We start from the raw sequence: 132682 nt of genomic DNA, 5'->3' as shown, positions 1-132682 counted from the left end.
CGCCGGTTAAGTTGTTGAGGGCTGATTTCTTGTCCTGTGATAAAAAGCCTTCTGTTTCGACTGCCAAAGCCTTCAGGGGAGCATTTGCAACCGTTTGGCACCATTTTTGAGCGAATAGCCAAAAGTTAGATTTTTGCTGAAATTGTGACCCCGGGGCTTAGGGATTTTTTCAAAAAAATATTTTCCGCCGGTTAAGTTGTTGAGGGCTGATTTCTTGTCCTGTGATAAAAAGCCTTCTGTTTCGACCGTCAAACCTTTCAGGGGAGCATTTGCAAGCGTTTGGCACAATTTTGAGCGAATAGCCAAAAGTCAGATTTTTGCTGAAATTGTGACCCCGGGGCTTAGGGATTTTTTCAAAAAAATATTTTCCGCCGGTTAAGTTGTTGAGGGCTGATTTCTTGTCCTGTGATAAAAAGCCTTCTGTTTCGACTGACAAACCTTTCAGGGGAGCTTTTGCAAGCGTTTGGCACAATTTTGAGCGAATAGCCAAAAGTCAGATTTTTGCTGAAATTGTGACCCCGGGGCTTAGGGATTTTTTCAAAAAAATATTTTCCGCCGGTTAAGTTGTTGAGGGCTGATTTCTTGTCCTGTGATAAAAAGCCTTCTGTTTCGACCGTCAAACCGTTCAGGGGAGCATTTGCAAGCGTTTGGCACCATTTTTGAGCGAATAGCCAAAAGTCAGGATTTTGGCTGAAATTGTGACCCCGGGGCTTAGGGATTTTTTCAAAAAAAAATTTTCTGCCGCTTAAGTTGTTGAGGTCTGATTTCTTGTCCTGTGATAAAAAGCCTTCTGTTTCGACCGTCAAACCGTTCAGGGGAGCATTTGCAAGCGTTTGGCACCATTCTTGAGCGAATAGCCAAAAGTCAGATTTTGCTGAAATTGTGACCCCGGGGCTTAGGGATTTTTTCAAAAAAATATTTTCCGCCGGTTAAGTTGTTGAGGGCTGATTTCTTGTCCTGTGATAAAAAGCCTTCTGTTTCGACTGACAAACCTTTCAGGGGAGCTTTTGCAAGCGTTTGGCACAATTTTGAGCGAATAGCCAAAAGTCAGATTTTTGCTGAAATTGTGACCCCGGGGCTTAGGGATTTTTTCAAAAAAATATTTTCCGCCGGTTAAGTTGTTGAGGGCTGATTTCTTGTCCTGTGATAAAAAGCCTTCTGTTTCGACCGTCAAACCGTTCAGGGGAGCATTTGCAAGCGTTTGGCACCATTTTTGAGCGAATAGCCAAAAGTCAGGATTTTGGCTGAAATTGTGACCCCGGGGCTTAGGGATTTTTCAAAAAAAAAATTTCTGCCGCTTAAGTTGTTGAGGGCTGATTTCTTGTCCTGTGATAAAAAGTCTTCTGTTTCGACTGCCAAAGCCTTCAGGGGAGCATTTGCAACCGTTTGGCACCATTTTTGAGCGACTAGCCAAAAGTCAGATTTTTGCTGAAATTGTGACCCCGGGGAGTAGGGATTTTTTCAAAAAATATTTTCCGCTGGTTAAGTTGTTGAGGGCTGATTTCTTGTCCTGTGATAAAAAGCCTTCTGTTTCGACTGCCAAAGCCTTCAGGGGAGCATTTGCAACCGTTTGGCACCATTTTTGAGCGAATAGCCAAAAGTCAGATTTTTGCTGAAATTGTGACCCCGGGGGTTAGGGATTTGTTCAAAAAAATATTTTCCGCCGGTTAAGTTGTTGAGGGCTGATTTCTTGTCCTGTGATAAAAAGCCTTCTGTTTCGACTGCCAAAGCCTTCAGGGGAGCATTTGCAACCGTTTGGCACCATTTTTGAGCGAATAGCCAAAAGTTAGATTTTTGCTGAAATTGTGACCCCGGGGCTTAGGGATTTTTTCAAAAAAATATTTTCCGCCGGTTAAGTTGTTGAGGGCTGATTTCTTGTCCTGTGATAAAAAGCCTTCTGTTTCGACCGTCAAACCTTTCAGGGGAGCATTTGCAAGCGTTTGGCACAATTTTGAGCGAATAGCCAAAAGTCAGATTTTTGCTGAATTTGTGACCCAGGGGCTTAGGGATTTTTTCAAAAAATCTTTTTCTGCCGGTTAAGTTGTTGAGGGCTGATTTCTTGTCCTGTGATAAAAAGCCTTCTGTTTCGACTGCCAAAGCCTTCAGGGGAGAATTTGCAACCGTTTGGCACCATTTTTGAGCGAATAGCCAAAAGTCAGATTTTTGCGGAAATTGTGACCCCGGGGCTTAGGGATTTTTCCAAAAAAATATTTTCCAACCGGTAAGTTGTTGAGGGCTGATTTCTTGTCCTGTGATAAAAAGCCTTCTGTTTCGACGGCCAAAGCCTTCAGGGGAGCATTTGCATCCGTTTGGCACCATTTTTGAGCGAATAGCCAAAAGTCAGATTTTTGCTGAAATTGTGACCCCGGGGCTTAGGGATTTTTTCAAAAAAATATTTTCCGCCGGTTAAGTTGTTGAGGGCTGATTTCTTGTCCTGTGATAAAAAGCCTTCTGTTTTGACTGCCAAAGCCTTCAGGGGAGCATTTGCAACCGTTTGGCACCATTTTTGAGCGAATAGCCAAAAGTCAGATTTTTGCTGAAATTGTGACCCCGGGGGTTAGGGATTTTTTCAAAAAAATATTTTCCGCCGGTTAAGTTGTTGAGGGCTGATTTCTTGTCCTGTGATAAAAAGCCTTCTGTTTCGACTGACAAACCTTTCAGGGGAGCTTTTGCAAGCGTTTGGCACAATTTTGAGCGAATAGCCAAAAGTCAGATTTTTGCTGAAATTGTGACCCCGGGGCTTAGGGATTTTTTCAAAAAAATATTTTCCGCCGGTTAAGTTGTTGAGGGCTGATTTCTTGTCCTGTGATAAAAAGCCTTCTGTTTCGACCGTCAAACCGTTCAGGGGAGCATTTGCAAGCGTTTGGCACCATTTTTGAGCGAATAGCCAAAAGTCAGGATTTTGGCTGAAATTGTGACCCCGGGGCTTAGGGATTTTTTCAAAAAAAAATTTTCTGCCGCTTAAGTTGTTGAGGGCTGATTTCTTGTCCTGTGATAAAAAGCCTTCTGTTTCGACCGTCAAACCGTTCAGGGGAGCATTTGCAAGCGTTTGGCACCATTTTTGAGCGAATAGCCAAAAGTCAGATTTTTGCTGAAATTGTGACCCCGGGGAGTAGGGATTTTTTCAAAAAATATTTTCCGCTGGTTAAGTTGTTGAGGGCTGATTTCTTGTCCTGTGATAAAAAGCCTTCTGTTTCGACTGCCAAAGCCTTCAGGGGAGCATTTGCAACCGTTTGGCACCATTTTTGAGTGAATAGCCAAAAGTCAGATTTTTGCGGAAATTGTGACCCCGGGGCTTAGGGATTTTTCCAAAAAAATATTTTCCAACCGTTAAGTTGTTGAGGGCTGATTTCTTGTCCTGTGATAAAAAGCCTTCTGTTTCGACGGCCAAAGCCTTCAGGGGAGCATTTGCATCCGTTTGGCACCATTTTTGAGCGAATAGCCAAAAGTCAGATTTTTGCTGAAATTGTGACCCCGGGGGTTAGGGATTTTTTCAAAAAAAAATTTTCCGCCGGTTAAGTTGTTGAGGGCTGATTTCTTGTCCTGTGATAAAAAGCCTTCTGTTTCGACTGCCAAAGCCTTCAGGGGAGCATTTGCAACCGTTTGGCACCATTTTTGAGCGAATAGCCAAAAGTCAGATTTTTGCTGAAATTGTGACCCCGGGGCTTAGGGATTTTTTCAAAAAAATATTTTCCGCCGGTTAAGTTGTTGAGGGCTGATTTCTTGTCCTGTGATAAAAAGCCTTCTGTTTCGACTGCCAAAGCCTTCAGGGGAGCATTTGCAACCGTTTGGCCCCATTTTTGAGCGAATAGCCAAAAGTCAGATTTTTGCTGAAATTGTGACCCCGGGGCTTAGGGATTTTTTCAAAAAAATATTTTCCGCCGGTTAAGTTGTTGAGGGCTGATTTCTTGTCCTGTGATAAAAAGCCTTCTATTTGGACCGTCAAACCTTTCAGGGGAGCATTTGCAAGCGTTTGGCACCATTTTGAGCGAATAGACAAAAGTCAGATTTTTTCTGAAATTGTGACCCCGGAGCTTAGGGATTTTTTTCAAAAAAATATTTTCCGCCTGTTAAGTTGCTGGGGGCTGATTTCTTGTCCTGTGATAGAAAGCTTCTGTTTCGACCGTCATACCTTTCAGGGGAGCATTTGCAAGCGTTTGGCACCATTTTTGAGCGAATAGCCAAAAGTCAGATTTTTGCTGAAATTGTGACCCCGGGGCTTAGGGATTTATTCAAAAAAATATTTTCCGCCAGTTAAGTTGTTATGGGGTGATTTCTTGTCCTGTGATAAAAAGCCTTCTGTTTCGACTGTCAAACCTTTCAGGGGAGCATTTGCAAGCGTTTGGCACCATTTTTGAGTGAATTGCCAAAAGTCAGATTTTTGCTGAAATTGTGACCCCGGGGCTTAGGGATTTTTTTCAAAAAAATATTTTCCGCCGGTTAAGTTGTTGAGGGCTGATTTCTTGTCCTGTGATAAAAAGCCTTCTGTTTCGATTGTCAAACCTTTCAGGGGAGCATTTGCAAGCGTTTGGCACAATTTTGAGCGAATAGCCAAAAGTCAGATTTTTGCTGAATTTGTGACCCAGGGGCTTAGGGATTTTTTCAAAAAAACCTTTTCCGCCGGTTAAGTTGCTGGTGGCTGATTTCTTGTCCTGTGATAAAAAGCTTTTGTTTCGACTGCCAAACCTTTCAGGGGAGCATTTGCAAGCGTTTGGCACCATTTTTGAGCGAATAGCCAAAAGTCAGATTTTTGCTGAAATTGTGACCCCGGGGCTTAGGGATTTTTTTCAAAAAAATATTTTCCGCCGGTTAAGTTGTTGAGGGCTGATTTCTTGTCCTGTGATAAAAAGCCTTCTGTTTCGATTGTCAAACCTTTCAGGGGAGCATTTGCAAGCGTTTGGCACCATTTTTGAGTGAATAGCCAAAAGTCAGATTTTTGCTGAAATTGTGACCCCGGGGCTTAGGGATTTTTTCAAAAAACCTTTTCCATCGGTTAAGTTGCTGGGGGCTGATTTCTTGTCCTGTGATAAAAAGCCTTCTGTTTCGACTGTCAAACCTTTCAGGGGAGCATTTGCAAGCGTTTGGCACCATTTTTGAGCGAAAAGCCAAAAGTCAGATTTTCGCTGAAATTGTTACCCCGGGGCTTAGGGTTTTTTTCAAAAAAATATTTTCTGCCGGTTAAGTAGTTGAGGGCTGATTTCTTGTCCTGTGATAAAAAGCCTTCTGTTTCGACTGTCAAACCTTTCAGGGGAGCATTTGCAAGCGTTTGGCACCATTTTTGAGCGAATAGCCAAAAGTCAGATTTTCGCTGAAATTCTGACCCTGGGGCTTAGGGATTTTTTCAAAAAAATATTTTCTGCCTGTTAAGTTGTTGAGTACTGATTTCTTGGCCTGTGATAAAAAAGCCTTCTGTTTCGACTGACAAACCTTTCAGGGGAGCATTTGCAAGCGTTTGGCACCATTTTTGAGTGAATAGCAAAAAGTCAGATTTTCGCTGAGATTGTGACCCCGGGGCTTAGGGATTTTTTCAAAAAAATATTTTCCGCCGGTTAAGTTGTTGAGGGCTGATTTCTTGTCCTGTGATAAAAAGCCTTCTGTTTAGACCGTCATACCTTTCAGCGGAGCATTTGCAAGCGTTTGGCACCATTTTTGAGCGAATAGCCAAAAGTCAGATTTTTGCTGAAATTGTGACCCCGGAGCTTAGGGATTTTTTTCAAAAAAATATTTTCCGCCGGTTAAGTTGCTGGGGGCTGATTTCTTGTCCTGTGATAGAAAGCTTCTGTTTCGACCGTCATACCTTTCAGGGGAGCATTTGCAAGCGTTTGGCACCATTTTTGTGCGAATAGCCAAAAGTCAGATTTTTGCTGAAATTGTGACCCCGGGGCTTAGGGATTTTTTCAAAAAAATATTTTCCGCCGGTTAAGTTGTTGAGGGCTGATTTCTTGTCCTGTGATAAAATGCCTTCTGTTTCGACTGTCAAACCTTTCAGGGGAGCATTTGCAAGCGTTTTGCACCATTTTTGAGCGAATAGCCAAAAGTCAGATTTTCGCTGAAATTGTGACCCCGGGGCTTAGGGATTTTTTCAAAAAAATATTTTCCGCCGGTTAAGTTGTTGAGTACTGATTTCCTGGCCTGTGATAAAAAAGCCTTCTGTTTCGACTGACAAACCTTTCAGTGGAGCATTTGCAAGCGTTTGGCACCATTTTTGAGTGAATAGCCAAAAGTAAGATTTTCGCTGAGATTGTGACCCCGTGGCTTAGGGATTTTTTCAAAAAAATATTTTCCTCCCGTTAAGTTGTTGAGGGCTGATTTCTTGTCCTGTGATAAAAAGCTTCCTGTTTTGACTACCAAAGGTACCAAACCTTTCAGGGGGGTATGTGCAAATGGTTGGCACCATTTTTGAGCGAATAGCCAAAAGTCAGATTTTTGCTGAAATTGTGACCCCGGGGCTTAGGGATTTTTTCAAAAAAATATTTTCCGCCGGTTAGGTTGTTGAGGGCTGATTTCTTGTCCTGTGATAGAAAGCTTCTGTTTCGACCGTCATACCTTTCAGGGGATCATTTGCAGGCGTTTGGCACCATTTTTGAGCGAACAGCCAAATTCAGATTTTTGCTGAGATTGTGACCCCGGGGCTTAGGAATTTTTTCAAAAAAATATTTTCCGCCGGTTAAGTTGTTGAGGGCTGATTTCCTGTCCTGTGATAAAAAGCCTTCTGTTTAGACCGTCAAACCTTTCAGGGGATCATTTGCAGGCGTTTGGCACCATTTTTGAGCGAACAGCCAAATTCAGATTTTTGCTGAAATTGTGACCCCGGGGCTTAGGGATTTTTTTCAAAAAAATATTTTCCGCCGGTTAAGTTGCTGGGGGCTGATTTCTTGTCCTGTGATAGAAAGCTTCTGTTTCGACCGTCATACCTTTCAGGGGAGCATTTGCAAGCGTTTGGCACCATTTTTGTGCGAATAGCCAAAAGTCAGATTTTTGCTGAAATTGTGACCCCGGGGCTTAGGGATTTTTTCAAAAAAATATTTTCCGCCGGTTAAGTTGTTGAGGGCTGATTTCTTGTCCTGTGATAAAATGCCTTCTGTTTCGACTGTCAAACCTTTCAGGGGAGCATTTGCAACCGTTTGGCACCATTTTTGAGCGAATAGCCAAAAGTCAGATTTTCGCTGAAATTGTGACCCTGGGGCTTAGGGATTTTTTCAAAAAAATATTTTCCGCCGGTTAAGTTGTTGAGTACTGATTTCTTGGCCTGTGATAAAAAAGCCTTCTGTTTCGACTGACAAACCTTTCAGTGGAGCATTTGCAAGCGTTTGGCACCATTTTTGAGTGAATAGCCAAAAGTAAGATTTTCGCTGAGATTGTGACCCCGTGGCTTAGGGATTTTTTCAAAAAAATATTTTCCTCCCGTTAAGTTGTTGAGGGCTGATTTCTTGTCCTGTGATAAAAAGCTTCCTGTTTTGACTACCAAATGTACCAAACCTTTCAGGGGGGTATGTGCAAATGGTTGGCACCATTTTTGAGCGAATAGCCAAAAGTCAGATTTTTGCTGAAATTGTGACCCCGGGGCTTAGGGATTTTTTCAAAAAAATATTTTCCGCCGGTTAGGTTGTTGAGGGCTGATTTCCTGTCCTGTGATAAAAAGCCTTCTGTTTAGACCGTCAAACCTTTCAGGGGATCATTTGCAGGCGTTTGGCACCATTTTTGAGCGAACAGCCAAATTCAGATTTTTGCTGAAATTGTGACCCCGGGGCTTAGGGATTTTTTTCAAAAAAATATTTTCCGCCGGTTAAGTTGCTGGGGGCTGATTTCTTGTCCTGTGATAGAAAGCTTCTGTTTCGACCGTCATCTGTTTCGAAGCCTTCTGTTTCGACTGTCAAACCTTTCAGGGGAGCATTTGCAAGCGTTTGGCACCATTTTTGAGTGAATAGCCAAAAGTCAGATTTTTGCTGAAATTGTGACCTTAGGGATTGTGAAATTGTGGCTTAGGGATTTTTTCAAAAAAATATTTTCTGCCGGTTAAGTTGTTGAGGGCTGATTTCTTGTCCTGTGATAAAAAGCCTTCTGTTTCGACTGTCAAACCTTTCAGGGGAGCATTTGCAAGCGTTTGGCACCATTTTTGAGCGAATACCCAAAAGTCAGATTTTCGCTGAGATTGTGACCCCGGGGCTTAGGGATTTTTTCAAAAAAATATTTTCCGCCGGTTAAGTTGTTGAGGGCTGATTTCTTGTCCTGTGATAAAAAGCCTTCTGTTTCGACCGTCAAACCTTTCAGGGGAGCATTTGCAAGCGTTTGGCACCATTTTTGAGCGAATAGACAAAAGTCAGATTTTTGCTGAAATTGTGACCCCGGGCCTTGGGGATTTTTTCAAAAACTCTTTTTCTGCCGGTTAGGTTGTTGAGGGCTGATTTCTTGTCCTGTGATAAAAAGCCTTCTGTTTCGACTGCCAAACCCTTCAGGGGAGCATTTGCAAGCGTTTGGCACCATTTTTTAGTGAATAGCCAAAAGTCAGGTTTTTGCTGAAATTGTGACCCCGGGGCTTAGGGATTTATTCAAAAAAATATTTTCCGCCAGTTAAGTTGTTATGGGGTGATTTCTTGTCCTGTGATAAAAAGCCTTCTGTTTCGATTGTCAAACCTTTCAGGGGAGCATTTGCAAGCGTTTGGCACCATTTTTGAGTGAATAGCCAAAAGTCAGATTTTTGCTGAAATTGTGACCCCGGGGCTTAGGGATTTTTTCAAAAAACCTTTTCCATCGGTTAAGTTGCTGGGGGCTGATTTCTTGTCCTGTGATAAAAAGCCTTCTGTTTCGACTGTCAAACCTTTCAGGGGAGCATTTGCAAGCGTTTGGCACCATTTTTGAGCGAAAAGCCAAAAGTCAGATTTTCGCTGAAATTGTTACCCCGGGGCTTAGGGTTTTTTTCAAAAAAATATTTTCTGCCGGTTAAGTAGTTGAGGGCTGATTTCTTGTCCTGTGATAAAAAGCCTTCTGTTTCGACTGTCAAACCTTTCAGGGGAGCATTTGCAAGCGTTTGGCACCATTTTTGAGCGAATAGCCAAAAGTCAGATTTTCGCTGAAATTCTGACCCTGGGGCTTAGGGATTTTTTCAAAAAAATATTTTCTGCCTGTTAAGTTGTTGAGTACTGATTTCTTGGCCTGTGATAAAAAAGCCTTCTGTTTCGACTGACAAACCTTTCAGGGGAGCATTTGCAAGCGTTTGGCACCATTTTTGAGTGAATAGCCAAAAGTCAGATTTTCGCTGAGATTGTGACCCCGGGGCTTAGGGATTTTTTCAAAAAAATATTTTCCGCCGGTTAAGTTGTTGAGGGCTGATTTCTTGTCCTGTGATAAAAAGCCTTCTGTTTAGACCGTCATACCTTTCAGCGGAGCATTTGCAAGCGTTTGGCACCATTTTTGAGCGAATAGCCAAAAGTCAGATTTTTGCTGAAATTGTGACCCCGGAGCTTAGGGATTTTTTTCAAAAAAATATTTTCCGCCGGTTAAGTTGCTGGGGGCTGATTTCTTGTCCTGTGATAGAAAGCTTCTGTTTCGACCGTCATACCTTTCAGGGGAGCATTTGCAAGCGTTTGGCACCATTTTTGTGCGAATAGCCAAAAGTCAGATTTTTGCTGAAATTGTGACCCCGGGGCTTAGGGATTTTTTCAAAAAAATATTTTCCGCCGGTTAAGTTGTTGAGGGCTGATTTCTTGTCCTGTGATAAAATGCCTTCTGTTTCGACTGTCAAACCTTTCAGGGGAGCATTTGCAAGCGTTTTGCACCATTTTTGAGCGAATAGCCAAAAGTCAGATTTTCGCTGAAATTGTGACCCCGGGGCTTAGGGATTTTTTCAAAAAAATATTTTCCGCCGGTTAAGTTGTTGAGTACTGATTTCCTGGCCTGTGATAAAAAAGCCTTCTGTTTCGACTGACAAACCTTTCAGTGGAGCATTTGCAAGCGTTTGGCACCATTTTTGAGTGAATAGCCAAAAGTAAGATTTTCGCTGAGATTGTGACCCCGTGGCTTAGGGATTTTTTCAAAAAAATATTTTCCTCCCGTTAAGTTGTTGAGGGCTGATTTCTTGTCCTGTGATAAAAAGCTTCCTGTTTTGACTACCAAAGGTACCAAACCTTTCAGGGGGGTATGTGCAAATGGTTGGCACCATTTTTGAGCGAATAGCCAAAAGTCAGATTTTTGCTGAAATTGTGACCCCGGGGCTTAGGGATTTTTTCAAAAAAATATTTTCCGCCGGTTAGGTTGTTGAGGGCTGATTTCTTGTCCTGTGATAGAAAGCTTCTGTTTCGACCGTCATACCTTTCAGGGGATCATTTGCAGGCGTTTGGCACCATTTTTGAGCGAACAGCCAAATTCAGATTTTTGCTGAGATTGTGACCCCGGGGCTTAGGAATTTTTTCAAAAAAATATTTTCCGCCGGTTAAGTTGTTGAGGGCTGATTTCCTGTCCTGTGATAAAAAGCCTTCTGTTTAGACCGTCAAACCTTTCAGGGGATCATTTGCAGGCGTTTGGCACCATTTTTGAGCGAACAGCCAAATTCAGATTTTTGCTGAAATTGTGACCCCGGGGCTTAGGGATTTTTTTCAAAAAAATATTTTCCGCCGGTTAAGTTGCTGGGGGCTGATTTCTTGTCCTGTGATAGAAAGCTTCTGTTTCGACCGTCATACCTTTCAGGGGAGCATTTGCAAGCGTTTGGCACCATTTTTGTGCGAATAGCCAAAAGTCAGATTTTTGCTGAAATTGTGACCCCGGGGCTTAGGGATTTTTTCAAAAAAATATTTTCCGCCGGTCAAGTTGTTGAGGGCTGATTTCTTGTCCTGTGATAAAATGCCTTCTGTTTCGACTGTCAAACCTTTCAGGGGAGCATTTGCAACCGTTTGGCACCATTTTTGAGCGAATAGCCAAAAGTCAGATTTTCGCTGAAATTGTGACCCTGGGGCTTAGGGATTTTTTCAAAAAAATATTTTCCGCCGGTTAAGTTGTTGAGTACTGATTTCTTGGCCTGTGATAAAAAAGCCTTCTGTTTCGACTGACAAACCTTTCAGTGGAGCATTTGCAAGCGTTTGGCACCATTTTTGAGTGAATAGCCAAAAGTAAGATTTTCGCTGAGATTGTGACCCCGTGGCTTAGGGATTTTTTCAAAAAAATATTTTCCTCCCGTTAAGTTGTTGAGGGCTGATTTCTTGTCCTGTGATAAAAAGCTTCCTGTTTTGACTACCAAATGTACCAAACCTTTCAGGGGGGTATGTGCAAATGGTTGGCACCATTTTTGAGCGAATAGCCAAAAGTCAGATTTTTGCTGAAATTGTGACCCCGGGGCTTAGGGATTTTTTCAAAAAAATATTTTCCGCCGGTTAGGTTGTTGAGGGCTGATTTCCTGTCCTGTGATAAAAAGCCTTCTGTTTAGACCGTCAAACCTTTCAGGGGATCATTTGCAGGCGTTTGGCACCATTTTTGAGCGAACAGCCAAATTCAGATTTTTGCTGAAATTGTGACCCCGGGGCTTAGGGATTTTTTTCAAAAAAATATTTTCCGCCGGTTAAGTTGCTGGGGGCTGATTTCTTGTCCTGTGATAGAAAGCTTCTGTTTCGACCGTCATCTGTTTCGAAGCCTTCTGTTTCGACTGTCAAACCTTTCAGGGGAGCATTTGCAAGCGTTTGGCACCATTTTTGAGTGAATAGCCAAAAGTCAGATTTTTGCTGAAATTGTGACCTTAGGGATTGTGAAATTGTGGCTTAGGGATTTTTTCAAAAAAATATTTTCTGCCGGTTAAGTTGTTGAGGGCTGATTTCTTGTCCTGTGATAAAAAGCCTTCTGTTTCGACTGTCAAACCTTTCAGGGGAGCATTTGCAAGCGTTTGGCACCATTTTTGAGCGAATACCCAAAAGTCAGATTTTCGCTGAGATTGTGACCCCGGGGCTTAGGGATTTTTTCAAAAAAATATTTTCCGCCGGTTAAGTTGTTGAGGGCTGATTTCTTGTCCTGTGATAAAAAGCCTTCTGTTTCGACCGTCAAACCTTTCAGGGGAGCATTTGCAAGCGTTTGGCACCATTTTTGAGCGAATAGACAAAAGTCAGATTTTTGCTGAAATTGTGACCCCGGGCCTTGGGGATTTTTTCAAAAACTCTTTTTCTGCCGGTTAGGTTGTTGAGGGCTGATTTCTTGTCCTGTGATAAAAAGCCTTCTGTTTCGACTGCCAAACCCTTCAGGGGAGCATTTGCAAGCGTTTGGCACCATTTTTTAGTGAATAGCCAAAAGTCAGGTTTTTGCTGAAATTGTGACCCCGGGGCTTAGGGATTTATTCAAAAAAATATTTTCCGCCAGTTAAGTTGTTATGGGGTGATTTCTTGTCCTGTGATAAAAAGCCTTCTGTTTCGACTGTCAAACCTTTCAGGGGAGCATTTGCAAGCGTTTGGCACCATTTTTGAGTGAATTGCCAAAAGTCAGATTTTTGCTGAAATGGTGACCCCGGGGCTTAGGGATTTTTTCAAAAAAACCTTTTCCGCCGGTTAAGTTGCTGGGGGCTGATTTCTTGTCCTGTGATAAAAAGCTTTTGTTTCGACTGCCAAACCTTTCAGGGGAGCATTTGCAAGCGTTTGGCACCATTTTTGAGTGAATAGCCAAAAGTCAGATTTTTTGCTGAAATTGTGACCCCGGAGCTTAGGGATTTTTTCAAAAAAATATTTTCCGCCAGTTAAGTTGTTTAGGGCTTATTTCTTGTCCTGTTATAAAAAGCCTTCTGTTTCGACTGTCAAACCTTTCAGGGGAGCATTTGCAAGCGTTTGGCACCATTTTTGAGTGAATAGCCAAAAGTCAGATTTTTGCTGAAATTGTGACCCCGGGGCTTAGGGATTTTTTCAAAAAAATATTTTCCGCCGGTTAAGTTGTTGAGGGCTGATTTCTTGTCCTGTGATAAAAAGGCTTCTGTTTCAACTGCCAAACCTTTAATGGGAGCATTTGCAACTAAAAATTCCAAAAAGAATTGTCTAAATTTATGATATACTTAGAGAAAACTGTACATAAATAAAAACACTCACAGGACTGAAATAAAACTCATAACGTTTATTGTATAAATTTGGTTAGACCACAAGATGTAATGCTGTAATATAATAAGGAATGTATGTCTAAAGGATAATACAAAAAATTATTAAGAAATTATAGATATTTATAGAATGTATATATAGTAATCAAGCTTAAGTAAGAGCTAAGTAGAGAAGCCAGAAGAGGGGTGGAGGAAAGTTTATTTGGGTAAGATATAGGAGAATAATATTGTTAAGCTGTATTGTGTTTAACATATTTGGAAAAAATTAATAAAAATTATTGGGGAAAAGAAAAAAACGAAGCAGGGAAAGCAATGCTAAAAGGAACCATCATTGATACCTATAACTTTCTCTTAGCTGCTGAATGGAGCATGGCTATGGTTGGCTTTTCAATTCAGCTGAAAGTTATTGTAAACGATTAAAGCTTTTGGAAGAAGATTTCATGATGGGGCTTAAGTCTGAGTATACTGAAAAACGCAAGCCACAGAACGATGGCCGGGTCCCAGGAGAAGCTACTGTGTTTTGGTTTTACTGCCACATTTCTGAAAACAAAATAAACAGCATTTGACAGCAATGAATGTGAAGACTGCCATGCAACCGATCAAGAAGGCAATGACATCCAGGGAGTGATATTGGTACCAGGTCAAGTGATGGGCAGCTGCTCTCAAGTGCTTGGCATCTTTCTGGCGCATAAGAAACTCAATCCAAAAGACAGCCCGGTCCAGCGGCTTTATTGGTTGGTCATGGTGGATCTGTGACAGTCTCATTGCATTTTCCTTATATCTGGAGGAAGATAGAGAAACAAGAACAAATCAGTATAGAGCCAGAACTCAAAGTACGGCAGTCTTTAATTAATAATAATAATAATAATAATAATAATAATAATAATAATTTTATTATTGATACCCTGCCCATCTGGCTGGATTTCCCCAGCCACTCTGAGTGGCTCTCAACAAAACACTAAAAACAGAATAAAACTTCAAACATTTAAAATTTCCCTAAACAGGGCTGCCTTCAGATGTCTTCTTCAGAAGAGAGTTTGCGATTGACTCACGTGGCGTTGAGAATGACAGCCTTCACGGCATCCACTAAATCTTCTGCATCCATTGTCTGGAGGTCCAGACCCACAGCCATCCCCTTTGCCTTCATGTGCTCAATATTGTCAGGCTGGTCAGCAAACATGGGAATCCCCACTGTGGGAACGCCATGGTAAATAGCTTCATAAATCCCATTGATCCCACCATGTGTTATGAAGGCTTTGGTCTTGGGGTGTCCTGGAAGGAGAAGATGAGACTCTGTTGACTATGGGATGTGACAAGTAGGTTATTATCATTGATTCTTAGCAACAGTGCCCAGCATTGTCCAACTGTCAGGCAATCTCTGGAGATTGCAGTTCACTATACATAGTAATGTTTCTAGAACTCAACGCTGACTCTGGCCAAGCACACAACAACAGCTTTGTGAAACAGAGAGAATTTGCAGTCCTTGGTGTCCTGAATAGTTGAAAACACAAAGTACCAAAAATTTAGCACTGTCTGGGGCCTTGGCTTTCCTTGGGGTGTACCCCAGCTGTTTCCCCTGCCTCTTTGCCCTTCCCCCCAAGGAGTCCAAGAAATTGCACCCCATGAGAAGCTGGCCTACTCTAGCAGAAAATGGAGAGGGGGAAAGTATGGGAAACAGCTGCGGTATGAAGAATAATAGTTTGATCTAGAACTCTACAAATTGGTGATGGCAGGAGGCCTGGAGAAGGACTAGAAGCAAACAGCAGAGACAGTATATATCTTATATTGTGCGGTCGGGGGGAGGTCAACTAGCATCCATTCTGGATAATGATCTGCTTCTACTATTGGTCAGGAGAAGAACAACCAAAGAGCTTCTGACAACAGCTTGCACCAGACAAGGAGTCACGTCAAACCAGAAAGCCGTAGGTGAGAGAGGAATGTGCCTACAAGATGCATCCTTGACCATTTAGAAAGGAAACGTCGAGATTCTCCCCATCCAAACATTTCCCTGGATCTTTGGAGCTATGGTGTGTTGTCAATGCATAAGCAAACCACAGTTCTTTTCTGTGTTTTGTAAATGTCCTTTTTCAGGCTACAGCGGGGGTCAGCAAGGTTTACTTTACCTGGGCCAGTTCATTCTAGAGGAGATCCGTTCGTGGGCCGGATCGCCCACCCACCCACGATTTCTGGTGCCTGCGTCTGCACAGACACGATTTTCGGCATCTACGTCTACGCAGACGCAATTTCCGGCGCAGCGAAAGCGAGTCCCGGTGCCGCGCTGTGCCAGTTTAGCGCAGCACGCAGGGACTCACTGAGTGGGTTGCTTGGTTCAGGGGTGGCTTCTGGGCCATTTAAACTGTTAGGATATTTCCGTTCCACCTTAAAAGGGAGCAGGCTTTGAGTCACAGAGTCTGCGCATTTCCTGTTTTCACAGGATGTTTCTGTTGTGTCTTTGCTTTCGTTTCTCTCTCTCTGCCGGAGACACTGAAGCAGGCAGTCATGTTTTTCTTTGTTCTGATCAACGCAGAAATAAACTTGTAAATAATGCTCTCCTGAGTGCATCTTTCGCTGTGTGCATTATCTGCTGATAGAGCGTGCACGGCTCTGGAATGTGGCAAGCTATTTCTGGAGCTCGTGTCGCTAATTGCTGATACTGCGTGTCTATGGGAGATCGATGGACGTCCGGAGACGACGTGGGGGCATGATGGACTTTGTCTCCCTGGCAGTGTCCCAACATAAACGACCCCATGGGCCTTAGGTTGCCAACCCCTGGGCTACAGCATGTGTGCGCTCGCCATTTTCCTGTTTGCATCTTCCCCTCTTCCCTGCCCAACACACACATTGCCAGTTCTGAGATTGATTTTTAAAATGATCCAAGCTCAGCAATAAAACAGGCAGAACAGAATACAAGGGGCAGGGTGAAGCTACTGATTAGGAATGGAATAAAAGAAGGGGAAGATGCTCATTGCTACCACTATCCAGGGCTGTCAGTGAGTGAGGAAAGTGAGGATGGAGGAGATATTTCCTAGGGATTGGCAGAACACTGCAATGAAGCCAAAGGTGCAATGAATCATGAAGTCTCTCTTACCCAGAAGATCATTTTGTGGTATCCATTCATAAAGCCTGGTGTTAGCTCCTAAGGTTTCTGGCCTTTTCCCTTTGTGGCGCCAAAGAACCTGGATCGGGGGGAGGAAAAACTGTTATCTGTAGCTCAGATTGCAAAGAAAACTAAACTGGCTCACAGGCCGTCTACTCATTTTGCTTGGCTTTTAAACAGGACCATGTTGATTCTGAAAGCTTCTCCAATAACTGTTGGCCCATCTGTTTTCTAGTATGGCTCATCAACACTAGCTGCTTAAACACTTTCTTTAGTGACAGTAAAATGATCGTGCACCATATTTCTGGAGTACATCTAAGCCTATAACATATATTAATATGATGAGTTTGTGGGCGCTAGACATCTGTAAATCCCTGGATCTAGCGTTTGAATTTAATCAAGCCCATTTGTGTGATGTGACCAGGAAGGAAAGCAGCAAGCTGCAGAGAGAGATAGAGAGGGAGGGAGGGAGGGAGAGGGAGAGAGATGTTGGATGTCTGTTTGAATCCAAAGCTGCAGCTATGGGAGAAAGAAAACCCACTAGGGGTGTTCATGCTGTGAATCCCTCCATCGCAGGCTTTGGTTGTATATATGCATAAATAAACCATATATCCTGAAGACACCACAGTCTCCACTGTGCCTCATTTCCAAAAGGAAACACAGACCCTGGGTAAGCGCATGGAACCCCTAGAACCTCACACCCAGTGTTCGAAAATCCCATTGTTCGAGGCATATTTTGCAACAGGGAATTTCATTAGCATGAGCAGTTTCTGAACTCTGGGCGAGGTACTATGCCTGAGATTTCAGATGAAAACTGCAGAGTGGAAGGAAAGGAGGACCTTTTTTCTGCCTGCCCACTTCCAGTTACTCTCTGAAGACAGGAGAAGAGATGCTCTTAATAATATTAGGGGGGTGGGCAGCAGAAGGACTAGACCATGTGAAAAATGAATATAATATTTTAGCTGCAATTCATTCATTTTCAGCTTTGTATTCTTGAAATTAAAAAAAAACGCACCTAGACATTCCGTTGTTAAGCCCATAACTTAGGTTTAAGGTGCCATTTAGCTCCTAGCTTTCAAATCTCAGTTTCTAACACTGCTCACACCGCTCAGAGATTGGGGTGATGAGCAACATTAAGACAGTAGGCAACTAATAGGGCATTTATACTTACGAAGATATACAAGGTGCAAAATTAAATTCGAGCTGCACAGTTAAAGTGGATTTGGCACTCTTGAACAACAAACCTGCTTCCCCAAAATTGGACTTTTTTTGTGGGAAGGAAAGTGTCAGGAAATTGCCCTGGAAAGTGTGGGTTAACCATTTCTTGATGCAACACCCTATAACTTTCCTACAAACATACTGTAGTCGCCCTGCAAACCTTGTGCAAATAAAACAGGATGAACGCTCAGCAAATAAGTCATCTGAAAACAACCCAAAACACTGCTGTTCAGAATTCTCATAATCTACAAAAATAAAAAGTATAGTGAATACTTATCTACTTTTAAAACTCTCATTTTTTATCTTATTTCTTCCTTTTCTTTATCTTCTTCTTGTCCTTTTCTTTTATATTTTACCTTTCATTTCTTTATTGTGAATATTGTTTTGTAGAGGTGTAAATAATTGTAAATATGAGAAGAGGTAAAATCTTTTCTAGTTTTCTCTTGGTTACATGTATTTTCCTTTTTGGGGGGTATATTTGTATTTTTTCTAATTTGTACTCAATAAATAATTAAATATTTTTTTTAAAAAAAAAAGTGATGATGTTTAAGTACGGTTAGATTTTAAGGAAAACAAATGTGGAAAGTGTTCCCTTATCATGGCAGGGATAAGGAAATGAGGGCAGCATTTTCACAAATCCAGTACTGTATACAACTGCATTTTTAACCAAATGACATGAACACTGACCTTCTGTGGAAGTTGGCTGAGTGCTGATGCAAGCATGTTAGTCCTTTCATCTGTTAAGCTTGCAACAACAGAGCCCAGAGAAAACACCACAATGCCATGTTCCCCTGAACTCTGGACAAATTCTTCCATTTCCTGTTGAGAGATAAAAGCCATCTTTATAAACAAACAAACAAACAACATTTCTCCATGCTTTTAAACCTAATGCATGAGTAAAGGTAAAGGGACCCCTGACCATGAGGTCCAGTCGTGACCAACTCTGGGGTTGCGGCGCTCATCTTGAGCAGTGCAAACTAGAGCAGTGCACAGAAACACCATTTACTTTCCCACCAGGGTGGTACCTATTTATCTACTTGCACTTTGACATGTTTTCGAACTGCTAGGTTGGCAGGAACAGGGACGGAGCAACGGGAGCTCACCTCGTCGTGGGGATTTGAACCGCCGACCTTCCGACCGGCAAGTCCTAGGCTCTGTAGCAATGTTTAGAGGTGCAGGGCAGACAAGAAGCAGAACCACAGGTCACATCAGTTGGAGACACTGATTCCCCACTTTTTCTACTGTGCCTTTACCTTTAAGCTTGTAGCCCATCCAGAAAGCACTCCACACCCCTCTCTACATAAACACGGGACACAATCCATGTGTCTTCACAAGCTTCGTTGGAATGAACAGCTGCTACAATGAGTAGACTGTTTGTTCCACACGTCAGATGTTCTCTTCTCCCTTTCTGCCACTCTGAATGTTGCCCCAAACCGACATGATAGTAAGGTTGCTGCAGTGGTGACTCAACTGGGGCCTGAGCTCCAGAAGTAAGGCGGTGTGCAACCGCGATGGGTGGTGCGCTGTGTCAGTAGCTGCAGTACATGGTGGTGCATGGAGGCAGCCGCAGTCCTCAATGTCCGGTGGCCTCCGTAGCACATGCGCTGTGCCATGACAATGATGTGCCATGACGTGATGTCATTACCTCATTTCTGGGAATGTTTAGGGATGCGGGGGAGGATATATTGTCTAAGATATCCTATCCCAACTTGTCTTTACAAGTTCAACAAAATCAGCAGAGTTAACATTCCCCCTTTTTAAACACACGCACAGCAGAAAGCTTGTTCAGACTTGTTAGAGTCACTGTAAATATTTCCTGGTATTTTCCCCGTTTAATCCCTCCTAAAATAAGATGCTACACAGTCTTCGGTAAAGTATAAAATATTTACTCACAAGTAATCATCTGTTCACACAAAGATACCTAGAAGGCAGACTTAAAAGGTTAGAACATAGTTTAAATGTGGTGACTATCTCCTTATGGGCCTGGAGCCAAGGGTGCATCTTAGTAGTGCTCTTGTTAAGATGGCATCGATAGAGACAAGACAGACAAGATGGTCGCCAGCCTGTGGTTCTGGTTCTTTCTACTACAGGAGAGGCCACGGCCATCTCAAGTTACACATAGGAAGTTTCGTCTCAGTCCTGGAAAGCAGGAAGTTCCAGCTGGAGGACTGAGACAACCTTCATGTCTACTCTAGCCATGTTGTGTTTGACTGCACCTGATTCTTACATCCCACAACATTATGACGTCATTACGGCGTGGTGCCGTGCGCACCAATGTTGGGCACCCACAGTGTGGGGCCCAAGTGGGCACCTCTGTAAACTAAGTTGACCTTGCCACTTCTTTATCACGCCACCACACGCCCTCCCCTTCCCTGGAGGTGCTTTGAACAAGATCCAGGCATGGTTATCATGCACAGGTGAAGGTCAAGCGAGACAATTACCTCTGGCAAAGGCTTGGCTGGCTGACAGTGCAGACCGCCCACAAATTCAAAATTTGGTAGGAAAGGCAGCGGGAATTCAAAGTCCCAGTAGGTGCGGATCAACCAGATATCTGCTTTCCCTATCACTTCACAACGAGTTGTGGGTCTCCCTGATGAATGAGGAAGAGAAACGGAGTTATTTCACAAATGCAAAGGATTTGGCAAACTCGTTTCTAGAAATATTGAAAGCTAGTTTGCACATTACATTTCAAATGAACACCTAAAGATTTGAACAATAGTTGGGGACAAAGCTATACTTGAAAAAATACATGTACACTTATTCATTAGGAACCAAGATGGGCGGTGGCTCCTTGATGGATATTCTTTCAGAGGAAAATCCATGTCTGATATTTTTTGAAAGAACCCTTAGCTCTGAAGTCAGCATTGGTAGCTGAATGTGAATCAGAACTACAGTGGTGCCCCGCAAGACGAATGCCTCGCAAGACGGAAAACCCGCAAGACGAAAGGGTTTTCCGTTTGCAGAGGCGCTTCGCAAGACGAATTTCCCTATGGGCTTGCTTTGCAAGACGAAAATTGATGAAAAATTTTGAATTTTTTCCCCGCTCCAAAACCCCTTTTTCTGAAGCGCTAAGCTGCTAAAAGCATTTTAGCAGCAAAACCGCTAATCCCTTAAGCCTTAAAAAGCTGTTTTTAGCCCTTAAAATGTCAATAGCGCTAATCCGCTAATCCGCCAATGGGCTTGCTTCGCAAGATGAAAAAACCGCAAGACGAAAAGACTCGTGGAACGGATTCTTTTCGTCTTGCGAGGCACCACTGTAGTAAGACCAGCCTTCCCCAACCTGATGCTTCCAGTTGCTGGATGGAGCTAATGGAAGTTGTAGCCCAAAATATCTGGAGCACAAAAGTGGGCAGGGCAGCAACTGGGGGAGGAGACCAGGTATTCATGCTCCTTCCTCTCCACCTTCAGCACACACACATTCAGACAAATGTCTGAAACGGGCTATTAAGATCCCAGGGCTGGTGGAGTGAAAGCTTCTGACAGGATATATATATCTCAGGACCTTCTAGGTCCAAAGAGTTGTTGCTCAGGCACTGGAACCAAAGCAAAAGAAACACCTTCATTGTTCCGCCTCTTGTTACTGAGTTGTGTGTATACAACACGAGGGCAAACACCATTTGCAGAAGCTTTCGATTCCTCCATCTTCCTTGCGTCTCTTTCTCTTTCTACGTTACTGATCCGCAAGTGTGCGATGCACATGCACATATTTTGTACAAATTATTTGGTTGGTTGAACGGCATCGCAAAATTCAGGAAGCTGCAAGCTTGTGTCTCCGTGTATGTGTTATTTAAGGAAATAACTTAAGGAAATAATTATTTAAGGAAATAATAAGGGCTTTTTCAGTGATGGCTCCAACCTGCTGGAATGCTCCGTCCCATGAGACCAGGGCCCTGCAGGACTTGATCTCCTTCCGCAGGGCCTGTAAGACAGCGCTATTACGCCTGGCCTTCAATTTGAATTAGCCGGATCCTTTTTTCCCTTTTCCCTTTTCTCTTCTATGAAGAAACCCTTTCTGGGACCCCACATTTAAATTCTTCCCTGGTCACCTTGCTGGCCCTAGTAGGACCAGCTTGGCCAGTTAGCCCTGGTGATCATTTTGATGTCTACTGACTGGGTTCCTCCCCCAAAAAAATGACCCCTGAATTTTCAAATTTTATTGATACTGATGCTGCATTTTATGTTGTTTTAAAATCACATTTTAATCAATTTGCTGTTAGCCTCCAAACTGGGAAGGGCGGGGGTATAAATAAAAAAATTATTATATTTATTATTATTAAATGCAATTTAGGAAGGTTCACATAATATTGCAAACCAAACAAAGTTTCTTCCCAAACCCCAGAAGAACACATCAGTAAATAAAGCAGCACAAAAGAATGCTGGTGGAACAATAGCTACAATATCAAATTTGCTTTCTCCATGCTTGAACATTGGCGGGAAAGAGCAGAAAATTCCAAAAGAATGCCCATGCTTCAATTCCAAATTCATTTTAGAAATTATTCTACTTCAAGTTGAATACAGCAGGCAGAGCAACTGGGTGACGCGATAAAGGAGCAAAGCAGGTGAGATCTACACCTCCCTCCATTACAGGTAGGAGGCTCTCCAGCTTAGTAGAGTCTTTTCCCAGCTGACTGTGGCTCTACACAGGCCCAGGATGAGGCCTTTCCAATCTGGGCTGCATCAATAGGAGTATAGCATCTAGATCAAGGGAAGTAATAGTGCCACTGTATTCTGCTCTGGTCAGACCTCACCTGGAGTACTGTGTCCAGTTCTGGGCACCACAGTTCAAGAAGGACACTGACAAACTGGAACGTGTCCAGAGGAGGGCAACCAAAATGGTCAAAGGCCTGGAAACGATGCCTTATGAGGAACGGCTAAGGGAGCTGGGCATGTTTAGCCTGGAGAAGAGGAGGTTAAGGGGTGATATGATAGCCATGTTCAAATATATAAAAGGGTGTCACATAGAGGAGGGAGAAAGGTTGTTTTCTGCTGCTCCAGAGAAGCGGACACGGAGCAATGGATCCAAACTACAAGAAAGAAGATTCCACCTAAACATTAGGAAGAACTTCCTGATAGTAAGAGCTGTTTGACAGTGGAATTTGCTGCCAAGGAGTGTGGTGGAGTCTCCTTCTTTGGAGGTCTTTAAGCAGAGGCCTGGCAACCATATGTCAGGAGTGCTCTGATGGTGTTTCCTGCTTGGCAGGCGGTTGGACTCGATGGCCCTTGTGGTCTCTTCCAACTCTATGATTCTATGATTCAATCCTGCTACTTGGAGCCCCCTTCTAACTGGCCATGCCAAGGACTGAAGTTGGAATCCTTGCCATCTTTAGAGCATCTACTCTACCTTTGGGAAGAAGAAACAAAAACAGGCTTACCTAAAACCTGACTGTAGTAAGAGTCCCACTCTCCCCACCAGCTCTGGTAAATATAATCTTGCACAAGGTAAGATATTATATTCTTCACCCTTTCTCCAAAAGACATTCTGTCTGTGAGCCCAGACATGATAGCTGGAACATACGAAGGAGGAGCAGGCATTTTGCCACAGCGTCTCTCCAGCGTTGAGGCTGGCGTGACCCTTACGGTGAACAGAAATGGGATGTTCAACTTCAGAGCAATGAGGTCGCCACAGGGTGAGTTCAGGTCCGCAAACAGAACATCATAGTTGCTCTTTTTCAGGCGGGCCATGAGTTCCGGATTGCCCAGCACCGCTTCACACCTCTGCCTATGAATTTCATTTATGTTTCTTATGCATTTCCTTGCTGCTTGGTAGAAGGTGTGGAAAGTCAGGATGGTTGGTTTGTTGTTCAACCCCAGCATCATGAGCTCCTGCATAGAGGAGTCCATGGCACTCTTTCCATAGGGCACTTGGTACACCTCAAACCTGGCAGCCGCTATATCATCACTGGGTTTTATTAGAAAGGTTGTTGACGGAGTTAGGATGCTGACGTCGTGACCTCTATGCAGCAGTTCCTGAATAACGACCTTGATATATAGCCAGTGGCTGGCATCCTCTGGCCAGATAAGCACATTCCCACAGAAAATGTTTCCCACTAAGACAAGCTGAAGTGTTAACAAATGAATTAATGCCACTCCTGCTGATGTGGGGGTCATGATGTTCTTTTCTGGGACAACCGATTTCTTCTGTCACTCCTCAACAGAATTATTAATCAGTATTTCATTTTGTGCGGAAACCTCACAATATTAACTTTCCTTTCCCAGAAGACTTTTTAACCAAATCTGTTGAGTCAAGTCTGTTGTTGGAGATTTCTGGAATGAAAAAAACAAATGGCACAACATTTCTCCATCGCTATTTCAACTAAATGGTATTTTTACACAACCGGAATCAATGCAAATGTACCTCCCACCCCAAAACAACAACTTATTAGCATAATGTTTTATACAGCTATAAAAGGTAAAGGTACCCCTGCCCGTACGGGCCAGTCTTGCCAGACTCTAGGGTTGTGCGCTCATCTCACTCTAGAGGCCGGGAGCCAGCGCTGTCCGCAGACACTTCCGGGTCACGTGGCCAGCGTGACAAGCTGCATCTGGCGAGCCAGCACAGCACACGGAAATGCCATTTACCTTCCCGCTGGTAAGTGGTCCCTATTTATCTACTTGCACCCGGGGGTGCTTTTGAACTGCTAGGCTGGCAGGCGCTGCGACCAAACGACGGGAGCGCACCCCGCCGCGGAAATTCGAACCGCCGACCATGTGATCAGCAAGTCCTAGGTGCTGAGGTTTTACCCACAGCGCCACCTGCGTCCCTTTTATACAGCTATAGGATATAGGATATATACATCTTCTGGGTTACACCCTCCAGGCCAAGGGGGTATAGGATATTGCAGCTGTTCCAGTGGTGTAGCTGCCCTGGCATGGTTGGGAAATATTGGACTACTCCGTTACTTTCACAGGTACAATTTGACCGTATTCTTGCCCACCTTGGAGAATCCTGCCCCTAATTTCATTCATGCCATTCAAACATGCAGACATCACGTGAAGAAATCTTCCTGGGATTGTGTGACTGTAGGATGCAGGTGGGAGATTGAATGCCAATGCTCTGCTTGTGAACAAAATACTAGCATATCAGGGCAGAGGTCTAGGTGCAAGCACCTTCTCTAACAAGCTAGATTTCCATCTGCAGTGAGTACATGCACATGCTATCTTCCCTAAACAGCCTTGGCCCAGTATACCTGAAGGAGCGTCTCCACCCCCATCGTTCTGCCCAGATGCTGAGATCCAGCACCGAGGGCCTTCTGGGGGTTCCCTCATTGCGAGAAGCAAAGCTACAGGGAACCAGGCAGAGGGCCTTCTCGGTAGTGGCGCCCGCCCTGTGGAACGCCCTCCCATCAGATGTCAAAGAGATAAACAACTGCCTGACATTCAGAAGACATCTTAAGGTAGCCCTGTTCAGGGAAGTTTTTAATGTGTGACATCTTAGTGTATTTTTTGTCTTTGTGGAAGCCACCCAGAGTGGCTGGGGAAACCCAGCCAGATGGGCAAGGTACAAATAATAAATTATTATTATTATTATTATTCTGTTTTCAGTCTGAAATGGAACGGTCCCAGGGTTGTGGGTACGCAGTATACCGTGACCATTCAGGGAGGGAGGAAAAAATACAGGGAAGTTGGACGCAAAAGAAGGGCAAACTTAAAAGTTTTAGGCATGTTATGTAACATAACCCTTAACTTCACAGCACTCTGTGACAGCGGCTAACTCCAAAGTAAATATCCCAGGACTGCAGCCTTAGCTGCCTTAGGGGCCAGTTCCTTTGCAGGGCTGGGCAGTTGTAATTACTGGTTCTCTTTAGTTTATTTTGCGGTAAAATAGAGCATTAAAAGGAACAAGAATAAAGCAGAAAGAGGAAACCAGAAATGTAAAGCTTCAACATCCAGCCCTCAGCCCCTAAAAGTTCCCAAATTTTGGAATGATATTAGAAAGAATGATGTGAAATTCTTTAGGTATGCAATGACAGCAGCAAGAATTTTGATGGCCCAGAAATGGAAACAGGAAGAAATGCCGACTAGGAAAGAATGGAGAATGAAGCTGATGGAATATGCAGAGATGGACAAATTGACCGGAAAAATAAGGAACCAACGTGATCAGAGATTTTCCGAGGACTGGAATAAATTTACAGAATATATCAAAAATGTATGTGAGGAGCAACTAACGCTTGTTGGCTTTCAAGAAGCTTTGTGAAAAAGATCGATTGAAATGTTGCTTGAATGATATGATAAGATTAAGATTGGTAAAGTGCAATATAAATTTAAGAAATGTGAGTAGTAGTGATAATATGGAGAATTGTCAGATAGGCTGAGGGAAGTCCAAAAGATGTATATGTAAAAGGCGGATGTCAAATATGGATGGAATGTATATTGGAAACTGAATAAAAATTAATTATAAAAAAAAAAGTTCCCAAGTTTGGGCCCCATGGAAGGTGTTGTAATCACAAAGGAACTGGCCAGGCGCAGGCCAGCTTAGGCTTCTGTGAGGGACAGCAGAGTCAGACCAGAATCTGGTGATGCAGTCCCTCAGAATTCCACCAGAGGGCTGGAGCCTCTCTCTGATTGGCTACCACGGCAGCTAGTCAGAGGGGGGTGGAGCCAGCACTTTGGGCGGGAGAATAAAAGGAGCCGTTTCTGAGGGAGAAAGTTAGATAGGGCCAGTGAAGGGAAAGAGCTGGAGCGAGATAGTTTGAGAGACAGGGCTTGATTTGAGATGGCAGATAGGAATTAGGATAGGGTTCTGATTTGAGTTGAACATCTGCTCTGAGGAGAATATCTATAGCTGGAGGAAGGAGCCTCACAGCTTAGATAGGGAGACTGGGTTGAGGATCTGGGGAAGGTATACAGAGCTAACTGTGCAGGAATGTTCAGGGAGGCAGAGAGGATATATTGTTTAATTATATCCTTCCCAACTTGTGTTAAAAAGTTCTATAATTTAGCAGAGAAACATTCCCCTTTTAAAAACTTACACAGCGGATAACGTTTTGCCAGGCCTGCACAGGTGAGGTCATGCCCACCTCTGGTCACATGTAGAGGAAGTTTGTCCCAGCCCAGGAGGAAACAGGAAGTTTATCTACTGGCTGGACAAACATCCCTCTTCATGTCTAAACATGTCCACTCTAGGAATGTTGAATTTGACTGCTCTGTGTTTCACACCCCACAAACTGGAGGGCTGAGTCTGTGCCAGGAGAGGGAGAAGCTGTGAGGATACAGCTTACATGGAACTCATTCCAGTCAGGAGGGAGAGGTCTTCTAGATCAGGCATAGGCAAACTCTGGCCCTCCAGATGTTTGGGACTACAATTCCCATCATCCCTGACCACTGGCCCTGTTAGCTAGGGATGATGGGAATTGTAGTCCCAAACATCTGGAGGGCCTGAGTTTCCCTATGCCTGTTCTAGATAAAGAAGACTCCCACCAGTAACAAGGAGTGAGGCAACCCCTTGGGTCTGTTAACAACCCCATTCCAACAAACTAGTTGGAATACCTCAGGAGTGTGATTGTTAACTGACAAAAATGCCCCCCGCTCATTAACCAAAGTATTAACTGTGAAGGAAGCTGTGCTGTGTTAAAAGTATTTAGCTGTAACCCCTGTCCTAACTAAGTAAAGGAATGAGAGTGAAGTAGCAGAAATTGAATTATAGTCATTTTGCCGCCTATTCTAGAAACCTGAACATCTGCCTGAAGTGTAACAACAGATTTTTAGCAACTGAAAACCGTTCAGTCCTGCAACAGCTTTACATTGTATTTTTTATATTCTGTTGAGAGCTGCCCAGAGTGGCTGAGGAAACCCAGCCAGATGGGCGGGGGTATGAATAATACATCATCATCATCATCATTTAGTTTAAGTATTTAAGTTGACTTCTACCTCAAAGAACGCATTTCTTGACGCAACTTTGTTTCGCCAACCTCTTTTTGCAAATTAAACTTTCCTTGTTTGATTGACTCCTGCCAGAGACCCCCTGAATCGAAGTTTCTGTCACACAAGACCCCCCACGAAATAGCTTGTGGTAAATGGTAGAAATTCGCTTGATTGGCCTGCCGTGCGGTGGGTTTGCTATATTTAATTAGGAGCAATTAGCGCGGGTGGCGCTGTGGGTTAAACCACAGAGCCTAGGACTTGCCGATCAGAAGGTTGGCAGTTCGAATCCCAGCGACGGGGTGAGCTCCCGTTGCTCGGTCCCTGCTCCTGCCAACCTAGCAGTTCGAAAGCATACCAGTGCAAGTAGATAAATAGGTACCGCTCCGGTGGGAAGGTAAACGGCGTTTCCGTGCGCTGCTCTGGTTCCCCAGAAACGGCTTAGTCATGCTGGCCACATGACTCGGAAGCTGTACGCCGGCTCCCACGGCCAATAAAGTGAGATGAGCACCGCAACCCCAGAGTCGGCCACGACTGGACCTAATGGTCAGGGGTCCCTTTACCCTTTACCTAGCTGGGTGAATCTGCTGTGGCTTCAACACGGTGGCTGCTTCGTATACCTTGGGCCACATGATTCCCCTTATATTGGCCAACACTTCGCTTTGCCTTCCCAGACAACATCTATTCAGGGTCTCCTGACTTACCTGGTTATGCTGAGATGCTCACTCCCTGCTGCCGTAGGAAAAGGACAAAGGTGTCCCGAGGCTCAGACCCAGATAAGAGAGCTTGACTATCTTAGTACAAAATGCAGTGGGCTTGGACTGCAGTAGTTCTCTAAGTGCAGTTCTATAAGGGTGGGCACTGACCCCTCTTTCAATTATTAACTTTTCAGTTTCCCAGTACTGTAGCATGCATTTTGACGATATCCCTTCACTTCTCTGCTGAGGAAGCAGCAAGCACTTTGCCCTGCTATGGCCTGGTTTGGGGGCCAGAACCAGGCAGTGCACTTTAGTCAATGGCTTTGTTGTGCATGCCGAATCAATCAGATTTGCAACATGCAACTTAGCTCTCACCTTTGTATGGGGAAATGCAGGGGCACCAGGATAAACAACCAGAATCCACATTGATCGAGTCCAAAGATCCAGTTCGAGTTTAATTTACATTTAAAATTCGGCTTTGTAATTTGGAATTTATGTGATATGATGTGATTTGATTGGTCGGTTAATAAAAATTATTTTTTTTTAAAAAAAAGATCCAGTTCGAGTCCAAAGATCTCAGACCTCACCTAGCTCCTGTAAAGAAAATCACTCTCACACAAGCACACATGCACACAAAAATTTGCCGTATTTTTTGCTCTATAAGACTCACTTTTCCCCTTCTAAAAAGTAAGGGGAAATGTGTGTGCGTCTTATGGAGCGAATGCAGGCTGCGCAGCTATCCCAGAAGCCAGAACAGGAAGAGGGATCACTGTTTTCACTGCGCAGCAACCCCTCTTGCTGTTCTGGCTTCTGAGATTCAGAATTTTTTTCTTTCTTGTTTTCCTCCTCCAAAAACTAGGTGCGTCTTGTGGTCTGGTGCGTCTTATAGAGCGAAAAATATGGTAACTGTTCTGTTCTAGTTGCCAAGGAGTCACCAATGAGTTTTTGGCTTGGCATCAAGGTGACTGATACTGAATTTTCAAGGAAATTTAACTAAATAAATGGAAGGATAGAACAGTAGAGGTATGATACAAGTCTTTTAAAGGGTTACAGTCATACCTCATGTTACATTTGCTTCATGTTACGTTTTTTCAGATTGCGTCCCGTAGCCACCTGGAAGTACCAGAAAGGGTTCCTTCTGGGTTTCGCTGCTCGCGCATGCACAGTAGCGCTAAATTGCACTTTGCGCATGCGCACAAACACCAAAGCATGCTGTGCACCTGCGCAGATACGGCGTTTCAGGTTGCAGGCTTTTCATGTTGCAAACGGGCCTACAGAACGGATCCCGTTCACAACCAGAGGTACCGCTGTATATATAAAAAGATTGTAAGCATAAAATGTCTCTAATAAACATTAGGGCACCAAATACACAAGTTGTCATTAGGGCACCAAATACACAAGTTGTTTCTAGAGCTTCTGCCAACACACTAAAAACCATGTTTAAAGATACAAGATGCATTTTAGCAGTGACAGAGCCCCAGCCAAACTGCAAAAAAGGACAAAAGAATTTTTTGGAACGGAAAGAAAGAACATGAAAAAGGGAAGAGAAAATAATAATGAACAGAGAAAGAGATGGAAGGACGAACGGACAGAAGGAACGCATCCCTCCAAGTGTCTTGGTTTTACCATCTCATACAAGGCTACATTTTTTCTACTGTTCCAGATGTGGAAGATAATTTTGACTATCCTCTAGGTGGTGTTATGTGTTTGTGCTCCTCAGTAAAGTAAAAAATATACCCTTCCCCTTGCTTGGCAACCTACCAGCCAATAGAAAAGAGAAGAAATGGAAAGAAAAGAAAAACAATTTATTAGGTACAGTGGTGCCCCGCAAGACGAATGCCTCGCAAGATGGAAAACCCGCTAGAAGAAAGGGTTTTCCGTTTTGGAGGTGCTTCGCAGGACAAATTTGCTATGGGCTTGCTTCGCAAGACGAAAATGCCTTGCGATTTCTGGGGTTTTTTTCCCCTCCACCCCTTTTCCCCAAGCCCCTAAGCCGCTTAACAGCTGTTCGCTAAGCCGCTTAACAGCTGATCTAAGCCGCTTATCAGCTGATCTAAGCCGCTAATAGCCTTTTAGCAGCTAATCCGCTAATCCCTTAAGCCTTTAATAGCCGCTAATAGCCTTTTAGCAGCTAATCCGCTAATCCCTTAAACCTTTAATAGTCGCTAATAGCCGCTAAACCGCTAATAGCGCTAATAGCGCTAATCTGTTAATGGGCTTGCTTCGCAAGACAAAGAGACTCGTGGAACAGATTCTTTTCGTCTTGTGAGGCACCACTGTATTATGCTTTCTGTAGATATATGTGGACAAGTGCTGCCTTGTCTAATTCACTCAAGGGAAGGAAAATAGGTGAGCTACTATTCAAAGTGCCAGCTTCTACTCCTACTCCACTTAGGGGATCATATTCTTCCACTAACTGAAAACCTCAGGATTGTGCATTTGGACTCCACATCAACCAGTCAATTTAATTCAGTCTATAGCCCTAAATGGGATGCGGGTGGCGCTGTGGGTTAAACCACAGAGCCTAGGACTTGCCAATCAGAAGGTCGGCGGTTCGAATCCCTGCGACGGGATGAGCTCCCGTTGTTCAGTCCCTGCTCCTGCCCACCTAGCAGTCTGAAAGCACATCAAAGTGCAAGTAGATAAATAGGTACCACTCCAGCGGAAAGGTAAACGGCGTTTCCATGTGCTGCTCTGGTTCGCCAGAAGTGGCTTAGTCATGCTAGCCACATGACCCAGAAGCTGTACGCCGGCTCCCTTGGCCAGTAAAGCTAGATGAGCACCACAACCCGAGAGTCGGCCACGAGTGGACCTAATGGTCAGGGGTCCCTTTATCCTTTACTTTTAAAACCCTAAATTGCTGATGGTAGCGCAGCAAATTCTGCATGAGTTTAACCCTTTCTCCTCAAGTCTGCCAGGCAGCACATACGCCTTCATTCTCACCCACTACACAAAGACACTGCCACAATTGTTGCATCCTCCAACATAAGACTATTCTTTCTCTTTATCCAGTTTATTCCTTCTAGCAGTGACCTGCTTTCCCCCACCCTTTCCTCTTTGCTGTGCTCTTTTCTCAAGAAGCTCTCTCTGGTGTTAACGGAGAAATTCAAGGGCTCCCTTGGACAAAAAGCAAAGACACCAACCAGGACAATTGGAGCAAAACAGCATCCAGTAGGCTTGGTCTTTATTGAGACTGTCGCAACAGGACTCCAACTCACTACAGGATGAAGCAAGATGGAAGCCCTGAACAAAAGAAGACCCCAACTTTTATCAGCTACTAATCCCCTATGCTACACCCCTAAGACTACATCATGACTACATCATTGACACATCACAAAGAGGAGGGGTTCAGGGAGGAGTTGTGGTGGTAACCTGAGTGTCTTGTCACCTGTCCGGTTCCTCCTTTCCCCCTCCCCATGATTACATTCCTGAGGACAAAGAGGAGTTCACTGTTTCCTGCCCCCAGAGGGAAGGGCTGGTCACTGTCCTTTGTTTCAGTCCTTACTGAATCCACTTCCATATGCATGTCCTTTGTGAGTGTAATGATCTTCTGTCTAGGACCATCAAGGTTGGCATGCCAACTGGGTAGGGCTCGATGAGGACGTATTGGTACGCTTGGGGAATTATGGCTGTCTTGTGTCAAGTCTCCCTCCTTTGATAGTCCTTCCTTCATGGTGTAAAATAAAAGTGGAACGGTACAGATCTGATGTACGGCTGATTTTCTGTGAATTTATAACAGAAGCGTCACGTATGACGTGTGTGAGAGCGTGTGTCGTGTTTGTACAAACTGAATGACGGGTGTGTGCATCCTGCAACACTGGCATATCCAAAATCTCATGCTGCTAAAACACAGCGACTCAGTAAACTCTCCCCTCTCTACGTCCAGTCCATCCACCACGCTCCCCATTCAACCCACTAACTCTATTGAGGTGCCAGTACCCAAATGTGCTGAGGGGTCTCAGCATTAAAAGAGCCCTAACGCTGGTGCCAGGGTACATGTGAGAATTTAAGGCTGGGCACTTAGTAAATAGGGACCCGGGTGGCGCTGTGGGTAAAAGCCTCAGCGCCTAGGACATGCCGATCGAAAGGTCGGCGGTTCGAATCCCCGCAGCGGGGTGCGCTCCCGTCGCTTGGTCCCAGCGCCTGCCAACCTAGCAGTTCGAAAGCACCCCAGGGTGCAAGTAGATAAATAGGGACCGCTTACTGGCGGGAAGGTAAACAGCGTTTCCATGCGCTGCGCTGGCTCGCCAGATCCAGCTTGTCACGCTGGCCACGTGACCCGGAAGTGTCTGCGGACAGCGCTGGCTCCCGGCCTCTTGAGTGAGATGGGTGCACAACCCTAGAGTCTGTCAAGACTGGCCCGTACGGGCAGGGGTACCTTTACCTTTACTTAGTAAATCTGAGTTGGATTTTAACAGGCCAAGAGGAATAAAGTGGGACTTGGGGGTTTTCCAGTTTGAACTTGGGCAATTAAATCAGTAATTTCATCAGCAGTTACTGGTTACCACTCTGGGGCTTTAATAGATGAATTGAGTGTTAATAAGTGAAAAACATGGCTGGCACCACTCAGGTATTTACCCCTAAGATTCCTATTCATACCAAGGAGTGGTGATCTCAGTTCTGATGGGGTGAAAAGTAAAGAGGTAAGGCTCCCATTCCCAAGCACTGCTTTCACCGAAAAACAAATAAAAACAAACCAGCCAGTAATTTTTTAAAAGAAATTTCACTAATGGCTAGTTTTGCTCTCCTTAGATTGTAGATTTGTTTTTGAAACATGGTGCATCACATTGTCAAATCTCATGGGCTTTTTAGCAACTGCAGGCCGCTGGATCCATCCCCGAGAAAATCCTGTTGCAAGAAAGTTGGAACAGGTGTGTTATGTACTGAGTTGAATAGGATCCAAAAGGCTGCAGCCTGATTGGTCCTAGAACAATAGGGTCCAGAATGCAGCAGTCTGATTGGTGCACAGGAGCCACCCAATCCAGCTCCAGGTGGAAGTGAATCCGCATCCTGATTGGCCTAAAGGAGAATCCCGGAATTAGCCAATCATGTGGGGCCCATTGTGTAAATAATGTATATAAAGCAGACATTCTGGGGGAACTTCCATTCCTCCTCACCACTATGAGCTGAACAAAGAGCATGAAATCCACTCTCGACTCCAAGTATATTTCAAGGTGATATGGGAAGTTGTTCAGGTTTTTGTCATCGATGCACTTCAGATTGCCAAGATGCTTTCAGTCATTGCAGCTGCCACACCATTCCCAAAATAAACCCATACAAATGCTCTGCTCAAGAGCATCTCACACACTGTGTTGTGGTGAAGTTTGATTAGGACTTATTAACTGAGACAACTCCTGTCATAGAATCCTAGAATCATAGAGTTGGAAGAGACCACAAGGGCCATTGAGTCCAACCCCCTGCCAAGCAGGAAACACCATCAGAGCACTCCTGACATATGGTTGTCAAGCCTCTGCTTAAAGACCTCCAAAGAAGGAGACTCCACCACACTCCTTGGCAGCAAATCCCACTGCCGAACAGCTCTTACTGTCAGGAAGTTCTTCCTAATGTTTAGGTGGAATCTTCTTTCTTGTAGTTTGGATCCATTGCTCCGTGTCTGCTTCTCTGGAGCAGCAGAAAACAACCTTTCTCCCTCCTCTATGTGACATCCTTTTATATATTTGAACATGGCTATCACATGGCTATCTATTAAACCAGTTTGTATTCAGTGCAGATACGTCTTTTTATCATTCAGGTACTGCAGTAGTTAATTCTGGACCTTCCTATGTGAAAAGTTTTGACTGCCTGCTTTCAGTTCTGGGCATCAAAGACCTGTCAGATTAACCTTTGTTCATCTGGTAAGGCTTATGTGAAATCAAATAGCATTGCTGCCACCCTCTCCATCAGTTCCTACATTATTGCCCTGAACATGCCAGGGGAATGTCCTGTCCGATTCTCACATTTCTCTCTTTCCATTTAATACCTCTATTCAAAACAAATCTTATTTAAGCTTCTTTTCCTTTACTCCATGCAGAAGACTGCTGAATCTGGAAAGGAGAAGACCAGGTAGGTGTCAATGGGACAACATTGATCTGGTTTATCATTATTATCATCATGATGACAATTTATTACTTAGGCACTCAGAATATTTTTTTTTAAATAATAATAACTATGAAACACCAGACATTAAAAGCTCCCCATGAAGTCCTAACAGATGCTATAAGACATGATGGTTAATTTCCTGTTGTATTGATAATAACTCCTATTTAGCCAGTTCCCTAATCTTGCATGGGCACCATGAAAGATTGGGTTATCGTCTTCTTAGCAGAATAATGCCTGCAAATTCAACCCAGCACTTCTCATGCACATGATTGCGTTCACCTGGCAACATACATCGGTATCCTGGCTACATAAAAACAGCTCCTGAAACTGGAACGGTCGCAACAGCCCACACTCCTCTGCATCTGTGAGTTTGGGAGGGAAAGAGGTAACTATGGATGCTGATCGATGCAAACCGCTGAAGGTGGCCTGAGAGTTGCTACTAGCATAGAATGTTCTGGCTCACTTCTTGACGGGGGCACATTGTCAGAAGGATTTCCAGCTCAGCTCAGCTCAGTTTCTGATTAGCATCAGAGCCCATTTCAAAGTGCTGGGAATGAACCTCGAAACCATACATGAAAGGCTGAAGCCTTGGGGGGGGGGCTCTCTTCCCATCTGTGCTTCCCCCTTCGCTGAGATCCACAGGGAAAAGCTTTCTTGTATGTCCCATGATGCTGAAAATGTGAGGATGCAGTTACTGCGGTAACACCTGTGACTGCATTAGTTTGTTCATATTATAAAGCAAAATAGCCACTGCTCTTCATCTCCTTCCTTAGATTTTTATCTGGTTACATTTTTGTTTCAACTGCCAATTTGTGTTTGTTTTATGGGTTTTTGGTTCTTTAATGGTGGATTGAATAGCTGTTTGCTCGGGGCCTGAAATCACTCTCCCCCTTCACTAAAAATTGCCAAAATTTAAATGTTGGTGGTTTCTGGGCCACCCATATACAGCCATACCTCGGGTTGAATATGCTTCATGTTGAGTGCATTCAAGTTGCGCTCTGTGGCAACCTGGAAGTAATGTAGCGCGTTACTTCCGGGCTTCGCCGCTCGCGCATGTGCAGATGCTCATGACATCATGCGCATGCGTAGAAGTGGCGAAAAGCAACGCACGCGTGTGCAGACGTGTCATCGCTAGTTACGTTTGCTTCTAGATGCGGACGGGGCTCCGGAACGGATCCTGTTCGCATCCCGAGGTACCACTGTATATGTAAGATGGGTGAAATATGCATTGGTTTTAGTTGTGCAGAATAGGTGAAAAAATGACCCTTCTGCCTTTTTTCATTTTAGCGCCTTCTTCAACAACAGCAGCATTCCTGTTAGAGACTTTATAAACGTTAAACACCTTTGGTCAAAAGTGAAGGAGAGTATGAGACAGAAGGTTTCTCCAGAGAAGTGAAATAGTGAATAACGCTCCACTGTTGGGGAATTATTGAAGAATACAACGTGGCTATGCAAAAAAAGCACATCATGACCTCCATCTCAGCAAGAGCGGTTGTAATCCAGCTGGTAATACTTCAGGTCACCCTAGTAGGAAACGTCTTCTGTGGGAATGTGCTTATTTGGCCAACAGAAGCCAGCCATTGGCTCAACGTTAAGGTCATCATTCAAGAACTGCTGCACAGAGGTCACAATGTCAGCATCCTAGTTTCTACAGGTGCCATCTCCATCAAACCCAGCGATGATGTATCAGGTGCCACATTTGAGGTTTACCCTGTGCCCTTCGTAGCGAGCGACTTCGAAGCCTTTATCAGGGACATCATAATGTTGTGGTTCAACCATATGCCCACCACGCTGACCTTCCACAAGTTCTACCAAGAGCTGGGGAAACTGATGAAGAAAGCAGTTGTGCTCAACAGGCAAATGTGTGAAGGGGTGTTGGCCAACCAGGAACTGATGGCCCGGCTGACAAAGAGCCGATACGACGTACTCCTTGTGGACCCTGTGACCATCTGTGGTGACCTGATTGCTGTGAAATTGGACGTCCCATTTGTGTACACCCTACGCTTCACTCCGGCCTCAACGGTGGAGAGACACTGTGGGAAAATACCCTCCCCTCCATCGTACACTCCTGCTACTCTGTCTGAGCTCACCGACAGATTGTCGTTTGGGGAAAGGGTGAAAAATTTGATATCCTACCACCTGCAGGATTATGTTTTCCAGACCTACTGGGGAGAGTGGGACGCTTATTACAGTCAGGTTTTAGGTAAGCCTGTTTTTGTTTCTCCTACTCCTCCTCCTCAAAGCACTATTATTTCGTAGAGCAGCTGCTCCGAAAATGCAGAGGGTTTTTGGAGCAGTCCTTGGCATAGCCAATAAAAAGGGGGACCCAGGTTGCAGGACTGGAAAGGCCTCATCCTGAGGCTTCGTGGAGCCACTATCAGTTGGAGGTAGACACTACCAAGCCAGGTAGTCTGGCCAACTCTATTTTTTAAAAAAAATAATATTTATTAAATGTTTTATAATTATGAAAAGAAAGACAATAAAGAAAAACAATACATAGATTCAACATACAATACATCAACAATAAAAAATACAATACAACAATACAACACAAACAAAACAAAAACATTTAAACACACATCCAAATTTCATATCTGTATCTTTCATTTGCTTATTTCCTCAACTTCCTCACACCTCCCTTTTTTGTATTCTAGTTCAAATTTGCTAATTCAACAAATCCTTTCCCTCTTCTTCAATTTTTGTTCTATAGTTTATCCTAACACAATTTAACTTTAAATTTTCCACTTTAACACTTTAACGATTAATATTCATATAATTCTTAATAACACTTCTGCTAAAACCATATAACTTCATTCCAATATTCTTCTAACATTCATTAATTTTGCAAAATTTCTGTAAATATACTTTAAATTTTTTCCAATCTTCCTCCATCGACTCTTCTCCCTGGTCTCGGATTCTGCCAGTCATTTCCGCCATCTGGCCAACTCTAATGGAAGGAGTAGCAGATCTCACCTACTTTGCTCTTTTATTGCTTCACTGAGTTGCTCTGCCTTCTGTTCTACTTCTGTTCCTCCTTAATACCTTAGGAGGGATTCCAGATATTGCAACATCTCAAACGGGGCTTGTTCCCCACAGCAGTGCAGCATTGGAGTCAAAGGGATCTTTGACTCCAATGAACTTCCTGACAGTAAGAGCTGTTCGACAGTGGAATTTGCTGCCAAGGAGTGTGGTGGAGTCTCCTTCTTTGGAGGTCTTTAAGCAGAGGCTTGACAACCATATGTCAGGAGTGCTCTGACGGTGTTTCCTGCTTGGCAGGGGGTTGGACTCGATGGCCCTTGTGGTCTCTTCCAACTCTATGGTTCTATGATTCTATGGATCTCTCCCAGCCAGCCTTCAGACAGAGGCATAGGAAGGTCAGGTGGTACTCGGTGTGGATAATTTCTTGTCCCCCCCCCCCCATTGATTTATTATTATTAGCATTTGCCTGCAAAAATGGTTTTACGTTATTTCATATTTTCTTACAAAGGAATGTGGATTCTGAGCCTCTGATAACAAGCAGGCGACTGTGGACAGATACTTAAATCTACAGGATGGATTGTGTTTTAGCTTGTGTTATTTTATTTATTGTTTATTTCTTTAATAAAATTTATTTTAAAAAACCTGCAAAGTGGTTTACCAAAACAAAATAAACCTATCAGTTAATATCTTGATCCTGCTCCACTGAACTGAAATTTCAGCCTTCACGACATAGGAAAATGGCCAAGTAAACAGCTATTTTCGTGGAGGAGGGTCAAGATATTAACTGATATGCATGAAATTTCATATATAGCTATATAATCCCTATTGTAGTAAGATAAGACCTTTGGAGCAGGCATTTTCAAAAAAGTTTTTTTATGAACTGCCCTAGTAGGGCAGTAATTGTTCCTTGATAATTTGTCACCCCCCTCCATGATGGCGCTGGGGCGACCCACCCCCTGCCCACCTTCCTACGCCCCTGCCTTCATAGAGTCTGCCCAAGATGGAGCCCAGCCTTTGATCTTTGCCTTTCTTCTTCTTTTTCTCATCACACCTTGCTAAAGCCACTCTTTTCCTGTCACCCCACACCCTGACTACCTTCCAAATCCCTTGTCTCTATACAGTATATATCTTTTCAAATTCCGCAGCAACCCTCACTCCACCTAAGGTAAAGGTAAAGGGACCCCTGACCATTAGGTCCAGTTGTGACCGAATCTGGGGTTGCGGCGCTCATCTCGCTTTATTGGCCGAGGGAGCCGGCATACAGCTTCCGGGTCATGTGGCCAGCATGACTAAGCCGCTTCTGGCGAACCAGAGCAGTGCACAGAAATGCCGTTTCCCTTCCCGCCAGAGCAGTACCTATTTATCTACTTGCACTCTGACGTGCTTTCGAACTGCTAGGTTGGCAGGAGCAGGGACCGAGCAACGGGAGCTCACCCCGTTGCGGGAATTTGAACCACCTACCTTCTGATCGGCAAGTCCTAGGCTCAGTGGTTTAACCCACAGCGCCACCTGCGTCCCCTTCACTCCACCTACCTGATCATAAACCCCCTTGAATCCATCAGAGCTTACTTCTCAGCAGACATGTTTAAGATTGTGCTGTTGCTTTGCTTTCAAGGGGCTCAAAGAGCCCAAAGTGTGAGGAGTAGCTCTAGCGTGCAGAGGGGGGTGGATCTGTGGAGTTCAAAAGTTGCTGGATTGCAAGTTGCATCAGCCCTTACCTAGCCAGCATGCCCAGTGGTCAGTGATGATAGGAGTTGCAAGTCAGCAACTTCTGGAAGACCACCCTTCCCTCACCCCAACCCTACAAGCTGCAGGTTCCTCATATCTCTGCTGGAGTTCCCTACTTTCCTTGACGTCCTTCCTGATATCTTAGGTGGTGCCAGGAGTTGTTGCCAGCAGCTGATCAAGAAGATGTGCAAATTATTAATATTAATATTAATATTAATAATACTAATTTTTATTTATACCCCGCCCTCCCCAGCCAAGGCCGGGCAGCTAACAAGCAATAACAAAAACAAGTTGAATGACTACAACTTAAAAACAAGATTAAAATACAACATTAAAACATTAGGATGCAGCCTCTTTACAGGAGGAGAAAGGAAAAAGGCAGAGGGGAAGGGAATCAAACTGATTCTAAGCCAAAGGCCAGGCGGAACAACTCTGTCTTACAGGCCCTTCAGAAAGAAATCAGATCCTGCAGGGCCCTGGTCTCATGAGGCAGAGCGTTCCACCAGGCCGGGGCCAGTGTTGAAAAGGCCCTGGCTCTGGTTGAAGCTAATCTAACTTTCTATTAAAACTAGAAATCACACACACATGTTTCAGGGCCTTTTCTCCTTGATCATAAAGGCTAGGAAAGAAGGTGGGGAGTTAGGACACTAAACATAACCATGATGGCATGCTCACATGATGATTCCTCAGAGTCACTTTTTGGGGGACACCCCATAGGCCAGTTTAAGAGGATATATGTCCCTCCTGTCTTAACTCAGTTAAGTCTTAACTTTTTTTTGTATTTTGTGGGTGGGCGTTTGTAGATTATTATTTCCACCTCCCCAACAATGTGAGGGTAGATGTGCATGTTCTGGTTCTTATACAAAACCAACAGACTGGAGTGGCATTTATTTCCTTGCCAAGACTTCCTGGCACGAGGTCAACACTTTATCCATTCAGCATCTGTCAGGGAAATTCTTTTGCCAGATCTCAACACCTTGGCTTCATTATTTCTTTGCAAATCTGCAACAATAAAGGGAGGACTAAATGAAAATGCCCCTAAACTGTATGTTCTATTATGTTCTGAACACACTTCATATGGCAGACTTACCTAACAGCTTTTTTTATATATAAAATAAGGGAATAAAAGACAGTATGAGCCATCTCAATATCTCAGCAGGTACAAAGATTTCTTTGTGCCTGGAGATTTGCTTACATCACAACCCCCTTGACCCCCCATGCTTTCTGGTAATTAGATTATTTTTACAAATAGCCGAAGCTCAGGTTCCGTAAGCAAAATACACACACAGGAATTTGACACTGCAGTTCACACGCAGGCTTTGTTTCAAATGGTCTGGTGTTTACTTGATCTGCTCTGCAGTGGGGACAACGGTTTATATAACCATTCCTGATGGCTTGTGAACAGGCCTCCAAAAAGTTGGGTGTGTGTATCTTGGGCTCCATCCTGCACTTTGCAGGGTTTCTTCAACTCCCATTGGCTCCTGTGCAAATCTGAGGATTGTTATCTTATCAGCAGAATTAATTCCTGTTGCAGTTGGCATACGTTGTATGGCCCCTTGACCCCACATTCCCTGAGCTTCTTATCACTATTCTGCTGCAGTCAGCTATTTATTTTCCAGTTCTAACAACACAGTGATGGAATGAAAAAAGAGATGATACAATTATCCCGCTGCTGTGATCAGTGGTGCAGCAGGGGCCTGACCCAACCCAGAGCTGTCTCCCACGAACAGCGGACGTTGAGATAGCATGGACATGCCAGGCTGACCATTGTGATAGGAATGTGCAATTTTTGTTTACAACACCATGGTTGCTCAGAGGTGGATATGGGGCTGGGTGCAGAGCCTCAGGAGCGCTGCAGGGGGCACTACAACTATGACGTAAAATTGTGTATCATTGTGTATCATTTCCCAAAAGCCTGTTGCTTTTTTACAAGTCCACCACGTATGAAAAAAATACAGTGGTGCCTCGCAAGACGGAAAACCCGCAAAACGAAAGGGTTTTCCATTTGCAGAGGCGCTTCGCAAGACGAATTTCCCTATGGGCTTGCTTCGCAAGACGAAAATTGACGAAAAATTTTGAGGGTTTTTTTTGCTCCAAAACCCCTTTTTCTGAATCGCTAAGCTGCTAAAAGCATTTTAGCAGCAAAACCGCTAATCCCTTAAGCCTTAAAAAGCCGTTTTTAGCCCTTAAAGTGCCAATAGCGCTAATAGCGCTAATCCGTCAATGGGCTTGCTTTGCAAGACGAAGAAACCGCAAGACGAAAAGACTCGCGGAACGGATTCTTTTCGTCTTGCGAGGCACCACTGTAACCCTTTGGACTGTTTGCATTTCCAACATTTATTTGATACAGTCTTGTACATCTCAGCCAGTTTATTAGGTGTTAAATACCATCTGTATATCATTTCCAAATAGTTTTCCTTTAATGTGTAACAGGCAGTAAATTTCATATCTACTTGCCATGACTTTCCCCTTGCCGCAATGTCGATATTATGTCCTAAATATTGCAGTTTCTCCACTCCTGAGTTACAGGCAAACAATTTCATATGCTCTGAGCTCTAGGTGTGAATATTATGGGCCATATGGAGAGTTCAGCTGAAGCCATTGGATGACTCATTCGGAGTTATTCCTGGAGAAATAAACAAACTTGTCCACTGAGCAGAGAACCTGTTTTGTTACTTGCTGTGGGAGGAGTCCGGATTTCGAAAGAACTATGCTATGTTATCCCCAGCAGCATTTTCCTGCGGCAGAGAACCTTCCTTTCTTGGAAAGCCTCTGTGCCAAAGAACGGGAAAGTTTAAGCAGGGTGGAGAGCAGTGAAATTCAGGAGTGCTCTGAACAAGCCCAGCCTGTCACAGTAACCTTTGATCACCCTGAATCTAGGGGAGGAAAGCCAGGACACAATGGCAGCAAAATGGCTGCTGGTGTTTTCCGTGGTTTGGGTTTTCTTTTGGGGCTCAGCCTCCAGTGGGAATGTCCTCATCTGGCCGGCAGACGACAGCCACTGGATCAATTTGAAATTCATCATGAATGAGCTCACAGCCAGAGGCCACCGAGTGACCGTGCTCCTGCCTTCATTCTTCCGGATAATTGACCCCAGTGAACCTTCCCCTTTCCCGATAGAAGTGATTTCTGCTCCGTTCTCAAGGGCAGAGATGGAAGGTCTACTGCAGGACTACATACATCTATGCACTTATGGGATCCGAGAACTTTCTTCCTGGGAATTTTTCAGCAAGTTGAATGCCTTAGTAACACACGTGATGGGTCGATACAAAACGGTCTGTCATATAGCTGTGACAAATGAGAAACTGCTGGAGAAGATGGAATCAGCTGGTTTCGACGTTCTGCTTGCAGATCCACTCATTCCTTGTGCAGAACTGTTGGCTCAGAAGCTCCGGATACCATTTATATACACCTATCGATTCTCTTTTGGAAACACAGTGGAGCGTCTATGTGGATGTATGCCAGCTCCTCCATCCTATGTGCCTGCAAGCACAGGGGAACTAACAGACAGGATGTCCTTCACAGAGCGGGTCCGAAACATGCTCTTTTACCTCTTCCAAGATTTCTTATTCCAGCACGTTCAATATAAAGGCTGGGATGAGTTCTATAGTGGTGTTCTAGGTAAGAGCTCGCTCCTCGTTCGGGTCATTGTGTTTTTGACATCAACATCAAAAAGTGTTGTTTCACATACACATTTCTGTGCTGTGGTTTTCCTCTTTTTTGCCTGGTCCATCACCCAGTCCAGCTCCAGTATTGAGGTGGGAGATGGCAGGGAAAGCAGAATTTAGGCAACTGAGCATGGGGTATGAACGGTGGTCCAAAGTAGTGCATCAAAAACTACTTACCATATTTTTCGCCCTATTGGACGCACTTTTCCCCCTCCAAAAATGAAGGGGAAATCTGGGTGCATCCTATGCTGCGAATGCAGGCTTTCACTGAAGCTTGGAGAGCGAGAGGGGTCGGTGCGCACCGACCCCTCTCGCTCTCCAGGCTTCAGGAAGACATCCGCAGCCTAGGCAGCCCTGCGGGAGTTCCTGCAGGGCTGTGTAGGCTGCGGATAGCAGTCTGCTGCCCAGCGCGAGGGGCGCCCTGAAGCAGAGCGCCCCTCGCGCCGGGAAGACATCCGCAACATGGGGAGCCCTGCAGGAGTTCCCCGCAGGGCTCCCCACACTGCGGATAGCAGCCTGCCGCCCGGCACGCAGGGTGCCCTGAATCAGAGTGCCCCACGCTCCGGACAGACATCCGCAGCGTGGGGAGCCCTGCAGGAGTTCCCCGCAGGGCTCCCCACGTTGTGGATAGCAGCCTGCCGCCCCGCACGAGGGGCGCTCTGAAGCAGAGCACCCCTCGCACCGGGCAGACATCCCCTCGCTGCGGATAGCAGCCTGCCACCTGGCGCGCGGGGCACCCTGAAGCAGAGTGCCCTGTGTGCCGGGCAGCCAAGGCCAGCCCCACAAGCTTTGGGGACACAGGGAGGCGCAGCGCCGCCATCCCGCTGTTCCTCGACCTGGTTCGGTTTCCCCGACCTGGTTTTGGGGGGGAAATAAAGGGGGGGGATTCCCTTTATTTCCCCCCCCAAAAAAACTAGGTGCATCCTATGGGACGGAGTGTCCTATGGGACGAAAAATACGGTACATGTGGCCTACAAGCACAGCATCTACTGAAAATGGGTCTCCCCAAGGCAAAAACCATTATTGATCAGCGCATGAAGGATATTGAGCAGCAGAATAATCTGGCCTATATTAAGAAATTTAGTGCTTGGTACGCTTATCTGCCCCCCTCCCATTTTGATTCTTGGGCACCTTATTTGTCTACCTTAACCATTCCAAAACTTAGGCGGGCCTTTACACTGGCCAGACTAAATATGTTACCCTCAGCCGTTCTTGAAGGTAGATATCAAAAAATTCCATTCAAGAACTGGCTCTGCCCCTGTGGAGCTGGCTATGTAGAGACGGTGTCACACGTTCTCTTGTCTTGCTCCCTATATAAAGATCTCAGGGACGAGACCATTACGCCGCTCCTATCTGCCATCCTGGGCCGCTCTTGCGAAGCCAAATTGTTCTCACTCCCAGCCGACCAGAACAGCTCGACAACAGAGAAGGTTGCCAATTTTATCGAGAGAGCAATGAGACTGAGAGCTGTTATCTGAATGACACCAGTGTCGTCACCTGGATTCCTCGCCTAGGATGTTATGATTATTATCATTATGTTTTATTATTATTATTTTATTACTTCTGCCAAGTTTAAAGTGCTGAGATTATTAATTTACCTAGGGTTTTAATAGGTCACAAGATTTTATGGTAACTATATCTGTAATGTATTTCTGTTGGTGTTTGTCCCTTGATGCTATGGCCTGTCGGCTATGCAAATAAAGTCTACTACTACTACTGGGGTATGAAGCTTGTGTAAGGGAAAGAGCTGTTTCAGCTCCCCTTACCTGTACATCTCTTTCTGATGCTACGATTGAACTCTGCCTCCTCACTTTGTAGAAGAACAGTGCAGAAATGTAAGTTATTCTTTTTAGTTAATTTGTGGACATATCACACTAAAATGTAAGCAGAGATGCACATTGTTACCATATTTCATATAACGTCTGCTTAAATTTCCTGTATCCGTTGCCCACGTTTTGGGCTACAATTGAAAAACAAGTACAGTGGTACCCCACAAGACGAATGCCTCGGAAGACGAAAAACTCGCAAGACAAAAGGGTTTTCCGTTTTCTGAGTTGCTTCGCAAGATGGATTTCCCTATGGGCTTGCTTCGCAAGACGTTCCGTCTTGCGCCTTTTTTTAAAAGCCACCAATGCATTCCTATGGGAAACCGTCAATACGCAGTGGTGCTTCGCAAGACGAAAAAACTCGCAGAACGAAAAAACTCGCAGAACGAATTAATTTCGTCTTGCAAGGCACCACTGTATTTTATGCCTTGCTTGTGCCAATAACTACATGATGAAATTCTGAGAGGTGTGATACCTGACTCTAGCTGTTCTGTTCCGTTCTGTGCAGTGGTTTGTGAAAGTGTGAATTGGTTTGGTCCACATGGACCAAATGAGACTGTCAAGCAGCCCTACCTGCTTGTGTCACCCCCTACGGCGATCCTGCCTAGCTCATAGCTGTCAACCTTCCCTTTTTTTGTGGGAAATTCCCTTATTCCAGTGCCGTTTCCCGCTGCTTCCTTCTGCTATCCCAGATTGTTAGATATCCCATAGACTGTCCCCGGGACAGGTGAGGCTGCTGATCCCTTATTTTTGAGGCTGCTGATCCCTTATTTTCAAATCTGAAAGTTGACAGCCATGGCCTAGCTGCTGGCTGGATCCACGAAGTGCTCTGGTGGGGTGAGGGGGCATGGTGGACTGGTGAAGTCAGGACCATTTTCAGTGGTCTGATGAGGCACAGGAGGTGGAGCGTAGAAGAACTCAGGAGGTGCTGCTGCGGACAGGAGGCGGAAAGACACCCAACCTGAGTTGGAAGGTGCTGGGCTCAGGACAAGGTAGAAAGAGGGGTGCTCTTATGAACCAGCCAGGATTTTCCTGTACTTGACAGTCGAGCAGTGAGCAACCTCCCACTGCCTGAGGTCCTGCTCATCTTTACAAGTCCAGGGGGGGCAGCCTGCCACTGCTGCTTCCTTCTCTGGCAGAGGCATCACCCCAGGTGAGGGAGGCTTAGGTTCTCTGAGAGCAGCAGTGAATTCTTACCCTTGACATTTCTTCACCCAAGACTAGCCCTAGCCCTTAAGGAAGTCAGCCCTGAGTGCTCTCTGGAAGGACAGATCCTGAAGCTGAGGCTCCAATACTTTGACCACCTCCTGAGAAGAGAAGACTCACTGGAAAAGACCCTGATGTTGGGAAAGATTGAGGGCACAAGGAGAAGGGGACGACAGAGGACGAGGTGGTTGGATGGTGTTCTCAAAGCTACCAGCATGAGTTTGACCAAGCTGCGGGAGGCAGTGGAAGACAGGAGTGCCTGGCATGCTCTGCCCCATGGGGTCACGAAGAGTTGGACATGGCTAAATGACTAAACAACAACAACAACCCCTAGCCCTATTGATGTAACTAACTGGAGACAATACAAGACTTGCCTTGTGAAACCGACTACCCACATAATCTTGTTCCTTACACAGCATCCCTTAGCAGTTGACACTGATTCATTTAACCACTAGCACCACAGAGAATGCATCCTCATCTGCTGCACGAAACTGCAGGAGAATGTCATCTTGGCCAATAGCCATCTTTACTCTGTCTTGGCATGCATCTCCCCACCTGTGTATGCTAGAAACACTCTCTATGTGTCTAATTGTAGGCTTTAGAGGTCATCAGAGCCACTGGGAATGGCCCTAGCACCTCAGCAGCAAAGGATATTGGGTTGCCAGAGATTTTTATACCTAGCCCTACTCAGAGTAGACCTATTGTAGGCTGGCCTCAACTAGAGCCAGGGCTTTTTTGGCTGCGGCTCCAACCTGGTGGAACGCTCTGTCACAAGAGACAAGGGCCCTGCAGGACTTGACATCTTTCTGCAGGGCCTGCAAGACAGAGCTGTTCTACCAGGCCTTTGGTCAGGGTGCAGCCTGACTCCCTCCTTTGGCAATCTTTACAAAACTTTAGTTTATGGTTGCCATCGATTTTGATTTTAATTAATTTTTATAATGTATTTATAATGTTGCACTATTTTAGTGTTGTTAGCCGCCCTGAGCCCGGCTTCGGCTGGGGAGGGCGGGATATAAATAAAATTTATTATTATTATTATTATTATTATTATTATTATTATTATTATTAAGCTTAATGGACATGACGGACTACCTTAGATTCTTTAATATCAGTGAGTCTGCTCTGGCAGGACTTTGTTAAATATCAACTATTTTCTTTGAAAATGGCAGGTGCCTTTGCATTTGAGGCTGATGTTTACAGTAGGTGTGGACTTTGGTCTTTCAAATTTAGCGGCGTCCTGCGAGAGGCCAAAATCCATCACAACCTCCAACCTTCCACCTGCATGTGCACTACGCCATAGCTGCAAAGCCCTGCCATGCCCCCTGTGGCATGGTGACCAGTGCTGGGAAACTGGTCACGCTGCCCTCAATCTGCCACTGTTCACAGTTGACCAGAAGAAACTATGGTCCCACAAGCCAAAAAAGTTTCTCCAATCCTGTGCTTATAGGAAAACCATTTCATTTGCTTCAAGTTTTGTGTGAGAATATTATGGACCACATAGAGAGGTTAAAGGTAAAGGTAAAGGTACCCCTGCCCGTACGGGCCAGTCTTGACAGACTCTAGGGTTGTGCGCCCATCTCACTCAAAGAGGCCAAGGGCCAGCGCTGTCCGAAGACACTTCCGGGTCACGTGGCCAGCGTGACATCGCTGCTCTGGCGAGCCAGAGCCGCACACGGAAACGCAGTTTACCTTCCCGCTAGTAAGCGGTCCCTATTTATCTACTTGCACCCAGGGGTGCTTTCGAACTGCTAGGTTGGCAGGCGCTGGGACCAAACAACAGGAGCACACCCCGCCGCGGGGATTCGAACCGCCGACCTTTCGATTGGCAAGCCCTAGGCACTGAGGCTTTAACCCACAGCGCCACCCGCGTCCATAGAGAGGTTACCTGAGAGTAATTCCTAGTAAGACAAACAAAAGTGTATATTGAACAGAGAGGCTGTTTCGTGATTAGGCGGAGTGCCAATCATGAACCCACATTTCGACAGGATCATGCTATGCAACAGGATTTTGCTGTAGCAGAAAACCACCTTTGCTTTGACGAACTCTGTGCCAAAGTACGGCAAGGGTGAAACAGGGAGGAGACGCACAGATTAGAGGAGTGCCCTGCATAAGCCCAAGCCTGTCAAAACCACATTGGAGCTCTCTGAATCAAGCGTGGGAAAGCCAGGACGCAATGGCTGCAAAATGGCTGCTGGTGTTTCCCGTGGTTTGGGTCTTCTTCTGGGGCTCAGCCTCCAGTGGGAATGTCCTCATCTGGCCGGCAGACGACAGCCACTGGATCAATATGGAATTCATCACGAATGAGCTCACAGCCAGAGGCCACCGAGTGACTGTGCTCCTGCCTTCATTCTTCCGGAAAATTGACCCCAGTGGACCTTCTCCTTTCCAGATAGAAGTGATATCCGCTCCGTTCTCAAGGGCAGAGATGGAAGATCTGCTGCAGAACTTAGTATATTTTATGACATATGATGTTCATGAACTATCTTACTGGGAGTTTTTCAACAAGTTGTCTGACATCGTAACTGTGACAATGCATCGGCAGAAAACTTTCTGTCAGATGGCTGTGACGAATGAGAAACTGTTGGAGAAGATGGAATCAGCTGGATTCGATGTTCTCCTTGCAGACCCACTCTATCCATGTGCAGAACTGTTGGCTGAGAAACTTCGGATTCCATTTATATACACCTATCGCTTCTCTGTGGCAAACACGGTGGAGCGTCTTTGTGGAGGATTGCCAGCCCCTCCATCCTATGTGCCTGCAAGCATGAAGGCGCTAACAGACAGGATGTCCTTCATGGAGCGACTCCAAAACATGCTCTTCTACCTCTCAAATGATTTCCTCTACCATCAAGTTCTCTATAAAGACTGGCATCAGTTCTATAGCGATGTTCTAGGTAAGATCCTGCTCCGAGTTTCGGTTACTGTATTTTTGACATCCGCACCTGTACGTTCTGATGCATGGAGACATGTCTGTTGTATTGCTTTGCTCTCTTATTTTGCCTGGTCCTTCGCCCAGTCTAGCTCCAGTACTGGAGTGGAAGGGGGAGATGGAATGGGGATGGAATGGGGAACAACATGATGGTGTTAGGCTTGCCTTCCTGGGCAGGTAAAGGGACCCCTGACCATTAGGTCCAGTCATGACCGACTCTTGGGTTGCGGCACTCATCTCGCTTTATTGGCCGAGGGAGCCGGTGTACAGCTTCCGCGTCATGTGGCCAGCATGACTAAGCCGCTTCTGGCGAACCAGAGCAGAACACGGAAACGCCGTTTACCTTCCCGCCAGAGTGGTACCTATTTATCTACTTGCACTTTGATGTGCTTTCGAACTGCTAGGTTGGCAGGAGCAGGGACCGAGCAAAGGGAGCTCACCCTGTCACGGGGATTCGAACCGCCAACCTTCTGATTGTCAAGTCCTAGGCTCTGTGGTTTAACCCACAGCGCTACTTTCTGGGCAGAGCATTACACAATTACCGCTCCCCACATTAAAGGGGTGCCCCTTTGAGTGGTTGCGCGCAGTCCCCTGGACACTATGCAGCACCATTAGCACAGGCTTGGCTTCGCCTCCCTCCAGGTGGGATACCTGGAGGTCTCCGCCTACCTCAGTCAGTTGCCCAATCCCACCTGGGGAGGCGTTGCCAAGGTGATTGAGCCAGGTAGGGGGAGGGACTACCTGCCCACACAATAGGGGGAGGACCTTACCTGGGAATCGTCAGTTGGCTCCAGAGCTTCTCCCACCCTACCCACCCTCAGTTAAGACTTCTTTTGCAGGTTAACCTTTTCTCCGCTGGTAAGTGGGCGCTGCTACTTCAAGGTCGCTGTTGAAGGCCAGAAAGGAATTCTCCTGCATTGGCAGGTTTGCCTTTCCCATAGCAAAATGTCACAACTTTGGCGGTATCTTTGGCCTTGGGTAGAATCCTTTAGTCTATCTTCCCTGATATATTTAGCTGTGTCTTATTGTATCGGTTCAGTTTTAAGTACTGTTCCCCACTCTGAGACTGCCTGCAGCAGTGCAGCAATGCGACCGCATCTCCTGATCTGCTCCACAGAAGACCTTAAGGTCCATGAATAATCATAGTTTAGAGGTCCCGGGCCCTAAGGAAGTCGGATTATCCTCCACCAGGGCCAGGGCCTTCTCAGTGATGGCTCTAACCTGGTGGAATGCTCTGTCCCATGAGACCAGGACCCTGCAGGATTTAACTTCCCTTCGCAGGGCCTGTAAGACAGAGCTATTCCGCTTGGCTTTCAATTTGAACTTAGCCTGATCTTTTATTCCCCTTCCTTCCCTCCCCCCCCCCTTTTTATGAAGATTGCCCTCTCTGGGATCCCACAGCTAATTGTCCCCTGGTCTCCTCGCTGGCCCAAATAGGACTAATTTAGCCAGCTAGCCCTGGTCATCATCTAATGTTTATTGGTTTTTGTGATTTTTGAATTCTGAATTTTATTGTTGTTCACGTTTTATACTGTATATGCTGTTTTTTGTTGCATCAATTAAGCATTTTAAATTTGTTGTTAGCTGCCCGGAGCCCGGTTTTCTGAACCGGGAAGGGCTGGGTATAAATAAAAAAATATTATTATTATTATTATTTATTAATGAAGAGCAGGTGATAAATGTTTTAAACGGATGAAGGAATCCCACAATGCCATGCAGGTAATCTTATCATTTCATAGAATCTTAAGAGTTGGAAGAGACCCTAAGGATCATCTGGCCCAATCCCCTGCCATTCAGGAATCTCTTGCCCATCATGGAGCTTGAACCCAGAACCCTGAGACTCTCATGCTCTACCAGCTGACCTATCACAATTAACTCAATCAGTTATGGAGTTTCCATTCCATTTCCTGCCTTTTGTGAATGGCAGCCTAGTTTCAGAAACGAGCTGTATATTACATGAAGAATCTAGTAGAGGGAGTGACTTGACATTACAGTGGTGCCTCGCAAGACGAAATTAATTCGTTCCGCAAGTTTTTTCGTTGAGCGAGATTTTTCGTCTTGCGAAGCACCACTGCAGTTAAACACTAACAACGGCGGGGAGGAGCAGGGAGAAGCAGGGCAGCTGCCGCAGCCGGTACCTCGGACTCACCTGCACGTTGTGGCCACCGCGCGACGTGGCTGCTGGAGGGCGGCGGGGCTCAGGAGCGCGACTCTGGCTGCAATGCTGGCTGCTGGCGGCAACGGCTCTCTGAGGGGAGCGCGCGAGGGCGGTGGGCAGTGGCGCAAGGCAGCCGGAAGGTCGGCCATCAGCTGGAAGGTCGGAGGGAGGCGGAGGAGTTGGGAAGCGAGCGTGCGTGCGTGCAGTGACCGTCGCCATGACAGGAGAGGCAGGGCCGTTTCGTCTAGCGAAGCAAGCCCTTAGAAAAATCCGTCTTGCGAAGCACCTCAGAAAACGAAAAACCCTTTCGCCTAGCGAGTTTTTCGTCTTCTGAGGCATTCGTCTTGCGGGGTACCACTGTATCTTTTTGAATAGCCTATACAGTGGTACCTCGGGTTACATACGCTTGAGGTTACATATGCTTCAGGATGAGAACAGAAATTGTGCTCTGGCGGCGCGGCGGCAGCAGGAGGCCCCATTAGCTAAAGTGGTGCTTCAGGTTAAGAACAGTTTCAGGATAACAACGGACCTCCAGAACGAATTAAGTACTTAACCCTAGGTACCACTGTACAGTGGAACCTCAGAAGTCGAATGCCTTTAAACTCAAACGTTTTGGCTCCTGAACGATCAAAAACCGAAAGTGATTGTTCCGATTTTCAAACGTTTTCCGGAAGCCAAATGTCCAGTGTGGCTTCCATGGCTCCTGCGGCCAATCGGAAGCCGTGCCTTGGTTCTGGAACCATTTCGGGAGTCGAATGGCCTCCTGGAATGGATTAAATTCGAGAACCAAGGTATTAAATTCGAGAACCAAAGTACTGTATTGAAGCAGTCCATTCCGGGATTTGTTACATGCCATTGATACGTGCCACATAAAGGATCTTTGCTCCGCTTACGGCTGGGCAAATAGACTCATTATTTAATTGTGCAATCATCAGCTTGGGGTCATTGTACCTCTGCTGGGGAAACGTTTCTGTTTGCCGCTATGCAGGGGAAGAAGCTTCTCATCCTATTCTGGCTACAGGTGTGCTGTTGGGGCACCAGTTCTGGTGGGAAAGTTCTTGTCTGGCCCACAGATGGCAGCCACTGGATTAACATAAAGATGATCCTCAATGAGCTGGCCTTGAGGGGCCACTCAGTGACGGTGTTGATACCCTCAGCCTCTTACTTGATCGATCCGAAAGAGGCATCATCTTCCTCTTACCACATTGAGGTCCTGCCAGTGACCTTCACCAAAGAGGAGGTGTCAGCTGTTCTGCAGAAATTCCTGGATGTAGCGACGTACGAGTTGCCCACGCTCCCCTTTTGGAAAGCTATGCAGAAGATGAGAGAATTAGTTGATTCCTTCGAAGAAGTGTTCAAACAGGTCTGCGACAGCATTTTCCACAATGAGACGCGGGTAGCGAGGCTGAGGAAGGAGGAATTTAGTGTCCTCATCTCAGACCCACTGACACCTTGCGGTGACCTGCTGGCAGAGTTGCTCGGAATCCCCTTTCTGTACACTTTGCGGTTCTCAGATGGCAACAGCATGGAGAGACTCTGTGGACAACTCCCAGCTCCTCCTTCCTATGTCGGTGCCAGCACTGGAGGGATGAGTGACAGGATGAGCTTTGTTGAGAGGATGAAAAATGCCCTCTTCTATGCTTTCTACGATGGATTTTTCCTGTATTCCTTGGCAAGCGAGTGGGATCGATATTACAGCGAGATTTTAGGTAAGTGTAGGCAAACTTTACGGAACACGGGTGGCGCTGTGGGTTAAACCACAGAGCCTAGGACTTGACAATCAGAAGGTCAGCGGTTCGAATCCCCGCCACGGGGTGAGCTCCCGTTGCTCAGTCCCTGCTCCTGTCAACCTAGCAGTTCGAAAGCACATCAAAGTGCAAGTAGATAAATAGGTACCGCTCCGGCGGGAAGGTAAATGGTGTTTCCGTGCGCTGCTCTGGTTTGCCAGAAGCGGCTTAGTCATGCTGGCCACATGACCCGGAAGCTGTACGCCGGCTCCCTCGGCCAATAAAGCGAGATGAGCGCCGCAACCCCAGAGTTGGTCACGACTGGACCTAATGGTCAGTGGTCCCTTTACCTTTACCTTAGGCAAGCTTTAGGGTTTTTGTTCTTCAGAGGTGTCATGGTTTTATTTATCCAAAGTTACAGTCAGATGCTCTGGGGCAGGCTGTGGCTCAGTGGCAGAACATCAGGTTTGGATGCAGAAAGTTCTCAGCATCTCCAGGTAGCTGTGAGAGAGACCCCTGGACAGCCCTTGCCAGTCAGTGTGGACAGAATTGAGTTAGATGGACCAAGGCAGTATAAGACAGCTTCCTATCTTCTGATGCTTCCACCCCAAAAAGTTGAAAATGTTATCATCTTTGGCCAACAGGGCCTGCTGTTGTTTGCTGTTGATTTGTGGGGCTTTGAAGTACTCGGAAAAAGATTGCAAAACCTGTTTGACCATAGATGATAATGGGACAGAGTACAGTGGTGCCTCGCAAGACGAAATTAATTCGTTCCGTGAGTTTTTTCGTAGAGCGAGTTTTTTCGTCTTGCGAAGCACCACGGCGGGGAGGGGTGGGGAGAAGCAGGGCAGCTGCCGCAGCTGGTCCTTGGACTCACCCGCGCCTTGTGGACACCGCGCGACGTGGCTGCTGGTGGGCGGCGGGGTTCAGGAGCGCGACTCCGGCTGCAACGCTGGCTGCTGGCGGCAACGGCTCTCTCAGAGGAGCGCGTGAGGGCGGTGGGCAGCGGCGTGAGGCAGCCGGAAGGTCGGCCATCAGCCGGAAGGTGGGAGGGAGCCAGAGGAGCGGGGAAGCGAGCGTGCGTGCGTGCGTGCATGCAGTGACCGTCGCCATGACAGGCGAGGCAGGGCTGTTTCGTCTAGTGAAGCAAGCCCTTAGGAAAATCCGTCTTGTGAAGCACCTCAGAAAATGAAAAACCCTTTCGTCTAGCGAGTTTTTCGTCTTCCGAGGCATTCGTCTTGCGGGGTACCACTGTAATATGCATGGCATGAGCAACAGTGGCTCATCTCATTTTACTTTAAACAAGCCAGGAGTCATAAAACCAGTAACAAGCAGCAGTTTGAGGCTGGCTTGTGATCCCAGTAGCACTGAGCCATCCCCTTCTGGGTTTGTTTGTTTACTTGCTGGCAGCAGCAGGGGAGGAGCCAAGTGGCAGCAAGTGGGCTGTGCGCCCAGCATAGTTCTGGTTTCCTGTTAATGTGATAAAGTGGAAGCTGAGGCTGGTGTCACGGACTGGCTGGATGCAGAGTAGTGGGAGGCACCAGCTGGGGAACCCCCAAAGGAAGGCTCAGAGCCCGGGGGGTGGGATGGGAAGACAGTGAGTGGTTAGAGGGAGCAGACCGGGAGGAGGAGGTGTTGGAAGCTGAAGAGGCAACAGGGTTTAGTGAGCAGGAAGAGGCTGTGGAAGAGAGCAGTTCAGACTCAGAGGCAGAAGTGGAGGCTGGAGAAGAGGAGGACCATGAAGCAGAGATGAGGGAGGCTGCTGAAGAAACCAGGGGGTCTCCCCCTCCTGCTGTGACCAGCTCCCCTCCCGCCTAGTCACCCAGAACCAGAAGAAGTATGAAGAGGGTGGACCGGCAAAGATAGGCATGCCGGTGGATTCTCAGATTGCTTGGAAAGTACCCAGGGGAGGAGGAGACTTAGGGAGCCTTTGGGAAGGTGGGGACACACAGAAGGGAATGGCCTCACAGGGGCAAGATCTACCAAGAAGAGTTGCTGTGCTCAGTAGGCCTGATGTCCTGAGCCAACCATGTTTCCTTGAATAAAGAGTTAACTTTACTGACGCCGTGTGATTTATTGCAGACCGGCTCCTGACACCTGCCAACTCTGGACTCTTGAGGGGTGCATTTTAAAAAGTGTAACCAAATGAACAACCAGATGTTTGGAGGTGGTACAGTATTTATCCCTGAGCACCAGGTGCTGGGAAAGGAGAGAGGGAAGCACAGAAGTATTGCCTTCAAGCCCAGCTTGGAAACTTGCTAGAAGCAGATCTGCCCAACCACTGCTGCAAACACCAGGCTGGGCTAAATGGACTTCGGTCTGATCCTGCATTGCTCCTCTTTTGCTTTCATCGTAAGCACAGGAGGGCACTGGGAATGTTTTTGGCAGCGGAAGAATGGGAGAAATATGACAGAATTGGGGCAGTGGAAGACAACAATTATGTGAGATATATAGGAATGACCTGTGAGCAGGAAGTGATCCTTCCTGAAAAATAAACGTTGTGTTTCCTTTTCAATACAGTGGTAAATACCACTGTATTGGTACTTAAGTACCAATAAGTACTTAATTCGTTCTGGAGGTCTTTACATAACCTGTAACTGTTCTTAACCTGAAGCACCACTAATGGAGGCCTCCTGCTGCTGCCGCGCCACTGGAGCATGATTTCTGTTCTTATCCTGAAGCAAAGTTCTTAACCCAAGGTACTATTTCTGGGTTAGCAGAGACTGTAATCTGAAGTGTATGTAACCTGAAGCGTATGTAACCTGAGGTACCACTGTATTAGGTGTTTCTTATTCCTCCCTTTCCTTAAAAAATTATTCAAGATGGTTCATTCCAAACTCTTTCCTACTGGGTCACTGAGAATTTGCGCATAAGGTTTCAAAAACCCTGAGAAATGCAGCGTCAGCTAGCCTCCCTCAGCCGGGTTCCCGCCAGAGGTTATGGACTACAATTCCCATCAGCCCCAGTCAGTGCAGACATGCTGGCTCAGGCTGATGGACTCTGTAGTCCAAAACTTCAGGAAGGAGCCAAGTTGGGGAAAGCTGATCTAAGCAGATTGGAAGCAACAGTGATGTGCCTTCAGATGTCAACACTGACTTTGAAGCGGTGAGTTCTTTGCACTATTACGCAACAGTGAGCTTGGGTGTGCCGCTGAAATAGTATCCACCAAGGAGCCATAGCCAATCCTAACAAGCAAGCATGTTCAGTACATGCATTTCTGCAAGCTCAGTCCCCTGTTGTGGTTCACATTAATTTTCTTCTTTTTTCAGGTGCACCGTACACAGCTGAAATGTAATGTCTGAACCACAGTGTTTCTGGAAGCAAGTTTGCCAAAGCAGTTGACTCTGGGAAGAAGAGTGGAGCTGAACCTAACCCCCTTCCTTTTTCTCACTCAACAGGGAGACCCACAACATTATGTGAAGTGATGGGGAAAGCAGAGATCTGGTTGATCCGCACCTACTGGGACTTTGAATTCCCGCGGCCTTTCCTACCCAATTTTGAGTTTGTGGGAGGTCTGCACTGCCAGCCAGCCAAGCCTTTGCCAGAGGTAATTCCCTCCTTTGCCCGCCAACTGGTCATGGTAATCGTGCCTGGTTCTCCTACAAAACACCACCAGGAAAGGGAAGGACGTGTGGTAGTGAGGACAATTTGTTGTTGTTGTTTAGTCGTTTAGTTGTGTCTGACTCTTCGTGACCCCATGGACCAGAGCACGCCAGGCCCTCCTGTCTTCCACTGCCCCCGCAGTTTAGTCAAACTCATGCTGGTAGCTTCGAGAACACTGTCCAACCATCTCGTCCTCTGTCGTCCCCTTCTCCTTGTGCCCTCCATCTTTTCCAACATCAGGGTCTTTTCCAGGGAGTCTTCTCTTCTCATGAGGTGGCCAAAGTCTTGGAGCCTCAGCTTCAGGATCTGTCCTTCCAGTGAGCACTCAGGGCTGATTTCCTTCAGAATGGATGGGTTCGATCTTCTTGCAGTCCATGGGACTCTCAAGAGTCTCCTCCAGCACCAGAATTCAAAAGCATCAATTCTTCGGCGATCAGCCTTATTTATGGTCCAGCTCTCACTTCCATACATCACTACTAGGAAAACCATAGCTTGAACTATACGGACCCTTGGTGGCAAGGTGATGTCTCTGCTTTTTAAAATGCTGGCCAGGTTTGTCATTGCTTTTCTCCCAAGAAACAGGCATCCTTTAATTTCGTGACTGCTGTCACCATCTGCAGTGATCATGGAGCCCAAGAATGTAAAATCTCTCACTCCATTTCTTCCTCTTAATTACATATATGTGGAGGAGGATGGCTTTCTTTCATGGGCTTGCTCTGAATATCAGCTCCAAATCTGAGGTAGTTGGTGGTTTCACAGCATCCATATGTGAAGGTTTATCGAGGGGCAAATTCAGGGGTGACATTCAGAGTGGAAGCCTGGAAGATGGACAGATCTGACACGGAGGACCCATTCTATCTCAGGCTTCCTCAACCTCGGCCCTCCAGATGTTTGTGGCCTACAACTCCCATGATCCCTAGCTAGCAGGGCCAGTGTTCAGGGATGCTGGGAATTGTAGTCTCAAAACATCTGGAGGGCCGAGGTTGAGGAAGCCAGGGCTATCCTGTGTTCATCCCAGTGGAGCTTGTGCAGAGACATGGATTGTGTCCCATGTTTATGTGGGGATGGATTCTGGTCTGGGTTTCAATCCATTTCAGATTTCTCTAGAAGCAGCAAAGAGATTGCAGTTGGGGGCTGCAGATGATTAACCTGCCAGCATCACGTTTGCTTCCGAAAGTGGAGTGGGCAAATATGTCGGTCCCACTCAAGCCCCAGACATATTTAAGCACAAGGTGGGCTGCAGCAAAAGTCTGGGAATAGGGCTCAGGAGCCATCAGAGTGCTAGGAGGAAACTGAAGTCAGCAGCTCAGCAGCTAAAGAGAGACAGTGTGGAGAGCCAGTGTGGTGTTGTGGTTAAGAGCGGTAGACTGGTAATCTGGTGAACTGGGTTCGCTTCCCCGCTCCTCCACATGCAGCTGCTGGGTGACCTTGGGCCAGTCACACTTCTCTGAAGTCTCTCAGCCTCACTCACCTCACAGAGTGTTTGTTGTGGGGGAGGAAGGGAAAGGAGAATGTTTTGAGACTCCTTAGGGTAGTGATAAAGCGGGATATCAAATCCAAACTCTTCTTCTTCTTCTAAAGGGCCACTCTTACCACACAGCCCCAGTGGCGTAGCGTGGGTTGTCAGCACCCGGGGCAAGGCAAGTAATTTGCGCCCCCTATCCCGGGGCAAGGCAAGTAATTTGCGCCCCCCCCGCTGCACTGCCCCTCCCCCAGATAGTCCCTCGCTCTCTCTCCGCACCGCACCGCACGCCTGGCACCCTCCCCTCCACAGTGGGCGGCGACCCGGCGGCTCGGATCGGATTCGCACAGCCAGCACTGCAGTGAGAGAGAGAGAGTGAGCCAGGTAGGGGCAAAGAGCTGCGAGCGCCCCCCCCCCCAGATGTTGCGCCCGGTGCGGCCGGCCCCCCCTGCACCCCCCACGCTACGCCACTGCACAGCCCCAAGAAAGAGGCTTCAGACCATGGGCCAGGAATGGCTCTGTGAAACAACAGTCCATTGTAAGCAGCTCCAGGAAATACCTTAGTTATCATTTCCCCTTTAGGACTTTAGAACTGATAAAGTTAGACTAGGCCAGGTATTGATATTGATCTTGTTGTCATGATTATATTCAGGGTCCTTAGTAGCCAACCAGTTTACCGGGATTTAATTCCCTCCCCAATCTCTCTCTCTCATACACACACACACACACACACACAATGTGGATTAGATTCAACTTGTCAAATAAGGTAAGTTGACAAAGGCAGAGTAAAACTATATATCTACTGCAATTCATAAAGCTATAAAATATGCTCCCAAGATTTAATACTTGACAACCGTAACAGGAAGGAGAAGCAGTTTTTGCCCTTGTTATCATCATAAATACCATAGGCTTAGTAGTACAAAAACACTTCATTAACTGAAGCCTGATATTTATTATTACTAGTAGTAATAATAGTATATTGATCAAGGTAATTCTCAAAAACTGGAAGATGAATTTCATGTATCGCTGGGGGACACTGCCACCTTATGATGAATGATGGAATTCCACTGATGTTAAACAAAAATGTATCTTTCTCACAAATTGAATTCCTCACTACTGTTGTCTTCTGCATTTTAGTTATTCTATCTCTCTCTCTCTCAGAAGTTGGGGACCTGTGGCCCTCCAGACTTTGGTGTGCTCCAAATGTTAGACACTCTGCTTTACTTAGAAGATCTCTCCCATTTCCCAGTCAGCAGGGACAAGATGGCTCAGTTGGTTAGAGCTTGGTGCTGATAATGCCAAGGTTGCAGGTTCGATCCCCGTATGGGACATCTGCGTATTCCTGCATTGCAGGGGGTTGGACTAGATGACCCTCAGGGTCCCTTCCAATTCTATGATTCTATGACTAATGTTAAGGATGTTATTACAGCACAACTTATAAAATAACCCCAGAAAAAATGGATTACCACAGCTAGTCATGTATGCATTTCAAGCAGCAGAGGGAACGTTACTTTTACTTGCTTTTGCCTTTTAATAGGAAATGGAAAAATTTGTCCAGAGTTCAGGAGAACATGGCATTGTGGTCTTCTCCCTGGGCTCAATGATTAAAAACTTAACAGAGGAAAAGGGGAACATGATCGCATTGGCCCTCAGCCAGCTTCCACAGAAGGTATGTTTTCTTGGATGCCCGCGAGTTTTTTCGTTGTACGAGTTTTTTTGTCTTGCGAAGCACCACTGCATTTAAACACTAACAACGGCGGGGAGGAGCGGGAAGAAGCAGGACAGCTGCCGCAGCCGGTACCTCAGACTCACCCGCGCCTTGTGGCCACCGCGTGACGCGGCTGCTGGAGGGCGGCGGGGCTCAGGAGCGCGACTCCAGGGAGAGAGAGGCGCTGGTGGCAACGGCTCTCTGAGGGGAGCGCGCGAGGGGGGTGGGCAGCGGCGTGAGGCACTAACCGTCAGCGGGAAGGTGGGAGGGAGCTGGAGGAGCGGGGAAGCGAGCGTGTGTGCGTGCAGTGACCGTCGCCATGACAGGAGAGGCGACATATATATGTTGTATGCTGGACTTTGGAAAAGTGACCACAATGCTTCAGTTGGGAAGAAAGTGGGAGAGGCTAGGGTGTTCCTACTACTGATAAAATACAAGGCTCAGCAAACCTTTTCAGCAAGGGGCCGGTCCACTGTCCCTCAGTCCTTGTGGGGGGCCAGACTATATTTTGAAAGAAAAAAAATTGAACAAATTCCTATACCCCACAAATAACCCAGAGGTGCATTTTAAATAAAAGGGCACATTCTACTCATGTAAAAACACACTGCTTCTCGGACCGTCCACAGGCCGGATTTAGAAGGCGATTGGGCCAGTTCTGGCCCCCAGGCCTTAGGTTGCCTGCCCATGGATAAAAACATGCTTGCATATTGGCTGCGTGGGAAATGGCTGTCTCTGTAGAATTCAGCGGCCAGGTTGCTCACCAAGGCAAGATGGCTTGAGCATATAACACCAATCCTGGTCCAACTACATGAGCTGCCAGTTAGCTTCCAGGCCCAACTAAAAGTGTTGGGTTTTGACCTATAAAGCCTTAAACACCTCAAGACCACAATACTGAAAGAAGCGCCTCTCTCCATATGTACCAACCATCAGGGGTTGGCAAAGTTTTTGTGGCTTGGGCTGGTTCATGGTCCCGCAGATGCCACAGTGGGCTGGAGTGCGCGTGCATGCGCAAACACTATTTCCGGCACTCCTTCTGGCGTGGAGGAGGCGTGCGCAGCTTCCCATTGGCTGCAGGAGGCTCCTGCAGCCAATGGGAAGCCGGCCAGCATCATGGAAGGTGGTCCCTGCTCTGCTCTGCGCCAGTTTAGCACAGTTGCCAACCCCTGAATGAGATCATCATCGGAGGCCATTCTCCATGCGTTCCCTCCATGAGAAGTTTGGAACGTGGCAACATAAGAACAGGTCTCTTCTGTGGCAGCGGATGCCCTTTAACCAACTGTGGCCTTTTCGAAATGGGTGGGATGGTTTTAATGCTCTAGTTTTCTATGTGGGGTTCGTTTGTAGGTTGCTTTGGGTTGCCTTGGGCAAGATAAAGTGACTAACAAATTTAATAAATAGTAGTTGTCATTATGGTCCCCTTATGTGATTTCAGTTTATGGTGATGTCCGAGAGGATATCGTATGCAATTGCTATCTATGCTGCTATCAAATGTGGAATTTTAACCTTATTTTTGCATTTGACTTTTGTTTGTGATATTTTCAGGATGCTATACTTCTCTGAAATATGAAGCTGTTTGTATATATTTGAAGTTATTTGTGCACACACACATACATAGTGGGTGAGAGGCAAATGTTACTTTGCAAATGATGTACTAATTCTTCTGGGAAAAGATACATGGGAGTAAATGCCCATTGAATACCAATACAGTGGTACCCTGGGTTACATACGCTTCAGGTTACAGACGCTTCAGGTTACAGACTCCACTAACCCAGAAATAGTACCTCAGGTTAAGAAATTTGCTTCAGGATGAGAACAGAAATCGTGCGGTGGCAGCAAGAGGCCCCATTAGGTAAAGTGGTGCTTCAGGTTAAGAACAGTTTCAGGTTAAGAACAGACCTCCGGAATGAATTAAGGACGTAACCAGAGGTACCACTGTATGGGACATAAAATAACATTGGAGAAAGTTTAGCTAAATAATATATAAGACATAATATAAATAAGTATACTCCTCACATGGGACGCGGGTGGCGCTGCGGGTAAAACCTCAGTGCCTAGGACTTGCCGATCATATGGTCGGTGGTTCGAATCCCCGCGGCGGGGTGAGCTCCCGTCGTTCGGTCCCAGCTCCTGCCCACCTAGCAGTTCGAAAGCACCCCTAAGTGCAAGTAGATAAATAGGTACCGCTGTATAGCGGGAAGGTAAACGGCGTTTCTGTGCGCTGCGCTGGTGATGGCTCGCCAGAGCAGCTTCGTCACGCTGGCCACGTGACCCGGAAGTGTCTTTGGACAGCGCTGGCTCCCGGCCTCTTAAGCGAGATGAGCACGCAACCCCAGAGTCGGTCACGACTGGCCCGTACGGGCAGGGGTACCTTTACCTTTACCTTTATACTCCTCACATTTTAAATAAACATCATTATGTCTAGGATGGGTACAATCTCAACCATTGATCTACATATTAATAGATCAATGAACAGAATAGAACTTAAGTCTTGTTGGCCATTTAAAATAGGCACATATTTGAGCTTTTCAAAAAGAAAATGGTTCTGGTTTTTGTGTAAAGACAAAAAAAACCCCACAACTGCTGAAGAACTGGTTTTTATAGAGACCATTTAAGCATTCACTTAAGCAATGTGTTTAAAACAATGTTCAGTTTTAACTATATTCATGCTCAATGTTTTAACTTTTAATCTTTTTCCTTTGTGTTGATAAAAGGTCTATATAACCTGTGGGCCAGCATCAAGCTTAATCGTCTTTGCAATTATTCATTAATTTCTCTCTCTCTCTCTCTCCCCCCCCCCCCCCAAATCCCAGGTTCTTTGGCGCTACAAAGGAAAAAGGCCAGACACATTAGGAGCCAACACCAGACTTTATGACTGGATCCCACAAAACGACCTTCTTGGTGAGAGATCTTATGCGGCAAACATTGGCTTCATTGCTCCATTCTGACAATTGCTAGGAAATACAACCTCTGCATTTCCATGTTGGAAACTACACACGCAAAGCACTGTGGAACCCACAAAATGTATTTGAAAACCCGAGTTTCCAAGTATTCATAATTTGGGTGACTGAAAAATACGGTCATTTTAGAAAGCGCTGAAAATTCTTGAAACACATTTTTGTGTGTGTGTGAATGGCAATATTAAGGGATTGTATGTCAGCTGGACTAAGCCTGAATGCTGTAACCAATAATCAGTTGCAATAATCTGCTTTTATCAGATGGAGTCCAGATCTTAAAGCATTGTCATTTTTGGATAGCTCTGATGGTTAGAGCGTGGTGCTGGTTAACACCAAAGTTGCAGGTTTTAGCCTTGTATGGGACAGCTGCAAGGGTCAAGACACTCATAACTGACAACATTAACTACAGTGGTACCTCGGGTTACATACACTTCAGGTTACATACGCTTCAGGTTACAGACTTCACAAACCCAGAAATAGTACCTCGGGTTAAGAACTTTGCTTCAGGATGAGAACAGAAATTGTGCTCCAGCGGCGCGGCAGCAGCAGGAGGCCCCGTTAGCTAAAGTGGTGCTTCAGGTTAAGACCAGTTTCAGGTTAAGAACGGACCTCCGGAACGAATTAAGTACTTAAACTGAGGTACCACTGTACTGGTCTCTAATGCCACAATAGGCACTGTGATTCTCCAGCGCTTTGACTTCACTCCCAGGGGTGTACTCTATTGTTTCTTGAGATGCCAACAAGTCACTATAATTATTCTGGTCTCATGTTATCAGCAGCTGGAGTTGTGATAGTTTGGAGGTCTCAGCAGGTATCAACTGACTACTAAAAAGGTAAAGGCACCCCTGACCATTAGGTCCAGTCTTGGACTCCGGGGTTGCGCGTTCATCTCGGTCTATAGGCCGAGGGAGCTGGCGTTTGTCCACAGACAGCTTCCAGGTCATGTGGCCAACATGACTTAAGCCGCTTCTGGCGAACCAGAGCAGCGCACAGAAACACTGTTTACCTTCCCGCCAGAGCGGTACCTATTTATCTACTTGCACTTGACGTGCTTTTGAACTGCTAGGTGGGCAGGAGCTGGGACCAAGCAACGGGAGCTCACCCCGTCGCAGGGATTCGAACTGCTGACCTTTCAATCGGCAAGCCCTAGGCGCTGTGGTTTAGACCACAGCACCACCCATGTCCCCAACTGACTACTAGTGGTTTATACCTTTTAATTACCATGATCGCCCATGTTTTTCTCAACTGACTACTAGTTGAGAAAAATATGGGCAAACATGGTAATCAAAAGATATAAACCACTATAGTCGTACCTTGGAAGTTGAACAGAATCCATTCCAGAAGTCTGTTTGACTTCCAAAACGTTCTCAAACCAAAGCATGGCTTCTGATTGGCTGCAGGCAGCTCCTGCAGCCAATCGAAAGCCGTGGAAGCCCCATCGGATATTCGGCTTCCAGAAACTGGACAGTCACTACTGGGTTTGTGGTGTTCGGGAACAAAAACATTTGAGAATGAAGCTGTTCGAAAACCAAGGTACGACTGTATAGGATGGGGAAATTTAAACAGATATTTCAATGAAATTAGGTATTTTGGGGTCTTGGAACTAGTGAAAAAACAGCATGCCATACACACAGTATGCAGTATCAAAAAAAATTTGGGGGGTACATATATGGGAAAATTTATGAATGATTCCTTATCACATTTTACCCATCTTCCCATTCCAGGACACCCCAAGACGAAAGCCTTTATAACACACGGTGGAACCAATGGGATTTATGAAGCTATTTACCATGGTGTTCCCATGGTTGGGATCCCCATGTTTGCTGACCAACCCGATAACGTTGTGCACATGAAGGCAAAGGGGATGGCTGTACAGCTGGACATTCATACAATGAAGACGGAAGACTTAGTGGATGCCGTGAACACTGTCATTCACAATGCCACGTGAGTGAGACACAGATCGCCTTCTCTATACAATGCCTAGAGCAAGCTAGGTCCTTCAGCAATAGGTTTTGGAAAAGAAAAATGTAGCCGAGAAATCATTAGCACATATTATTAATATTCTATAAAAGGTAAAGGTACCCCTGCCCGTACGGGCAAGTCTTGACAGACTCTAGGGTTGTGCGCTCATCTCACTCTAGAGGCCGGGAGCCAGCGCTGTCCGCAGACACTTCCGGGTCACGTGGCCAGCGTGACAAGCTGCATCTGGCGAGCCAGTGCAGCACACGGAACGCCGTTTACCTTCCCGCTGGTAAGAGGTCCCTATTTATCTACTTGCACCTGGGGGTGCTTTCGAACTGCTAGGTTGGCAGGCGCTGGGACCGAACGACGGGAACGCACCCCGCCACGGGGATTCGAACCGCCAACCATGCAAGTCCTTGCCAATCGGCAAGTCCTAGGTGCTGAGGTTTTACCCACAGCGCCACCCGCGTCCCATTAATATTCTATAGCCAAGCCCATTTCCACCTGACTCCATTTCCTCCTGCCCTGTTGTGGTCGTCTTCTTGCCACAAGTGTTTGCTTCTACCACGTTGGGATACATTTTCTCTTGCCAAACCACATTTGAATCTAGCGCCTTCTGACTTTTGTCCTACTACAGAACTCAAAGGCTTTTGTCCCCAAACACCTTTTGCCCTCAGTCTGAGGTGCAGACGACCCCGAAAGGCAAGAACCGTATTTTTTGCTCTGCAAGACTCACTTTTTCCCTCCTAAAAAGGGGAAATGTGTGTGCGTCTTATGGAGCGAATGCAGGCTGCACAGCTATCCCAGACGCCAGAAGAGCAAGAGGGATCGCTGCTTTCACTGCACAGTGATCCCTCTTGCTGTTCTGACTTCTGGGATTCAAAATATTTTTTTCTAGTTTTCCTCCTCCAAAAACTAGGTGTGTCTTATGGTCTGGTGCGTCTTATAGGGCGAAAAATACGGTATATCTCGTTTCCTTCTATTCAGTCCCCCATATGGTTATGGAGCCAAAAGTAACACTGCGACAGTAGTCAATCTCTTCAGTCTATGTTTTTCTGGTGCCAGTCAGTCACTCATTCAGATTTTTTTGCCACAAATGACACTACCAGTCTACAAAATGCACATAGCATGTTTCTGGAACATTCACAAGGCCACTTGCCTAAGAAAACCTGCAGAAGTTAAAGGCAAATCAGAGCAGTGTTTTCCCTTAATTTCCTTGTGTTACTTGCCATAATACATTAGTTAGTAGGCCCCAACAGTCTTGTTTTTAAATCCTGGGAGCAATTAAAGACTGCAGTCCTCTTGAGTTCTGGCTCTATCCTAATTTGTTCTTGTTTCTCTATCTTCCTCCAGATATAAGGAAAATGCAATGAGACTGTCACAGATCCACCATGACCAACCGATAAAGCCGCTGGACCGGGCTGTCTTTTGGATTGAGTTTGTCATGCGCCACAAAGGTGCCAAGCACTTGAGAGCAGCTGCCCATCACTTGACCTGGTACCAATATCACTCCCTGGACGTCATTGCCTTCTTGATCGGTTGCATGGCAGTTTTCATATTCACTGCTGTTAAATGCTGCTCATTTTTTTGTCGGAAATGTGGCAGGGTCCTTAGGAAAACAAAAACAGAGTAACTTACCCCTGGGACTCGGTCATCATTGTGTGGCCTGCATAATTCAGCATGCTCATGACTTGGTGTGCTAATACCCCCCTTTATGAAAACTGCACCTAAAACTTCTAATTTTTTTGCCACACTTTTCAACTCAAACGGATGTACAAGCAAGTCAATCTTAACTGTGCTTCATTCAGCACCTGAGTGAGTATTGTATGTATCAATGGTGGTTCACACTTTGAGATCACTCGTTTTTGTTTTGAACTGAGCTTATCCTGTAAACTCCACAACTGGCAACGTAGCACAGAACCTTTTTATTTGGAGGCAGTGACACTCACTATGAATCTCTCAAAATATACACCTAAGTGTTGCTAAAGTGGGAAATCGCATAAACAACGTGGTCCTTTTCAAGACTCAGAACAGTTTAGTTCTGAAACACAGCAGTTAAGGTTTCCTGTGGACATTTGGAGTACAGCACGTGGACAATCGATACGACCCAACAGACGCTAGTCATGCCTGAATCTGCTTGGAATCAATGGACTAAAAATGCAAAATTTAATGTTTAAGTCCCACATGGTGGATAGCCCGCACCGAAGCCATTCTAATAATGACACAGTGACCCAGGAAAAATGTGTCTAATTGCACATCTGCTGAAATTATTAATATTGTAATTCTTAAGAATATTTTTTTCCCCATTGTGATAGAGCTGCACGCATACTTCAGTTCAGGACTGGAATAAATGATATTGGTGTAGAATTCAGTTTCCTCAGGATCATAGGGATTTATATATCTATATATGCAACTTTCGCCTTTATGACAGCAACAGTATGCTTGGAAATGTCTAGTAAAACCTCAGAAGATTTGCAATGCTTGCAGTTCAGGTTTCGGTGCCCGATTACCTGCTTGACCCTTACCATGACTAGAAAAATAGGAGCGAGGCTAAAGATGGCTGTACATATAATTCAGCTTTTCATGGCACAGAATTCCATCACACCACCTTTGTCACTGCCACTAGATCATCCTAGCTTTTGCTTTGCATAAATAAGACAGCTCTCTGTCCCAGCCATCATCTCACTGTGATGCTGCCCCTCTGCCCAGAACTCTAAACCCAAACCCTGCTCTGACCACAGTGGACTTCTTGTTCCCCAGATGGAGGTTTTGCTACCTCTGAAACCTTGCCCATGTCCAGCTTTTGCATTATGGACACACTTCTCTGTGATGCATAACACCTCACTCACCGCCCCCAATCTCTTACTCCACAATGAATTTTATCCATTTTCCTAAGTCAATGTGTCTCAAGCTTTCTACTTTCCAGGAATTCTTTTGTCCATCACAGAAATATAGTATATTGAAGATGCTCAGAGAGTGCAAATTCAGTCCATGTGAGGCACTTTGTCAGGTCAGGGGAGGGAGAGATGGGGCTCACCACTGCCCCATCTGGAGTTAGGATGTACCGTATTTTTCGCTCTATAAGACGCACCAGACCACAAGACGCACCTAGTTTTTGGAGGAGGAAAACAAGAAAAAAAATATTCTGAATCTCAGAAGCCAGAACAGCAAGAGGGATCGCTGTGCAGTGAAAGCAGCAATCCCTCTTGCTGTTCTGGCTTCTGTGATAGCTGCGCAGCCTGCATTCGCTCCATAAGACGCACACACATTTCCCCTTACTTTTTAGGAGGGGAAAAGTGAGTCTTATAGAGCAAAAAATACAGTAACTTAAAACATACTAAAACTGCTTTTTGCCGCACCAGTAATAGGTAAGGGATCTATTACCTATGTGTAAAGTGACCTTTTCGGATTGAAGCTTTTTTGCTGCACCCCCCCTTCAAAAACAAAACAACTCAACTCATCAGAAGCATGCACATCCATGAAAGTTGACTGTTACCAATTTATTATAAAAAAAAATGGTAGCAATGTAGAATACAGCAAGATTTTGTGCTCACACACACACACACGGTGGACATTCCAAACAATATGGACATTTTTTTCGGGGGGGGGGGTGTAATATGGAAGTGGGAGAGGCGAACAAACAATAGCATTAACCAAAATGCCAGCAGAACACAGGAAAGCTGTTTAAAAGGTTAAAAATTAGATATCAATATTGTCATCTTAATATTGCTTTCATTATTGAACAAGCTTGACTCTTACAGAGGTTTTTTTTTTCCATAAAAAAAGGAACAACCAGAAAAACCAAGACGTGGCTGTTTCAACACGGACATACAGCCAAACCATCACACCCAGTATTTGCATACCTGATAGCAGCATTTCCCCCCACAGAATCATGTAAAAAACTACATGGAAGGAAACAAAAGCAAAAATATTATGGCAGTTGTCAACTGGTATTCAAACAAACAGATGATTAAATTACAGTTAAGATAAACACATAGGGATCATTAATCTACCTTCTTTAAACTTTTTCGAAACTGCTCAAATGAAAGTCACCAACTCAAGGGTCAAGTTTGCACGTTTTTTATCTTTTTGTTTAGCCGATGGGGATTTTCCAGTTCACAGCTTACTGCATGCTTAGAACAAAGAGGGTCAATTATAAATCCTTCTACACAATAAAGTAGGTAGACAGAGGAAAATAGAAGTTTACTACCTGTAAACACACAAATATACAAGCCTTTGCTTTAAGTGACTGCAGTTCCGCAATGCATTATCTTCTATATCTTCCTCTTTCTCCTCTATCTCTGTCCCGATCGCATATCCTCTCCCTTTCCCTCTCCCTGCCCCGATCCCGATCTCTGTCCCTTCTGGTATCCCGGGGCCGATCCCTCTCACGATCCCGCTCTCGTTCTCGGGGCCTGCTTCTTCGGCCGCTGACAACTGCTTGTGTCCGACGTAGAAAGTCATCTACCCTCATGTCATAATCATGCTGTAGGAGACAGAAATGTTTTTATAGATCACCTAATTTTAAAAAGCTACAAAGCACAGGTAAGGCTGCTGGTCACTATTGCTTTATGATGCCTCCAGGAGCGGGGGTGGCATGCCTCTTGAATGCCAGTCACTAGGTAATGCTGCGGGACAGGTTATTGCCCTCAAATGCTGCTTAAGGGCTTTTCATGTGCATCTGGTTGGTCACTGTGATAAGCAGGATGCTGGCCTAGACAGACCTTTGGACTGACCCACCAGTGCTCTGATGTTATTATGGACCTGGAGGCCTCAATCCTCCAACATTCCTTATAAAGGTAAAGGGACCCCTGACCATTAGGTCCAGTCGTGACCGACTCTGGGGTTGCAGCGCTTATCTAGCTTTACTGGCCGAGGGAGCCGGCGTACAGCTTCCGGGTCACATGGCCAGCATGACTAAGCTGCTTCTGGCGAACCAGAGCAGCGCACGGAAACGCCGTTTACCTTCCCGCTGGAGCAGTGCCTATTTATCTACTTGCACTTTGACGTGCTTTCGAACTGCTAGGTTGGCAGGAGCAGGGACCGAGCAACGGGAGCTCACCCCATCGCGGGGATTCGAACCGCCGACCTTCGGATCCGCAAGTCCTAGGCTCTGTGGTTTAACCCACAGCGCCACCCGCGTCCCTTTTTAACATTCCTTATGCTAATCTTTAAAAGAAGGATCGAAACAAATCGCAAATGAAAACGGGCTTTGCATTCAAATACAGTGGTACTTCGGTTCTCGACTGTAATCCGTTACGGAAGACGGTTCGAGTTCCGAAACGTTTGTCAACGGAGACGTTTGAGAACCGAGGTACCACTGTATCTGGATTCAACATGCACCTGGAGCGTAGTTCCACTTCTGAAAGAGAAAACTCAAACCACATACAATACTTCCAAGTCTTCAACAACTGAGACTCTCAAGGCTCAAACTAACTTGGGAGCATATGCAAAAATATGCAAAGGGGTCAATGATGGGCAAGTGCAAAAGGAACAACTTTGTAAAACAACATCATAGGTTTTGCTCTCCAGTCTCGTGTGCTTGCATTCTACTATTTATTTTGGCACAAGTGGCAGCTTTAAAATGTGCTCTTTGAAGGCTGGGGCAGAACACACACTGAAAGTTTCAATGAACGTAGAGGCCTGACACTTAAGACTGTATAAAGGTCTCTTGACAGCGTAAGATCTGCCCATGACCCTTAACTGGCATGGTACCAGCCCTTCTGGGCATACTTACCACCCGCTTATCCCTGTATCGTGCATCGTGTGGAATGGGATGGTGCCCTGAGTAAGGAGGGTGAGCTTGTGGTGGAGGAGCATGGTGCTGGTAGTAAGGATGGTGGGGAGGCTGCTCCATACCTGGGTAAGGAGGCTAAAAAGAAAACGGTGTTATTCGCTTAAATTTCTCCTCCTCAGAACACAATCGGCATCAATGAACACTCAAATGCAACTGTATTAAGAAAGTGCTTCAAAGATTCAATGGCACTTTGAGTGTGGAAGGCTAAAATACCTTATAGTGGTTAAAAACTAGCCCAAACTGTACACTTAACCCCACATTTCCACAACCAGACACAAGAGGAGGCTGCAGCGACTGAACAGTGTAGTTTGTATAGGTACAAACATACTATGCACACAATTCTCCGTGTGGAAGGGGCACCCGTACCTTGTGCAGAATTAAACTGGCAGGGGGGATATTCACCATGCCACTGGGGGCCATGTTCTGCAAGGTAAAATAAAAGGCTTCCAGAATGCTATGGAGGATGAATGGGGTGAGGATTATCGCAATGCCAAAAACACGCTCTCAATGTTACAGTCAAAATCAATATGCATACATTTGCTTTGAACTGATTGCAAAAGCAGGTGGGAGGCTGGAGCCGAACAGATATTGTAGTTTGACACAAGTGTCTTGATACCAAACCCACCCAGAACATTGAAATTCAATGTTATTGCATAGATCAGTAGTTTACAAACACTCCTGTCATGGACCACTTGAAAATCGCTGAGGGTTTTAGCGACCAATTGATTATTTTTCTGCCTGTTGTAGCCACTGTAACATAGCTGTCAACTTTCCCCCTTTTTAAAGGGAAATCTTATTTGGAATAAGGGAATTTCCCTTTTAGGGAATGCACTGTATCCCTGTGCTAGATGTTGTATGGTTGTGCTGTCTTCCATCTGCAACAACAAATCCAGACACACTGCAACAGTTTGGGAACTTCTGAGATCGAATGGTTCATTTACCCGGATACTATCTAAGTGTACTTTACAAGTGGGGCCTGCTGTGGTATACCCTCCTTCCTAAAGAAATCGTGCCTGCCCTGGGTTCCATGCACCCCAAACAGACCACTCCAGTCTGCATTCTAGGTGCAGCTTCCCCACAAGATTCAATTTTCCTTTTGAAGAGGTCAGCTATTGGGTATGCCAAGTCATCTTTTAGCCTCCTTTGGTTTGTGCCCCCCCCCCCCAATTGTAAGTAAAGGTAAAGGGACCCCTGACCATTAGGTCCAGTCATGATTGACTCTGGGGTTGCGGCGCTCATCTCGCTTTATTGGCTGAGGGAGCCAGCGTACAGCTTCCAGGTCATGTGGCCAGCATGAATAAGCCGCTTCTGGCGAACCAGAGCAGAGCACGGAAACGCCGTTTACCTTCCCGCTGGAGTGGTACCTATTTATCTACTTGCACTTTGATGTGCTTTTGAACTGCTAGGTTGGCAGGAGCAGGGACCGAGCCACGGGAGCTCACCCCGTCGCAGGGATTCAAACCGCCGACCTTCTGATCGGTAAGCCCTAGACTCTGTGGTTTAACCCACAGCGCCATCCGTGTCCCTCCCCCCAATTGTACTTCAACAGTATAAGGCTTGCAGATTTCCTTTTTCTGTGGCCTTGTTTCGCTACAACTTTGGTAGCCCCCCGACAACATTCTTTCATATTGCCTGCTCTTTTCCACCTGTGCTTCTTTTATACGTAGCAAATCTTTCTTGCATGCATTTAAGAGCACGACTCTACGCTTATATCCTGGCTTGCAGGGTTTCCTAGTGGCATGCAGTTGGACGCCATGAGAACAAAATGCTGGACTAGATAGGGTCTGGTCTGATTCAGCAGGAATCGCTTGTCATTTTTAGATCCCTAAGGAAGTTCATAAAAATAAATAAATGAAACTACCCTTATCATCGTTACTCTAAGGAATGCAATCAATCAAATGCATGGTCAAAAGTAAAGTGCGTTTAAAAATACAAACCATTCCTTGCCAGGGTGGCGGCGGACCCATGCTGTGGAATTCTCTCACATAATCATTGTAGGACTGGAAAATAAACACATACAGGGAACGTCAAAAACACTGGCAGCATTAAAGCACCTGCAGCTACAGCACACGAAAAGGCAGACACTTACCCCATTTAAAAAGACATCTCTCCGCACTCCTGAAAATCGTCTGTTGGGAATGAGATTTGTGAATTTAAACACAGTGCTAAGTTACCAAAGCATAAAATAAACAAAGACTAAAGCATCTCTTACCTGTCTGCATCTTGGTATCTGGGATCCTTTATATAGCCTGTTTAAAATCAAGCAGCATTATATATCATATTTACTGCTATTGCAATATATAAACAGAAATTAGCATCTTTCCCACAAGCATGCACCTGCCTTGGCAAAGAGAACAAGGAACGGTAATTCTGCTGTTCCCAATGTTGTCTTCAACAATTTGTGTAAGGAGCTTTAAAATGTATCGAGTTTTTCTTTATAGCAGAATAGAGCAGACTCCAGTAATTATATAGCTATTGGATAAAGAATGTTAAACCTGGTCATTTTAGCTTGATGCCAAGATTTAATCTAGACATCAACAAAAGTACAATGTAGCCTGTTTTGAGGAGATTAAGACATACCTACATATTCACTCATATAATAGAAGGAAGGACATTTCTAACATTTTTGTCTCTGCTCTAAGTTAGGTCCCCCTACCATGTTCGAAGAAGGGCACCACGATCCCACACATTCCGCTAAGTCTATCTATTCAAAATGAGCTTTAACTAGAGCCCTGAAGACCCCTGTGCACCCTCAAAGCTTTATTCCAACCTTCACATTCTACACAAATTCAAGATTGTTAATACACAAATCTGTACGTTTGTGCAAATGTATTTGCATAGCGAGATATTAACCTTGTCTTTGGTGAAACTCAGGGGGATAATCAATCCTTGGTTTCTTTCTGCTGTTATGAATATCATAATCCTCTGGTCGACGCCTACATAAATTAGACAATAATTAAACAATTGTTTGGAGCAACCTTAAAGTAAATACCTTCAGAAGGAACAGGAGGTAACCCAGGAAGACTTTCTGGGAGGTTTCTGAAGTCCCAGGCAGCTGTGCGAGCCTTACCAAATTCACTGCTCAATCCTTTCTTGTGTCGATGTAAATATGCTTAACTGGCATTTTAGGGATGCAAAGAACCTGAAATCCTTGACCCAGCCATACCTCTTAATTCCAACCTATTTCTTTAGGGCCTACTCCCCATTATACACAGAACTGTACCCATAAACCAAATCTAACCCTACTTGTAACTTGTGCAATTGCTATATTGACGCTCGCCCTACAAGCACAGAGCCACACAATTTGGATGCATCTTACGGACGTGTTCCAAAGCTCTAAATACTCTGCCTCACTTGGACTGATATTATTTGGACCCATCTCTCTCTCTCTTTCCCCCCGCCCCCACTTTACATACAACGATTACTAGCCAGGAAGGATCTATACAATATGGCCTATTCCTATGTTCTCGAGATTAGAGCTAAGAGAATTTTCAAAATTCATATTACTAGATGAAATGGTTGTGCTTTCCGAAGAAGGTATTTTCCAGCTGCCAGCCTGGGTTTCTCCTTTGCTCATCACCAGCAGGTCACCGAATAAACCCCCCCCCCACCAACCCCTTCAAATACACCATCAAAATGTGAAACAATTATACAGGCCAAAGGCAATGACCCCTCCCTCCTCCCCAAACACCATTAAAGTATATTGCATTACCATTTTAAAAGCAAGTATCACAATTCTGAGCAAACAAAGCAACTGTATGTACAGCAGAAATAGATTTAGAAAATAAAGAGCTGGTGTAAAGAATAAACATACCGCTTTCTTGTAGTTTGAGTGTGCACTTACGACCGGTATAATATATGATAGTAACAGTTCATATAGTAGTCCAACTACTGACTTTAAGCTGAAAGCCACATACATAAATGGAGGCCCTGGCAGGCTTGAGAAGGTGTGGTGGTGTTACAATGTATAGTTTGCAGTCCATTGCAAAACCTTCACTCGTAAATACTTTATTGCACTGGAAACCTCTCAGGCTTAACTTCAAAAGCCATCGCTGCTCAGTCCTCTTATGCCCAAAGGAAGGGGGATGCTGCCAGGATTCCTCCTACCTATAGGTTACGGTGTCCTTTTTGTTTTTTTTTAAACAGCAAGGATATGGGGACTCCTTGGATATCTGTTACCTACCACAGGACGTTTCCACAAACAGGAAACTGCAACCGAAAAAGGTTTCAGCCCAAACTACACAGTCTTTAGCGGAAAGGCTTTAGATTTATCAGAAAGCAAAGTGGCTACACAGGGGGTCGGGGAAACGTGATGGATATAGAAGGGCTTATATCAGTCCTTTGCCAAGACTTCTCCAATTCTGTAACAAGATATACCCCTCTTTTCTGGGGAATGTTGGCAAGTTCATAGAGCAGTGATCAATAATCGTGGCGATCCTCTAAAACCACTCTTAAGTCCACAGGTGCTGCCAGCATCTGGAAAGGTTGTGTATACAGACACAGCAACAGCCATTCTTTTTGGTTTGTTGCCGGGTCTCCAAGGCCACTTCCTCCCCCTTTGGAGAGAACCTACGGCTTCCAGAAGCTCAGCAAGATGTGAGAGAATATTTGGTAATGGGCTTAACCACAGCACGGTGATACAATTTGAGACAGTCCCAAACACGCTCTTCTTGAACAGCAAAATAACACAAATATTTTTATCCTCAAAATGAGGTGGTCATCTTCTGCAAAATTATAAGTGATCCTGATAAAAGTCCCATATTTTGACAAGGCTTATCCAGAGATATACCTGAAAGAAAAGGCTTTTACAAGATATTAACACATTTTTGAACACACAGATTTGCTCTTCCTCCACCTAGCCTGCTCATGATAAATCCGCTTACCTACACGAACAGATTATCTGCATTATCTGACCAAAGATCTAGTCTAAGCTAGGTTTACAAGGACGTATTTTCTGCATGAGCCAAAGGTCCCCGTTTTCCTCTTGAAAGTGACAAACTGGGGGAGGGGGGACAGTGTGAAATCCTCAATGAAGCCACAAACCCGTCCATGCAGCTTGATGTGAGGATTTTCTCTCTTCTTGATTGCAGGGAAAGCTTTTTGATGAATCACATTCCTCCATCACGTAATTCTGACACATGTGCCTATTATCAGTCCAAAGAACGTTTCTAACCTTCCCACATCTCGGAGTGGCTCTCGGCGGGATGGCCGTCCTCTTGACCGGGGCTGAGAATGCATTCTTCTCTTGTGCCGCATTTTATGAATGACTTGATACAAGTCAATACTTTCATCGGGAGGGAATAGGAGACAAAGCTGGGTTCCGCATTCAGGCTCAATTTCCTGGAACAGTGAAATGCTCGTTTTACAAGATGAACTCTGAACGAATCCAAATTTTCCAAAGACAGCTTCTGCAGCCAACCAGATGGACACAACGAAGTATAACGCTTAATGACATGTTTTTGCTGATTTCTACGAGAAAGGTATACTAGAAACAGCTATAAATACCAACAGAGGGATTTCTAGAAAAATGTTACAGCGTAAGTAAGAAAGAGTTGCATCACATACCTTGTGCAACCAACATGTGTAGCCCAGAATCATGGATCAAAAGCTCACCGGCACAAACAAATAGATTAGGTAAATTTGTTTTTACGGAATTTTAGGACATATGCTGCCCATGAAGCAACAAAGAGTGCATATCTTTATTTTGTTAGCTATCGAAAATTGTATTTGCAGCATGCCAAAAAGTGTTACAGCTATCTTTTTAAAAAGCACACTGAGATTGCAAATACCCATGCAAGGTGAAGGAAGTTATAAGTTTATGTGGGCTGCTTTTTCCACAAGACCTTACCTCCCAGTTAGTATAGCAGGAGAACAAGCCCATATTTCTCTCTCACAACAAACCCATTTTAGAGACTTGAGAACAGTGAGAGTCACAGTTCATCTAGATTCAAGGCCGCTTTTGGCAGAAAGTAGCCTAACAGTAGCTTTAATAAAGAATGGACTACACTTCAAGATACTTCAAAAGAAGATTATTTCGTTGTGACTTTTTTTCTAAGAGGTTACTATTCATCATTGGTCTAGGATCTCTTTGTGCTTGGATTAATGGTGGCTGTCTTTCAAATGTGGACAACTATCAAATAAAACAAGTGCATTCCAAAATTTTAACTACTGGCCTTAAGATACTGAAGAGGAATAATTAACACAAATGACAAACCTGTCCATCACGTCCAATCTTTACTGGCTTATGCTCATTCCAAGGATTGGTCAGGTGAGCAGATTTCGTGAATGGCAACTCACGCCTAAACGTATAAGTGACATGTAATACATTTTGTGTATTTGGCATTTAAATTAAATCTTATACAAGGATGCTTTTACGGACTGTAACTTGAACATTAAAAAGAAAACAGAAAACCGTGAAGATGAGCATTCTGAACTGGCAGATATAAATATTATCAAAGTGCAGCTTGGAAGACCAATTGAGTTAGGTTCGTAATGCTCACCTTAGTATGAAGCAAGCATGACAACCCTGCAAGTTCTCTTCCAGAAGGAAACTTGAGCCTTGCCTTTGCATCCCACCCACCCACACTGTTTTGACATTCTGGCAGCGTTCTTAACACCTAGCATGCTGCCATTACATTCTAGGAAGTAAACAAACTATTAAAAAAAAAGTAGACTTCCAGCACTACTGGAAAAAATGTGGACTTCCAGTAGTAATGCTGAGAAAATGTTCAAAAGGATTAAGTTATCTTCACAGATTAAGAAACTCTTCTCTCTCTCTCTTGATTTAAAATTAAGACTTGGGGAAACTCACCCCTCACTATTCTGAACATTTCAGGTAAGTGATGACAAAAACCATGCTTGACGTTCATAATATAGAATATGTGTTTCATGAGAAGTTTATTTTCAATGACAAGAAAAAACCAATGCAAAACATTGAAAAAGCTAGACTTCAATGACAGGATTGGGGATGTGAAGAATGCATCTTCTGCAGCTCAACCTCTGGCTTCCCAACTTTATGACTACTAGTCTGAAAGTCAATATACTGAGTGCCAATTTCTGACGACATCCTACTGCAGCAGATAGAGGCTCCCTATTCCCATCCTATACTTCAATGTCTCAAAATCCATGAATTAGAGGCAGCTATCAAGAGCCTTACATAATCAGTTGGGAGAGCACAGAATGCTAATAATGGCAGGTCTGTGAATGTGTTCTTTCTTTCTTTCTTTCTTTCTCTCTCTCTCTCTCTCTCACACACACACACACACACTTGCAAGACCATAGGACTGAATTTAAGGCAATAATTTGCCACCTATGAAGATGATGGTTAATAACAAAATCTCTGAAGCATGGCAAAAATAAAAGACAAAAGATACCCTATTCATGGGAGGGCAAAAATAATCCTTCCACTAAGACCAAAGTCATTTAGAATCATAGTGTTGGAAAGGACCGTGAGGATAATCTAGTCCAATGCTCTGCAATGCAGGAAACTTTTGCCCAACGTGGGGATCAAACCCACAACCCTGAGATTAAGAGCCTCATGCTCTACCAACTGAGCTATCTGAGAACTATCTCCAGACTATGCAAATGGGTGGTAACCCATTGTTCCAGCAAATGAATCATGTCTATTTTGAGGATACACTTTGTGAACCTACTCGGAATATCCAAAAGTAAACATTATGAACCAGAATTTTCACATTTTTAACCCTTTTACCTGCATATCCAATCTATCTTAAATACGCCTCCCAGCATTTTTGCACTCATTCCTGCAGGTAGCACCCAGTGTATGGGAGATCCCCCGTGATGGGATTCTGAAGCCAGCCTTGCAAATCCTGCAAGAATCAGAACACTGCAATGAGACGACATAACCCGAACAACTTTGGGTTAATGTTGAGGGCAGGCATTCCCTCTTCTTTACCTTGGAATTTCCCACTCTCTCTCACAGAGAATATCAAGATAACACTCCTTGCTTGTCTGAAGGCAGCATTGAGCTTCTTCTCATTGACTGGGAGGGTTGACCAGACACCCTGCAGAGAGATGAACAGACATGTAAATTATAAAACCCAAACTGTTCAATGGATGCACCAGGGACAGCTTGCACTTAGCTCAGTGCTAGAACACATGCTTGACATGCCCCAGGTCCCAAGTTCAGTCCTTGTAATCTCCAGTTAAAAGATGTGACAGCTGAGAAATATCTCTAACTGAGGTACTACCACTACAGGCAAGCCAGTATGACTGATACAGCTTCGTATTTCATAAATGCTCACATATCCAACAAGCTTGGGGAGGACCAGGAAAATCATAACCCATTAAGTTCAAAGCGTTATGGAAAGCATTAAACAGTAAAAACAAAGCATTAAACCTGAATTTGTTGTTCCCCTTTCTTTCTGCAAGGCTCCCAGCGGATTCAAAGTAACAGAGATACAGCTGGTGAGATGCTAACTACGGTATTTTTTGCTCTATAAGACTCACTTTTTCCCTCCTAAAAAGTAAGGGGAAATGTGTGTGCGTCTTATGGAGCGAATGCAGGCTGCGCAGCTATCCCAGCAGCCAGAACAGCAAGAGGGATTGCTGCTTTCACTGTGCAGCAATCCCTCTTGCTGTTCTGGCTTCTGGGATTCAGAATATTTTTTTTCTTGTTTTCCTCCTCCAAAAACTAGGTGCGTCTTATAGAGCGAAAAATACGGTAATTCCATTTCTTTGTGACAGGGTTGAGGTAAGAGAACTAATTAAAGGCTTGATAATTAAAAGAACAATTGCCCCTATCCCGTAACCAGAGTTTTATCTTCATAATGAAAGCAGTCTGTAAGTGCAATGTGGCCTACCTTAGCTTTGGCAAGTGAGACGTTCTCATGGTTGTTACTTTTGATAAGAAAAAATCTTGCATCTTGGAGAATGTATTTAAGTTTGCTAGTTTGGTCTGGGGGTGGAAACAAAGCAAAATGTAATTTTATTGGCATTTCCCTCTGCACCTCCTAAGTAAACACACAACACATATTGATAGCCCCTTTGTGGGACAAGCCCTTTTATATTGTGGTACAACTATTCTTCACTTCAGAGGGGCTTATATTGGTCTCCTGCACAAATTCCATTTTAATATATTGAAGCTACGTGACCAAATTTTGAGGAATTGTGCTGCAAGTCAGTAGCCGAATACCACATATTTCAGACTTGAATCTGTGTCATAGCATGCAATGCTAAGCGTAGAAAGCAAAATAAGCTATTTCAAGTAAAAAGCCAATGCAACATCAGTAATGTTCCGATATGTTCACTTCCTGGTTATTGGAGTAAAATACATTCTTGGGTGAGGAACCTACGAAAATTTATCTTTCAAACAGCACCATTTCATTACTTCTTTGCTTGCCAGTTCATCAATAAGATAGATATATATTTGCCTTTATGAAGATGCATGCAAGAAGTAATTTGAGAGGCAATACAATTTGCCACTTGAGTTAGTTCCACTATACATCGGAACATTACCACATTTGATGTATGTTAACAAAGACTTGACACAACAGCTTGCAATGGGAGCATGCATTAAAAAATTCGAATTTAAATTATACCTTTTTGGACAGCACGAACGGAAGATGATAATTTCTCATGCTTCTTTTCTGAACCTGTGTTTAGCCAAAGTACATTTGTTCAGATTGAGCCTTAATAGAGATACGATATAAATTCTACAGCCTTTTCACATGCTATTTTCATTCATGACAAATTATTCCTCCTGACGCGCACCCACACACACACAAAGAATGCTGCTCAATGTGCACGAGGGTTTGTTTTGGATTTTTGGGTTGTTTCATTTTGTTTGTTTGTTTTGGTGGACCAGTTTTCTCTTCAGAAAACTAGTCAATGAATCATCATCTTCCAAGTTTTAAAAAGTGAAAATTCCACTTAAGCAACAAAATAGCATTAACATAACAAGAAAACCTACTTCCCCAAATTATTCACACAGAACATGCCAAAATACCAATTTTCACTGTTTAGCTACATGTCCAAGAGGTTTCTATGGCCCACTATTTATTTTGGAAAATGCAGTTCAAGGGTTTTGCTACAGATCATTTCAGTAAGATAAGCAATAACGTAATAATACCTGCATATGACTCTGATGCAGAGCTTCCACTTCTATCAAAAACAATCGGAGAGATGCCTCTAGCTCTTTTTCTCGCCTTCTTTTTCTCATCTAAGACCATCAAAACAAGCAACAGCAGTACTTTTAAGGCCGACACCAAAAACTTTATCAGGAATGATTGCAAAGAAGGTCAATACAGTTTACATTAGCTAAATGCATATTTGGCTCTCAACATTCAGAACTATCATCTCATTAGCCCTTCATTCTTTAGTCAGGATCCAAAGATCCATGGAGTTGTTTTGCAGAGCTCAAGGGAGCTTTAAACTTTTTTGCCTTGAACAGTAATATTGCACATTACATGGAAAGCTGCTTTTGAAACACAAAAATTTCAAAAGCAGATTTTGATACAGTATGGTGTTTGCACATGTTTATGAGTGTGAGGTCTTCACAAAGTCAAGAAATTGACTGGCATAGATCAAGCCTCCTGTTGGAGCCCCAGCATGCCCTTGGACCACAACGTTTATGCACATTATTAGAAATACAGCAAACACATCGCCCTAAAGCCTGATTTATACATTGCCAGGTATGTAAGCTTGCCTCTTTTGCACACCATGGATTACAACCTACTTCTGGATAACAGATTCGCTTAAGGAGTCTGTGCCAGACACCCAATGAGGTGCAATGCTGATTGGGGTGTTTGCCATGTTATTCAAATGATCTAGCCAGGTGACACAACAACCACACCACATTGATAACGCTATTCCAAAGCTTCTGAATTGGAACTGTCCCTGTCACGATACTTGGGACAATTAGGGACACCAAAAAAATAAAACGAGGAAGGCGGAGTTGGGAGGGACATCGCTTAAATAAAATGTGAACAATAATAAATTAATAGAACATAAGTATTTGGCTTAGGGACGCGGGTGGCGCTGTGGGTTAAAGCCTCAGCGCCTAGGGCTTGCCGATCGAAAGGTCGGCGGTTCGAATCCCCGCGGCGGGGTGCGCTCCCGCTGTTCGGTCCCAGCGCCTGTCAACCTAGCAGTTCGAAAGCACTCCCGGGTTCAAGTAGATAAATAGGGACCGCTTACTAGCGGGAAGGTAAACGGCGTTTCCGTGTGCGGCTCTGGCTCGCCAGAGCAGCGATGTCATGCTGGCCACGTGACCCGGAAGTGTCTTCGGACAGCGCTGGCTCTCGGCCTCTTTGAGTGAGATGGGCGCACAACCCTAGAGTCTGTCAAGACTGGCCCGTACGGGCAGGGGTACCTTTACCTTTAAGTATTTGGCTAGAAGTTTGAAATTCAGCTAATACTCAGCTGCTTTGCTCTGATTTCTTTCCAGGTTTTTTTAAACCAGAATGTGCCAACTAGCTTTATATACTGCGGGAAACACTGTTTCTTCAGTTATAATCTACTCTTTTAAAAAAATGTTTTTTAAAAAATCAATTCTTTCACCACAGAAATATACGCAGACCAGCCTTTCTCAACTTTGGGTTCCTGGATGTTGTTGGACTACCATTCCCATCATCCCTTGCTGGCTATGGATTATGAGAGTTGTAGTCCAACATCATCTAGGGACCCAAGACTGAGAAAGGCTAACCTAGACTGGTATTACAAAGACTGGTACATAGAATTATTCAAGTTGAAACGTAAGTTGAACCTGTGAGACACACTGGTTTGAAGATCTTTTCTCATCCCCATGAAAGAGGCCCCTAAAAGAATGTAACGTAAAGTACACTGCCAGAAAACTCATCTTATGTTTCCACTTTCATTCCTCACAGCCTCTGGCCAAGAGACCAGCACTATGAAGGAAACTGCTTAGTGAGACACTAATGAGCACCAGAGCATAGGAAAAGCCCTGCCAGATGAGACCAAGGACCCATCTAGTCCAGTACTGTTCTCAGTGGCCAACCAGATGCCCATAGGAAGCCCTTTGGACAAAAATGAACACTTTGCTGCTGTGCTATCCTTACTGGTGGTGCTCTTCCGACACCAGGAAACCACACCAGAGCCAATCATCTGCTGTACGATTTAGAAATAACTGAATATGACAAGACCCAGAGCAGAAAGAAATGATATCAGCTACCTGATATATCCGAGCCCGAACCAGATCGGACTGACCCATCAGTAAAGGATGCAGATTCAGATTCAGAATCACTAGCTTCGCTTCGTGTGTCATAATCATTTCCCTCCTTCTGATCCCTTTCATCTTGATCATAATCCTCTTCTTCGTCATCTCCCTCTTCTTCCACTTCTTCCTCCTCCTCCCCGTCATCATCTTCCTCCTCTTCTTCTTCCTCCATCCCCTCCTCCTCCTCCTCCTCCTCATTCTCTGTGTTTCCTTGGTCAGAGGATCCGCTACTGCCGGTTTCATGATCTGACCCGTACTCCTCGGAGTTCACCTCTTCTTTTGAGGAGTGGCTGGACCTGCTTGGCTGTCTGTCCACCTCATGCCTTAGCCTCTGTTTAAATGAGAATAAAACAAACGCCTTACATGTCAGGATGCACAGAGAGTTCGGAGCAAGCACCTTAAAGAACTGGTGCATTTAATGACTGCAAAAGCCGCTGCTTACCCCAGAGGTATCTGGAGTGGAAGACTTTGCCCTTCTGTCAGCATCTCTTTTCCTCATGCATGCCTTCTCAGGTTGCCCTTTGTAGGTGTCTCTCGAGCTGCTGCTTGTCATACGCATCTTTCTGTCACCTTCTGGGCGCTTGCTCCTATCAGACCTTTGATACTCCTCATTCTTATATTCCAATACTGGCTTTCCTTTTGTGCTCACTATTCGCTTGTTGTTGCTAACGGATGAGCTTGGAGGTTTGGGTAGCAACTGCCTCGAGGAATGCACAGAAGGCTTCTGCTTTTTGCTCTCAGCTGTCTCCATCCTCTCGCTTTTCCTTTTGGATCCTGAAATATTTTTTTTAGAAAAGCACCAACAAATTTTGAAATCAGCATTTCAGAGTTACTTGATAGCATTAACAAAATGCTGCTAAAGCTATCTTCAGAAAACATGATGAGCAAACTTTTTTCACATTTAGCATGAGACAAAGCACATAAAGCTATTAGGTTTAAAACCGGGGTGTTGTGTTAAATAAACTGCCTCCTTGGAAATCCTAGTACAGTGGTACCTCGCAAGACGAATGCCTCGCAAGCCGAAAAACTCGCAAGACGAAAGAGTTTTTCGTTTTCTGAGTTGCTTCGCAAGATGGATTTCCCTATGGGCTTGCTTCGCAAGACGAAAACGTCTTGCACCTTTTTTAAAAAACTGCCAATGCATTCCTATAGGAAACCGTCAATACACAGTGGTGCTTCGCAAGACGAAAAGATTCACAAGACGAAAAAACTCGCAGAACAAATTAATTTCGTCTTGCGAGGCACCACTGTATCTCTCACTATTTAATGATGAGAAAACTGACGACCAATCGCTGGAATGACTTAAAAGACCAAAACACAGCACAGCCCTTCCAAACCCTAGTGTAGTATCATTCCAAATGTTACTGGACTCACAACTCCAACTGGGCCCTGCCAGTATGGACAATGGTCAGGGATTATGGGAGTTGCATTCCATTAACATGTGAAGGGCGCCAGGCTGTGGAAAGTTGACTTGGGAAATGAGCTGAAATAGAACCTTGCTTCTGGCTTCCTCAGGAGAAAGACAGCTCCCTATGTATTTCTATAGCCAAAGAGCCAAGATTACATGCTTGAGGAAGGAAAACTATTTCAACTTGTTAATATTTTGTAAGCAATGACAGTACTTGCTTTTTAGCAAACTGTACTGTTTTGTTTGGCATGCCATATTCCACAAAGGATCTGAAAGCCTTTAAAAACATTCAGATATAAAGGCTACAACCAAGGTATTGGCACAGCAGGTTCTTTGCACACACAGTGGTGCCTCGCAAGACAAAATTAATTCGTTCCGCGAGTTTTTCGTTGTGCGAGTTTTTTCGTCTTGCAAAGCACCACTGCATTTAAACACTGACAACGGTGGGGAGGGGCGGGGAGAAGCAGGACAGCTGCCGCAGCTGGTACCTCAGACTCACCCGCAAGTTGTGGCCACCGTGCGATGCGGCTGCTGGAGGGCGGCGGGGCTCAGGAGCGCGACTCCAGGGAGAGAGAGGCGCTGGCGGCAACGGCTCTCTGAGGGGAGCGCGTGAGGGGGGTGGGCAGCGGTGCGAGGCACTAACCGTCAGCGGGAAGGTGGGAGGGAGCCAGAGGAGCGGGGAAGCGAGCGTGCGTGCGTGCAGTGACCATCGCCATGACACGAGAGGCAGGGCCGTTTCGTCTAGCAAAGCAAGCCCTTAGGGAAATCCGTCTTGCGAAGCACCTCAGAAAACGAAAAACTCTTTCGTCTTGCGAGTTTTTCGTCTTCCGAACATTCGTCTTGCGGGGTACCACTGTATGTGACATGTCAATATTTTACTTTAATAGCTCACATTGCCTTTGAAAAAAATCAAATGTGGTAGGGAGATAAGGATACTTCAAAAGGAATTTGTAATGCAGAGCAAAGAGCTCTTAGGAAAAAGAGGGGCTCCCCAGTGGGCATGCACAAGTCTCTGTGCACCCTGGCAGCAGCCCTCAAGCTTGCTGGCTGATCTTGCTGTCCACCTTTTCAAAAGGGCACCCGACTAGTAAAGTAGCATACCCTTTTTCTCACTTTTATCTTGCTCACTGTCAGGGTTATACAGTTCATCATCGTGATCAGGTGCATCAGTCAATATATCATCCAGAACATTCAGTTCGCCATCTGTAAACAAAACACAAGGTTCAGAAATGGCATTCAGAAGAGCTGCACTGTTTGCTTTAATGGTATTAGAACCACAAAGTTCTAAAGTTGGAAGGGACCAAAAGGATCTAGTCCAACCCGCTGCAATGCTCTTACCAAATGAGTTGTTAGAATGGTTTAAAGTGATACTAAAATCCAATACCCACACATTTTCTTTCAGCACTTACATCTGCCCACCCATTTCAAGCTTTTCTAAAATTAAGAGGAAAAACTGAATAGCAAGGCAGTTTTTCACAAGACTAATTTGGATAACTGCCAATCAAAACTGTTTAAATTGGGGAGAAGAAAGAAATGGATGAACTCCCTACTACAGGTTTAAGCAAATTCACTGACAAACCTCTCATCTATCTTTCAGTTGCTTTAATCTCTAAACTACATAAGGGACAATTGACCTGGGAAATCTTATAGGCTTGCTTTAGACCAGGGGTTGGCAACCTAAGGCCCATGGGCCACAAGCAGCCCACGGGGGTCGTTTAACCGACCCAAGAGGCACCCCCGAACCGAGCTGCCTGCTTGGTGAGTCCCCGCGCACTGCGCTAAACCAGCGCAGCGCGGCGCAGGGACTCGCTTCTGCGATGCTGGAAATTGCCAGAAATCACAGGCATGCAATCTGGCCCACAGTAGGATCTCTGCTGGAGTGAACTGGCCCAGGCGAGGTAAACCTTGCCGACCTCTGATTTAGACCTGTTTAATGCAATTATGGCAATTAGATTAATATGTTAACTGCAACTTTTATTCACACCAGTCAGTTGAGATTTATTCCTCACCACAGACTGGGTCATAATTAGACAAACATGGACTATCAAAGAAGGCATAGAGGCTAGGATGAGTTTGCACTGATTTTACTCTCATGAAATTTCATAGGTAAGGAACAGCCTCCTCAAAAAAACCTGTGATCCTTCACAGGTTCGCAGAGCCATTCATCCTAGAGCTGTGTATATTAAAGAGCTACATTTTATATCAATCATTCACTACTAGAAAAAGTAATAATATTTTGGGGGAATCTGGCAAGGATGCCCCATACTTCTTGTAGTATTTGCTATATTAGTCACAGAGCAGTGATTCCAATAAGGGACCTAGGTCACCTTTCCTGAAAATACAGCCAGGTGGAGTGGTTCTTGAAGAACAAGTTCTATAAAGGGAGGAGTCAAACAGTTGAGGATACCTCCCCCTTCTGTCTAATCTCTTCTTCTCAAGCATCCAGGTGTAATTAAAGGCTTGTAAAGATATGGACTAGGATCCCAACAACTGGTCACATAGATTTTTACTTTTCCATTTTTAGAATTATAATCATAATTATTTTACTTATACCCCACCCATCTGGCTGGGTTTCCCCAGCCACTCTGGGCGGCTTACAGCATATCTAAAAGCAATAAAAAACACAATCAGATCCCTACTGTCATATCATGAACACCTTTTCAGACTTCCTTCAATGTTGAAAGTGGTTTGGCATGCAACAGGAGGGACTGCAATTCCTGAAATTTCCATTTCAGGCAATCATTTTACTTTAAGATGGACCACAGCAAGAATTTGTGTCATAATTCTATCTCCTTGAGCAGTTTTGATTTGTTTTAACAAATCAAGTGTTGACTAGTACAAAGCCATTACTAACTACAGACATACATTATTAAATTTAATTATCTACAATCAAGTTCAAAGAGCTTTCCAAAGATTCAACTACAGTTAATGTGGTGTACAAAACTCCATTAAAAATGGAGCTGCCTTGAAAAATCAGTTACATTTCTCTTTTTTATTTCGTCTGGCTTCTCTGGGCTCTTTGGTTTTCAAGAGCTTCTCAATTATTTCTCAATGATACAGGTATACAGACTAAAACCTAATCCAGACAATATTCAACTAATGGCAACTGTTGGGGTGGGGTATGGCTGGGACCTCAATCCAATGGTCTCTTGAAACTCAGATCTATTGGGGGTGGGGGAGAAAGTATTTTCAAACTGAAGATAGTTAATTGCCTTGAGGCATTCCTGGTTTTCTCACCACGCCTAAGTGGCAACAATCTTAAATCTGGACCTAACTTAACACCACTCCTATTTTAATGTTCTTCACAGGAATTTGTTTTTGATGATGACTTTGGAAGGTTCAGCTAGTGCCAGAGACCTGCAGCCTTCTGGATATGAGACATCAGGAGCATTTGTCTTCCATTATCTGCACTTGCCCTATCTTGACTTCTGAACAAAACACCCCTTAAGTGTTGGAGTTCTGAATGACCAGAGCTCCATTTATCCCCCACCACCACTGTGTTTCATTAACAATGCATACCATCCACACATTAGACATAGGACTGCAAGGAAGCACAGTCTCTTATTGGAAGACTGCCCAAGCCGAAGAATCTTTTGGAGGTGACTTTGTTAATTAAACCACCAAACATCTTGTAGTATACAGCTCTACCTTTTGTGTTTGTAAACATTCTTCTTCTTCTTCTTAAAACACCCTAATGCTTTTAGGATGACAGGGCATCTGAAACAATTTTTCTGAGCACCGGTTCTGTTCTTGAACAGTGTACAGTGGTACCTCGAGTTACATACGCTTCAGGTTACAGACGCTTCAGGTTACAGACTCTGCTAACCCAGAAATAGTACCTCGGGTTAAGAACTTTGCTTCAGGATGAGAACAGAAATCACGCTCCGGCGGCCCGGCGGCAGCAGGAGGCCCCATTAGCTAAAGTGGTGCTTCAGGATACGAACAGCTTCTGGTTAAGAACGGACCTCCGGAACGAATTAAGTACTTAACCCGAGGTACCACTGTATTTTACTGGTGTGCCATTTAGATGATAAAATCTGTAGCAGTTTATCTTAAGCAAGCAACTGTTATCTCCTAGAGTAATTGCCAATAAAATTAATTACTGCATACAATACCCTAACCTATATTTTGGAAAAGGCCCACAGTAGGATGGCTTATGACCAGTTCAGGACCTTTCCTTGTCGTGCTTACAGGAGCCTCTTAGATACAACTGCAAAGACATAACAACAGAGCTATGGAGATGTGGTAGACCTCAAATACCTGAAGGCCAGCATAAATTTTGGGTGGAATGTCCATGATACTTACTACTCCTTTAAATACATAGTGCCCCAGTATGCAGCTGGTAGATATACTATCGCTCCGTTTGCTTCATACTCATCAATATATTTCTACATAAACCAGGCCATGCAAGATAAAATTCCCTTCAGCACACACAATGCAGAACTGCTGCAGTCACTGCTCTGCAGTCATATTGCTCCTATTAGATGCAAAAAGCAAGCTTTCAATAGAAGCTGTCCCTCTTGTTTTAACGGGATTTCTAAAGCTAATCTATTTAGGAAACAAGTATGTACATAAACAATACATAATTATGCCAGTGGTCAAGCTGCATTGTTAAACAGGGTCAAAAGAATGTAATAACCGGCTTGATCAGGCAAAAGTCCCACCTAGCCCAGCATAGCCCAGTCAGTAGAGAAAGAGATTCTCAGGGTCGTGGGTTGAAGACACGCATTGAGCAAAAGATTCCTGCATTGCAGTGGGTTGGACTAAATGACCCTTGTGGTCCCTTCCAACTCTATGAAAATCCCATTGTCACAATGTTTAAAGAAATGGCCATACAAACCCCATAAGCAGAACTCACAACAGTACTCTCCTCACTTGTTATTCCAAGCAACTGGTATTCAGAGGCACATAGCCTCCAAAAATGGATGTAGAACATAGCCTTATCCTCTATTAATTTGTCTAATCCTCTTTTAAAACCATCCAAGTATTAGTTCAGCCCTCTTGTAAGGTAAGCCTGCTTCACCATATTATTGTCCACCCTGTCTTCTATATTTGTAAGCAGCTCAATGGTACCCAGATTTACTAAGTCGTCCTGTCAGACTTTACATCATTTAAATCAAATCTTGTATGTTTCAAATTGCAGCCTTCACCTCTAACCTCAGATACCTTCTTGCTCCCCACATTTCCTCCACTGTTTTATCTTATTCTGTAATGCAGTTTGAATAAATGCTGAATAGCACAGTAACATAAACCTAATCTCTAACACAGGCAAACAAAAAGCTTCAAGCGCTGCAGAGCTGTACTTCATCTCATGACATGGGAATAACACAGATCAGCTGTTTTATTGTTTTGCTTTTACACCAACTAGAAGGGAAACACACAAATCTAGTCAGAATCAGCTGAATCAGTGGAGGGGTCACTAGTATAATATCCCTGCCTAAGAGTTATGTGTGTATATATATATGAAAAAACAGAAAGCTAGTTTAACATAGCAGCCAAGCGTGTGAACTTTATAATATAGCCAAGATACTTTTGGCTCAAACATAAGGCCAACCAAGAACTTACTGACTGGTCTTAGGTACACTACTATCCTCCCATCCTCAGAGTCTCATCTGCATTAGGAAAACGGAAGTGGTCCATCTTACATGGCAGTTACAAGTCTTACTGAGATGTTATCGGAACACAGCAGCATTTTAACTTTATTTTCCAGGATTAATAGCTAATATTCACGGAATGTGAGGGAGGAGGATAAAGTAATCAGCCAAAACTCACTAGAAGACTGTTTAAAAAACAGGTTGGTTTTTTAATTTTAAAAAAAATCATTATCTTAAATCACAAACAGCCTGCAGACATTTTTTACCTGAAACCAATGGCTAGACTGCACCATTGCTTAGGATGTTTCGCTGGAGGGGTCTGTTGCTGTTATTAACATCAATTCTAATTTTTAGATATTAGTATGATTATTAGTATGCAGAAACTGTTCAGTTTGGATGTGTACTTTTTATATGTTTTATCTATTTTAACCAATTTTAAAAGGAAAGCTTAAAATGTTTCCTACTTGAGACCAATGGCTGGACTGCACCAATGGGCTGGGGCATTTTTGTTGCGGGTTTGTTGCTTTAACTATCCTGCAGCTTGACCTCAACCCCAAATGCACCCTCCTCCATTGTCTTCTAAGATAGACAGATGCCAACAACAAGTGATATAACTTTTTTCCTTTTTTATATATATTGTTACGATTTAGGTGTCAACTGTTCCAAACCGGTTGTGTACGCAAAACTTTTCATCTTGTAAGCTGCCTCCAGACTGGTTTTAACTGGGTTTGTGTGTCTATGTGTTATTGGGTTGCTTTTACTCCGATTATATACATTGCGGTTTTATATTTTGAATTTGTTCTGCAAACCGGTATATAAATCCAGTAAACAAATAAAACACCCCCAAAATGACGATGGTGGTGAGCAAGATTTCATTTTGGCCCCCTTAAAAAGCGCCAGCCCCCACCCTACGCCTCCCCCTTGCTTTCCCAAGCCTGGCAACCAACAACGTTGCCTTTCCATCCAGCCCCCAACCTATGCCCCCCCCTTCCCCAACGTGACCCCCAACGGCTGAGAACCAGTATTTCAAGGCCTATTAAACGGCCATCCCTTGCCTTACTGCCCCCCCGCCCCACTTTCCCAAACGCGTGACCCCCCCCCCGGAGGCTGATGGCGAGTAACAGTTCATTACAAGGCAATTAAATCGCCCCCGCCCACTTTTCCCTGGGGGGGGGGAGGCAGCAGTAAGGCCCCTCGCCTTCCTTCGTAAAGCCCCTCAGGCCTCTCTCCCCCCCGCCCTCCCCACATCCCCTGGGCCTTCGCCGCTGCTCCCCCCCCCCAGCCCCGGTTGCCATGGCAACGAGCGGCCTAGGGAGTGAGGGGAAAACCCGGCGGTACCTTTTTCCTCCCGGCTCTCGGCCGCCATCGTCGTCGTCCCCGGCGGAGGAAGAAGAACCGGCGGCGACGGCGGCGGCTTTCTCTGGAGGCGGAGGAGTATCGGGAGACGAGGAGGGAGCGGCGCAGCCGAAGGACGCGAGGGAGGCGACGGGGAGGGCGACGGAGCCCTTTCAGGAGCTGCTCCCTTCAGGACGCCGAGCAAAATGGAGGCTCTTCCCCCCTCACGGCCCCGCCTCCTCTTCCTCCTCCTCCCGAAAGCCCCGCCCCCTCCTTCCCGGCTTTATACTTCCTACGCGACAATTCCCACAAGGCCCTACGGAGCCCCTTCGGCGCGTGGCGTCACGGCGTACGCTCTCTTCTCTCACAGGGCGCGGCGCCGTTACCTCACGGCGTACGCATGCTCTCTCGCGCTCGCGCGGCGTCACAGGGCGCAGTGCCGTTACCTCACGGCGTACGCTCTCCTCTCTCTCTCTCTCTCTCTCTCTCTCTCTCTCACGCGCATGCGCGAGGGTGGGCTAAATGAAAAGATCACCATAGAGATAGAACGTACAGACGCGAGGTTGCGAACGGTTTGAATCGAGGTTCGAAGTCGCGTTCCGCCGCCGCCTCCTCGCCCTCGCTTCCCTCGAGGGCGTCACGGGGCGCGGCGCCGCTACCTCATGGCGTACAGAAAACAACAACAACAAGAACACACCGTAGAGCTACGAAAGGGTAGAGTGCGTCTACGGCTAGAGAAGTGACAAAGAGATCCGATAGATAGATATATGGATATCACCATAGAGCTAGAAAGTGGAGCGTGCGCGACCGGAAAGAAGAGGAGTTTCCAGAGGACTGGAGGAAATTTAAGGACTATTTGAATAAATATTGTAATATAAAAAATTAGAAATTACTTTGAAATAGGCCTAGGATTAAACTAAGCTATAATTAAATAAATGGGATTTAGAATGTTAAGAAAAGTGAATAAGATGGACTAAAATTGGAAATTGTTTTAGTTTAATAATGATATTGGAAAGCTGTTACTTTTAATTGCGAGGAAACTCAGAAGGGAGGGATTTGAGGAAGTCAACCAAGATGTTTAAAAGGTTGGATTTGTGAAGAATTAAGTTTGTTATTGTTTATCTGTTTATTGTTCCTTTTTTTCTTCTTTTTCTGTTTCTGTGTATTATTCTGCTATGTGGTTTGTGTTATCATTGTGGAAAATTTAATAAAAAATAATAAAAATAAAGTGTAGAGCGTGTATATAGAGCCATGGATAGCCTGGGAGCCAACTCCCCCAATAAAATATTTGAGGGGGCTGCTCTCCACACCCAGCTGATGCGCATTGGCATTCACATGGTGTGCGTGCGCCCTGTCATGTGGTTGGTGATGTGGGGCGGGGCTTACCTGAGGCCACACCCCCACCCCAATATCTTAATTCATGTTGGCACCCCTGAGAGATCTTGGGGGGAAAACAATGACAAACCTAGACAGCATCTTAAAAGGCAGAGGCATCACCTTGCCAACAAAGGTCCGTATAGTTAAAGCTATGGTTTTCCCAGTAGTGATGTATGGAAGTGAGAGCTGGACCATAAAGAAGGCTGATCGCCGAAGAATTGATGCTTTTGAATTCTGGTGCTGGAGGAGACTCTCGGGAGTCCCATGGACTGCAAGAAGATCAAACCTCTCCATTCTTAAGGAAATCAGCCCTGAGTGCTCACTGGAAGGACAGATCGTGAAGCTGAGGCTCCAAGACTTTGGCCACCTCATGAGATGAGAAGACTCCCTGGAAAAGACCCTGATGTTGGGAAAGATGGAGGACAAAAGAAGAAGGGGACGACAGAGGACAAGATGGTTGGACAGTGTTCTCGAAGCTACACACATGAGTCTGACCAAACTGTGGGAGGCAGTGGAAGACAGGAGTGCCTGGCATGCTCTGGTCCATGGGGTCACGAAGAGTCGGACACGACTAAACAACAACAACCCCTAAGAGAGATGGATAGCTAGAACCATAGAGCTAGAACTCTGAGCGACTTCCTACAAATATATAAAAAACACAATAAAGCATTAAGCCTTCTGAAGGTTCCCTATACAAGGCTGCCTTCAGATGTCTTCTTCTTTTTATATATTTATAAATTTATTGTTATGTGCTGAGTTGAATAGAGTCCAAAATGCAGCAGTCTGATTGGTCCTAGAACAATAGGATTCAGAATGCAGCAGTCTGATTAGTCCTAGAACAATAGGATTCAGAATGCGGCAGTCTGATTGGTCCACAGGAGCCACCCAATCCAGGTTCCAGGTGGAAGTGAATCCGCAACCTGATTGGCCTGCAGGAGAATCCCATAATTAGCCAATCACGTGGGGCCCATTGTGTAAATAATGTATATAAAGCAGACATTCTGGGGGAACTTCCATTCCTCCTCACCACTATGAGCTGAATAAAGAGCATGAAATCCACTCTCGACTCCGAGTATATTTCATTTATTTATTTAGTTTTTCAGATTAAAGATTTACATATCCAACATGCAACATGCAAACAAGATTCTGAGGAATCTCCTGGACTTTTCTCCTCCTCTTTGTGGGCCCTGTTGTAAATCATTTCCTCCTGCATCTTTTATAATCATCCAAATTTTTTACATCTCCATTATATCCAGAATTCACCATTGAACTCAGTGCCAAAGTTACGCGTAAGCTAAACCAGCTATAGCTTAGGGCCCCGTTCTCTTGGGGCCCCCGTGATAGGAATTTTGAGGTCTTAGATACATGTTAAATGTTCATAAGTGTACCAACCAAGCACATACATAGATCAGCACAGGAAGACCGACTTGGAACCATTTTGATTCCCAAACTGTCCCAAACTGACCAAATGTTTCCTCTGCAAGGTCAAGGAAAATGGAAAAGCCTCCCCATTGTCTTTTCCTTCACAAATCCTGTCTTAAGGGTATGTCTGTGTTTGAATAGGGTGTGAGCCTGTGACCTGGCCCAGGAACTAAGTATTTATCATTACAAAAGACTGGCCAGGCTTCCCAGGCAATCCAATCAAGTAACCTGCCAGACAGGAGATAAACAAGGATAGGAGAAAAAAAAAACATTTAAATTTCTGCTTTAGACAGCCTTTTCTGTGATGTAGGTATGATGTATCTGGGGGGGGGGTCTTAGGTTACACCCCTTCTGTGATGTATGTATGATGTTCCTGGGGGTGGTCTTGATCTACAGGGTGGCAATTTCAAAAGTCCATATAAGGCCTTGCACGCCATTGTTCTGGGTCCCTCCTCCTTTCCTGCGGGTGAGGGGAGCACCCTGTTGCAACAGATCAATAAAGATCAAGCTCGCTAGCTGCTTTGCTTCTCAATATTCTCTGGTTGGCCTCTGTTATTCTCTCCTACCAACAGGGAACCTACGTAAAGACTCTATATGGGCTCTTGGATACCCCGTAAGGGGAAACACCCTAAAAAATTAATTGCGGAAAACTGGGTGTACATTTCCAAAATATAAGATAAAAAACAAATAAAATAAAACCTACATATAGCAACAGTGGCAAATGGCTTTAGATACCTATTAGGTCCATAAATTAGCATATAGCATAACAAAAAACAGCGACAATTTGTTGTTGACTGATACGGAAGGGGGGGGCATGTCTTCTTCACCTCCTTCTTCGCTACAATATATCCATTTATTTCCAATTGTCAATGTCAAAGGGACTAAAATCTATAAAATTCATAGAAAATCAACGTGCCAATTTGCTCAATTTCTCCAAGACTCCATGACACCTCCCCTGTCCTCCATAATCCCTCAAGCAAGGTGTCAAAACCCTAATCCTGTCAAATCACTCTGCCAAGCCTTTCCTCTGGGCAATGCCAGGTGGCAGACTATGCATACATGGACCATTGTCTTCTCATCACCGGTACTCAGGATGTGCTTATCTGCGCATATCTCCAGCTCTGCATATTCCCCCCTCCCTCCTCCATATGTTAATCCTGTGTAACCCAACCTCTTCTTAATATATTCATGATGTAATCTGTGTAACTCAACCTCTTCTTAATGTATTCATGATGTAACTGGGATGTATTTTGCACTGTATTCTGGGACATGGAGGGAAGTTTCAAAAGTTCATGTCACCCCTTTCTCGCTGTTCAATCTCGCCTTGAACCTGTTGCGCAATAAACTTGGATCTTCTGCAGTTTGCTCCTGTCTCTGGCTGAGCTCATTTTCCTCCGCAGGGACCCGCGGACTTAGATCCGACGAGCTGGGTGGCAGAGCAGCCTTGCACCCGGATTTTACCGTAACATGACAAAGGACAGCTGGACATACAAAGGGCCCCATTACCTTCAGGAGTTTAGGGCCTCATCAAACCCAAATCCGGCCCTGATTGAACCACAAGTGGCTTTGCTGAGGATGGTCAGGTACCTGAGAGGGGCAGGTGCTGCTAAAAAAAGGGGGGGAGCCCAGATTACACCACATAAAATGGGATTATGAGGTAAGGAAGAGCAAGAAACAGTTTGAACCTGGACTTCATAATAATAATAATATTCCAGCCCTTTGTTCCTCTGAATGGGTGAGGGAGTGAGATAATGGAAGGGTCAACTCTCAGCACGTCTAAGAGCAAAAGCAACTGTTATGTACTGAGTGGAATAGGATCCAAAATGCAGCAGTCTGATTGGTCCTAGAACAATAGGATCCAGAATGCAGCAGTCTGATTGGTCCACAGGAGCCACCAATCCAGATCCAGGTGGAAGTGAATCCGTAACCTGATTGGCCTACAGGAGAATCCCGGAATTAGCCAATCACATGGGGCCCATTGTGTAAATAATGTATATAAAGCAGACATTCTGGGGGAACTTCCATTCCTCCTCCTCACCACTATGAGCTGAATAAAGAGCATGAAATCCACTCTCGTCTATGAGTATATTTCAGCAACAATACTGCCTTCAGTTTCCTCTCCCTGATCTTTCTCCAGGGCAGAGATGAAGTTTCTACCCTAAATCCAAGTTGTGCTCTGCTTAGGGTACAGTAGTGCGTTGCCCTTTTATCATAGTGCTGCACTAGGTGGTGCTACAGCCACAGGCCCTGGTACAATGCGGCGCAGCCGCTCCGGGAGGTTAACCTAAGAGTGAATGAGAAGCAACAGAAATGAGGAATGTAGGAAAAGGCGGCTTTGGCTGCTCTGTCCCTACTTAACCCTTGCAATATTTCGCCCCTTGCAAAGTCTACCCATGCTTTGTCTACAACTGAAAGCAACTACATATACAGCACTACCATTGTCCAGATATCCGGCCTCTATCACTACCTTTCAGTAAACTTTTTTTTTTTTACTTTGCTAGGTTATAAGGCAGTTTGACAAACTAAAAAATGCAGTATCACTGTAGTTATATGGTTTTAGCAGAAGTGTTATTAAGAACTATATGAATATTAATTCTCAATGTGTCAAAGTGGAAAATTTAAGGTTAAATTGTGTTAGGATAAATTATAGAACAAAAACTGAAGAAGAGGGAAAGGATTTGTTGAACCAGCTAATTTGAACTAGAATACAAAAAAGGAAGTGCGAGGAAGTCGAGGAAATAAGCAAATGAAAGATATTGATATGAAACTTGGATGTGTGTTTAAATGTTTTTTTTTTTGTTGTTGTTGTATTGCTGTATTGTATCTTTTTCATCGTTGATGTATTGTCTGTTGAATCTATGTATTGTTTTTCCTTATTTTTTTTCTTTCTATAACTATAAAACATTTAATAAATATTATTTAAATTTTTTTTTAAAAAAATGCAGTATCACTGTGATCCCAGCTGCCTACCATATTGCTTTCCCAGAGGAAGCTATGCATATAAATGAGCATATGCAAACTTTATGCAAGTTCCTGTCCCAGGGCAGTGCCCTGAGTGCTTTAAGTAGCTAGCAAGCGCCCAGCAAGTGCTAGATTTACTATTCCCTGGTTGGATGAAAAGAGTTGGGAGAGCTGGCTGTGGGCAGTTGTACGCTGTCGCTCTCACAAAAAATCTCCATGTGCTCTTTCCCATAACATAGCCTTTAAACGTTAAATATCAGGAGTGAGCCAGCAGTAAATCACACCATGTCACTCGGAGTTAACTCTCTTTTTTTAAAGCAAAAATGCAGTCTGCACAGGAGTGTCAGCCCTAAGGAGCACAGTCCCCTCCTCTCCAGGGTGTCCCCTCAAAAAAAACAACTGGAGACTGTGCCTGGATTCCTGTTTTGCTCCTCCCATTTCATGCCTCTTCTGGTTCTGGGGGACAAACAGGGAGAGGAGACACCCATGACTCTTTACCAGCCTGACTCATCTCTGCCCTGGGAGTGGCCGCCAGGACCACATAACACTGGTCCTGAAAGATCTGCATTGGCTCCCAGTACGTTTCCGAGTACAATTCAAAGTGTTGGTGCTGACCTTTGAAGCCCTAAAAGGCCTCGGTCCTGTAGACCTGAAGGAGCGTCTCCACCCCCATCGTTCAGCTCGGACACTGAGATCCAGCGCCCAGGGCCTTCTGGCAGTTCCCTCCCTGCGAGAAGTGAGGTTCAGGGAATCAGGCAGAGGGCCTTCTTGGTAGTGGCGCCTGCCCTGTGGAACGCCCCACCCCCCCGTCAGATGTCAAGGAAATAAACAACTACCTGACATTTAGAAGACACCTGAAAGCAGCCCTGTTTAGGGAAGTTTTTAATGTTTGATGTTTTATGGTGTTTTTAATATCCTGCTGGGAGCTGCCCAGAGTGGCTGGGGAGGCCTCAGTCCTGTATACCCGAAGGAGCGTCTCCACCCGCATCGTTCAGCCCGGACACTGAGATCCAGCGCTGAGGGCCTTCTGGCGGTTTCCTCATTGCGAGAAGTGAGGTTACAGGGAACCAGGCAGAGGGCCTTCTTGGTAGTGGCACCTGCCCTTCAGATGTGAAGGAAATAAGCAGCTATCTTATCTTTAAATGACATCTGAAGGCAGCCCTGTTTAGGGAAGTTTTTAATATTTAATGCTGTGTTGTTTTTAACACTCAATTGGGAGCCACGCAGAGTTGTATAAATAAATTATTATTATTATTATTATTATTATTATTATTATTATTATTTTATTATCCTCTCTCCTCCTACCCCCCAGCTTCAACTTCTGCCTCTAATTCTGTACTTCTCTCTGCCACAGACTCTCCCAGCTCACTCAGACCTGTTTCCTCTTCAGCTTCCGACACCTCCTCTTCCCAGGTTTCTCCCTGTTCTCCCTCTGACCACTCATCATTGTCCCACCACCGCTCCCCAGATTCTGAGCCTTCTCCCCTCGGTGGTTCCCCAGCTGGTTGCCCCCCCCATTCCTTTGCATCCACTCAGTGCTCATTGGGGCTAGTAGGGCAGAAGGCAGGATGGCAAATGGTATGTGGAGCGTGGGCCAAATTACAGGAGGAGCTGACGAATTCTACTTCTGTGCAGTGGTGTCACAATGGAGGGGGCAGTGCACCCTGGGTGCCATGTCTGGGGTGTGTGACAAGAAGGCACCCCGCGGGGGCTTGCAGCAGCGCGAGCAGCCACCGCGCCACTGCAGCCACATGTGGAAAATCCTCTGCTCGCGGCTGATCTCAGCGCCGGTGGCAAACCGCTATGTACAGCGCAGGTGCAGCGTCGCACGCATGCGCTGTACATGATGACGACGCACATGCGCTGTACATAGCAGTTTGCCACCGCCGCCCCTCGAGCGTCATACGGATGGCGCTGGGATCCCTCCGTTGCCACTACAGCCGCAAACGGAGGATCCTCCGTTCACAGCTGCAGCTGCAAGCAGAGAATCCCGGCACCGTCCGTACGGCGCTGGAGCAGCGCCACCAGCAAACCACTATGTACAGCGCATGTGCAGCATCACTATGCACAGCGCATGTGCTGTATGTAGCAGTCTGCTGCCCCTGGTGTCATGACACCTTTGTTTGCCGCTGCTTCTGTGCCCATAGACCTCTCTACTAAGAGGTCTACCCTGAGACTATCTAAGAAGGACAATAGGCAGGCAGGCAGGGTCTGGCTATGGGCAAAGTGAGGTTGGAATAATATACCACATTTTTCGCCGTATAAGACACACTTTTCCCCTCCTAAAAAGTAAAGGGAAATGTGGGTGCATCTTGTTAAGTTGTGGGTGAACATATCAGGCGACACAGCGATTCTTCAAACAGCTCTTGTTTATTCAGAGGCCAGAACAGACTGAGCTGAAGGGTCCAGCCAGCCTGCTTATATAGAGCTCCAGTACAGTGTAACTGTAACAACTTTCTAAAACTATCCAATCACTGAACGTCACTTTCGATCCCTTATTTGCATAACTATCTACAGTATCCCCCTGCTGGCCCAGGGTGAGAACTTCAGTACATAACACATCTTATGGAGCGAATGCAGGCTGTGCAGCTATCGCTGAAGCCAGAACAGCAAGAGGGATTGCTGCAATCCTCCTTGCTGTTCTGGCTTCAGCGATAGCCGTGCAAAGCCTCTTCAACAACATTTGATTAAGAATATTTCCCCCCCCCCCCCTCATTTTCCTCCTCTAAAAACTAGGTGCGTCTTACGGTCAGGTGCGTCTTATAGAGCGAAAAATAATTCTCGAGCTGCAAGGGGCCACGAGGGTCATCTAGTCCAACCCCCTACAATGCAAGAATATTTTTGCCCAATGTGCGGCTTCAACACACGACCCTGAGATTAAGAATTTCATTAAGAGTTTACAGGCCTCCAGTGGTTAACAATGGACTATTTGAGAATGAATGGTAATTATATGGGTGGGTGGGTGTGTCTTGAATACAGAACACATTGCTGCCTCCCTTAGAGCAGCTGGAACATGACCCTCTGTCACCAAGGTAGCAATTACATCTGTTGTCCAGACAGTCCCAGTTTAGCAGATTTAATCAGCCAGGATGAGGGGGGAAAGGTTGAGCTGTCACCTGGTCCGCTGCACCTCTTCAAGAATCCTGCCCAAATTGTCAAGCGGAACAACAAACAAGAGCCATAGGCATCTGCAGCACACACTCTGAATTACTGGAACCCAAACTAGACTATACCAGTGATTGTATTCTGTCGCTTTCATGCCTGACTTGTGTTCTGATAGGCAAGCTGGCAGCAAGCAGGCTGGACCTGCCACATTCCTTTGGGGGGTGCTTCGCTTGCATCCAACGAGAGACAGACCCACGGAAGGGGGATTCTCTCCTCCCCTGGTAGCATCCAAGATATATGAAACAAGGAAATTGGTTTTTTTAATGATTTTATTCAGCAGTCGAGGAGCAGAACAACGAATCTAGACTTGGATGCCATTATGACGAGACATCACCTTGCCAACAAAGGTCCATATAGTTAAAGTTGTGGTTTTCCCAGTAGTGATGTATGGAAGTGAGAGCTGGACCATAAAGAAGGCTGATCGCCGAAGAATTGATGCTTTTGAATTCTGGTGCTGGAGGAGACTCTTGAGAGTCCCATGGACTGCAAGAAGATCAAACCTATCCATTCTGAAGGAAATCAGCCCTGAGTGCTCACTGGAAGGACAGATCCTGAAGCTGAGGCTCCAGTACTTTGGCCACCTCGTGAGAAGAGAAGACTCCCTGGAAAAGACCCTGATGTTGGGAAAGATGGAGGACAAAAGAAGAAGGGGACAACAGAGGACAAGATGGTTGGACAGTGTTCTAGAAGCTACCAGCATGTGTTTGACTAAACTGTGGGAGGCAGTGGAAGACAGGAGTGCCTGGTGTGCTCTGGTCCATGGGGTCACGAAGAGTCGGACATGACTAAACGACTAAACAACAACAACAGTATGACGTTGCTCAGTGAGCCCCTCCTTTTCCTTCCCCAACAACATCCTATGTCCTTACGGAAAATCTCAGGAGTCACATATCTCCGCATTCTTTGCTCTTGACTCCTGATGGACCGGCGTGTCCTTGGAGAAGGCGTGGGTGGGTTTCCCAGGCTCTCTAAGGATGTGTCTGCTCTCTGTTCTCCATCTCCCCCTCCTTCTCTCAATACCTCGAAACTTGGCAGTTCTCTGTCCTGTCGTAAATCAGTCCTGTCTCTGTCGCTTCTTGCAGCTACTGGAGAACGGGGGCTTTGGACTTTCCCCTCCCCCTCCGAAAGTGGGAGAGGGCATTTCGCAGCCCCCCCTCTTCAGACCAGTCCCTGACAGGACCAAAATATGGCTTCTCAGTCTCCTTACATATGTACACCAGGGAGTAGCTAGTTAAAATGTGTACGACAGGCAGGTGATAATTAGCCATAGTCTGCCTTGATAATTTGCAGAAGTTTTGTTCCTTCGTCTCTTGTGCAATTCCACTGTCACACATCCAAGAATTCACCTTGCTTAGCCCCATCAACACCATTCATCTTCAGGTACAAGTTACCAAGCTGGAAGTTTAAGAGGGGAAGAAAGCGAGAGCCTTTGGTCACAATTGTTGCAAGCTCTCTTGTATGAGCCAACAGAGGTGTGAAGGATCTGTAAAAGAGTGCAATTGTCATATTCTTCTATGCACGCCCATTCATTTTGATGAGATTTGTGAGGTAAATCCTTTGGCTTGATTAGGACATCTGTGAAAGAAGAGGGCAGAAATGCTTCCTTGTTTGCAGTTTGATGGGAAACTATTTAAATGTTCACTCCTTGAACCAATAGTTTTCCTTCGAAATGTGCACATTTTCAGATTTTGTCATGCAGCCCTCCAACCAAATCACTGTACAACAATGCATACATTAGAGGAGAGGGTGCAGAAAGTAGATATACTGGTGAAAACAGCATACTAAAATACCAGATGGGCGGGGTATAAATAATAAATTATTATTATTATTATTCACTTTCAATCACTTGCAAACTTTGTTAAGCAAAACTGCACACAAAACACGTTTATTAGGAGAAATCAGTACTACAATCTACAATGCTGACAAGGATTTTTTTTTAAAATGCATATTGCTTCAGAAATGTGGAGAACTGAATTGTAGGCTACTTAATTCCTAATCTCCTTTGCGGTGCAGAAATGTAGTTTCCCAATGTGGAATCGTTCAGGGTCTTCCTCTTCATGCTGCTTTCAATCTAGGGACTCGGCTACACAGCTGCAAATAAAACGTTTTAAATGCATTGTAAAGTGCAACATACAAGTGTGACACTAGATGGCGAAAGTGAGCTATGCAAAATTCAATGCGTTTTTCAAAACTTTTTTTTAGAAAAGCATTTTCACAGCATTTTTGTAATGTGTGTGTAGATTCCACCGAGATTGATTCTAGATGTGATTACTTGACACATGATTGAAAACCCTTCCCTTGATCATGTTATCCCTGCCTTTCCCCCCCTACATGTGCCCCAGGTGAGTGAAGGAATGGTGACTGAGATCTTGGTATACAACCACCCACTGGGGGAGTAATGCAACAGTGCAATTCGGTATCTGAACCAGTGGGAGGTGACAGACAGAAAGACAACCAGTTCTCCCTTCTCACTGATTCATTATCTTTTAGGAGCATCTTGTTGGTGAAGGCGATTACTTCTTTTCAGCCTTTACTTCCTTCCTGCTTCTTCTCCAGTTCAGCCAGCATCAGTATGAGCATCTTAGAATCATAGAATCATAGAGTTGGAAGAGACCACAAGGGCCATCGAGTCCAACCCCCTGCCAAGCAGGAAACACCATCAGAGCACTCCTGACACATGGTTGTCAAGCCTCTGCTTAAAGACCTCCAGAGAAGGAGACTCCACCACACTCCTTGGCAGCAAATTCCACTGTCGAACAGCTCTTACTGTCAGGAAGTTCTTCCTAATGTTTAGGTGGAATCTTCTTTCTTGTAGTTTGGATCCATTGCTCCGTGTCCGCTTCTCTGGAGCAGCAGAAAACAACCTTTCTCCCTCCTCCATATGACATCCTTTTATATATTTGAACATGGCTATCATATCACCCCTTAACCTCCTCTTCTCCAGGTTAAACATGCCCAGCTCCCTTAGCCGTTCCTCATAAGGCATCGTTTCCAGGCCTTTGACCATTTTGGTTGCCCTCCTCTGGACACGTTCCAGTTTGTCAGTGTCCTTCTTGAACTGTGGTGCCCAGAACTGGACACAGTACTCCAGGTGAGGTCTGACCAGAGCAGACCTCTAACATCTGTTAGTGTTCACATCCTGGATCCATCTTTGCTGCATCTAAAATCTACCCTTAGAATGGCTTTGTTTGCCACGAGAAATAAACCTTGGGTTTTCTCCATCCTTTCAACCAGCAGTCTCACCTAATTATGTCTTTCCTCACATAGCTGTGGTATATTTACTCAACTCCAACAGCGTTGTGGACTGCAGTGACAGGCGTGGCAGCACTTTTTCCTCTCATGCCATTGGGCCCGCTCTCACTTAGATAAATTGCCCCCACCCCCCTAAACAACCCTTCAACTGATGGTCTCTCTACCTTTCCCCTTAAAAGTTTAGCCCAGAATGCCCTGCAGGCAGTGGCGTAGCGTGGGGGGTGCAGGGGGGACCGGCCGCATCGGGCGCAACATCTGGGGGTTAGGGTTAGGGGGCGCAAATCCACGGGTTAGGGGGCGCAAATTACTTGCCTTGCCCCGGGTGCTGACAACCCACGCTTCGCCACTGCCTGCAGGGGACCTTTGTGAGGGAGTAAATAGTAAGTTGGAGTCTCAGACAGGTTTTCTTTAAATTAACAATAAAGATTTATTTAAGGCAAGATAGTAAATAACATGAATAGATTCAACTTAGCTTACTTCAGGAATACAGTGTGATTTCACTTTAATTCGTCCTCGGTTGTGGTTTTTTTTTTTTTTTTTTTGCGTTATAGGTTTGGTTCCTTTATACGGTGATTCTTTCAGTTATCCACCCCCTTTAACAATTCTGCTCATGAGGTACAGTGGTACCTCGGGTTAAGTACTTAATTCAGTCCGGAGGTCCGTTCTTAACATGAAACTGTTCTTAACCTGAAGCACCACTTTAGCTAATGGGGCCTCCTGCTGCTGCCACTCTGCCGCTGCACGATTTATGTTCTCATCCTGAAGCAAACTCCAGCGGCGAGAGTGCACTGGAGCTGGGGTAAATAGTATCGAGTGCAAAGTCCTTATGTGGGCTAACAGGAGGGAAGGAACAGGGGTGCCCCTTTACCTGGAGGACTGAATCCACTTGAGACCTTCCCACATTGAGAGATTCTAAGGATGCTTGAATGAGCCTGTCTAGAATCCTCCCTGCGATCAGGAATCCTGCTTGATCAGAGGGCTGAATTTACTCCAGAATGCAGGTCACATACTAAATTTAGCTTGATGAATCCGTCACTATGTCAAAACTGAAAAATTCAAAGTACACCTAACTTCTGGGTCTCTCTTTTTGGAAGGCAGGAAAAACAACAACCTGGTGGAGGTGAAAGAACAAGATCAACAACAATCGTTAACCTCAGGGATGAGCACATTCAGTAATGACCGCTCCCCACATCAAATGGGGGGCGTACTTTGCGTGGTCTCACGCAGCACCCCTGATCCTACACGGCTCCTAGCAGTATTGCCTGGCATCGCCCCCCCCTCCCAGGCTGGATACCTGGAGGTTCCCGCCCAACCTTGGACAGTCAACCAATCCCGGTGGGGAAGGCGTTGCCAAGGGAGTTGGCCAGGTAGGGGGTGGGACTTCCCTACTCACACAACAGAGGGTGGAACTTACCTGGGAGATCACAGTCGGCTCCAGAGTTTCCCCCCACCCTCCCCTCCCTCAGTTAAGCTTTCTTTTGCAGGTTAACTACTTCTTCACAGGTATGTTGGCACTGCTACGTATTGGTCACTGTTGAAGGGCTGGAAAGGAATTTCTCTGCATTGGCAGGTTTTGCCTTCCCCATAGCAAAACGTCACAACTTTGGCGGTTTCAGGCTTTGTGTGGAATCTTTTAGTCTTTCTTCTCTAAAATGGGGAGGGGGGAGGAGCATGAAGCGGTGATCCACACCTCCCCTACAGTGGTGATCCCAGGGTTCCCCGTTAAAAGGGTTGTTCTGAGGGGAGTCATTGGCCATACGCCTAGAGGCTGCCATTGGTCTCCCCCGTGTTGTGGCAATTTGGGGGGCGGATTCTCTGCTTGAACAGACGTTCTCCAGAGCCAGTCCAATCCCTACTCACTCTGGATAACCCTGATGTTCCCCAGATCCCTGGCTGGGGACTGGGAAGAATAAATGCCCAAGGCCTAAGCCAAGAAGAAGAAGAGTTTGGATTTGATATCCCACGTTATCACTACCCGACGGAGTCTCAAAGCGGCTCACAATCTCCTTTCCCTTCCTCCCCCACAACAAACACTCTGTGAGGTGAGTGGGGCTGAGAGACTTCAGAGAAGTGTGACTGGCCCAAGGTCACCCAGCAGCTGCATGTGGAGGAGCAGGGAATCAAACCCAGTTCACCAGATTACGAGTCTACCACTCTTAACCACTGCACCACAAGGTCTCCCTACACCTGAATCTTAAAGAAAGTTGTGGCCAATTTTAATCCCATAACACAGTGTCGTGTGTCTTTATTCCACGTGGGAGCCAATCTGGGGTTAGGGGGAGGGGTCTCTGCCTGTCCGCGCAAAACAAAAAGCCAGTTAACATAAGAGATTTGCCAATGCAAACAGACAAGACCTATGAATAGTCAAGGTAGGTCCTTACTGGCAACACAAGCCTATGCACACAGGAACAAGAACTTATTAATAGCCTAGGAAAATGTATATCTTTGGAGTAACAATGGTTGGCTTCCATTATGTTGTTGTTGTTTAGTCGTTTAGTCATGTCCGACTCTTTGTGACCCCATGGACCAGAGCACGCCAGGCACTCCTGTCTTCCACTGCCTCCCGCATTTTGTTCAAACTCATGCTGGTAGCTTCGAGAACACTGTCCAACCATCTCATCCTCTGTCGTCCCCTTCTCCTTGTGCCCTCCATCTTTCCCAACATCAGGGTCTTTTCCAGGGAGTCTTCTCTTCTCATCAGGTGGCCAAAGTATTGGAGCCTCAGCTTCAGGATCTGTCCTTCCAGTGAGCACTCAGGGCTGATTTCCTTAAGAATGGAGAGGTTTGATCTTCTTGCAGTCCATGGGATTCTCAAGAGTCTCCTCCAGCACCATAATTCAAAAGCATCCATTCTTCGGCGATCAACCTTCTTTATGGTCCAGCTCTGTAAGCTTGTCATTTTCTAAAGCAGTAGGTAGAGAGCCAGGACTTTTTTTCCATTTCCCATTTTGTTTTGCAGATGTGTTCTGCAACATGTCATTGGGAGCCTCTAAGTGACCCATCTGTCAAGCATTTGTCCTGATTTATTTTCAGGGAGATGCGCAGATTAGGAGGAACTTGCACTAAAATGATGACTGTTTTCATGAGTTAAAACAACAACAACAACGAAAAACAAGTTGATGCAGAAATATGGAGAGCTGAAAAACAAGAAACTGAGAGGAGCCCAAAATGACTGATTTGTCTGTCCCTTAAAAACAAACAAACAATAGACTTTTCCAACAGGAAGCCTGTTGGAACCTATATTGCGAAGGAGACAAATTTCTTACTCTCTGCCTTTTAAAGTGTCTCTCTGTAAAGGCAGCTACTCCCTCTTATTTCATCCTGTCACCTGAAAACAATGAAACCAGTTGATTTCCTTTTGTCCATTTCTGCTTCTGGCAGATGACTAATAAACCACAAAGGACAACACCTAAATTTCAGCAAGACAAGCTAACGAAACACAAAATGACAAAAAGAGTTGCGCTGAGGGTGTTCCCAGGACTTCTTCACCACAGTAATGCAATCTATATTCTATAGGTCTATTAGTTCTTTGCAGAAAGAGGGGGGGAAACCCAGCGATGCCAAGGTAATTTATTATGATGGAGGCCTGTTTTGTGCTTTTGTTCTTTTACAATAGGAAGGAATAGTTGACTCGTTTCAGCTGGCTGTAATGCCTTCCTCTGATCCTGGCTTGGTACCCAAATAAAGGAACCCAAGTCTCCCCAATGAAAGCCAAGCACTTATGTGACTGCACCACACTAGGGATGCCATAATAATGCAACTGAGGAAGGGTTGGAAGAGAAATAGATCAAGCTTCTTCTTGCCTCATGAAGTCTATATCTGGCTTTATTATTTTCCCCCCCTGCTTCTATTTTTTTTAAGGCGCAAAGTTTTAAGGCAGCATTTACTATACATAATAAAACAAAAACAAACATATTTAAAAAGCCATAGAACGTCAATCAACTATTCTATGAGAGAGATTATTCTCTGTGTTTGCAGCCAAGTACTATTACTCTAGGGACACGGGTGGCGCTGTGGGTTAAACCCAGAGCCTAGGACTTGCCGATCAGAAGGTTGGCGGTTCGAATCCCCGCAACAGGGTGAGCTCCCGTTGCTTGGTCCCTGCTCCTGCCAACCTAGCAGTTCGAAAGCATGTCAAAGTGCAAGTAGGTAAATAGGTACCGCTCCGGCGGGAAGGTAAACGGCGTTTCCGTGTGCTGCTCTGGTTCGCCAGAAGCGGCTTAGTCATGCTGGCCACATGACCCGGAAGCTGTACGCCGGCTCCTTCAGCCAGTAAAGCGAGATGAGCGCCGCAACCCCAGAGTCGGTCACGACTGGACCTAATGGTCAGGGGTCCCTTTACCTTTACTATTACTCTGCCCAGGTAGATTCATTCAGGACTGAGCCCAGCATCCAGACTCTATACTGGTTAAGTATTTCCCCAACTTGGTACCCCCTAGATGGCATGAGATTACAGATCCCATCATCTCTGACTATTGGTCATGCACCGGATTGGGGAAGTATGGATCCAATTGGCTGATTCACACGGTACAGCTTTTCCTGTTTGAATGCTCTCCCATACAGAAATGCCCTGCAAAAAGAGAATTACCACGTCAGGGAGAGATCTCAGAACTAGTTTTCTGCCTGCCATTTTTCACAGACATGCAACTTCCTCTGTTTAGATGACTAAAGTGGTGCAGTCCAGGAAAAGCTTTAAGCTACATTCTGCTGATTGCATAACCTGGTTCTAAACCTCTGAGGTTTTAAATTTACCGATGTGTGGATGTGTGAATCAGACTACATGTACAAAGGCATGAATCAATTAAGAGTGTCAATGAGGACACTGACCCAGTGATTGATGTTATGCTTTCTGCATCTTCACATTTTGTTCTCCCCTCTTCCACCCAGCATTCAGTACCATTTGCCCAACTTTCTGTTCAACAGCCTAGCTATTTTCTGTTTCGGCAAATTCATCATGGCCAGGCTATTACGAAACGGGCTTTCATTCAGAAGCCGGGAGATGTTTGCAGTACAAAGCACTGCAATTCAACTGCAGTCAATTGAGTACACTAATCCAGCGGTTTTAAACGTCTGAGGGTGTCAGAATAAACCTGAGTGAGTCATTAGGTCTTTCAGAGTTCACTGCAACAGCTGTGGTTATGATGACACCACAGAATGGTAATGATAGGCATTGTTAAATGCATTCCTCCCTCTGCTGGTTCGCAAGTCGGGACAGCCCCACACCTTCCACATTTCTCTCTAAATGTTGACAGAGGAGCATCGCTCAAGCCCAATTTGTACAGTTAACGGCTAGCATTTACACAGGACGGAACTTGTTAAGAACATCCCTCCCCCCACTATGAAAATGGGAGGCTCCTTAAGTACATGTTGCTCACTGATTTCTCTTTCTCTTGCAGAACAGAAAACAACAGACTTTTTTTGGGTATTTTCTAAGGACAGCAGCATTTCTTCTCCTGTACTTCCTGGTCTAGGGTGCAGAGTTGTACCTGTTTAACCAAGCAAGGGTTGTCGTGATTGATTTCCACATGCAGAATCTTGCAGTTAATGCTGCAGCCAGAGAGCAAACTCTTAGTCAGATTAGGCAGAGAATTATTATGGTGCAATAGCTCCCATGTTCAAGCTTGTTTAATTGCGGTGCACGTTAAACTATCAGTTCAACTGTATCAGGTACCCATGCAACCTGGGGGCTGATAGGAGTTGGCGTCCAACTGGATGACGGCAAGTTCCCCACAACAGACATGAAGAACAACAAAAGTCAATTGTTCGGTCTAATCTTGCTCTTCCTCCTAGAACCTCATGGAATCATACATAGTAGCTTCACAACAACTTTATGGAGGCTGTCAGATGGTAACTGGACCGAGGTCATAAAGTAAGTTCATGGTGGAGGGGAATTTGAACCCAAGTATTCCAAGTCTTTTTGGGGGGGACGCGGGTGGCGCTGTGGGTTAAAGCACAGAGCCTAGGACTTGCCAATCAGAAGGTCGGCGGTTCGAATCCCCACAAAGGGGTGAGACCCCGTTGCTCGGTCCCAGCTCCTGCCAACCTAGCAGTTCGAAAGAACGTCAAAGTGCAAGTAGATAAGTAGATAGATAGATAAACCACTCCAGCGGGAAGGTAAATGGCATTTCCGTGTGCTGCTCTGGTTCGCCAGAAGCGGCTTAGTCATGCTGGCCACATGAACCCGGAAGCTGTCTGCAGACAAACACCGGCTCCCTCGGCCAATAAAGCGAGATAAGCTCCACAACCCCAGAGTCGGTCACGATGGGACTTAATGGTCAGAGGTCCCTTTACCTTTACCTATTCCAAGCGTTTATCCACTCCTCCACTCAACTGCTGAATGAAAGAAACTAGATACCAGCGAATAATGGCCCTTGAAGGATTCCTGTTGCTCCAAGAATTCTTCACACCGCACGAAGCAGAATAAAATTCTGATTAAAAAATTCAGAGAAGACCCCCCCCCCCTTCAAGCAGCAGAAATGAGCAAAAACTCAAAAAGGAGCAGGAAGAGTTGATCACAAATGATGTTCAGATGAAGAGCGAGGTTTACATTGCTGCGCAGTGCACAAAAATCAAAGCTGAGGAATCTGTGTCCTTCTAAATGTTGCAGAACTACCAGCCCCATCATCTCTGACCTCTGGCTAAACTAGCAGGGGCTGATGGGAGTCACGGTCCAACAACATCTATAGGGTTCCTTGCAGCAGACATAAAAAGATTAACTGTTTGATCTCATGTTTAGTCTGTTGTTTTTAGAAATGTATACTAACATGGCAAGTGCAGCTGAGCTGAAGGCATATACAGTGGTACCTCGCAAGACGAATGCCTCCGAAGACGAAAAACTCGCAAGACGAAAGAGTTTTTCGTTTTCTGAGTTGCTTCACAAGATGGATTTTCCTATGGGCTTGCTTCGCAAGACGAAACGTCTCGCACCTTTTTTTTTTAAACAGCCAATGCATTCCTATGGGAAACCGTCAATACACAGTGGTGCTTTGCAAGACGAAAAAACTCGTAGAACGAAAAAACTCGCAGAACGGATTAATTCGTCTTGCGAGGCACCACTGTATAGGAATTACTGGGAAAAGAGGCGTGGCTACCAAAAAAAGCAGAAACTGCACATCTCTTCCTTCCCCTGATATAAAACGCACGCGCTAAAGTAGATCCAAAATGTTTTGCTGCCAAGGAACCAGCTCAGTTCACGTGTGCTTTCCGTGTGAACTTTTTTTATATACAGAAAAGACAGTGCTGTATAGTGGTCAGAGTGTGGCACATGTTCTTGTCCTTGCTCAGTTATGAAATCCAGTCTGTGGCTTTGGACAAATCACACTTCCTCAGCCTGACTTACCCCACAAGGATTAAAAAATGATAGAACCTGATGCCCTAACAGATTTGTTTTGATTTGATTTTCAAGTGAAATCTTAAAAAGGAAAAGGAAAATAATAAGCTCATATTGTTACTCAAACCATAGAATCATAGAACTGTAGTTGGAAGCGACTTCAAAGGTCATCTAGTCCAACCCCCTGCAATTCAGGTATCAGGTTCCCTTAGAGTTTCGAATTCTTAACAATGAAAACCACTGCAGTTCATCCGCTGTCAAAAAAACCCCCATGCTGTTTGTTTTGCTGACACCTTATGTGATTTACACAATTAATTATGGAAATCACACACTCCATAAGTTATTCCACCCCATTCATTTCAATGCAAATGAATGTAAATAGGGGTGGCAAATGTAATCAGTCACGTGGTTTGCAGACTGAAAACAACAACAGCAGCAAATACTGATCATATTTGCTGGAACGATTTCCATTCTGGACCTGGGATGAGTCAGAACATGGGTAATTTCCATTTCCATCAGAAAATTCTGACATCCTAGCGACTACGCTACCAACCCTGTTCCTCCTCTGCCTCCTTCAGCCACCCACCTCCATCCCTTTTCTGCTGTGGAATAAATGAAACCCTCTTTACTATCATAGAATGCAATGGAGTGAGCTCACGTTGCTCTGTCCCAGCTCCTGCCAACCTAGCAGTTCGAAAGCATGCCAGTGCAAGTAGATAAATAGGTACCACTGTGGCGGGAAGGTAAACAGTGTTTCCGTGCGCTCTGGCTCCCATCACGGTGTCTCGCTGCTCCAGAAGCGGTTTAGTCATACTGGCCACATGACCCAGAAAGCTGTCTGTGGTCAAATACTCAGGGGCAGAGGAATGGGGGTGCGGTGGGGGCAGTTCGCACTGGGTGTCCCCACCGAGGGGGGTGACAAAATGACGGGCTCCTTTACCTTCACCTTTACCTTAGGAGGAGGAGGGAGGGAGGGAGGGCAGGCAAGTGAAGGAGCTGCATCATATGCCCAGCCACACATTTCTTTTTTACGATACGGTATCTTTATTGTTGGGACGCGGGTGGCACTGTGAATTTCCATGTGCTGCTCTGGTTCGCCAGAAGCAGCTCAGTCCTGCCGGCCACATGACCCGGAAGCTATACGCCGGCCGGCTCCCTTGGCCAATAAAGCGAGATGAACCCCAGGGTCGGCCACGACTGGATCTAATGGTCAGGGGTCCCTTTACCCTTTATCTTTATTGTCATTGTCCCATACAGAACACTGAAATTGAAAAATCTACATAAGACATTTAAAAACCCCGAAACCCCATTTTTTTATTTTTCCCCCCATCTTGATATTTTATTCAGGATTTTCTTGTTTTACAGAAGTAAGTGTAATGCCTCGTATTCCCCCCCCCCCAATGTAACATTTTTACAAATCCGTTTCATTTGTTGAGGCATTAGGGTGAGAAGAAGAAAAAAGAAAAAAGAAAGGGGGGGTGGAGAGAGGGAAGATGGATGGGGGTGGGGTCGGGTGGCGGTGTTTCTATTATGTTTAATGTATGTAGAGTTTGGTGTCAGCGTTGCTTGTGTTGTTCACTTGTGTTCCTTTGGTGGTGAGAGAGGTTGGGGTTGGACTAGGGTGTGATTGTTTGCTTGTGATTGGCTGTGGTGATCTTTGTTTTTGTGTGTGAGTGAGGTGGGTGGGTGTTTTGGATCAGGTTAGCCATAAGAAAAGAACTCACACCGAAACTCACCTACAGGTGGTACCTAACACCAAGGAAACTAGTGCTAATACACCCAGGAACCTCACCAAAATGCTGGAGAGGGTCACCTCCACAGGCACATACGTCCACATGTGGTGGGAGTGTCCCAAAATCCAACCATTCTGGACAACAGCCATACAAGAAATATGTAAAATAACTAAGCAAGTAATAGACATCACCCCAGAATTGGCCCTACTAAACATCTTCCAAGACAACAATGCCCATTTACACCACAAAGAACTCATAACCCACCTACTCTCAGCAGCCAGAAGCATCATAGCCAGACACTGGAGAGACCTGTCAGGAGTAAGTATGGACCAATGGTACCAAATAGTATGGGAAACAGCCCTACTAGAAAAATTAACTAATAAACTGAAACTGACACGGGGACAAACAGAAGAAGACGCCTTCACCCCGGTATGGCTCCCCTTTATCGCATACACAGCCCAACAGGACAAGGACAATAATCCACCGAAACCCCATTTTAAAATACAATATACCATAGAGACTCCTTGTACTGCGTTTAGAACCAGAATTGCATTTGGGTAGAAACTGTTTCTCAGGCGGCTAGTCCTGGTCTTTATAACCCTATACCTTCTCCCAGAAGGCAGAAGCTGAAAGCGATCATTTCCGGGGTGCGTACTATCTCTGCAGCTTTCTTATGGCACCTGACAGCATAGATTTGATCCAAGGTGGGAAGAGTGCACCCAATTATTCTCTCTGCAGAATAATTATTTTTCAATATTTCAAATTGTCCTCTGGCCATCTGTATAGCAAAAGGGGACTTCAAATGGACTTCATTGTCTGTGCAATCCCCTTCACATTACACCTTATTTGGGGGGTGGGGTAAAACGAGGGAGCTGCTCCTGGACAATGTAAAGGGGTAAACGGACCCCTGACCATTAGGTCCAGTCGCTTTATTGGCTGAGGGAGCCAGCGTACAGCTTCCGGGTCATGTGGCCAGCATGACTAAGCCGCTTCTGGCGAACCAGAGCAGTGCACAGAAATGCCGTTTACCTTCCCGCCAGAGCGGTACCTATTTCTCTACTTTAATTTGACGTGCTTTCGAACTGCTAGGTTTGTTGGGATTCGCAGGATACTGAGTAAGTCTGCAGGCTTCAACAGGATGATGCAATACTCTGTAAAGTGCTGGGTCAGAGTGACTCAGCAGGAATGGGGTTAATGTGATTGGCTATCACCTGTTTTAAAAGGAAAGCCTGTTTAACTGGTGGTTGTGCTGTGGTATGGTGGTTGTGCTGTGGTATGGTGGTGCTGTTGTGGAGAATATTCGTTTGCCTTAAGGAGCAGGTACTCTGTATGGACTGGTTTTGTAAATACCTGTATATAGCTCACATTAAGAAGACTGCACTGGAAAAACCTAGGACTCAGAGCGTTTCTGCTAAAAACGCCGCGAGGAATCGCGACAGGGTTATGGGCCCAGCACGCTTCCGCTGCGCAAGAGTACAGGTGGCAGTTATCTAGCCGTGGGTGCTGGAGGTGAGCTGCAGGGATGGAGCAGTCCAGAACTGGCATGTTGCTGGAGAAGCTGACGGCCACGAACTACAGCATCTGGTCGGTCCGCATGCAACACTTCCTCAAGCGTGAGGGCCTGTGGAAGGTGGTGGAAACTCCACCGCAGCCCCCTGAGGAGGATGAGGACGACGATGAAAAGCTGGCATTAGCAGAGGCCCAGCTAGAAAAGGATGAGAAAGCTTTGGCTACGATCATTCTTGGAGTGGACGACAGCCAGCTAGTCTACGTAGCTGATAAGGTGACGGCAAGTGAGGCGTGGAATGCGCTCAAGGCTGTCCATGTGCGAGAGACAGCTGGCTCACTGATAACATTGACCAGGAGACTGTACCGGTGTCGGAAGAAATCGGGGGACTCCCTGGTGAACCACCTAAAATTCCTAACAAGCTGTTTCCAGGAGCTAGCCTTAAGAGGGAGGCCTGTGGGGGAAGAGGACAAAGTCTTTATAGTCCTGAGTTCCCTTGATGACAGCTATGATATGCTGGTCAACTCCCTCGAGTCGGTAGAGACTGATAAGCTGACTCTGGAATACGTTACCGGACGCTTGTATGCAGAGGAGGACAGGCGTGCAGAGCGAAAGATGACCTCAGCCCAGCTGTTGGAGCATCCCAGAGGGAACAACAGCTGGGAAGAGCAGAGGTGTCGAGAGCCGGAGAAACAGCCAGGAGGAGCTGCTGCAGACCAGCCGGGGGTCAACAAAGTAAAAAGGTGTTTTTGCTGCAAGTCCAGTGGACATCTGCTGCGGGACTGCCCGAAAAAACAACAAAAACAGCAGAAGCACAGGAGGCAGCAGAGAGAGTCTACCGCTTGGGTGTCTGCAGATGGTCAAGAAAATGAAGAGCTGTGGGTTCTGGACAGTGGAGCTTCTCAAACCTTTTGTAAAAGAAAAGGACTGCTAACTGATGCTAGGGCTTCAAACAAAAAACATGTAAGTCTTGCTACGGGCCAGAAAGCTAATGTGGTTTGTGAGGGGGAGGTTGTGTTCCCATTCAGGAATGTGTTGTGTGTGCCTAGTTTGCAAAACAATCTCCTGAGCATTCCTGACTTGGCAAAAGCAGGCTTTGAAGTAAACTTTGTGGGAGATCAGTGCCAGATAAAGCAAAATGGGGCAGTGTTGGCAAATGCTAACCTTAGAACTAATATGTATGTACTGCAGTGTGAGTCTAAGGTTGCGAATGTGCAAAATGTCCCGACCCATGATATGTGTATTCATCTCCTGCACAGGCGTCTGGCTCATGCTAGCTATAAGGTGCTAAACAAAACATTGGAGTTGTGTGGGGGGATGAAAAACATTAAAAGTTGTGATAATTACTTAGACTGCAATATCTGCAAGGAGGTTAAAAGCAGGGCTTGCCCAGTAGCAAGAGCAAGCCAAAGAGAAACCAAAAAACCACTGGAGTTGATTCATGCTGATGTAACTGGTCCTTTTCCACCAAGTGTCTCCCATAACAAGTACTGTTTGATCCTAGTGGATGACTATTCTAGATTTGGCTGGGTCTATCCATTAAAGCAAAAGTCTGACGTTGCCCAAACTTTGAAGTTCTGGGTAAGAAGGGTAGAAAGGCAACTTGGCGAAAAGGTGTGCTCCATTCAGTCAGACAGGGGAGGAGAGTTTATGGCAAGCTCCCTAAGAAACTGGCTGCGTTCCCAAGGGATTAAACATAGACTTACCAATGTGGCAACGCCTCAGGAGAATGGAGTTGCAGAGCGTAGGGGAGGTGTCTTGCAGACACAAATGAAAGCATTGTTAGCAGATGCAAATCTTCCAATTAAGTACTGGGCTGAGAGTATTAAGACCGCGAATTATATTGGGAATCGCTTGTGGTCAAGGGTACTAGATGACATACCCTATAAAATTCTCTATAACAAAAGTCCCAGTTTGCAACATTTAAGAATCTTTGGGACAAAGGCATGGGTTGACATACCTGTAAAGAACCGAAGAAAAGGTGGGAAAAGGGCACAGCAGTTGCTATTTCTTGGGTATGAAAGTGGTACGAAAGCCTACAGGTTTGAAGATGATAAAAATCTTTTGAGTTATAGTCGATCAGCCAGCTTTAATGAGCAAAGAAATTGGCCCAAGATACATGCAAACCTGCTGCCAGAAAAAGTTTTACTGCCGAGTGTACCTGATAAGGCAGTTGAAACAAAGCTAAGAATTGGCAGCTCTCCCAGAGAAACTGAAAGGGAGGAGGTAAAGACTGAGCATTTTTCTCCAGCTGCTAGCATGGAGCAGGGGAGAGAAGAAAGTGCAACAGGGACAGGAGGAGGTAAATCTCCAGAATCAATCCACCCCAAAAGCAGTCCTGAAGGTAGCCCAGGGGGTGAGATTAATGAACCAAGGAGGTCTACAAGAAGTAATAAAGGTCAACCTCCAGACCGTTATGGGTTCCCAGCCACCATAAACCAGGTTTGTGTAACTGAACCAGAAAACTTTGAAGAAGTGCAAGAGTTACCTACTCTAGAGAAAGTGGCGTGGTTAAAGGCAATGCAGGCAGAGTATAACTCTCTGCTAAACAACAATGTGTTTGTACCTACAGAATTGCCTGAAGGTAAAAAGCCCATAAGCTGTAAGTGGGTTTTTAAAGTGAAAAAGCTAGCTGATGGTAGTTATCAGAGGAAAGCCAGGTTGGTGGCAAGGGGCTTTACACAAAGAAAAATGATACATTATGATGAAGTGTTTGCCCCAACAGCAAAGGCTGAAACAGTAAAATCAGTTTTAGCAATGGCAAGTCTGAGAGGGTTAAAAGTTAATCATTTTGATGTTGCCTCAGCTTATTTAAATGCTCCTATTGACACCGAGGTGTATTTAAAGCAAATACCAGGTTATGAGCTGGAAAAAGACAGCATGGTGTTAAAACTGCAAAGGGCACTATACGGTTTACACCAAAGTGCACGTCTATGGCATGAATGCATAGACACAACTTTGAAAAAGATGGGATTCAAACAAAGCCTGGCTGATTCCTGTTTATATTCAGCAATGGTGCAAGGAAGTGTTTGTTATTTACTTTTGTATGTTGATGATATCTGTCTAATAACAACTGCACAAAAGCAAGTGTCTTGGTTTATAAACAGCCTAGGTAACAAATACAAACTGAAGTATTTGGGAGAGATTCAGAATTACTTAGGAGTAGAGGTTCAGAGAAATGAAAAGGGCATCTACTCTCTGAGTCAGAAGGAAAAAATTGAAAAGTTACTGAAGATATATGGAATGGAGAGGGCAAATGAGGTTGACACTCCTATAACTACCCAGTACAAAAATGAACCAGAAGGGCAAAAATGTGAGAATGCAACAGCATTTCATTCTCTGTTGGGTTCTCTGTTATATTTAAGTTGTTGGACAAGACCCGACATAACATTGGCAGTGCACATGTTAAGCCAAAGAAGTGCAGACCCGGCTCAGAGAGATTGGGTAGCACTTAAAAGAATCCTAAGGTATCTGAAAGGCACAAAAGATTACAAACTGGTGCTGGATACAGGATATGATCAGCAAGTGTATGCATACACTGATGCCAGCTGGGGGGACAGAGAAAATGGAAAGTCTACCACTGGCTATGCCATATATATTGGAAATGCCCTGGTTCAGTGGAAATCCCAGAAACAAACATTTGTAGCCACAAGTACTTGTGAAGCAGAGTACTCAGCCATAAGCGAATGTGTGTCACAATTAGAGTGGTTTGCTTGCCTAACAAAAGAACTTGGAATACCTTCTGAAATGCCAATCACTGTGCTAAGTGACAATATGGCTGCACAACAGCTTGCTAACCAACAGAACTTTAAGAGCAAGAGTAAACATATTGCTATAAGATACGGAAATGTGAAAAATGCTTTGGAAAGAAATGTGTTAAAGGTACAGCACTGTAACACAAAATGTAATGTGGCAGATTTGTATACAAAATGTTTGGATGCTCCTAAATTTCGAGACTTTAGAGAATTATTAGGTCTCAAGCCTTTGACTTAAGGAGGAGTGTTGGGATTCGCAGGATACTGAGTAAGTCTGCAGGCTTCAACAGGATGATGCAATACTCTGTAAAGTGCTGGGTCAGAGTGACTCAGCAGGAATGGGGTTAATGTGATTGGCTATCACCTGTTTTAAAAGGAAAGCCTGTTTAACTGGTGGTTGTGCTGTGGTATGGTGGTTGTGCTGTGGTATGGTGGTGCTGTTGTGGAGAGTATTCGTTTGCCTTAAGGAGCAGGTACTCTGTATGGACTGGTTTTGTAAATACCTGTATATAGCTCACATTAAGAAGACTGCACTGGAAAAACCTAGGACTCAGAGCGTTTCTGCTAAAAACGCCGCGAGGAATCGCGACAAGGTTGGCAGGAGCAGGGACTGAGCAACGGGAGCTCACCCTGTCGCGGGGATTCGAACCGCCAACCTTCTGATCGGCAAGTCCTAGGCTCTGTGGTTTAACCCACAGCGCCACCCGCATCCCCCTGGACACTGAGTTTGGAGCTAAAGCACTGAAGAGGAAGCAGAACAAGCCCAAGTAAAAACACCCTTACAGGAGTTAGCCCAAACCCATTTTTTAATTTATTTATTTTTTGCAGAGCTCTCATTCATTTAATCAGGGCTTGCCCAGCGGATCATGTCTCCATTATGCATCCCTTCCTTAATTTATCAACAATGCATTTTCCAAATTATCCGCAGCGGCTTTCAGTCTGCTGAGAATGGTTTCCTCTTCCCTCCAACTGACGTCCCATCGGTTATTCCGTGCTGACGCGCCGTTCTGTGAATCAGATCCCACAATGCAAAGACGTGTTGCCCAAGTATTTTAACTGGAAATCTAGGTGCAGTCCTAATTAAGACTCTGGCTGTAATCACTGCTTGAGTCAAAGGCTCCCTAGTGCCTTTAATAGCTACATGACAAGGGAGAGGTTAAAGAGGTGCAGCTTCGCCTGCCACAGACTGAAATGGCAGCAGAAGCTGCTCCACCCACTCAGCTGCTCAGAGATGAGGCAGCAACGAAACCTCTGGCAGTGGTTAGCTGAGTTGCTCTAAAGAGGTACGATGGGCAGAACGGGTCCCTGGCTGCCATTGGTTGCCACTTGTCCCGAAAAAAATGGGATTTGGACAAAAGCATCTCCTGTCCTGTTTGAACTTCCACTTGCTACTCATCCAAGAGGCAGGACAGGCACAGGAAATTAGAAATTAAAAGGAAAGCTTTTAATGGCTTTTATAGGTCTATTAAATTATAAATAATGCTGTTCCTTTTCGGAGGTTAGTTTTGTGTGGATGCGCAGCTCATAATTAGCAAGAATTACATATGGGCTTGCCGACAAAGGTCAGTATAAGTAAAGCTATGGTTTTCTCAGTAGCGATGTATGGAAGTGAGAGCTGGACCATAAAGAAGGCTGATGACCGAAGAATTGATGCTTTTGACTTATGGTGCTGGAGGAGACTCTTGAGAGTCCTATGGACTGCAAGAAGATCCAACCTATCCATTCTGAAGGAAATCAGCCCTGAGGGCTCACTGGAAGGACAGATCCTGAAGCTGAGGCTCCAAGACTTTGGCCACCTCATGAGAAGAGAAGACTCCCTGGAAAAGACCCTGATGTTGGGAAAGATGGAGGGCACAAGGAGAAGGGGACGACAGAGGACGAGATGGCTGGACAGTGTTCTCGAAGCTGCTAACATGAGTTTGACCAAACTGCGGGAGGCAGTGGAAGACAGGAGTGCCTGGCGTGCTCTGGTCCAGGGGGTCACAAAGAGTCGGACACGACTAAATGACTAAACAACAACAACATATGGGCTTCGTTTGCACACAATCCTACAGCTAAGCCATGCAGTGGGGGAGGAAAGGGGGTGCGGTGGGTATGGTCTGCCCCAGGTGTCACCACTGAGGGGGGTGACAAAAATACGAGTTAAAAAACAATTGGGCTCATGAAACTTTTTAGTCTAGTCAAGAAACGTAATGAAGCATGGCTGGCACTGGGTACCACACCGCAGAGGCTGGCACTTACTGCGGGGCCTGCAGCGTGCCCGAGCCACACGTTTCTCCTGGGAGTGACATGGTAGCTTGGCCGCCTGCAGGCTCTACGCGTCTGCCCACCACCTCTCCCTCAGCCGCCCTATAGGCGAGGGGGAGGTGGCGGAGAGGTTCCACAAAGCACGCCCCGCCCCCATAGGTGGCTTGCCTCAACCCCGGCTGCAGGACTCACATGCCGCACCAGGCATCCGAGTGGCTAGCTATGCCGCTGAAGCCATGGTTTGTTTTAACCATTATTTGCTTAATCAAGTACCGTATTTTTCGCTCTATAAGACGCACCAGACCACAAGACGCACCTAGTTTTTGGAGGAGGAAAACAAGAAAAAAAATATTCTGAATCTCAGAAGCCAGAACAGCAAGAGGGATCGCTGCACAGTGAAAGCAGCAATCCCTCTTGCTGTTCTGGTTTCTGGGATAGCTGCGCAGCCTGCGTTCGCTCCATAAGGCGCGCACACATTTCCCCTTACTTTTTATGAGGGGAAAAGTGAGTCTTATAGAGCAAAAAATACGGTAACAAACACAAGTTGTTTCAGGGATGACAAGCCAAGGCTTGTTTCTCCAGAGGTCAATTTGTTGTGCCTTTGCAGACTGGTGCTTTGGGGGGAGCGGCCAAACAAACCATAGTTAAGCAAGCCCACTGAAACACACCTTGGTTGGCATCCATCTGTCTTGGAAGACAATGGAGGAGTGCACCTTTGGGCTGAAGTCAAACTAGTGACACTGAATCACACCAAACCACTGTCAAAACAAGCCATTGTTTGTAAGCTAACAACAAACAATTGCTTTGCATTGTTGTTTGTTGCCAGAGTATAAACCAGGTGAATCTGCCAAGGTGGGTTTGGATGTTTATACAAGCCATGTTTTAGCATCATGTACGAGCCCAGCCATTATATGTCTCCATTTTTATTTTAATAATAATAATAATAATAATAATAATAATAATAATTTTTTTATACCTCACTCTACCCGGCCAAGACTGGGCTCAGGGCAGCTAAGACTGAATAAAAATACAGTAAAAACAAAACAAAAAAAAGTTGATTAAAATATAAGTTAGAATACAGTTTAAAATGCAGCCTCGTTTTAATGGTAGCCTATAGATCAAAGCCATAAGGGGAGAAAACGTCGAATATTCACTGGGGCCAACTATCCATGCTGGTCCTACATGGACCAGCAAAAAGAGCCGAGGGAAAATTTATATACAAATCCCAAATAAGGGGTTCCAAATAAATAAATAAATAAATAAATAAATAAATAAATAAATAAATAAATAAATAAATGAGAGACAGACTGAGTCCAGCCCAAAGGCCAGGCAGAACAGATCCGTCTTGCAGGCCCTGCGGAAAGATGTCAAATCACACAGGGCCCTGATCTCCTGCCGTAGTGCATTCCACCAGGCCAGGGCCAGAGCTGAAAAGGCCCTGGCTCTGGTTGAGGCCAATCTAACCTCATTTTGGCTTGGGACTTCCAAAGTGTTGTTATTTATGGACCTTAAGGTCCTCCACGGGGCATACCAGGATAATTTTGCCCATACAGTATGAATATAGAAAGAACTAGAGTGGATCTTCTTCTGACTCAGTGTTGTTTAAACTGGACTAGACCTTGACAAACTTTCATGTAGGCTTAGAGACTGCAGAGAAAATGGAGAATACTTACAAGCCAATGTTCTATTTCAAGTTTCATCCACACATAAAAATGCAATTAATCGGTCAATTCTTCATGAGTCAGCAGAGAAGACTCATTCCCCACAATGCACCTGTAGGCATAATGTCTTATCAGTGTTGCTGGGAATATTTGGCAAGTAACTTTGTGTATATAAGGGCTCAGGTTGCAGCATACTGTGTGGGTTGCGGTAGGAGATTGCAGGAATCGCTGGAGGCTAACTGTTGGAACTGCGGATTTGATTGAAGACTTTTTGAAGAGATGGTCTGGGGAAGAAGGTGGAAAATTGCCAGGCTTCAGATCTTAGAGACCTCTCTCAGTTGCAGGACTTTGCAAGCAACTGAATTTAGGACTTGGCTGTCGGCTTTAGCACAGCAAGGACTTTGAAGCAAAGAGCCCTCTCTGGGTTCTGAGAGAGGAGACTACTTGTAAATAGTGTGTGTGTGGTGGTGTATGCTGGTGTTGGTCAAGTAAAGACAACTTTGCTAAGTGACTATTTTCTATGGTGAGCTTAACTGTTTGACTGAGCTTCTACAACACGTAATATACCCAACAGCAGGTTCCAAAACAGACAAAGGATTAAGAACAGGTCTTCTCAGCCCATAGCGATGGTGACAGGACTGGCTCCTAAGTTCCTCCTGAGACTTGTACTAAAATGACCCCTTTCTCCTTGTAGTGTCTTGTCTCATCTCAAGATTGTGGGGGATCTGATCCTCTGGGACATAGCAGAACTTAAAAAGTTTAATATAATACTGTTATGTGCTGATGGGGTGATCACACAGTAATCCTTGGTGTGAGACTATGGGTATTATAAGTACACCAACAGAAATGGGCCCATTTTCATTTACGAAATGTTAAGAGGGTGTGAGAGCTGGACCATAAAGAAGGCTGATTGCTGAAGAATTGATGCTTTTGAATTATGGTGCTGGAGGAGACTCTTGAGAGTCCCATCGACTGCAAGAAGATCAAATTCTTAAGGAAATCAGCCCTGAGTGCTCACTGGAAGGACAGATCCTGAAGCTGAGGCTCCAATACTTTGGCCACCTCATGAGAAGAGAAGACGCCCTGGAAAAGACCCTGATGTTGGGAAAGATGGAGGACAAAAGAAGAAGGGGACAACAGAGGACAAGATGGTTGGACAGTGTTCTCGAAGCTACACACATGAGTCTGACCAAACTGCGGGAGGCAGTGGAAGACAGGAGTGCCTGGTGTGCTCTGGTCCATGGGGTCACGAAAAGTCGGACACGACTAAACGACTAAACAACAACAACAAATACCAATTGTGTGGCTATGTGATTAGAATCATACTGGCTGGGTTCACACCTAATGGTAAGCCAAAGATGGCTTAGTGCAAACTTGTGGGCTCCTGGATTGATCATGGTTGTTTCCCCCCCTCCCCTAGTTGTTCTGCTCCTGTGCTGAGTTAAGCCGTGGTTTGGCTTAGCATGTCATCCAAACCGGGGTTTGTGTTTTATCTCTCTCTAGACAAACAGTGAGCTGTATCCGAGGTTGTTCTTATCATACACAGCTTGTGTTTTGTCTGGGAGAGTGAAACCAGGAGCCTAGTTTCAGGTGATATGCTAAGACCAACTGTGACTTAGCTCAGTGCGGAGCAGCAACAGAATGACTGGATGAAGACCAAAGCAGCTTCAAACTCCTCCCTGGGAGCCTGCATGTTTGCTCATTCACACTAAGACATGGCTTGGCTTAGTGCTATATGCAAATAGGGCCACCTCCCATGCTTTCCTCTGTCTTCACAAAGCACACAGGGCTGTGTGCTCCACGCTAAATTAAAACAACAACAACAACTCCGTAAAGGTAATCCAAATTCTGCATTTACTGTAAATTACAGACTGAGGAAATGTGCCCTATTTCTCTTGTATTGCATAATTTATTCTGCAAATTTTACAACGTTGCATAATTTATTATGCATTTGTTAGTTGGGGGGCATGAAGCTATACAGACCATTGATGACCCCACCTATTCAGCCTCTTCTTTGGCTTCTGAGATTTTTGCTGGCATTGCCTGCACACTTCCAGACATATTTTTTGCAGCCATATTTTACAGAAACCTCTTGTTTTTATGAATGATTGTGGCAGTTTAAATTTTCACCTGATACCAAATTTCTGTTGAGATTCTCAGGCAGTGGCGTTGCATGGGTTGTCAGCACCCGGGGCAAGGCAAGTAATTTGCGCCCCCGCCCCGCTGCACTGTCCCTCCCCCAGATAGTCCCTCGCTCTCTCTCCGCACCGCACCACACGCCTGGCACCCTCCCCTCCACAGTGGGCGGCGACCCGGCGGCTCGGATCGGATTCGCACAGCCAGCATTGCAGTGAGAGAGAGTGAGTGAGCCAGGTAGGGGCAGAGAGCTGCGAGTGCGAGCGCCCCCCCCCCAGATGTTGCGCCCGGTGCGGCCGGCCCCCCCTGCACCCCCCACGCTACGCCACTGTTCTCAGGTGAAATACCCATACACTGGGAGTTACCCCAGTTCCAGTCACTATGCAGAGGCAGTCTAAGGTCCAAAATAGTTTACTGCTGCAGAAGATTAGGCTTCACTAACACAGTCCCAGACTGTGCATATATATGTACGGTCTGTAGGCTTTACAGATACATATATATACATGCACAAAGTATCTCTGTTGCTCAAACTTCAAGATATAACTCCAACTCTTTTTTTAAAAAATAATATTTATTAGGAGTTTCAAAGTTACACAAAAAGAAAAAGCACAAGAAAAAGAAGAGAGAAGAAAAAAGAAAGAAAAAATCAATACATAAAAAAGAACAAAAAACGCAATACATCAAAACACGAAAAAAACAAAACCAATTAAAAACACATCCAATATTTATCCTTATCTTTCATTAACTTATTTCCTCGACCTCCTCACACCTCCCTTTTTTGTATTCCAGTTATTGACTATATCAGCAAATCCTTTCCCTCTTTCACTGCTTTCTGTCATTTAATTATCTTGATTTATTTTAGCATTATTTTACCATCAAACCCTTAAAATTTATTTATACTTAATTCCTTGTAGTGTTTCTACTAAAGTCATGTGATTTCATTCCAACATTTCCTAACGTTCATTAATTTTACAATATTTCTCTAAATAGATTTTTAAATTTTTTCCAATGCCACTCCCGACATAGAGAGGGGGTGGGGTTGCGGGCTCACGCCCACGTCAGCACCATCGCGGGGCTACGCAGCCCCGCGGGATTCCCCGGGATTCCCCTTATTTGAATAGGTTTCCCCCGGCCAGCCAATCGGCTGGCTCGGGGGGGGCGGTCCTTAGCCCCATAAAAGGTCGGGGCAGCCCCTGGCTCGCCCCTTTCTCTCCTGCAGCAGCAGCGTGTTTTGGAGCTTCTTCTTCTGCCTCCGCGCTTATCGGCCCGCTCCCAGCACCTCGGACCTTCGGGATAACAACCGCTTCGGGATATCAGATCGACAACGCGGACGGGGATCCAGCAACTGCGAGCTTCTTCCCCGCTCGTCAGGTCGTGCACAGCGCTACCGCGAGGTGCTTCGGGGGTCTTTCCTTATTTCCCGGCTATTCCCTGTTACTTGATTTTCCCCTGTTGCTTTATTCCTCGGTAACTTGCCTGAGGGCGCCTTGGTGTCTGCTTTGTAACCCCGCGCCCTCACCAGCGGAGCAGAGATCGTCCGAGGCTCGTGGGTCGTCCTGGTGCTAATTTTGCCTGCCTTAATTTCTTGCCCTAATTTCTTGCCTTAATTCTTGCCTTAATTAATATTGCCTTAATTTCTTGCTTGGCGCTTCCCCTTTCCCCTCTTCCGCGCTGCTACGCTGCTGCTGCGTTCGCTCTCCCTGCGCAAAGCGATCCCCCCGCTAACCTTTTGGCCGGATTCGCTTCCTTGTGCCTCCGGTAATAGGACTTGGTGGGTCCAGAAAACGTAGCGCGGAATTTAGACGTCATCCTTGGGGGACTCCGGGGCTCACGGCGGCAGCCATATTACGATAGGCAAAGGGCGCCGCCATTTTGGAGTCACCCACGTGTTAGCACAGGGCGCCGCCATTTTGATTTTGCCCTCTCATGGTCCCGGCGGCCATCTTGGGTAAGGGAAACAGCGTCGGCCGGTTTTAGTAATTTCTCTCAATACTGCGAACAGGGGAGGCACCTTGCCTAGCCGCCGCCACCTAGCAGCGCGGCTCGTGTTGACTTGTTTTGCCGCCGTCGCCTATTAGCGCGGCTTGTGTTTTACAAAAAAAAAAAAAAATTATAATAATAATTATAATAAAAAGGGGGGAATCTTTTCCTGGGTAGCCTTACCTTCCCTTTACCAGAGATCCCTTAGACTGCCTCTCCCGGCGGCGCGACCAACGCTGGCAGTTTTGCAGTGGGGTCTTTCCGCAACAACTGCTTAAATAATAGTCTGTTTAGATAAATAAATAAATAAATAAATAAATAAATAGATAGATAGATAGATAAATAAATAAATAAATAAATAAATAAATAAAAAACTTTCCTAAAAAAAAAAAAGACAAATATATATATACACAATAACAAATCAGTTAATTAAATAAATAAATAAATAATTGAATTCGAATAAATAAATAAGCTCATAACATAAGAGTGGGAGAAGCGGGTCGTTATCAATACCCAAGTTATTGGGGGCCATTCGGACGCAGCGTTAAAGCGGTTCATCAAATCCAAACTCATTTGCTCCCCGCGCATTTTGAGGCTGTGATAATCACAGCATTTTGAGGCTGTGATAAGCGGTTTATCAAATCCAAATCTACTGCTGCCCATATTTAAGTGACCACTGACCGTCGTCTTTGCTATATTGCGGATAATGGCGAACAGGGGTTCATCCCGGGCGAATCAGGCAGCTGGGGCTTTGCTTCCCACAGCGCAGGGCAACCCGCAAGCTTTAGTTCAACTTTTTACTGCAATCCAGAATTTCTATGCGCATTGTGGGCCCCAATCGGCCTCTACTGCAGCCATAGTGGAGCTGTCGCAAGACTGTATCCCCGACACCCCTTCTAGTCAACAGGACCTGGTAAGGCCATCCACCTCCACAGCGGGTCAAACAAGACAGGGTGGCGGCCCCACCAATCGCCCCCAAACACGATTGCAAACCGCACGGGCCCAGAGTGATAGGTCTTCGACCCAGAAAGCTAAGAACGCCCCACAGAAGCCTAGGGCCGCGGCAGGCAAGTCCAAGTCATCACGGCCTGCCCCCCAGCCGCCGGCACAGGATGATATCGGGGTACCTAGTGTCTTTCAGGAGCCTCAACGGTGCCCTTCAGAAGTAGCCTCTTCGGAGGAAGATCTGCCACCACAGCAGGCAGCGGAGCCAGCTGATGACCCTGACCACCAGGACCGCACATCCAGAGGGGGTAAGCGGAAAGCTAAAAGGAAGCACGTCGCCAAGAAGAGCAGAAGGAGGGACACTTCGGACTCCGAGGACTACACAGGTACTTCCTCTGCTGATAGTGACAGCGATGTTCCCATGGAAACTTATTGGGGCGAGGGGGAGGATACGGGTGCCCCTTTGTGGGTCCATGAGAGGCGGGCAAATTCCCATCGAAGGAAATTCAATGGGACGCTCGAGTGGAAAGATGGGTCCCTTCTTGAGGACACCAAGAAGTCCACTCACGCAGCAACTGATTTCATCATAGGCGGTCACCTCTCCAAGCGGAAGAGGGATAAAATCCTCAATGGTGACTATGTGGACATGTTTTCTCTGCTGCCCCCAGTCCAAACCAAAGGGAAAGGGGAAAAAAGGAGGTATCAGGGTAAGAAAAGGTACAGATCCCCCCGGGTGGAGCGCACCTTTGAAAATTGGCTCAACGGGTATCAGGTTTTTATGGGGATAGTGCTGGGGGGCTATCCAAAGAGGGGCATGCATCTCGCATCCTACTTGGCACATGTGCGAAGGGCCCGGGAGTTAGCTGGCGATGAGGCGGCCATTGCTTATGACGAGGATTTTCGAAGGAACGCCTCGCAACTGTCATCCACACGATGGGATCAGAAGGACAACAACCAATGGTTGGAGCACGTGGGTCCCAACATTGAGAAGAAACCCCATGAGGTAACAAAAACGGGTAGGGCGGATCCTAAGCGTCGCAAGCAATGTTGGGATTATAACAGGGGAACATGTCAGCGCACCGCCTGTAAATACTTGCATGAGTGTGAAAAATGCCTTGGCGGTCACCCGGCATCTTCCTGCTATAAAAATAGACAGCAGCCCTTTCGTGGCGGTAGGGGGCACCCTCAACAGGGAAATCAAGGTGCCCCCGCCAATGCCCCCAACACCTCCCGTGGCGCAGCTGGGACCCGCTACTGAGGTTTCCCAGAACCTGTCACAATGGCTTTCAGCGTCCAATCCTTCTTTGACCCTGGCCCCCTCTCCGATTAAACTGCAGGCGCTAAGACCCCTTTTAGAACAGTACCCAGACAAGCAAGCGGCCCGCTTATTAGAGAACGGTTTCTCCCATGGCTTCAGAATTCCGGTGGCCGTCGCCCCCAACTCTAACTGCCCTCCGAATCAAAAATCAGTAATTGAGAGGCCTGACATCGCCTTAAAAAAGATTCAGAAAGAGATATTGGCGGGAAGGGTGGCTGGCCCTTTCACGGTACCCCCAGTAGAACAGCTACACATCTCCCCTTTGGGTATAGTACCTAAGAAGGCTCCCGGGGAATTCAGGATGATACATAACCTCTCCTACCCCAAAGGAGCCTCTGTTAATGATGCCATACCCCAGGAACTATGCACAGTAAAGTATGCATCGTTTGATCAGGCCGTAAAGCTAGTGCGGGGTTTTGGTAGAGGCGCCTTTTTGGCGAAGTGTGACATTGAGTCAGCATTCCGCCTCCTTCCAGTTCACCCCATGGACTATCGTTGGTTGGGTTTCAAATTCATGGGTCTGTTCTTCATTGACAAGGCAATGCCTATGGGGTGCTCCATCGCCTGCGCAGCCTTCGAGACCTTTAGTACTTTCCTCGAGTGGGCTTTTAAATTCAGATCGGGTGTTACGGGTATTAGTCACTATCTGGACGATTTCATTCTTGTGGCAAGGAACGCAGCCGACTGCTTGTCATCATTACAGGCTTTCAAGGCCATGGCGGAGGAACTGGGCGTTCCCCTTGCGGGGGAAAAGACCGAGGGCCCGGTCACCACCCTGACTTACCTGGGTATAGAGCTCGACACGGTGGCTCAGGCCTCACGGCTGCCGGCAGACAAGTTGGTTACCCTTAAGGGGATTATTTCTCAGCTTCTACCCCTCAGGAAGGTCACCCTTAAGCAAATCCAGTCCCTCCTTGGTCATCTGAACTTCGCATGCAGGGTGGTCTCCCCTGGGCGCCCCTTCTGTAGACGGCTAGCTAACCTGTCAGCGGGTTTGAAATCGCCACACCACAGGGTGCGCCTCCCTAAGACAGTAAAGGCGGACCTCCAGATTTGGCTTCACTTCCTCGATGGATACAATGGTATTTCCCTCTGGCAAGATCACATGGCCCTGCAAACCGATTTCCAAGTGCACTCCGACGCGGCTGGTTCCCTGGGCTTCGGGGTTTACTTCAGGGGGCAGTGGTGCGCACAGCGTTGGCCCCCGGACTGGCAAGGCAAACCTATACTCAGGGATTTAACTTTCCTGGAATTCTTCCCCATTGTGGTTGCAATTCACTTGTGGGCAGATCATTTCAGAAACCGCAGGGTGTGCTTCTGGACAGATAATCAAGCGGTGGTCTCCGTGCTGAACAGGCAATCGTCCCGCTCTCCCAGGGTCGCCTCCCTCTTGAGGTTTTTCGTGTTATCGTGCCTTCAGCTTAACTTGCATGCCTCCGCTAAATTTGTACCTGGTGTTGATAACAATATTGCCGATGCTCTGTCTCGATTCCAGATGGATCGCTTTCGCACGTTAGCGCCGGATGCGCAGCCGCTGCCGCAACCGTTTCCGGAGCACCTCTGGAGTATTGGCAGCGAGAAGCTTTGAAGGGAGTACTATCGGCTATCGCACCATCAACTTTGAGATCCTATAGCAAGGCCTGGTTGGACTTTACGGCATTTCGAAAAAAGAAAGGGTTATTCAAAATAGGCAGGGCTCCAGCGCAGGCTGAGGTCATAGAATACCTAGTTTACCTTCGTGACCTAGGTCGGGCCCCCAAAACTCTTAATATCCAATCCGCAGTGATATCATTCTTTTCAAAAACCCTGTTTTCCTGCGACCCATGTGCTCACTTTGTAGTAAGGAAGATGCTCGAGGGCTGGCGCAGGGCCCACCCCCCTAGCCAGGATCGTAGGAGACCAATAACTCTAGGCCTACTCACTGATATTCGCACAAAGCTCAGAGCCATTTGTTGGTCTCCCTACGAGGCGAGATTATTCTCTGCAGCCTTCTCCTTCGCCTTCTTCGGCGCCCTGCGCATAAGTGAAGTGGTTTGCGAGGAACAGCTGGGTGGCACCCCTAAGGGCCTCCGCTTAGGGGACGTTGCCATGGGTAGTGATGAGGTTTTGTTGAAAATACGCAGCTCCAAGACCGACCAGCTAGGCAGAGGGGCCACTATCCGCTTGCAAGCGACCAATAAGGTCGGCCCCTGCCCGGTGAAGGACGCCAGGAAGTACCTGTCGGTGAGGCCAAAAACTGGGGGTCCTTTCTTCATACATGCAGATGGGTCCCATTTATCCAAGCACCAGCTCACGAGAGTGATGCGCAAGGCGATCGCGTCCTTGGGGCTCCCGCCCGATAACTTTGCCGCGCACTCCTTCCGCATTGGGGCTGCAACCACGGCCGTCCATATGGGCTTACCGGCAGAGCGTATCATGGACCTTGGCCGCTGGAAGTCAAATGCGTACAAGGGATACATCAGGAAGCCACGTTAATCCCCCCCTTCCCCCCCTTCTGCACACTCCCCTCCCTGACCCGGTTTTCTCGCTTTATATTTTCAGGTACCAGTCTGGTGCGCCTTTGGATTGTGGGCCATAGCATCGTCCACTGGGCCAGGTTGAGATCATACGCCACTGGCTGGCGAGCCAAGTTATACCCCCCTGGCGAGGTTAAGGTCGCGATTTCTTGGGTGGCTCGGCGGGGTATGCGCTGGGAAGAATTCCTCCCGACGGTGTCCGAAAAAATTGCTGCGGAGGGTGTTCCCAATGCACTCGTCGTCCAGCTAGGCGAGAACGACTTGGCATATAGAAATGCGGTTGACCTTAGGTGGAACATCATTAACGACCTGGGCGTGTTGCGGGACGCATACCCGACCTTGGACATCATGTGGTCATCCCTCTTAGAAAGACGTTGGTGGCGTGATGCCACGGACCAGGTGGCGGTCAGCAAAGCCAGGAGATTATTGGAGCGCGCGGTGGCCCGCAAAGTAGTCGCTATGGGCGGTCGGGTTATCACCCACCCGGGCATCCGGTTTAGCGACGAGGCACTTTACCGTGGGGATGGCGTCCATCTTTCCGATGCGGGCAATGACTTGTGGTTGGCTGACGTTGCACAGGGGATCAGGGATTGGTTACAGGTATGATGAGGGTATTGGCGGCGAGCTTCAGCTCGGTGGCGGTTAGGCATTGGCAGGGGTATTGTCATGCAAATTGGTCGGGGGGGAGGAGCGCCATCACCTCCCCCACTTCATGAAGGGTAGTTCGTTAAAGGACTCCGAGGGGCGTCGCCTCGTCCGAAACCTACGGAGGCTAGGGCCTAAAGCGCGCCCCCGAGCGGTAACCCCTGGGGGGGGCGCCTACGGATGTACATCTCGGGGGGTTCCCCCTGTTGGTGTTTAACCCTTCCCGGTCAGACCGGATAGTCGGTTAGGGCCAATGCCTAAATGCCAATACCTCTCTTACCTGTAATCAATAAAGTTGTGGCCATTTATGCCCATTAACCTTAATTCTGGTGTCTGTGTTGTTATTTCTACTTATGCGGGAGGGGGCGGGTCTTGCCACGCAATGCCACTCCCGACATAGAGAGGGGGTGGGGTTGCGGGCTCACGCCCACGTCAGCACCATCGCGGGGCTACGCAGCCCCGCGGGATTCCCCGGGATTCCCCTTATTTGAATAGGTTTCCCCCGGCCAGCCAATCGGCTGGCTCGGGGGGGCGGTCCTTAGCCCCATAAAAGGTCGGGGCAGCCCCTGGCTCGCCCCTTTCTCTCCTGCAGCAGCAGCGTGTTTCCCACCCTCCCTCCCTTTAGGTTGCCCGGTTTTTGCTATGGGCTTCGGCTGGTCGCCGCAAGGGGCCTGGTAGGAGTTTTTCCATTCGGCTAATTGGCTATATTATGAAGCCTTGTGGTTTTTTCGCCTACCTCGTAGCAAAACGTCACAACTTCCCGGTAGTGGCGGTTAGGCATTGGCAGGGGTATTGTCATGCAAATTGGTCGGGGGGGAGGAGCGCCATCACCTCCCCCACTTCATGAAGGGTAGTTCGTTAAAGGACTCCGAGGGGCGTCGCCTCGTCCGAAACCTACGGAGGCTAGGGCCTAAAGCGCGCCCCCGAGCGGTAACCCCTGGGGGGGCGCCTACGGATGTACATCTCGGGGGGTTCCCCCTGTTGGTGTTTAACCCTTCCCGGTCAGACCGGATAGTCGGTTAGGGCCAATGCCTAAATGCCAATACCTCTCTTACCTGTAATCAATAAAGTTGTGGCCATTTATGCCCATTAACCTTAATTCTGGTGTCTGTGTTGTTATTTCTACTTATGCGGGAGGGGGCGGGTCTTGCCACGCAATCTTCTTCCACCGTCTCTTCTCCCTGGTCCCGGATTCTGTCAGAAGATATAACTTCAACTCAGTCACTTATATAGATTGAACTGGTCCATTGCCATAGCAACTTGCTTGACTCATTTTGCACCTGTCGCCTTATCTCATACGTGGGGTGATTTGTGCCCATGAAGGAAATTAACCCCTTTTCAACCCCCAATGCACATCCCAGAACACAGCTGTCCTACACATCAGTTCGAGAATCATTTGACTTTGAGCCTGGGGTGGTGGGAGAGACAATTGGGGGGGGCACCTGTTAAGGGTGGCAGAATGAGAGACAGATTTGACTCTGGGAGACCCGATCCATTCTGTCCTCCCTTCTATGAAACACCCGTGTCCCATGTTAATTACGGAGGGCTAGCCCTAGGGGATTCCACTTTGGGCTGGGGCTGTACATATCCCATAGTTTCAAACGAGGTGCCGAGGGAGAGGCTCTTAGCTTTGGTACGTGATCTGCTGGTGCACAGCTGTTGTGTTCCTGGGAGGGGCGCCATGCTGTGCCTTCCATGCTTTGCAGGTTGCTCAGAGCTCCAACTCCCAGCTCCTTTTGTTTCCACCATGGGCTGGATTTTGCCACCAGGAGCCCTGCCCAGCTTTTAGGCAGGCCTCCAACGGCAGCACTGCCCCACCTTGAGGGAGCTCAGCGAAGGAATTCCGCTGCAGGGCGTTCCTCCTTAGGCTGGCTGACACAAAAGGGAACACCCACCCGCTGGGTGCTGACAGACTCCTGCCAGGACAGCAGCCGAGGCTGCAGCTTACAAATTGGGAGAAGCAAGCTCCGCGTTCTCTGCATACAAAGCCAGCGCCAGTTCAGTCCAATGGAAGGAGTGACTCAGAGCAATGGAAGGTTCAGCCACAGACTCAGCAACATCTTATAATCCTGCCTCAACCGGGATCCTTGGGCAGGTCTGGTGGCGCCATGATGCACACTGATTCTTTTATTTATTGTGTTCTGCATATTGTTTTTCAGCTCCTGCCTTTCAGCATCAAAGTCGGTCATAAGGAGCTGTTTTACAGCTGGGCTGTGTACTCACCATACGTATAAAGCATATGGCTTTAATAAAGGTAAAGGTAAAGGGACCCCTGACCATTAGGTCCAGTCGTGACTGACTCTGGGGTTGCGGCGTTTTATTGGCCGAGGGAGCTGGCGTACAGCTTCCGGGTCATGTGGCCAGCATGACTAAGCCGCTTCTGGTGAACCAGAGCAGCGCACGGAAGCACCGTTTACCTTCCTGCAGGAGTGGTACCTATTTATCTACTTGCACTTTTTGGTGTGCTTTCG

At 45.8% G+C, this 132682-nt stretch overlaps 3 protein-coding genes across 10 annotated transcripts; 1 reads left to right on the top strand and 2 right to left on the bottom strand.

The window, feature by feature from the left end:
* Window positions 1-13364: 13364 nt before the first annotated feature.
* On the bottom strand, window positions 13365-34639 carry LOC310661513 (UDP-glucuronosyltransferase 2A2-like). Of its 2 annotated transcripts, XM_083407781.1 has the most exons (7): window positions 34301-34639; window positions 22739-23630; window positions 19808-19956; window positions 18054-18185; window positions 16140-16227; window positions 14104-14323; window positions 13365-13832 (listed from the first exon to the last, which is right to left on the bottom strand). In XM_083407781.1, exons 2-7 carry the CDS (start codon window positions 23472-23474, stop codon window positions 13562-13564), a joined length of 1596 nt encoding a protein of 531 aa, XP_083263907.1. In that variant the 5' UTR covers window positions 23475-23630; window positions 34301-34639; the 3' UTR covers window positions 13365-13561. The 2 variants fall into 2 exon arrangements, with proteins under 2 accessions (XP_083263907.1, XP_083263908.1); XM_083407782.1 differs by lacking the exon at window positions 34301-34639 and having other exon boundaries at window positions 22739-23638.
* An 816-nt stretch (window positions 34640-35455) lies between these two features.
* Window positions 35456-66298, top strand: LOC310661515 (UDP-glucuronosyltransferase 2A2-like). Of its 4 annotated transcripts, none has more exons than XM_083407787.1 (6): window positions 35456-36224; window positions 55641-55789; window positions 58845-58976; window positions 61826-61913; window positions 63694-63913; window positions 65285-66298. In XM_083407787.1, the coding sequence occupies exons 1-6, from the start codon at window positions 35471-35473 to the stop codon at window positions 65562-65564; spliced, it is 1623 nt and encodes a 540-aa protein (XP_083263913.1). In that variant the 5' UTR covers window positions 35456-35470; the 3' UTR covers window positions 65565-66298. The 4 variants fall into 4 exon arrangements, with proteins under 4 accessions (XP_083263913.1, XP_083263910.1, XP_083263911.1 ...); XM_083407784.1 differs by lacking the exon at window positions 35456-36224 and adding an exon at window positions 41395-42349; XM_083407785.1 differs by lacking the exon at window positions 35456-36224 and adding an exon at window positions 47410-48322.
* Window positions 66299-67410: 1112 nt separating this feature from the next.
* On the bottom strand, window positions 67411-90705 carry YTHDC1 (YTH N6-methyladenosine RNA binding protein C1). 4 transcript variants are annotated; one of them, XM_083407706.1, is made up of 17 exons: window positions 90265-90705; window positions 84446-84535; window positions 82367-82698; window positions 81880-82255; window positions 79819-79908; window positions 79289-79342; window positions 78551-78645; window positions 77644-77752; window positions 77440-77557; window positions 75943-76027; window positions 74902-75068; window positions 72582-72664; window positions 71941-71977; window positions 71818-71857; window positions 71666-71728; window positions 69669-69803; window positions 67411-68417 (listed from the first exon to the last, which is right to left on the bottom strand). In XM_083407706.1, exons 1-17 carry the CDS (start codon window positions 90290-90292, stop codon window positions 68199-68201), a joined length of 2121 nt encoding a protein of 706 aa, XP_083263832.1. In that variant the 5' UTR covers window positions 90293-90705; the 3' UTR covers window positions 67411-68198. The 4 variants fall into 4 exon arrangements, with proteins under 4 accessions (XP_083263832.1, XP_083263831.1, XP_083263834.1 ...); XM_083407705.1 differs by having other exon boundaries at window positions 84434-84535; window positions 90265-90662; XM_083407708.1 differs by lacking the exon at window positions 79289-79342.
* Window positions 90706-132682: the final 41977 nt, after the last annotated feature.

This window comes from Podarcis tiliguerta, assembly GCF_965153285.1.
Source record: "Podarcis tiliguerta genome assembly, chromosome: 13".
Taxonomy (NCBI): Eukaryota; Metazoa; Chordata; class Lepidosauria; order Squamata; family Lacertidae; genus Podarcis; species Podarcis tiliguerta.
Note: the sequence above shows the minus strand (reverse complement) of the source record. Positions and strands in the feature narration are given on the sequence as shown.

Excerpts from the sequence above, each read along its gene's own strand:
- LOC310661513 (XM_083407781.1), bottom strand. The coding sequence starts at position 23,474 with ATGACCCCCACATCAGCAGGAGTGGCATTAATTCATTTGTTAACACTT. Across the intron at positions 19,957-22,738 it reads TTACTACAGTCAGGTTTTAG|GGAGACCCACAACTCGTTGT; the intron begins GTAAGCCTGTTT and ends CTCATTCATCAG. Across the intron at positions 14,324-16,139 it reads ACCACAAAATGATCTTCTGG|GACACCCCAAGACCAAAGCC; the intron begins GTAAGAGAGACT and ends TTCTCCTTCCAG.
- LOC310661515 (XM_083407787.1), top strand. The coding sequence starts at position 35,471 with ATGCAAAAAAAGCACATCATGACCTCCATCTCAGCAAGAGCGGTTGTA. Across the intron at positions 36,225-55,640 it reads TTATTACAGTCAGGTTTTAG|GGAGACCCACAACATTATGT; the intron begins GTAAGCCTGTTT and ends CTCACTCAACAG. Across the intron at positions 61,914-63,693 it reads CCCACAAAACGACCTTCTTG|GACACCCCAAGACGAAAGCC; the intron begins GTGAGAGATCTT and ends TTCCCATTCCAG.
- YTHDC1 (XM_083407705.1), bottom strand. The coding sequence starts at position 90,292 with ATGGCGGCCGAGAGCCGGGAGGAAAAAG. Across the intron at positions 79,343-79,818 it reads TGCATCAGAGTCATATGCAG|GTTCAGAAAAGAAGCATGAG; the intron begins GTATTATTACGT and ends GGCTAAACACAG. Across the intron at positions 78,646-79,288 it reads CGTTCGTGCTGTCCAAAAAG|ACCAAACTAGCAAACTTAAA; the intron begins GTATAATTTAAA and ends TTCCACCCCCAG.